This window comes from Haemaphysalis longicornis, unplaced genomic scaffold, assembly GCF_048455015.1.
Source record: "Haemaphysalis longicornis isolate Haplotype H1 unplaced genomic scaffold, Haemaphysalis longicornis Haplotype H1 scaffold_3, whole genome shotgun sequence".
In the NCBI taxonomy this organism is placed as follows: domain Eukaryota; kingdom Metazoa; phylum Arthropoda; class Arachnida; order Ixodida; family Ixodidae; genus Haemaphysalis; species Haemaphysalis longicornis.
In genome coordinates this window covers 126,521,037-126,655,080 of record NW_027526335.1, presented here as the reverse complement: position 1 = coordinate 126,655,080, position 134,044 = coordinate 126,521,037, and the positions used below count along the sequence as shown (strand labels likewise).

General features: G+C 47.7%; 4 protein-coding genes and 2 non-coding genes across 10 annotated transcripts; 4 read left to right on the top strand and 2 right to left on the bottom strand.

Annotated features, from left to right (window-relative positions):
* The first annotated feature begins 20,358 nt into the window (after positions 1 to 20,358).
* Trnap-cgg (transfer RNA proline (anticodon CGG)) lies at positions 20,359 to 20,429 on the top strand. The gene has a single exon. It is a non-coding gene; the product is annotated as a tRNA-Pro (tRNA).
* A 2,634-nt stretch (positions 20,430 to 23,063) lies between these two features.
* On the top strand, positions 23,064 to 23,135 carry Trnap-cgg (transfer RNA proline (anticodon CGG)). Its single transcript has one exon. It is a non-coding gene; the product is annotated as a tRNA-Pro (tRNA).
* Positions 23,136 to 40,646: 17,511 nt separating this feature from the next.
* Positions 40,647 to 43,588, top strand: LOC144175075 (ADP,ATP carrier protein). The gene is made up of 2 exons (XM_077704124.1): positions 40,647 to 41,043; positions 42,033 to 43,588. Exons 1-2 carry the CDS (start codon positions 40,657 to 40,659, stop codon positions 42,384 to 42,386), a joined length of 741 nt encoding a protein of 246 aa, XP_077560250.1. The 5' UTR covers positions 40,647 to 40,656; the 3' UTR covers positions 42,387 to 43,588.
* Positions 43,589 to 57,158: 13,570 nt separating this feature from the next.
* On the bottom strand, positions 57,159 to 66,517 carry LOC144175074 (vesicle transport protein GOT1B). The gene is made up of 5 exons (XM_077704123.1): positions 66,305 to 66,517; positions 65,987 to 66,078; positions 61,364 to 61,542; positions 60,184 to 60,265; positions 57,159 to 57,341 (listed from the first exon to the last, which is right to left on the bottom strand). Exons 1-5 carry the CDS (start codon positions 66,327 to 66,329, stop codon positions 57,297 to 57,299), a joined length of 423 nt encoding a protein of 140 aa, XP_077560249.1. The 5' UTR covers positions 66,330 to 66,517; the 3' UTR covers positions 57,159 to 57,296.
* A 202-nt stretch (positions 66,518 to 66,719) lies between these two features.
* Positions 66,720 to 95,280, top strand: LOC144175073 (uncharacterized). Of its 3 annotated transcripts, none has more exons than XM_077704122.1 (8): positions 66,722 to 66,898; positions 71,826 to 72,097; positions 73,948 to 74,068; positions 76,558 to 76,654; positions 79,797 to 79,922; positions 83,819 to 83,999; positions 87,217 to 87,391; positions 94,173 to 95,280. In XM_077704122.1, exons 2-8 carry the CDS (start codon positions 72,071 to 72,073, stop codon positions 94,298 to 94,300), a joined length of 855 nt encoding a protein of 284 aa, XP_077560248.1. In that variant the 5' UTR covers positions 66,722 to 66,898; positions 71,826 to 72,070; the 3' UTR covers positions 94,301 to 95,280. The 3 variants fall into 3 exon arrangements, with proteins under 3 accessions (XP_077560247.1, XP_077560248.1, XP_077560246.1); XM_077704120.1 differs by having other exon boundaries at positions 66,723 to 67,042; XM_077704121.1 differs by lacking the exon at positions 76,558 to 76,654 and having other exon boundaries at positions 66,720 to 67,042; positions 79,797 to 79,875.
* A 16,155-nt stretch (positions 95,281 to 111,435) lies between these two features.
* On the bottom strand, positions 111,436 to 131,166 carry LOC144173421 (uncharacterized). Of its 3 annotated transcripts, none has more exons than XM_077701855.1 (2): positions 131,120 to 131,166; positions 111,436 to 112,873 (listed from the first exon to the last, which is right to left on the bottom strand). In XM_077701855.1, exon 2 carries the CDS (start codon positions 112,808 to 112,810, stop codon positions 111,707 to 111,709), a length of 1,104 nt encoding a protein of 367 aa, XP_077557981.1. In that variant the 5' UTR covers positions 112,811 to 112,873; positions 131,120 to 131,166; the 3' UTR covers positions 111,436 to 111,706. The 3 variants fall into 3 exon arrangements, with proteins under 3 accessions (XP_077557981.1, XP_077557983.1, XP_077557982.1); XM_077701857.1 differs by having other exon boundaries at positions 111,436 to 112,868; positions 131,120 to 131,163; XM_077701856.1 differs by lacking the exon at positions 131,120 to 131,166 and adding an exon at positions 118,612 to 118,730 and having other exon boundaries at positions 111,436 to 112,868.
* Positions 131,167 to 134,044: the final 2,878 nt, after the last annotated feature.

The following is a 134,044-nucleotide window of genomic DNA, read 5'->3' as shown; positions in this document are numbered from 1 at the left end:
TGACTCACTTGTGTCGCGGAAGCTCGTGGTGGTGTTCCAATAAACCAAGCGGCCTTAGAAAAAAAAACGTTTCCCATGTCGGAATCGAACCTGGGTCCATCGCGTTATGAAGCCGCGCGCGACGTCTATCCGATTGCCATTCGGACACGGTATTCATAGGCAAAGCGTTGGAGGTGATCCTTGCGCTGCGTCGTTGCCACGGACGCCGCCGTTGCTAGGCCGCACTGCACGCCGGGAGATGAGCGGCTAATTTGAAATGGGCTCGCTGCAGACATGTTTGTGTTTACCGCCACGCCGTTGGCACGGACTCTGCCGTTGATAGATCGCGGGGCATGCCGATAGATGAACGGTTGATTTGAAAGTTGCCAATAACTCTAACGTGACAGCAGACGCACCAGCGGAAGTGAATCTGTATGTGATGAGGTGATCAGGTTATTCTTTATGTTATGAGGGGATACTTTTTATCTGGTGTGTGCGTGGTATGGTTTGCTTTTAAGATCGGGTCAAGCTCAGCCACTGGGTTGGGTGGTGTTTGGTTTGGTTTCGGTTAGGTTGGTTCAGAGGTTGGGTTGGTGTTAATTGGGCATGGGTATGGTTCGGTGTTTTGAGTTTTGGTTTGGTTTGTACTAACTGATGACAAACTGCGCAAGCAGCAGTGTTCTCTTTATGGGAGCAGTTGGTTAGTTTTTTTTTTGCAATGGACGTGGGTATGCTGGGCAGTACGGTCTCAAATAGCTTAGAAGAATCTCATAGAATAGAAATCGATTGCTATTTGTTGTGGTTTTTTTAAATAAGCAGTGGCCTTTTAATTGGCCACAATTGTCTGGAGGACTGATAATCGTGCTAATACTAAGGCGCCCCCACACCATGGTGTGTTTCTTGTTTCTCAGCTAAAAAATTCAGTGCCCTTCCAATCCGTGGAGAAGAATGAACAGCGAAGCTTGCCGCAGTCCAGGGAGTTCATGAAACAAAACAGATTTGTTTGTAATTTGCGACGGAGCATAGTTATTAGTTAATTAGCTGAATGAAACTTGAAAGGACTACAGTTTTACTGTAGGAACAAACATGGGGCTGTCTGTGTACACCAACCCAAGGCGCTCGACCACGGAGGGCAGCGCCAGGTCGCGTCGGGCCGTGAGACGGCCACGTGTAAATCTTCCCCCAGCACAACGAGCATGCCATTGGTGAGCGCGTGAAGCCTGGCTGCGTGTGCACGCCTGTTATCCCCCCCCCCCTCCACCCCCTTGCTCGCATAATGGGGCAACTTATGATGTTTGCTTATGCGAAAAAGACACAGGCCAAAACGTCGCTTAGGAAGCCCTTCAAGCTCGGCGGTAAAAGCACCGGCCACAACGTCATTCCAGGAGCCCTTGAAGAAGGAAACACAAAACACTAGCTCTTGGGTGCAACAAATTTCCATTGTAGGCCGATTTGTCCACGCGGACATGTTGAAACTGGGGCACATACAGCTTCGCTGTAAAAGACCAAAGAAATGCGCGCGGTGGAAAAAAATTACGCCCACCTCCCCTCGCGGGAACCCTGGTGTGATGCGACGCTGAAGGGGGTTCCGTTGCAATCGTCGGTACTGCGAGAGAGCAAGCGTAAGCGCAAGCGCGGGCGACCGTCGACTGAGAGACCGGCCGGAGCGCGGCACTCCGCTTATATGCGCAGCGCACCCGAAGGAGAGGAGACCGCGGAGAAAGAGAGAGTACTGCACATGCGCACAGCGCGCAGCACCGCCCACCGGCGGAGTGAGAGTGCGCGGCGCCACGCGCCCGCAGATGTTGGGCGAGAGTGTTCGCTATCGGAGAGAGGAGAGGGGGTGAGCGGAGGAGAGACGCAGCTGTGCGGACGCGGACGACAACGACGACAGACGCAGGACAGGGCCGCCGGCAAGAGATGCTCCTCTCAGCGTCGCATCTAATATGCCGGAGTTACTGCGCTGATGTCCGCGGCCACAGCTTGACTGAAGGCAACAGGCCCCGGTCTAAACCTAGCCCCGTCCTTCCCTGCTCCCGTGGCACAACCGGCGTCGTGTAGAAGTGGGTCAAGAACCCTGAGCCTTGACCTCTCTTTTGGGCCTGGATCCCGCGCCGGGTTTTTTTGTTATTTATTGCTACCCTGTGCGCATTCTCTTGCGCGCGATGCCGTCTCAAGCACCGTCGCGCTGCCTGACAGCAGAGCGCTCATTAATCGCCCGGCCGTAAATTTAGCCTCGCCGTTGGCGTTGAGCTGCACGCCGTCGCTGCTACCTGTGCCATCGCTGCTACGCCGTGCCGATATACGTTAGAGGTCACCCCTTGAAGGGCCTTCGCACATTTTGCGTATTAATGAGCACAGCCACACAAATTGTAGCTCATGGTATCACATTTTTTATAATGTCAGGAATGAAGGAGGACTACACTGCAGCTCAAAGGGACCAAGGATACAACACTCATTACGGTTTTGTTTGGAAGGACTAGCCTTTTATAACTGGCACAACTCCGTTCCGAACCAGAACGACGTTGTTTGCGCACACACACCCTACTGCAAAAAATTGCACGTTATTTAAAGGGGCTCTGCAACACTGCCGATCCTTCGCAACACTTTTTCTGCAACACTTTTTCTGCAACACTCTGCAACACTTTTTCCTTCGCATCTGGAACCACTGCAAAAGCTATAGTTATTGCCAGCAAGGAGTGGCACTGCGTGATTTGTTCGTCGCAGAATATACGCCTTCCGTTCCTACCTTGCTTGTGTGGCTTTCTTTTTAAAGTGGCTATCGAATGCGTTCGTTGCTGCAACTGAAGGTAGGCCAGCCAATAGCCGCTATACATGGCCTTAGTGACGTAATTCCAGCGGTCGAAGAACGCCAAGACCGGGAAAGAGAGAACAATCTTTTGAGCAACTTTTCAAGTTAACTGATGGGCACAGATCAGTAATTTCTTGACTGAGGTACTTCGCGGCCCCCTAATCTACGTACTGGATGTAGGGGTTGACTACGTTCTGCAAGCACTTAAGATTTCGAACAAAGTTGACAGAAGTGTTGCCGGGTCTTTTTAAACAATATGTGGAGCACGATGCCGTAGTCTTCTACGATATCGCGGACTTCTGGGATAGTTTGGAGGTCTACGGTATCGCTAAAGTCTAAAATTTTACGATATCGGTCATCTCTACAACATCATAGACCTATAGGATCTCATGCAGTGCAACATAAACGAAATTGTACGTTTGTGACGTGGTATAGTGCACGACATCACGTGATGTACGAAACTACAGCACGATACTATTTTTGTATCCAAGAACGTGTTCCCATGCAAGTGTCGAATGTATATATCTTCTTCTTGGGCTGAGGTACCTGAATCCCGTATGCACTCGTGTGTAACGTACTTGCTTGTACAAACACGTTAAATTTATTATATGGCGTTGCACAGTACATAGGCGTAGAGTTTTCAATTTCCCGGTGGGGGCAAATACACATGTGTATATATATATATATATATATATATATATATATATATATATATATATATATATATATATATATAGCGAATCAGAATAGGAAATCAGGGGCTCGTAGAAAATAACACAGAATATAAGGGTTGGCAGTCATGAAAACCTCGGAAAGCAAAGGGGAGGTTGTGGTAGGTCATGGAAACAGATAAAGAATTTGGAAAGAAAGAAAGAAAGCGGAGAAAAAATGCCCGCCAGGTGGGATCCGAACCCACGACCTCCAGAATACCGGTCTGGTGCGACCTCCAGACCGGTATTCTGGAGGTCGTGGGTTCGGATCCCACCTGGCGGGCATTTTTTCTCCGCTTTCTTTCTTTCTTTCCAAATTCTTTATCTGTTTCCATGACCTACCACAACCTCCCCTTTGCTTTCCGAGGTTATCATGACTGCCAACCCTTATATTCTGTGTATATATATATATATATATATATATATATATATATATATATATATATATATATATATATATATATATATATATATATATATATATATATATATATATATATATATATATATATATATATATATATATATATATATATATATGTATATATATATATATATATATATAACTGGCATGCTGGTGATGGGGCCGAAGGCGTGGTAAACACAAAGTAAGAAACCTCGGTAACAGCAACAGCGGAGGGTTTATTTCGACTTCGAGACAAGTCTTCTACGGGTATGATGGCTTCGGTCGCTTCGGAAGGGAGCATATATGTCGAGAGTGGAAAGCGGGTTTACGAATGGAAAACGATACCACACCCAAACATACGTGAATAACACAAACACGAAGCGGGAATCTTCCTTATTAGAAGAATGAACAAAAAATTAACAAAAAATGAAGAATGGAGAGAGACGCCAAAACAGTTGAAAAAAAAAAGGAAGGAAGGGAGGCGAAAGAACACTGAACAGGAATTCGAGTGGTGGCGGAAACGCGAAAAGATCAACAGCGCCCGAAAGTGGGGTTGTAGAACAAAGGAGAGAAGGCAATATATCTTCCAGCGCTAGCCGTCACCATGCAAACGCCCAGACACTCGGAGGGATCGCGTTTCCGTTTATTGAAAGCGAGTGTCCCGCCATATGTTCGGAAAGTGCGAACAAGGCATTTTACAGCCCGTTTATGGGCCCTTTCCCGGAGCTGAGACAATTAAAGGACGTTTTGTGGTCGTGCAGAAGGAAACGGTCTGCCACCATTCCACCGTTCCCTCGCCGGACGGACGCCTTCCGAGAACGGGGCGCTAGGCCGAGTTTGCCACTTTGCAGCTCAGCGACAACCCGTGCGTCGTCGGTGTCTCCCCTCCGCTGAGTGGGGGATGCGGGGGGGGGGGGGACAGCCAAACCAGAACGCAAGCTGCTCAACGGGATGGAGGTGAAAACGGAGAAAATAAACCCCGATGGTTCGGTCACGGCCGCTGGATGAAAGGCGCACTCATCCAGCGGCCGTGGTTCGGTAGCCCGGCTTAGAAGACGACTGTAGGTGCAAGGGAGGGAAAAATAGATTTGCAAGCCGTCAAAAATGTAACCAGTCCGCGGGGGCGAATAGTGATAACAGCGGCAAAGATATGTGCGCTCGAGAGAATTGTATTGCTTATTTTCCGTGTTATGCGCCATATCCAATTGAACGTTCAAATCTCCCAACCAATTTTTGAACACGTGTTTTGGGGAGAAGGTAAACAGAAGTTATTGCTGAAACAGCACCGGCACTAAGCAACATTACTTAATTGTAAGATTGTGATGGAGATTTAGAAAAGGTTTCCAAAGTTACAACACAATATTATAAAAGAGAGAATTAAAAAAAACGAGAAAAGGATAGGAGTGAACACGAAGAGCGGAAAAGGAGAGAAGGAAGAAAAATGAAAACAAAAACGGAAAGACATCAGAAATGTGGGAAAAATCCACTGAACAAACGCTCACGTGCATGTGATTTAGAGAATCCGGTTCCGGCTACATACACAGCGCCACTGATACGGTTAGGTAGATGACAATATTTTAATCGCTGCAAGAGTGCCTGGGTCCTCATTTATACCTTTTTTGATTGTATTGAATCGGTATATGAGGTATGATTCACGTTGTTTTCGTTCCCGGTTTGACCTGAACCCCGTCTCTAAGAGCGTGACGCTTAGTTTATCGAAAGAATGATCTGGAAGGCTGAGGTGTCTGGAGAGGGGCAGGGTCGGGCGCGTTTTGGCGTGCGCTTTGTGATTATTGAACCGGAGCCTGAAAGAGGTCCCTGTTTGCTCTATATATTGCATTCGACGCACATTGCATTCAATCAAATAAATCACATTGGAAGTGTCACACGTCATGTTCCCGCGAATTTTTAAAGAGTACTCTGAGTTGGAGCTTTGAGCAGTGCTTGTCTGTTGCATTGTCTTGCAGACAAGGCACCGCGGTTTCAGGCATGGCCGGCATTCATTATGCGCGGACAATGAATTTGTCCTTGCGTTCACGAGTGTGTCTTTGAGGTTCCGGGATCGTCGGTAGACGACGCCTGGAACGGACGGAAACGCCCGTTTGAGGCATTCACTTTGTTCGAGAATGTTGTAGTGCCGCTTCAAGATGTTTTTTTACGTTAGGGAAGTTGGTGCTGTACGTTAAGCATAGGTCTGTTCGTTGTAAGTCGCGTTGTGGGGGACGGTTCGCAATTAGGTCCACGCGGTTGAGTGCTTCGGCATTTTTTATGGCGTCATCAGTTACACGCGCTGGGTACCCTTGCCCCTCCAGCATGGTTTTTAAATTTTTGGCGTTGGTAGTGAAATCTTCCGATTTTGAGCAGATTCGTTTGAAACGGTGGGCCTGGCTACAAGGAATGCTATTTTTACAGTGACGTGGGTGGTCGCTTTGGTAATGCAGATATTGCTGGCGATCCGTTGGCTTCCGATACAGCTTTGTCGTGAGTTCACCGTCTTCAATTTTCACGGTCACATCCAGGAAGTTCATGCTCTCTTGAGAGTAGGTGTGAGTAAAATTGATGTTCAGGTGTGCAGAATTGTAAGAGTCGATGAAGTGGAGGAGCTCATCCTCGTTGTAGGTCCAAATAAAAAAGATATCGTCAATGTACCTTTTGTACAGGAGGGGTTTTAAGTGGGTTCAGACAGGAATGTGGCCTCTAACTTCCCCATAAACAGGTTGGCGTAGCTTGGTGCCATCTTGGTTCCAATGGCGGTTCCACTAACTTGCCGAAAGTACTCATTGTTGAATTCAAATGAATTTAGTTCTAAGACGAGGGCCGCTAACCTCGTAGTTGCGAGGTTAGCGGCCCTGGCGTAAGGTTACACCGCATACGCGCACACGCCGGCATGGTTATCGCCTCCTCCGCAGAAGCGGCCACGGCTGCAGCCGTGGCCGCCGAACCACGTGCACTTGTTTCGAAGAAGTCGCTTCCTTTACTAGTTGCCGACGACTGGGGCGTCCGCAGAACAGCCGGCCGGCCCCATTTTCCGCCTTTGCCGATGCCTACACTGCGTGGAGGCTGGAGCGTTGGGTTACTGCGGCTTCCCTGTGTCCCACTGGATTGAAGGCCGCACGCTTCCCCACCAGCCGCCTCCTTTCCAGCTTCCTCACCGTTTCTACGAACCGTGTGTGTGCGTGCGCGCCAAGGAGGTTAAATACAACCTCCTTGGTGCGGGCACGGCTCAGGACGCATTCCGAGAACAGTGCACCGGCAGCTTCCGACGCATCACGGGTGTGTGTTCGTTTGCCGTTTGGTTATTGGAGGGTCCTGTCAGCATGCGGCATTTCGGGACGTTCCGCGTGCGTCACGACGAACGGTTTTAGGCCATCGACACATTTGTAGTGGGGGTGCGACCTTTGACGTCACGTTTATGCGCGGAGCGCAGGCTTGGGAACAAGTCAAAGATCCTCAGAGGTGCAATAAAGCCTCTTCGCCCCTAACTGATTTCGGAAAAGGGGACCGCTACACCTGCATGCTGCGGAGCATCGAATAATAACGACGAGTGCCCTCTTATTTCTTCTTTACTGTCTTTGTTTACTGTTTTTTCGGTATCGAAATTCGCACCCCTCTGGGACCGCTTATGCACCCAGCCAGGGTTGTGCGGAAGACGTTCACGCTTTCATTGTTTTTCTGGGAAAACCAAGATGTCGCGAATTTAATTAAGCGCACAACGGGCGGAGAGCCGCACCTTTGCGGTCTTGACAGCAGAAAGGCCGATAATTTGTATGGGAGTATTGAAAGACGCGTTTTCCTGTGCGACTGCGTCGAAGGGGCCTGAGAGACGTCGGTGTTTCTCTTGTAACGCCGGCGAAATGTCAGTTGTCAGGGGTAGTTGCCGCTTTAGAGCGTGCAAAGAGCGGGTGCGTACTGGTCGGTATAGTTACACTAGCTGCGAGGTCATTACAGGTTTCACCAACTATCAATAGAATGGCCCCGGCCGGCCGGACGGAGAGACTTCCACACGAACTTCCCCGGTGGGGGCGACGCCCCCACCGGGGAAGCTCGGTGGGGGCCCGCGCCCCGTTGCCCCCACGTAGTTGACGCCTATGGCACAGTAAGTTGATGATGTACTCATTGCGCACGTTCACGAGCTTCGTACCAGGCACGTCCCTTGTTCCTCCTGCATGCCGGCTCAAAGTTCTCGTAGCCACCTAGAGTGAAGAAAAGAACGAAGCAGAAATTTGCTGTATCAGTTCACACAAAAAATGCAGAAGAAAGTGGCGAAAATATGGAGACAAAAAAACAAAAACAAAAAAACAACGCCGCAATCCACGAAGCTCATGTGTGATGTAGGAAATCTCGGAAAGCTGAGTGTTTGTCTCCACTTGTAACGCGAAACGTTCAGAGGCTACTTGTTCCGCATTTCGTAAAGCTTGACGCCGCAAAAATGGCATGGCCTAAACTTTCTGTGCTAATCGGCAAACAGGCCGCGGTAGCATACTCTCACCCAGGCTCCCGCTCTTTGCCTTGGAATGGGTCGTATGTGCACATACTCACCAGTGCTCGCCGTTCATAGAGAAAGCACTGGTGCAGCTTGGAAATGTAAAAGCCAAGATCAACAAGATCTTTCCCGAGAAGTGAACGTTGGCGTAAGCTTTCTGTGCGCTACAAAACCGTCTGGAAATTCGACATCATTTTTTACGCCTTTTTATCTAGAATACCAGTATGTCGAAAGATTGCATGGGATCACATGATTTTTTTTTATTACAAGCATTTAAAACTTCAGCCATCGAAAGTGGTAAAACATGAAATGAGACATTCAAAACCTGCGCGGGAAGATACTTCAGGTAACCGCGGCAACAGGCAACTTGCATCCAATATAAAGGGGCACACTGATTAAAAACTCAACTGTCAGCTAGAATCTTACGCTATTAGATTGAGCCACCAACATATTTCACAATGACATTTATATTTAAGACACTATGAATCAGATGTTCCACAGGCGGTCGAAATTAATCCTGCGTAGTTTTGGTGCATGAAACCCCAAAATCAAAAAAAAATTCTTCCGGTCTAACAAACTTTTCTAAAGTGAATCTATTCTTTTAACAGCGGAGCTGTTCAGCAAATCATAATTTTTCGTGTCCGCACTTAATAATGCCAAGAAATTGCCGAGTACGCGCACGCGAAGGGGGGGCCTACCGGCGACCACCCGGCAGTTAAAAAACAAGAAAATGTCCAGCGCTCGTGTGTGCGTGCCTCGCGACGACCGCTCAGCGTCCCCGGCGCACGTTTGTCAAGCCAAGCATACGCATTAGGTAGACTGGCCAAGTCTGGCAAAAAAAGAAAAAACTCCAGCGTTCGCCGTATTCGTGGCAACACTTGCTCGGAACGAGAAAGACACGTCATAGCCTGTACGCACCTCCAAGGTGATCTCGAATGATTATTGCTTCCAAACAAATGAAGGAATCTCACGCTTATAGCAACAATGATGTAGTGAAGGTCAGCTGTAGTGAAGACAGCTGACAGATTCGGCGTCAAGGTGGTGTTCTCGGCCAGGAACAAGCTGGGCAGTTTATGCGCCATGGTGAGCAACAGGCTCGATTCCCGGGGCGATTCCCCCCCACGAGGTTGTTTGATGAAACACGGGCTCCAATTTGTTCGTTACATGACTAATGTTGTGTTCTGCATTCCCATGTCCTGTGGCCGGGTGTACGTCGGCCAGACCGGCCGCTGTCTAAATGTACGCCTGAGGGAGCATCATTCCTCTTTGAAAGGAAAGCCCTACACACACCTGGCGCAGCACTGTTCTAAATGCGGTTATCAGCCACGTTGTCAGCCACACTTCACGGACACGGTAGTAGTTTTTAAGCACAGAGACCGTGCCACCAGGGAACTTGCAGAGGCCTTCCATATCCGGGTTAAGGGTCCCGATTGTATAAGTCACCCGTCGCTGAGTATTTTAGATAAAGAAGTGCAACTTCTCAAGGAGAGGGGGTAGAGGATGAGGGGAAGGAGAAGAGAAACGAGAAGGGAATGGGGCGGTTCTCTTGTACGGCCGTACGCATGTGCGAAGGGCACACGTGCTGGGTTGTTCGGTCTGGGGGTGGTATAAATGTGTATTCGTTTTCATTAAAACTTTCAGTTGATAGTAAACGCCTGTGTCGTTCCCTTTCTTGTCCCTGTGAAAAAAAAAATTTGCGCTTAAGTTTCACTCATGGAAAGTAGTGAAGGTCGTTGCAGCAGCGAAGAAGAAGCAAATCGGCTGCAATCGTGGAGTGAAACCCTCGTGACGGTCGTGAAGGTTGCGTACGGCTTCGCTACCGTCAAGTCTTACGGGTTACCCGCCACGGTGGCTCAGTGACTAAGGCGTTGCGCTGCTGAGCACAAGGTCGCGGGTTCGATTCCCGGCCGCGGCGGCCGCTTTTCTGATGGAGGCGAAAAGCAAAAACGCCCGTGTGTACGAGATTTCGGCGCACGTTAAAGATCCCCAGGTGGTCAAAATTAATGCGGAGTCCTTCCTCCACTACGGCGCGCTTTATAGCCTGCGTTGCGTCGGCGCGTCAAAACATACAATCAATCAACCAAGTCTTACACGTTAGTGTGACCTTCCTTCATTTTCTTTTTCGCTTGTCCATTTTACATAGTTCCTACGCACCGTTATAGCGCTCTCGTTTTCTGCTCTGGCTGCGTACAACGCTTCGCAGTTAACATAATACCATTCGTGCTCTCGAGCTGTTATCTCCGCGATTGCCAGTCAGGGCGTAGAGAAGCACACAACGTACGCGCAGCTATCGTTCGTGGCTGCGGCCTCAACGTCACCGCGGATGTATGCGCTTCATCGTTATCGCATTGTGCGGTCACGGGACACCCCTCGTACAGGCATATCTCAGTCCAGTCAGGCGCCTGAAATGATTGCGTAACGAGCGACAGCCTCCTTGTAATGGCCGATTACTCAGTAGGTTTTAATAAATTAGCCGAAATGAGCCTGCAACGGAAGAAGCCCTCGATACGACGGATTGCTATCTTATTCGCCGAATTGAATATATACCATCCAAGAAACCCCTCTCATGCAATTTAGTGTATATTGAGCTATAACCGTAGCGTGCATGGATGAGGTGGAGAAAGGTTTTTATTGAGCAAAGAGGGTGAGGTAATGGGATAGTGGCCAGCTTCTTATGTCGAGGAGGCCATGGGCCTGTGCCGAATCCAGCTTTCGTTGAACCAGGGCGTGTTGTCGCTGGTCAGTGCAGACTCCCACTGCCGAGGGGAAGCGGATGTGGTGGTATTCGGGTGGCGGGGCATCAGTTGACTGGGTTGTATGTATTGAGGGGTCGGCCACAGTGCGGATTTGTACGGAGGAAAATGTATGGGGAGATATGAGATAGGATTGCTTGGTTGTGTAAGGTTTCCGTGTGGCGTCTGCGATAGAAACACGCTTGATAGTAGGATAGTGTGACGGCAAGGAGGGCATATTCTTCTCGTGTGAGAGTAGTGCTATAAAGGTGAGCTGTGTGTGTAATGTTCTGGAACAAGGTTGGTAGTTTCGTAGTCTCGGGCCTCTCGTGGCTCATTGTCTCGAAAGAACGCCCGAGTGTGAAGTTCTCGGGCCGCAGCATGGGCCGCTTCATTCCCTACAAGGCCGGTGATCCAGATAATACTTATTTCGATGTCTTCGGGCATTCGCTGCAGAATTTGGAGAGCCTGTGGCGGAACCAGTCCAGATGGGTATAACCAGCATACATGTTGAGAGGGCGTTAGAATTGTTCGGTGGGGCTGATTTGGATGTGTCACGATGGTGTGAGCTATAGCAAGGGCGTCTGCCGAGGACTTGGGTCTGTTCTTCATCGCGGCAAAGAATCATTGTCGATGAGAGCTATACGCGCAGTTTTGGCTTCACAGAAATGCTCGAAGTCCTATCAGTCCATACTGACTATACGAAGAAGCATTGCGCAGCACAGGCGGCCCCGTGAAGAACGCACGACAGTTATCCTAATTGTAAAACTCTGCAGGTGGAGGAAAGATCGCAACTATTGAGAACCATGCACTGAAGTATTGCCTTCCTTTTTTTGTTTTATGGTAGCAGCACAGAAAACCGGGTAAGTAGCGCACTCGTAGAAGTTTTCCGTTCACCTTTTAAATCACATGCACTCGAATTCAGTTGGGACTTCTAACGCGTCGTCACGGAGGCACGTCACGTACAGTACACGCCCTCAAACTACTAAAAATTTTTGGGCGTGCCTGTATATTCTTACTTTGTTCGAGCCGAAAGCGTCCATGTCCAGAACCGAGAAAGCAGGCTCGTGTTCAGTAGAGTGCAATGCCTCAGCACCGAGCCAATGTATAGCTGGCTTTCAGACTAAACATGGTGTGCGGTGACCTTCACTGGCAAGTCAACAAATATGAAGTGCTCAGTCGCCTAATGTGCAAGGAATTTTGTACTTTACAGCCCTCTCGGAATCCATGAATGTATGAGCGCTATCGGATGCTGAAGGAATTTACCTTCGAACAGTGTAGCGGAAATACCAACAGAGAGAAGTTTGTGGCTTAGAACAATGTGTCATTACCCTCGACGCTCAAACGTACTGATCAACCAGTTCCCCAAAGTTTGTGGCAGAAATGCCGCATGAATAAACCTATGACAGGAAGACAGCATCAGACAAATACACGACGCACTCTGGGCCCTATTTTCAGCGCTCAGACAATCGCACTTCATCCCCACTAAAAATACCGGCGTTACTAACTTTGCTCATCACCTCACCGAGTTCGTGCTCATGCGGCTAAAGACCGGAACTTCAAGAGCGCCGTGGAAATGCGTACATATTGGGTTCAGCAAGACGGGCACCATGACGTGCACGGGGGAACCATTGCGTGTCTGCTCCGAGCGTTCCGGCGTGCGCACACGTCCTGGCGACTACGAGCGATAGAATACTGACTGAGCAGAGCTACGACAGCCGCGCGAGGGTGCGTGCCGTATACGTCCTGCGGCAAACGACACGACAATCGGCGACCCAGCTGGGGCCCGGCGAGCTCCGCCTCCCAGAGATGCTTGACTTGGCACACGACGCCGCCGGCGCTGATGTGACGTCCTTCCGTTGTGTACGCGCTGGAGATACCTGCACGCACACGCGCGTCCTTGACATGCACCGGGCATTCCACCGTGCTCGAGTTCAAATCGGTGGCGGCGCTTACAGCTGGAACGAAATTGCGGCCGTGCCGGCGCACTCCGATAACGTGGACGTAATGTTAAATAGCGTTCTCGGGACATGGCAGCAGCGAGAGACAGACGGGGAGGTTGAAAGCGAGACCCGGGGGGTTAACCTTTACCAACACCGATTAGACGTATCTAGTCGGTGTTGCCTTTACCCGTTCGGCGGCGTAATAATGGGGAGGAGGATGAAACGAGACAGCGGGAAGGGGTCCAGGGGAATCGCAGCGGAGGGAATGGCCTCTGGACGCACGCACTGCCAGACATTCGCCTAGAGCTAAGCCTATTATTAGGCGCGCAGTATATTGCGCGTAATTGATGCCCAGTTGTAAGGGCCTGAAATTTACTGCGGTAGCACCTTCCGGTACGGTTGAATCAGAGAAACGTCTACATGTCTGTGGCCGACCTGTGCACACGCAACCTTTGGAAGAATACCATGCAGCCATTTCACCGTTGAACGGAGGAAGCGGATAGGCATAGTTCGAGAACAATTCGATCCCATTTTCCCCCAGATCAAGTTGTAGAGTCGACTGACTCATACATGCTGTTGGGGGGCGGTACGGTGGGCTCAATTGGGTTAATAGCTCTCTTCCATCTAGCGGCCGTGGTTGGCAAAATGACAATACCTAACGTGGCGGTTAAGCCGGGTTTAAAATCCGGATCAGGACGATTTTATGTACAATGCAAAGCACTCTTTGGCATACCAGCACGTATAGACACGAGTCCTGGGCGATATTCGGGGCGAGGATTGGTCTGACAGACTTTACCAGCTCCTTCTGCATAAACTTTATCAAAACATTCTGCCTCGGAAACGATCTTTTGGAGATATTTTTACCCTTTATTGCGAAAAGACAGAAATAAGAGCGGCAATCGTAGGGAAAAAGTCCTCATCGTTTTGAAGCGCTAAAGCTCCCGAATGGTTCACGAACGCTTGTGGAAGACTAGCCAAGACCTCTCCCGCCATGCCACTTTCTCCTCTCCTCTCCTCACTCATTCATCACGGGTACTAAAGCCAGGTCGCTACTCGGTCGGGTTCATGCCCAGCGAAAAATATTGATTTACGGCATTAAAACACCTGTTATTGTCTTCATTCGGGTTGTTCGACCTCTACGTTACTGCGCAGTTGGAACAGTATATGCCTCCCGAGCTGGGGTCTTAGTTCCCCATTACGTGTCCACGTTTCTATGTCCCCATACAAGCAACTTCACTTTCTCCATGTCCCGGAGGTATGAATCGACGTCTGCGGATTATGCCCATGTGTTAAAGCTTGTATCGTTCCAGAAGTGGTCTCATACATCGTAATGTACGAACACTTACGCCATTCAGCGTCCATGTCGACCCCATCTTTAGCTTTCATACGTCCTACGTGAAAAGCTCCAGACTCTCGCCAGTCACCTATACTATACTTTAGAGAGGTTCAAACTCTATTGTCCGGGAAACGTATAACCCTTGAATGCCAGGCAGGATGGTTTGCGCGTCGTTGCCAAATGTGCGATGATGAAATCGTCCAACTACTAATACTAATATCAACTCATCCTTTCGTTTCGACACACACAATGGGGAGCATGGGTACTGAATTGCTAATTTCGCTGTATAGGGCCTGTCAAATACGCGAATTGTCTCACCCTTCAAGCCACACGATGTCACGTCATTCTAACTTATCTGTCACTGTCTCTTACGTGATCTCACTCCGGTCCTGTGTTTATGACGATGAAAGTGCATCAAGGCGTACGTCATCATCGTCATCATCATCGTCAGCCTGTCTACGCCCACTGCAGGGCAAAGGCCTCTCCTTTAGACCTCCAATTATCCCGGTCCTGTGCTTACTGCGATCACTTGATCCCCGCAAACCTCTTGATCTCTCCTGCCCATCTAACTTTCTGCCGCCCCCTGCCGCACTTGCCTTCTCTAGCGGATCCACTCTGTTACCCTTAATGACCAACGGTTATCTTGCCTTCGCATTACATGCCCTGGCCACGCTAATTTTTTTTCTTAATTTCTACTAGTATGTCCTTAACCCACGTTTGTTCCCTGACCCACTCCGATATCTTCTTGTCCCTTAATGTTACACCAATCATCTTGCGTTTCATTACTCGCTGAGTCCCATGAATACGTCAATACGTACGCACGCGCGGACAATTGGTTGCAGCAAGGCATACGCATATCATCGTATGACAACGAACGGTAGGCTGACAGGTTAAACTGTAATCGAACAATGACCCGGACGACCTACAGGATCAGCGAGTAAGAAGAAACCAAGAGAAAGCGCGGCCTCCTACTACCTTACATGACGTCAGAATCGGAACACTATTCGCCACCAACGAACGACACCACCTGTACACGACCTGCGCGTGCCACTCAGCGTCGTATAGCACGCCCTGTCATGGTCGTGGGCAAAGTGCGCAGGTGCCTTGCCTTTGGCCCCCGGCTCGCCCTCAAGCTGGCCTCCACTGCTCGCCCGCGGTGCGTGAAGCGCAACCGAGTGACGAAGACAAAAGCAGACGGAATGGCGCGGAGAGCGGGAGTTGCGTCACAGTGCGGGACGCTTTCCAAGTGGGCCTCCGGTCCGCACGCTCCGACGGCCTGCTTGCTGCAGGCCTCTCGGAGCCCGCGCGGGCGCGCTTTCTAATCTCGGAGCCTCTCCTCCTCTTCCTGTGTCAGTTTTGCATTGCATTTACTTTGTGTCCCGAGCATTAGAGGAGCATAGTGAACGGCCGTCGCTTGCCGGCATGCGTCACAAAGAAGCCAAGAGGGGCTTTCGCGTGCGTGCGTCCGCTGCCGGTCTGGTGCTCTTATTCATAGCGGATTCCAAGGATCGTCTACGCCCCGCAATTGTGACGTCGGCTGTACGCACGTTCTCCCGTTGTGTGTTGTCTGCGATCCAAATTGGACGCGCCACCTCTCCCCCACTTGAACTTGCACGCACAAATTTTAAGGTTTGCGGGTGCGGATTTTCGGCATACCACAACGTACCTTTTTCATCTAATTATCCAAAAGTCTCTCAGTCTTCGGTAAAATATTGTCTGTCAAACAGTCATCGTTGTTGTTGAAGTTGAGAGCTTGTTTCTTGTATACAGAGCAGGAAATGGTCGGGCGTAACTTTATGGTAGCCGGCGATGGAGTAAAATTGCAATCCAAACCAATCTAAATTGTATTTCAAATTAATCCGTAGTCCTCCACTATACTGTGCGTCTTGTGTTCTAGGCGCAGCTCAGACGCGTAAAACGCCAAAAATTCGAAAGTACCAATCTGAGCACATTTTTTGTTCATTTATGTTTATTCGATATGAAGAATCGCTTACACCACGACTCATTTTTAGTAATGAAGAGCGCAGGTTGATGTTTATTATGTTTATGAATGTTTGCCCGTATAGCGCTAACGTGAAGTTGCAAGTTTATTTGAATAAATTGAATGATTTGAACGTCACGTTGTCTGGGATGTTGACGAAAATCAAGAAGATGCTTCGAGGAGCGCCAGCCTCCGGACTCCCAGAACATGACCTTCACTGCTGTAGTGGTGGTTGCATGGAATACATTTTATTCAAGTAAATGTAGACAATGATGATAACAAAGTACTATATTGTCGCGAAGCCGAGGTCTCTTGATGTTGTTCGTTCGGTTTTTGCGTTCTGTGCCCGCAGCCAGGGCTCTTCCTCCAAAGTGTTGTGTGTAAAAGCGCTTCGGACGCGGCTGGGCCCTGGCCCTTTTTTCTGAGAAACGGCTCCGGCGCGTGTGTCTGCCCGTCGGCCGACCGGGAGACGACGGCTGTTGGGGGAAGCGAACCCTCGCCTCGGCTTGTATTACCGCGCGCACTGGCGTCTCCGACCCCCGTTGCGCGCCTACGCGGGCCGCTATGTTCTCCGACCCCCGGTCTCGTCCAAACGGCCGCCTGTCTTTTCTCCTTTTCGAGTTTGTATACCTTTACTTTATTCTCCCCAGTAATTCTTTTGCCAGAAACGGACGCCTTCGAGTTTGAACTTTGTGTCTTCTGTGTGTGATCTTTTCCTTTTCACTTTGGCGGGGACATGTCTGATTGGAGCTAAGAAGCGTCTTCCTGATTGGCTGCGGGTGTGCCTTAGCCTTTTTCCACCCGGTCCGCACACGCTAGGATGCGCTTTTTCCCCCAATGCGTCCCCCCAAAGCAAATATAACGCGGCCCCTGTGGCTATTGGGGGCGAGAGGGCGAGCAACACCAGGAGAGCCGCTTGCTGCCGATCGTCGGGGCCAGACGCCGGGAGCCCTTCGCCCGCCAACCATGTTTCGTTAAGTACTCTTAATCTTTTGACTGCCTTTTTCATCTATGTAATAAGTGTAATTGTTTCAAGTTCTTATGTGCTAAATGTCACCAATGTCATCAGTAAAGTAAACAAGTTAACCTTTAAAACCTCTTCAACGTTTCGTCTTCTTCACTGCAATCTTCATGCTACAGTAGCGGCAGTATGTAACCAAAACACTACGTTACAATATATAGGAACTCGCAACGCCATCTACTTAGAGTTCGAAATGTTTTCTATAGCGACATATTATCACTTAATCGTAAAGAAAGAAAGATTATCGCGCAGACAGAAAGAGGTTTAGCTCGACAGTGATCAGTCATCATAAGCTTAAAACTTCGGAATGAAAAATATCCACGGGACGATCGATCACTCTGACATTTTTCAGTTGGAAGAGCTACGTACGACTACTATCTGTCGGGACCTGCTATTCATAACTTTGTACTTTCCGTGTCACATTTTAGAATTCGTGCTTTATTTGTTTCTGAAAGCACAAGGTCACTTCTCGGTATTTTGCTGCACTGTCCATGCTGTGCCGATATAATTAAAAAATGTTTTATCTCTTAGCGCGTTTACCAATTACTTCCCGCTGGCATTAGCTGTGCTCCGTCGACTTCTAGTCTTCTCGACAGCCGTCCGTCTCCCACTACAGGTAGAAGCATTGTTAAGCATTGTTCTTTACGACTCTCATCATGTTTGTCGGAAGGGGGGTGGAGGGGGGGTGCGCAAGTCTTCGCGCAGTGGTTGAAGTAGGAGTACTTTGAAAGGTTAAGCGTCTTAGAAGACAAAAGAATAGCAATATGAATGAAGGGACAGCTAAAGACAGATGGGTGACTCGTCTTTCAAGGCGGGTTAAGGAACGACCTCTTCGCACGAGCACAACTGACGTATGTGCACTGAGAAACAAAGCGGGGAGGAGGTGGGGGCGCGTCCGAACAGTTTTTAGCGGTTGTTGACTTCGAAGCGAAAAATGTACAGAACCGCGGCACCCCGTTCTCGGCGTGTTACCCCTTGGCAAGCTATTCCATCTTTGCACACTCCCATTGTAACGAAACCGCTTTATTCGAATTACCGCTTTACTCGAAGTTTCTCAGAGTCCCCGTTGCCGTGCATACAGAGCAGGTGATCCCCGCTTATAAAGCAGTACCTGTTATAACGAAGTCAGTTTGTTGTGCCGAGTACTTCGGTATTAAGGGTTTACTGTACTTCGGTGAGGCACACTGGCGTTGTCAATTGCGTTGCCTTTTACGGGTGGCTGGTTAGTTGGCGTGCCGTGTGCTCTCTATTGTGGGGAAATTCTTTTGAAGAGCGTTGCGCACGAAGCCTCTCCAGCCTATATTGATCGTTTGGAACCCTGAAGAACCATTACATTTGGATCACCCGGCCCTCCGCCAAGGGGTGCACGCTTTGAAATGAACACGCTCAGACGGGCTTGCTCACACGGGCACGCTCTAGAAAACGAATAGTCGTTCGCGTTGGCGGCTGTCGAGCAGCAACGGAGGCAGCACTGGCTCGAGCAGTTTCGGAACTCCTAACGTCCCCTCGGCAGTGGGCAAACTGCCCGCAACGCGTGTTAGCGTTAGTGGGACGGAAAACACCGGATGCCCTCTTGATGTGAACGTTGGGTAGCGTGCGAAGAGGCTTCGGAAGAGCTGGTGGCGGCAGCGGGACTGGGAAAAAGAACGACAAGAGTTATGTGGGGAGTGCGTGACTAATTTGTACGTTTGCACATGAAAAGCTTAGCTTCTTTGGTTGCATATCCACACGAATTTCAGGGGCTGAATGAGCATGCGCTTTGAAATTCTTGCAGCCAATTAAAACAAAAATTGCGTACCCTGTTCACCCGGAATCAATCAAGCCTTCAACCCAGAGGATGCTTAGCTACGGACGCGCTAATTATTTTGATTGAGCCTAACCTTTAATTGTCTCGTACCCTCCTGCCCCCCCTCCAAGTTCGTATCTGAGCGCGAACCCGAAGATCGGCGTCCTTCGAACTTCAACCCAGGGCCAAGCGCACTGATTGAAGCCTATTTGCTTGCTTGAAGCTTGCGTTTCGTAAAGGAAGTAAAGACAGAGTGCGGGAAGTTGATGTGCTTGAAAGGAAGGATGGTTCAATGATGTCTCGTGTTTCTTGTAGTTGCTTGCATATCGTACTGTCTTTGTTGACGTTATTTTTTCGCTTTTTTAATTGCACTCAAATCGTAGACGAACAGGCAGACAGCCATACAGTCATACAGACACGATTGATTGATTGATTGATTGATTGATTGATTGATTGATTGATTGATTGATTGATTGATTGATTGATTGATTGATTGATTGATTGATTGATTGATTGATTGATTGATTGGATGGATGGATGGATGGATGGATGGATGGATGGATGGATGGATGGATGGATGGATGGATGGATGGATGGATGGATGGATGGACGAACGAACGATGGTATGGGGAGAGTGATATAAAGTGCTCCGACTCACTAATCCGAATAGGGATAGAGTAGGAAAGACAAGCGGTGGCCGCGGCCCCTCCAGAAATTGTTTATCATTAACTCTGTCAATTAATTATTAAATAAAGAGTATTGATAATTAATTTTATTTTCCTAACTAATCACTGCGCTTAAGCAGGCTCAGTGGTTGCTGCCATCACGATGCTGAGACTTTTTTAACGCCTCTGGAGAAAACAAAATGTGCAATGGAATCGGAATGTCACTTAGAGTACCCCCAAGGCTCTTATGTGTTTTTATTTTTATATTCGAATCGGTTCCTTCTTGAAACTTTTGGCTAATTCCTTGAATGTTTTTTGTTATTTTATTTTTGATATTCTACCTCTCTCTCCTTTTTTAACGGTTCGGCACCCGAAATGAAACCTTGCGTACGCCAATGGACGGATTGAGTTTGCGTGTACGTTATGTATACCCACCATCCCCTCGCTGTCTTATCTATAAACAAAACAGAGTGACTGAAACTGAGGGGACCTACACATCCGTCCGGCTCAGTGGTCTAGGGTATGATTCTCGCTTCGGGTGCGAGAGGTCCCGGGTTCAAATCCCGGCTGAGCCCTGCTGTTTTGCTACTTTTTTCTTTCTCCCAGCCTCTGTCAACAAAATGGCTTAAGAGAGCAATGCGCTGATGGCTGTCTTCCTTTTTGCGACAGTGCAAATATATTGAGTATTATGTAGCGCTCACTGAGTAGATTCCCATTAAACTCTCGTCAAAGAATCGCCCTTGCCTGGTTGACTTATTAAACAACGTGCGAGAGCGGAAAAAAGAATCAGGTACTTCTTGCTTATCAAAAAAAAAAAAAAAAAAAGATCAGGTGTTCAGCCTTCACAGGGCGTCAGGGAACTGCACTTATTATGAATTCCCTGAGTGTCATAGCCATCCAATGATTGCATTGTTTCTGTCTGCTCTCTGACGCATACAGTCGCTGCGCCTTCCCTTTCACAGTTTATGAGGCCGGGCGTCTACCATCATTCTCCACTCGTTTCAATCGGACATGGTCTTCGAGATTCACCGAAAAGGGGCCCAATTATCGTATTGGACAATCCCCTGTGAATGTATACGGAAAAGCTGACGCTGCCCCGCTGCTTCGCTCCACCAGTTATCAGAAGCAGTTATCAGACACGCCAGTTATCAGAAGCAAGTCGATAAAATTTGTTAACAGTAGAACAAATAATTTGAATAAAACAGGAAAGTCTACTGTTGACAACCGATGCCCCGGTACAAAGACAGATTCTCATCATTATCAATCATCATCATCACAATTACAATCAGGGGCCGGAAAAAGAAACTGAAGGAAGTGGAGGCGATGGTGTGGGTGGAAAGGATGGAAATTAAAAGTCATCGGTAATCTATAAAGCAGGTAAACGGTTAATCACTAGAAAAAGTATCTACGATGACACTGAAAGGAGTGCGTTGCTTTTTGGAGCCCGAGCTGGCTGCTTGAGGACAAGGGCCTATAAAATGCTCACCAGAGGAGGAGCCGTGCGTGGGCGGTAGAAAAGATACGAAAACAATCGAACCCATTGCACCACACCCCAGTGCAGTTGAGATGGCACAACAAATCTGTTCCACCTCGTTTTATTTACTTTTGTATCCACCGTAATCGCCGTCAACTCTTACACTCTCAACTGAATCTTAACGTATTATTCGCGTTCACGATTATCCCGCCACTGATCACCCAGTATGCCCTTGAAAGCAGCCTTGACAGATCGGTGGTCTGACCGCCTTTTCCGGAGTGACCATGCTCTCTTGACCATCAATGCCTGCAGTGTCAGTCGTGCATATCTGGTGACTCTGGCTATAGATTTTGCACTTTTTGAAAATGGCACTGGAAGACTGGAACAGTTCCCGTTGTGTGATTTGTAACCTTTCCTCCTCCTTTCTACTCCCCTCCTACCAAAGGTCTTACAGCCTTTTGTTTTAATACAGTGTTTCACTCATTCATAGTAGCAAAATGCCAAATGATTTCTCCAGCTCAAAATGGGGGGGGGGGGGGAAGGGGGGCAACACCGCCGTTTTGAAGCGTGCACTGGGGTTTACCGTTGAGCGAAGCTTTGACTGGTCTTCAGCAGATAATAACAAAAAGTGGTTAGAGTATTGGGGGATCACGAAAACCGGGGCCATCTCCACTAACGTAAAACCTAAGGAGGGGCGAATCATGCAGTCTATAAGGGTATTCAACGATTGTCTCTTTTGCCACACGGCGCGCGCTGATTCGGCGCTGAAGCGCCGGTGGGAGGAGCAATCGCGCGCTTGCTGAGGTGGTGGCGCCCTCTCTTGCGTTGAACCGGATTTAATCAATTAAATGAGAAAGAGGCTAGCCGTAAGTTATCTTCGTGCCACACGCCGCAGAATGCTAAGAAGTCTGCTAAGAAGTAGCGTGAGGCGTTGAAAACGAGTGTCCCGGTGTGTTCTTTTACTAAGCGTTTCTGCCCATGGAGATGAAACGTTCTAGCCCGAGGCGTTGAAAAACGAGTGTCCCAGTGCGTTCTTTTAGTACGCGTTACGTTCTATCGCGAGGCGTTGGAAAACGAGTGCTCCGGTGTTTTACTACCGTGACTACATGAGACTACAGGAGACGCTGACAACCCGACCCCTAAAGTGCTTTGCTCCTAAACGAAAGGAAGGGGCCAATCGAGGACCGTCACGGCCATAGTTAGCTTCAGGGCCTGATATAAAACGAAATATGGGCCGTACTTTAAAGGAAGCTAAGCGGTTGTAGATAGGCAACTCGAGCTGGAGAGGTGGCATATGTAACCACCCCAATTTAAAGGGCATGAGCTTCTAGCCATCATAATCATCATCATCGTCCCGCAACCCGTCGGACGCGGAACCTTCTGCACCAGTTCTTTAAACAACATAGTTGTCAGGTTTTACCAAGGAGTCTATTTCGCTGTCCCCTGTGAGAGTAGGAGTCACTGCAGTGCCACGCCTACTCTTAGCAGCGCCGAGTTTTCTTCATTAGACGCACTAAATTATCGTCCTATCGTATCGCTTCACTGCCCTGCACGGCACTGATCATCGCCGTCATGCGCCATGTCACACCCACCGGAATCTTCAGGAGTTTTTTTACGCGAGCCGAAACTTGCTGTTATACATAGGTTGGACTTAATTTGCGCGTACGCTCTTTATATCCACCTTCATATCGCTGTCTCTTTAGATATCTAGAGACAAACAAAGCGACTCGAACCCGGCTCAGTGGTCTAGGAGTATGATTCTCGCTTCGGGTGCGAGAGGTCCCGGGTTCAAATCCCGGCTGAGCCCTGCTGTTTTGCAACTTTTTTACTTCTCCCGTTCCCGGTCGTCAACAATAGCTCAAGAGAACAACTGACAAATGCATTTCTTTTCGTTATGGTGAGATTGTTTGGAATATCTTGCAACGCTCACTGAGTTTGCCGATCATATCCAGGCCTTATAGCCTCGAATGACAAATCGACCAGCTTGGAGTGAGATATGCAGCTTTGCAGGCCTTAATGGCTCTTTGAATCGCAATCCGATGGACGGCCGAAAAAAAAAAGGCTCAGGGATGGCCAGCGGAGCTGTTGGAGGTAGCACCATTCAGCAACTGTACACTATTCACAGATTAAGATTTCGCGCTAGAGGCTTAGCAAATAACCATTACAGCTACGTTTAAAACGTCTTCGAAAGCTGCACAGTGCGGCAGATGACGGCCGTCACGGTCATATATCGACGTCTAGTTATTTATCCTTTCACTCCACTTCCTTTTTCCTCGACCGTTGCTCCGTATTGCTGGCCGGCGGTGTCCACGTGATCGGCGGTTGCTGTGCACGTGTTCATGGCGTGGCGTTGAAGCGTTTGTGTTTTCTTTGCTCACGTGGCCTTCACCCGGCGGGCAAATGGGAGGCGTCCTTTTTGACGTTGAGCGCTGAGCGAGTGATTTTGTGGGGTTCATTCTCTTTTTGAGTTGTTTTCTTTACTTTTATTACCCTCTGATGGGCTGTGTCGCGTCCATCCTCTTCGCTTCCGCCTCCTTTCTGCACACGGACAACTCAGAAAATCCCAACCAACGAAAGGCTCACAGCTTCGCTGTAAAGGGTTGATCGTCTCCAGGCCTTGATGCCATGAACTAACCACTTTTGCAGTAGTAGGAGGCGAGACCTGAACACCATATTGTCTTAATTTTTTTTTCGTTCCCTTCAGGGCTACCTCTTCGTTCGATTCCCATTTTTGTATCTTCAATCATGCTTGTTTTAAGCATATCAGCAAGGGCTCGCTAAACGGCCAAACACGTATGCGGAGAGTTACGCTTTGTCTTTCTGAAATAGTAGTGTGCAGTGAGAGATAGCGGCGGAAAGGGTGGTATCCAATGTAGGGGTGCCGATGTATGAAGACGTACGAGGCGTGTGAGTATATAAGCGGAGGTTTTATAGCGGAGAATTTCGAAGATCCATTTACAGGCAGTGTAGAGCGACCCGCCACGACTTCAAGGATAGAAGAGAACGGAAGATGACCTCGGGCTTATCACCGCTGCGATAAAAGCCCATGCCATGTAGAGTAGTTTTGAGGGCGGAAAACGCCGAGATATAGCGTCTTATCAAGCCTTCATTGGAAACACAGTAAGCCAGCTATTCTCGGCCTTGTTACAACCTTCAGCGACATACCTTTACACTGCACGTCGAACGTCTTGCACAAGCACGCAATGTATAGCCGAGTGTGGTCCCTTCACCCCAACCCGAGCTCACAAGAGTTACACCTACCTCCCAAGGTGCACACCGGCCACACATCCAAGATTCGAATGGAAAGTTGTCCCCTACTCCAGTACCCCCTTTTCCCACTTCCCAGAGGGCCCCCCTAGCTGGTCAAATCTCTCTCTCTCTCTCTCTCTCTCTCTCTCTCCATTAATATATATATAAGAAACTTCTCGAGGAGCCAGAAGAAATTTACGTGGCGCAGGACATGAACCATGAGATGCGGATGATGTATTTTACACTATGCACATGGCGGCTATCGCCGAGCTCGCGCCGGCTGCGCGTCAGCCACTCCCTCGTCGGCGTCGATGGTAGGGACATCGGGAATCGTCCACTTGTTCGTAACATATATATATATATATATATATATATATATATATATATATATATATATATATATATATATATATATATATATATATATATATATATATATATATATATATATATATATATAGTGAAAGAAGTCGACTGACACGTTTCCCGTTTTTGTTGCCAACAGTTTCGGAGTTAGAAACTCCTTCTTCAGGGCAAAAGCAATCTATATATATATATATATATATATATATATATATATATATATATATATATCTTTTATTCTCCCTTTCTCTCTCTCTCTCTCTCTCTCTCTCTCTCTCTCTCTCTCTCTCTCTCTCTGGAACAGTCTTTTGCTTTTCCGATTAGACCTCGTTGTACGCGACGAATTCGCGAAGTTCGAAACTTGAGTGATAAATTCCTAAGCAATTACTGAGCGATGCTGCATAATATCGCAGCAATCGCGCGCGCAGGCCCGAATTCTATCAAGTTGAGGCGCCCTCTCAGCCACCAACTATTTAAGTTCCCGTAAAGTATCGCACGGTTAATACTACTAATAATAATTCATACTATTATCATCATCATCATCATCATCATTAGTGGTGTTGACCCAGTAGCCGTCGCGAGTAGTACTTTAGCGACATTTTCAGAGCTCGGCCGAGTTACGGGACGTCCAGTGCAGGGCATGTCGCAGAAGGTTGCAACAAGTGCGCGAACAGCTAACGTCTCGTGTTTCCGCTGAGGGCCTGATAAGGCGCCTTATCTAGGGGTTTTCCGACATTGTTTCGTGTTTTGTTTCCGACATTGTGTTTGCCGCCTGCCCGTGGCGTGGCCGGTCACCGCATCGGTGATAAGGCGGAGGACATTTTTTTTTCTTTCCTGGTCTTGAACTGGAATGTTACGCCCTGTCTCCCCTTCCATGGCGTTGCTTGGTTCCTTGTTTGCTCTCAGTGCGCAAATCGGTCGTGCACTACCGCAGAACGTAGAGAAAGCTAACCTAATCTGATTCGAGGAGGAAATTTAAAATTCAATTTTTTTGTGTTGCACGCTACGCGCGGGCTACGACGCGCGCGCCGTAGTGGAGGGTTACGGATTAACTTCTACCACCTGAGGAACGTTAACGTGCGCCGAAATCTCGACACACAGACGTTTTCGCTCTTCGCCTCCCTCCGAAAGCAGCCACCACGGCCGGGGTCAAGCCCGTGTCCTTGGGCTCAGCAGCACGATGCTTTAGCCACTCAGCCGCCGCGGCGGGTATGAATGTAAAATGTACCTAATAGAATTAGCAGAACTCTCTTTTTTAATGACTGTAATATATCTCCAGTCCCAGAAATGATAAGGACCACTTTCACAACTATGTATGTCGTTAACGTCAGTAACCGCGCAATTAGTCTCTTACAGCATCCTAACGAATAAAAAACTGGATTTGAGTTTCTTCATGTTTCACTAGTACTCCATGCTTGCGTTTTTTTTTTTGTATGGGTTATGAAAAAACATAGTTACGCTCAAACGGCTTTCAACATTGCTTCCAGTTTCCCGTTTATCTACCTTGGATTTATGTCTTTTTATACATACAGCATACTGTCGTTATGTGAAAGTCTTCAGTACAGGAAACTGACATCGTTATAAACGGTGCTGCGTCAAAAGCGGGGGACATTTGCTCTCCATACATTGTAGTGGAGACCTTGAAACTATTCGGGTACAGCAAGAATTCGAATAAAGGGATTTCGATATTTCGGTGTAAAGAGATTTCGGTGTAAAAGACAAGTACCATATAAAATGCGGTACTTTAACGCATTTCGCGGTTCCCTCTTCCTAATCATCCCAGCGTCTCAAAATCCTTGTTTTAAATCTAACCATTTTGTTGTAATAAGTTCCCTGTAATGCCAATTGAAACTAATCGTCAAACTGGCATTTACAGCTACAACCATAAATAGTTTGTTATGGGGTAGTCCATAGCCAGCTATCATGTAGGGTGCTCTATCTTTGCGTGTATCTGTCGTCGTGTGTGCGCGGCCACGTGGCCATCGCCGGTATCACAGCGCATGCGCACCTGAGCACGAACCGGAAAAATAAATGCTTTCGCATGCAGTTCCGAACTTCTGGGGATCCAACTCCAGCACTAAGGCATCTCGGAGAGTACTGGGCCACAGGTTTCTTTTCTATTGCTGTTACGTGGAAGCAAACGCAACACAAATACCAGACGAATATCAAAATGGTATCTCATCGTACAAAACAATCAACCAATTGTACGTGTAGGGCAAAAAAAAAAAAACGAAAGCTACAACAAAAGTCAAAATGTAATGTCAGCAGAGATCGGACCACTCCAACTGGTGAAGTACGTACATACATCGCTTGAGCGTTGATAAACACCGCTCACTTGGGAAATCTGTTCTTGAAATAGGATTGTCGTTGAGCACTTTGGCTCAGCGTGACGGTCTATCATATCCTAGCTCCCCAGAGACGAAGTAAGGTACAAAGAGTGGTACCACTTGTTACCGTGAGAAATGGAATGAAAGCAGGGTTGAGGTAAAAGTCGTATTTAGAGAACGCTGCAACACCTACCCCCACCCAAGAAAAAAAAAAAAAAACATCATCCCAGCAATCAACAAAGCTTCTCACATCTTTTGCATCAGGTTTTTTGAATGGCGTTCAATGTTCCAAAGTACAAAGCAGGCCTTTTTTTTGTGATGTTCTCACTTGTAGCCTTAGACTATGTAGTTTAAGGCATAAGTTGCAGAGGGCATCTAGGTTCATCTCTTAAGATGTGAAACGCAATAGCGTTACTACGTCGTCGGGGGAGAGTTTCGAACGAATCTGGTGCATTCACCATCCATGCTCACCGAGCGCTGAAGGAAAGCTGAGATAGCGAGATTTTCAAAGTAATTTCTCTTTTCTTCATGCGCGAAGACCGAGCGCTTTTAGCACGTTTAGCAATGCCGGAGATAGACCCGCCACGGTGGCTCAGTGGCTAAGGTTTTGTGGTGCTGAGCACAAGGTCGCGGGTTCAATTCCCGGCCGTGGCAGCCGCTTTTCTGGTGGAGGCGAAAAGCAAAATCGCCCGTGTGTACGAGATTTCGGCGCACGTTCATCCACTATGGCACGCCTCATCACTCGCGTTGCGTCGGCGCGTTAAACCCAATCGATGCCGGAGACCGGCCGACCGAGGACTGAGCGCTCCGCCAGCGGCCAGCAGCCACAAGAAAAAAACAAAAAAAAAAAAAACAGTGCTCGGAGTTTATTAGAACTACTTTGGGATGTCACGGAATACAGATAATTTAATTACGTATCCTTAAGCTTCACAGAGTGCCCAATGTTGTGGGCGTGAAAAGAATTCGCTTCCAGAGGAAATGATAGCTGGGGACGGAAACAAGGTTCTGTCAGCTCTTTTAATATCCCAAACCAAAGTAATGGTTTATGGGAGCCATAAGTTTCGAATGTATTTGCTGGCGCAGAAAACATGTTGAGATGTGTTTCTTGTTGCCTCTAGGCTTTAGCCAAATACTCTTTTCCTCCCGGGTCCCGGTTTACAGAGGGTATGGAGCACCGCGTTTCGCCCTTGTTTCTCGTGCCTAAAAACTCTCCGAGAAAAAATTCATCCTGGTCCCTCACCGCATTCAAATACTGATCCGAAAGTATGCGTTAAACTTCCGGCATCCTGTAACGAGTTGTTTTATTACAGGATGTTGCATGTGGTACATGTTGCGCTAAGTTTCATTCACAATCCTCTATTCAAAAAAAGAAAAAAAAGAAAACCTTATAGAGCTCCGATGCGCTGTGTCGCTGCCCCAAATATTCTTCGGAGAGAAGCATGCTTGCTACCGACCTCAGCCTATTTCACAATTGACCATATACAGTAAAGATCATCTTAGGTCACCGGTCCCTACCATCGACTTCGCAGAAGGCGACGAAAGCCCTTCTATACGTTTCCTGAACGATGCGAGTTTACATGAACGACTGTGACGCCTAAAACGGGACTAGAGTGCGCGCCTTCCCCCTACTTTATCCCCTGAACCCCACTCCCCCAACGCATGGTACACTCTTAAAAAAATGTCGTGGCACTTGCTAACAGAACATTAACGATTTACTAACTGTCACAGCCAACTAGGTATTTGGTGTTTTTAATAATTGGCAATGCATAACCCAGTAAAAAGCTACGCGTGACAATGTGGATTGGATGAGCACGCAGCACGATAGACAAATTTAACGCGCACATGTCATAGTAGACAACCAACGGGTAAAGAGAATTTATTATAACTCACATATCAGGGCGCAGCGACTAGTGATAACAGCGCTGCACTATAAGAACAGAAAATTATCCAATCAGTTTTCACGTAACATGGTCATTCTACACCCTGCACAAAATTTTTGGCGTGGTCAATAAGCCACTACGAATCAAGTCACACAAAGTTCACCAGTGTTCAAAGGAACAGCTCATAAACTATACTTAACTCAGTACGGCACTATAGAAACGCCCAGGATGTTGCTCCTGACCACTATGAAGCGCGTAGACCAACGCAAAAGGAAGGCTTCTGTCGGGCGCTTCGACGCACCAACTGGCGCGGGCCCTGGTACGAGCGGCGTAGAAATGAAACGCACGTGTCGCACGGCGCCTTGAAACGCCGCACATTCCGAGGAAGGCCGCGCCTGCTCGCACCGGATGTCTTAACCGCCACAGGACGAAGATGACTGGCTTTTACCCCTTCCTCGGCCCTCAGCGGCAAGAGGAATGGAAAATGAAGACGGAGAGACGCGGTCCGGGCGCAGGAGAGCTCGGCCCGTCGTCTTCGGGCTCCGCCCGAGTACTGTTTCCGAGCCGCCCGCCCAACTGTAAATAAATGTACAGTTTTTGCATCGGAAGCTGAGTTTGTCGGTTGGGGATACCCGGGGTCAGATCATCAGCGCTACTGCGGCTTGGAGGAGAAGCCCCGGGGAAAAGAACATCACGAAGATAACTGCTTCTTTCCCTAAAGCTGCCAACTCATGCTCCAAATGACTTATCAGAATCGACCGAACGCGCCACAGCAGCGGGAACATTGCCCGTTGCGGCCGGGCTCGAATACACGCAGCACCACGATTTCTCCTCATCAAAAGCACCAGCGCGCATCAGAAAGTTGACCAACACATCATTTGAACGAGTGATAATTCGAAGTGTGAGCCCGAACATCCTGCTTAATACAGTCCAAACGGAATAACAAAGGAATTTTTATTTTTCTCTTGTAACAAATAAACTGTTGTGGATATCCGAAGGCTGTTAAAGTTGCGAAGATGTAGTTATGTTCTACTCTGTCAAACGCCTGTGCTTGATCTAAAGAGATGAGCCAGCCTCTAGCCTGTCTTGTTTTGGTGTACTCTATTATGTCTCTGTTTAACATGTTTAAGGTTTGACAGTTCCTGTCTGTAACTGAGCAGGCTTGCCACGATGTTATCACTTCCGGCAAAGTAAGTTGTAGTCGTCTTGTTAGCACTGATGCGAGTAATTTGTAATCCGTCCTCAGTAACGTGATGGGGCGCCAGCTTGTAGGTTCGTTCCAAGCCCCGGAATTTTTTGGTATTAGGATAATCCTACCTCGTTTAAAACTGCGGGGTACTGTGTACGTTGTGAGAACATTATTTAGTACTGCGCATAGGAAGGGTCCAAGGAGGTCCCAAAATGTGCTGTAAAACTCGACTGGCAATCCATCCACTCCTGGCGCCTTGCCTCTGTGGAGCTGCTTCATTGACTCTGTTAATTCTTTTAATGTAACCGGAGCGACTAAGCGTACAAAGTCCTCATCCGGTAATTGTGGAAGACTTGCTAAGTAGGGGCTAGAGGTAATGCTATCGATGTCTCTGGTTGTCTCTCTAGAGGTCATTTCCTGAAAGTAGGAAATGAACCTGTCAATGTCCCCTGGTGTGAGATTTGCTTGGTTTGACCTGTTTGCTTCTGCTTTCAGCTGCCTGTTTCGTTCGTACCTCAAGACTTCAGGGTTGGCACTGGGAGATTGTCTAGCTCTATGAACATCGGCAGTGGTGGAGTAAAGCCTGCTTAATCTGGAGTGTCTCAGTTTTAAATCTTTAAGGTAGGTTTGCATTAGCAGTGTTGCAGGGTTGCCTCGTTCTATTATTCTTATTCGTTTTAAGATATTTGTTAGCTCATCTGACTGCCTGTGTCTGAGCTTTTTTCTCTCGTCAATGCAGAGGGTCTTCCATTCCACTTTCAACGAGTCCCAGTCGTTAACTTGCCTCCCTTCGATTGACGCTGCTATTCTGTTTCTTAGGCTGGCTTTGCATGTCCTGTCATATAGTATGCGAGTGTCCAGCTGCCAGGCTTGATTATTGCTTGGGTTTCCTTTGCTAGCTATTTTAATTCCCACAGGGCTGTGGTCCGAGATTTGCGGAAGCGATGCTGCAGCTTCCACTATTTCGCACTCTGTGACAATGTCTGCCAGAACCGAGCTAACGTAGACTCTGTCTAGTCTACTTTTCGTCCTTCCGTGTTGCCATGTGTACTGCACCGTTGTTCCGTGAAGAAGTACGTGTGCGTCAATTAAATTAAAATGAAGTATTAACTTGTTTAAATCCCGTCCTTGGTAATCTACCCTATGTGAGGGCCCTATCCTGTCATCCTGGTTTAATACACAATTAAAATTTCCAAGGCATATGACATGCCGGTTTTCGAGAAACGGAATGCACTTGGAGAGCGAGTATAACTTTGTTACCTCACAAATACATCTGCTCTTCTTGCTTTTATAGCAAGCAGCGGAAAGTCCTCTGATAGAGTCAGTTGGCTTGTCGCAAAAATCGAATATTTTAGCGATATTTTTACAATTATGAATTTTAATTTAAGCATATAGAAGTCAGCATGTGGATTTGCAAAAACTTTCTAATCGTGATTTAGAGTGGCAAGAGTGGTGTAGTTATCATGCTCAATAATCCATTAAAATTTTGTTTGTGGATTGAATAAACCTTTGAAACCTTTAAACTTTGTTACTATCAGCGAATGTTAGTATCAAACAAGTAGTAGTTACTAAGTGCACGGTCCATACTATAGTTCATATCACAAGCTAGCTGCAGCACTGTGGAGGCTACATTGTTATCAATAGTGCGCCCACTGAGGGCGCCTAATCCGCCGTGAAGGGGGTCCTGAAAGGACACTCCCTTCTCCCCTCTCGGCAAGTGGCACCGCACGGCCCCGGCGCCTTTTGTCGCTTCCTTCGCGGTGAGTTAGGCGCCCTGAAGGGGACAACAATGTAGCCTCCACAGTGCTGCAGCTAGCTTCTGAGATGAACTATAGTAACGGTTCCACCGTTCTGGGGGGTGGTAAAGTTCGTAAGAATTTAGTAAATACGGCCGTTACTACGCTCGTAACGGTACTACTAATAAAACGCTCGGCCAGTCTTCCTCCGAATGAAAACTCCGCAGAGCTGGCAGGAATTTTCCCCCTGTTCTTGACGCACGCATGATCTGGTCACCCGCTTATCGCTCCGAAAAGAGGCTCGTCCTCGCCTTAGACACCGCTGATGTCTTCTTATCTGACCGCAGTCGTTGACTCCGAATGGCCAGTGCAGCTCGAGCTGTTTTCTTTTGTTTTTTTTTTCTGTGGACCTGCTTGCACGCCTGGTAGCCAAGTTCTTTCAGATAAGCAGCCCTAGATAAACGAACGTCCTGGCCTTCATATATGGGCGACGCATTCATAGGATGAGGCGTGGCTGGCGGTCTCCTTACGTTGTGTGACGGCGCTTTAATCTCTCCCAGAATTGTATCGATTTGTTTTCTTTGTGTTGCGTGTGTGCCATTTTTCACGCATTCTACGGATCTCCTTGAGACGTTATCGTGCGCTGCGCGATGGAGATGATGACGTCTTCATTTTGACGTCATGGAAGCGTTTACTTTTGCATACGCTGCGTGTCAAATACGAGGACGTTACGCAACGATAAGATTGCTTCTTCGAACACTTATACGCTTTATCAAAGTTCTTCACTTATTGGCGTTAAACGGCGGAGATTTTGACGTCGGTGATTGTATAGGAGTGTGGCCCCGTAAAATGACTGGAACTTGCGTCTCAATACATACATTATTAGAACAAACTGCACCACATAAGGCCTCCAATGCGGTTCCGTAAGCGGGCATAGCTTCAAGACTTTCTGAGTTCAAAAGGGAGGTCGTAAAAGATTTTCTGAATTATCTTTCGTGCACCCCTTGAAATACATCGGTTTATACCATTAATGAGAAGAGTATAGCCCATCGGAGAACGGCTGTGAGACGCGTTCTAATTTATGTATCGTCAAACAAATCATAGCACGCTTTCATCACAACTTCGGCGAGATTATTTCTCACATATTGCCTCAGATATTAGGATTTGAAATTTTAAAACCTATGACGTGGCGCTACGGCTCCCCCCATAAATTCCGGTGCCTGCACACGTTACGGGGAAGCCGGTGTAAAACGAGCTGTGAAGAAAAATTTCTGGGACACTTAAGCTATCCGTGTCCACTGCGACAAGACTGATGCCGTGAAAAATTTCCGCCGGGTAACTAAGTAAGAAGTACGCTAACTCGCTATTTGAAGACGATCGATATTTTTGTACCACGGCAGTCTACATCAGTCTAAGGCGTTCAACGTCTGGTCTTCGCCGCCGGTCTCAAAAATTTTTCCTCCAATCGCTTTGTCCCTCTCATCCCCACGTCCTCACCAGGTACGCTTTATGAGATCTGCGTATAACAATCCCGGAGATTAGAAGTCTACACCATGTTATTTCTTTCCCAAATATTACAATTCTTTGAAATTTGTTTACACTCCCCGCGTACACATGTAGCCGACATACAATCTTGAGTCTCCGTCATCTCCGTGGTCATCTTCAGCAAGCGTGTTCTTGAACAGTCCTGGCTGTCCAGGGTTTTCCTCGGGGGACTGCAATGAACCAGTGATGCGTTTAGATTTCATAGCGAGTTGAGAGGGGTCTCTTTTGCTCTCTTCGTTCTTTCAATCTCATCAAGAAGCAATGCGGCGGCATCGGAATAGCCGGCTTCCCGTTTCTCGATGAGGCACGCCGTAGTGGAGGGCTCCGGATTAATTTTGACCACCTGGGGGTCTGATTTTTAACGCGCGCCAAAATCTCGTACACACGGGCGTCTTTTCTTATCGCCTGCATCGGAAAAGCGGCCGCCGCGGCCGGGAGTCGAACCCGCGACCTCGGGCTCAGCAGCACAACGCCATAGCCACAGAACCACCGCGGAGGGTGCTTCCCGTTTCTCAAATGTTCAGTTTCATTTTAGTGTTTAGCTGTGTTGTATTTGTATTTCCACTTCTGGGGATTTCTACTAGTCGGGATCCGTCACCAGGTAATCCTTTGCGGCAGAGGGGACTTCCTTGAGAATGCCCGGTTGATCTCAAACGAATGTCGATATAATGAAATGAAGAAAAAGCAAACAGAGTGCAATCGATCGCTAAGACGATCCCATCATTACTCTGATTTTAATGTATATGTGTCGTGCTTAGTTAGTTTGGCGCTGAATTGTAAGCAGTTCGGAATTCCCGTCTGAAGTGAATACGTCGATCGGCTTCTACGCGAGGAGTATATATCTTGTTACAGAAAACGGCTGTAATTTGTGCTTTATCTAAATAATCCCGAAACAAATTATACGACGCTGGACTGCTCGAGCGCCTACATGACCTTGGGGAGTTTTATCTCAGCAGGTGTCATGAGTAACTGCAAGTCTCTATTTTAATACAAGTAACGCGAAGCCTCCGTTCCCGAGCCATTCCAGCCGCAGCAGAAAGCCCCCGTTCACCGAATAGACCGACGTTTGTCTGCTAGGATACAGCGGAATTCCTGCGAAGTTTAATTATTTTAATTAACTGATGAGTAATGTTCAACGGCAAATTGGAAACAATCGTGTTTTTTTCTTCTTGCGTGCACTCGTTCGAACTGCATGTCGGTCGATACGATCGTTAAAAAAGCATTCTCAAATACCAGTTCGAAGCTAATTTGTCATTCATTCTGTGAAACCATTTTCACTGATATTTTAACAACTTCGTTGTCCAATCATGTGAGCAGGATTTAGCATCGGTATTTTTGTTTGTTCATTCATTCGAAGAAAATAAAACATTGTGCATCAATGCCGTGACAAATATCCCATCCACCATTTAAGTAAACTTGTTGCGCACCATTACCTCGTGCCAAACGCTTTCGCCGGCTCCAATTAAGCGTTTCGCTCACAGGTTTTAGTGAGACGTAAACACGCCAAGCTATATATAGGGAGCTATTAAACGATCGCATCGCTTTCAATGTACGCGACTGTACGTTGTCGCTGTAACGCCCCTTCTCCGGCGCATCCCAGCCGTCCTCAGAGAAGGCCCTCGGCTGCTTGCACCAGGCGAGGACGGTCGCCTGCATAGTTTTTCCGCTTCGCATCGCAGCACGTGCGAGCGCACGTGATCCGCGTTCGCTAGCGGCACACTTTCGCAACCACGGCGTTGCTGGCGACGCCACCGAGGCTACGGTAGGCCCCTCAATCTCCCCTCCCGACTCTTCACATCTCCCAGCCCTTGCTTGAGCTAACTTTTCCTTCTTACTCCCACTTTTCCGTCTACCAATGGGAATCAGAAAGGACCAGAGCGGTGCCGGACTTGATGCTGACGGAACGCGCCGGCTTTGCTGCATGGAGGCGCTGCCTGCGGTGTCTCTTCGTCGTGACGTGTCGCGATGACGTCGCGTGCGAGCGAGCTCCCCACATATGTTTTGTGACCTCTGGGAAAAACAACGTGTACGGCGCTGCTGCTTCCCCCGGCACTACTACTCACAACCGGTCGCCGCTAGCTGCCGGATCACCGCCGTGTGTGCCGGCTATGGGAAAGGGCTTCGTCTTGCACTATTGTGTGCTATTATATTAATGTGGTTAAACATACATACATACATACATACATACATACATACATACATACATACATACATACATACATACATACATACATACATACATACATACATACATGTGATAGTGCTCGTGCAAAGCGACGCCTAAAGTTTTTAATGACGTGCTAAATAACCAAAGCGACGGGTTAACGGTGACGTGCACGACCGCTACCTCCTGAAAGGACTTGCGCCACTTGGGTGAAATGCGGATATACAGAGAAAGTGCTGGTATTTAGTCCGCGGCTTGAATTGTTGAAGACGTATATGCGGCCCCGTGGCCTCGGACCGCCGGCATCATGGCTGCGGTTCACGCACGTTGCGGTTTCGCCTTCGCCGCAGCGCTGTTGCACCGACTGTGTGAAAGGCAGTACGGGCATTTCTGAGCATAAGTTGTATTCAAGCAATTTTCAAAATGTCCCCCCCCCCACCCCAGCACACACACACTTTTTTTCATCCTTTCGATTAATTTCTGCTCGTTTTCTCAATTGGTGGTTTAAACTGCTATTTCTATGAAGCCACCAGCCTTGTTCATCACGTTTAAACCAAACCAAATGATTTTTTTATAGGAAAGCAAGGGAAAATCTACTACGCCTATTTTTCTCGACATACACTGGTTCTACAGCTGCGTGTATACTCTGTAGAAAACATCAAGTCCCGCGTTCGAATTTGGGATCACATAACCTTTTTTTTAGCTGTCAAAATCTATTTTGATTTGAATTTAGGAGGATGTTCACAATTACCTTCCTCAGATCTATGAAAGAGAGACAAATAGACATCAAGTGTTACTTAACAGTATTAACAGTATAACAAAGGCATACAACAAGTCGGGTTAGAAAAAAATAACAATGGCATCGGAGGTGCTGTAAAATGAAGTGTCGAGCGGAAAAGTTTCTATAAAGATTTGCACTCATTCCCGGGAATAATCTCCCAGCTTTCGCTATCCAGCATGGGAGAACCAAAAAAACATTACGCGCGAACAGGGGGAAGACCATCAAAGGTTGCCAAACGGCAGTGCAGTAAAGTGCAACAATCGACTATGTGGAGAAGACGCAGGAGGCAGGTGGTTAAGGACGATCTGAAGCCTAAGTTTCTAAACAATTTAAGATGAGGCAAGCATCACAATAGCACGGGAAATGTATTATTTGGCATTGCTGTCGCACCGAAGTTTATTTTGAGCTGATATCTCAGCGGTATCTTCGACGCTGCGGCAACGCGTGATTCACTACATGATTCAAATACAATTTGTGGCCCTCTTACGTACGTTACGGTTTCCAGAACGTACGCTTTCTTGCTGGTAAGGAAATATGTCGCAACCACATTTCTACGATCGGTTGGTCACCTCACGCCGTCGTCGTATCCGTTTACAATGCGTTGACCGTTCCTGCGGAGCGCAGATATAAATGGGCGAACTGGTTTGCGCACATGAACGGCGGCAGTAGAGACATGCGAATGCGAGCGGCGCTGGGAAAACCACTGGCCGCAAGAGCCAGCTACTGAAATTTCCGAGAGGGAGCAGACGGCGAACACACGGGATTTCTCCGAAGCTTGCAGACGACCACCATAGACCACCATTCCAGACGACGCACCCTCACCACACCAGACGCAGACGATCCCTTTCATTTCAGCCATTGAATATGCTCTTCTCCACGTCAGAGTTTGCAGGCGTTATTGGCAAGCGGCGAAAGCAAATTTCGGTGACGCCATGGAGGAAAGAATACTCCTCCATGGGTGACGCATTATGTGACGACATCGGTGACGCAAGTGCTGTCGTCTGCGAATCGTAGCGGGCCGCGGCGGCGCTTTATGCGCGGAGGGTTTCCTTTGTTTTTACGGCTGGTCGCAGCAGATGGCAGCACCGGCGTTCGAGGGCGCGGTGTTCTTCAAGAGCGCAAGGTGACCCGCCGACCGAGGCACCATTTTGGGGCACCGGGTCGGCTTCCCCACTTTTATATCGGTCTATTTTAACTATAGGCGGTGCAGGCGGTGGGCGTCGTTCGTTCGCATAATGTTGGAAACCATTGGATGTGGTTTCCCGTAACTTCGTAAGGTGACGAGAACGGTGGATAAAAACCTAGCAGCTAGGAGTCTAGGACCAATCTCTGACGGCTGTCAGTGCGATTGTGTGACATCTGTATTGGCGAACAGAAGTTACTTCGTCCCCCTTTCTTTTACCTCATTCCTCCACCACCTTAGATTTAATGTCAAATTGCCTTTTCTGTAACATTTTCTCCCCTTCCCTCCCCCTGCCTGTTTTTTTTTTTTGGTTTGAAGAACAGGTGGGCGCCCTGCCAAGGAAACACAGGTTACACAAACACCGACAGGCCACAACGCTTAGACGAAAACCTTCAGACCAATAACTTTATGAAGTGTCGCAAGTTAAAGCATATATTACAGGAAGACGCGAGCTGCTGCTTTAGGACACTCAGCGGCAAGCTTGTGACGCCCAGCCAAGTACCACATTCCTGTTGCACTCATTCAGATGAAGAAATGTAAAAAAAAAAACTATTCAAAAGCAAATGAGAGGAAGTATAAGCGCCTTCTTTGTACAAGAATTATCGTATTCCCGTGCAATAAAAGCAAAATAAATTTAAAAAAATCGCGGCTCCCGAAATATTAACCGCAGGCAGATCTTGAAAAAAAAAAAAAAAAGCGCGATATATGCAAAAGTGTATGAACTTTCTTGTTAACATTTTAGGAGCTTTCTGCGGGGTGTGGATTGAGTTGTATTGTCCAAATCCGTCTGTTTTAATAATTTGTCCGCCAGTGCATGCGACCAGACCATCCTGCGCCGTCATTTCCTTGCACTGCACGGATTCGGAGAAAGCGTCACCCGTTTGGTCTTCCCAACCCCTCCTGATCCGCAAACCAACACTTATAACCATCGTCAGCGGTGTACTTTTACACACTGCATATCGCCGTGGAAACGTAATCCACGTACACAACAGTAAACGGTTATACACCAAATCAGTTGCAAGTTTTCTCCCGCGAGACTCAATGATTCCAGTACTAAGGCCCAGTGCCCATAATTTCAAGGACACGTCCCTCGCTGCCTAATCTGAGCACAACCGTTACTTACGCACTTGCTATTATTTGCTGTATTGATTGATTGATTGATTTAACGCGCCGACGCAACGCAGGCGATGAGGCGGACAGTAGTGGAGGGCTCCGGATTAATTTTGACCACCTGAGGATCTTTAAAGTGCGCCGAAATCTCTTACACACGGGCGTTTTTTTCTTTTCGCTCCCATCAGAAAAGCGGCCGCCGCGGCCGAGAAGCGAACCCGCATCCTTATTATTTAACAAATCTGAACAGAGGCGTATTCAGAGTGACCTCATGAGAGTGGACGCTGGGGATTTTCCCCAAACGCAGGATTGGAGGCACCTGAACTTGGCGTTGATACCAAGTCGACGCCAGGGGTGGTACGAGGCGGGTTGAACTTGCCCAATGTTACCCGATGATGACGTGCGCGACATGGGAGACAGCGACTCGCCTCGGGTGTCTCACATGCATACGGCTGACTGAAACCCCGAACATTATTTTTAATTTCCAGCGACTTTGACTTCAGGTTACCAACATGTAGACTGCCTGCAAGGTTTCGTTGCATACGAAGTTGTTATTAATAAAATACCTTGGGCCTCCACGTTTTCACATTGTGTTGCGCCTAAAATGTCTTCTCAGCAATGCATTCCTGTAAGGCACCGTAGCCAACTTTACAGGGGATCGGCGTGCTGCGCTCTCTCTATAGGTGATATTCATTGAAAAGTTTAGCTGTCATTTTCTTCGTTTGGCAACACTGAAATGGCCACGGACATGGCCGAAGCGCCACGGGCATGGCGCGGCTTGTGCCACTGCGGCCGCACGCCGAAGAAAAATATAACAGCGGCGTGCGTCGTCTGCTCCGTTTCAACCCGATTCTCAACGGTGGTGTCAACAGAGTTGTTATTAATCGCACTCAAATTGGAGTCGAGACATTACTTTGCGTTCGGCGGGCTAGATCTTGGAATGTCCAACCCATGCTCCAAGGTCCAACTCATATCACGCGCTTAGCACGGACAAGTGCCGCCATCGCGCGCAGCCCGACGTAACCAGTGACGGCGCACTCACATGGTTGCCTGCATGCGTGCCTCGCTATTGAATACAGGCTATAGGGATACATTGGTCTTTATGGAGGTATTTCGTATAAGGTTCTACGACCGTCACATTTTCTTATAGGGCCTACCAAATCGCCTCCAAAAGACGTCTTCCCAGCAGTGCCTTCATGTAAAGTGGTGAGGCCGACTCCATAAGGTTGCATTGGGTCTTTTGACGTATCTAATAAGAGGGGTCAAGACCTTCGTACATCGATATCAAGCTCCTGATACTGCACTGAAAGAAAAATGGCTTTCATGCACCGCATCTGTGTATAGCCATGAAGCCAAATTTAGAGGGGCTAGGTGTGTGTAGCGCTATATGAAGATGCATGGGGCCTTTAGAGGTATTTAAAAGAAAAGGCCATCGGGCCATGATACTTTCACATCGGGCGTCTCAAGTTTTCCTTGTAAAAAGTGTTGTCCTGGAAAAGCGCATGTGCATAGCAGTGAGGACGACATTAAAGAGGCTTGGTGTAAATCACTTCATAGGGATTCATGGGGTCTTGCGAAATCACATTAAAAAAGCCATAGGGCTGCCCATGTTCTGTATCGGACTCACCATATGGCTCCTGGAAAAGTGTCCTCCCAGCAATTCATCGGTGTGCAGTTGTGAAGCCGGCTTTAAAGGTGCCCTGTGTATCGCAGAGCAGCACATTGCGCATTATCCGCCAGTTCCCAGTGAGGAGTTCCTTGAAGGCTTAGTGTGACGTGTCGCGTTCTCGTCCTTGCAGGCATGATCGACTGCTTCGTGCGCATCCCCAAGGAGCAGGGCTTCCTCAGCTTCTGGCGCGGCAACCTGGCCAACGTGATCCGGTACTTCCCCACCCAGGCCCTCAACTTCGCCTTCAAGGACAAGTACAAGCAGATCTTCCTCGGCGGTGTGGACAAGAAGACCCAGTTCTGGCGCTACTTCGCCGGCAACCTGGCCTCCGGAGGCGCGGCCGGCGCCACCTCCCTCTGTTTTGTGTACCCTCTCGACTTCGCCCGAACCCGTCTGGCCGCAGACACCGGCAAGGGCGCCGGACAGCGGGAGTTCAGCGGTCTTGGCAACTGCCTCACCAAGATCTTCAAGTCTGACGGTCTGGTCGGGTTGTACAGAGGATTCGGCGTCTCCGTCCAGGTAAGCTGCCCCTCTCGCGACACTGCAGTTGTCACAGAAGGCTGCGCAAGAGTCAGTGCAATTGCCGATGCTTTTCACTAGTATTAGTGATATTGATGCGACAACCACCACCACCACTAGTACTTCCTGCAAGCATGACGGGTGATCGCTGTTGCCATTGCTACCATAACAATACTACTCGTACCGCTGCTACCTTAGCATTACTGTCGCTTTATACTGTTGTTACTATGGTCACTACAACCATCATTTATAGTTTGCTTCAGCGACTATTGCTCCTTACGCTACAATGGCTACTATCCCTACCGCAACACCAATACTATAGTGAACTAGAATACTTTATTCTAGTTCACTATACCAATACTACGATTAATACCGGGAACCTGCAACACTTCTTACAACTTTTGTTCCTAAATCCGAATTGCTTTCGAGACGTAGTAAACAAGCAGCTTCAGTACCTAGAATAGGAGGTCACAAAGGACCTCAGATAAAAATTACTGCTTTATGGCCATCAGATAACGTATAAAATTGCCCAAAAGGTTTTTTCCCTTTGCCTGTCTGAGCATTGTTTGCTCCCTCGAGTGACGTCACTAGGAATATATCGCGGCTATTCCTAGTATATATCGCGGAATATATCGCGGCCACCTTGCTTTCAGTTGCAACAACAAACACACTAAAGAAAACTGTAATACAAGCAAAGTAGAAACTTTAAGGCGTATCTGCTCGACCACAAAATCACGCAGCGCCGCTGTGTACTGGCGACATGTACCTTTCGCAATGCTTCCAGATACGAAGGAAACAGTGAAAGCATTTATCGGCAGTGTTGCGGGGTCTCCTTAAAACTCGTTGCAGCGAATCTAAGACTTCATTTTAGAGCACGTAAGCATTCAATGGCAAAATAAACGATTTAGCATCGTTTCTGTGAAGTTAAACTTTCTCCATGTATGCATAGAGAGAGAGAATAACATTGGGGCCGATCCGCACCATCGCAGGGCATCATCATCTACCGGGCTGCCTACTTCGGCTTCTTCGACACAGCCAAGGGAATGCTGCCAGACCCCAAGAACACGCCGCTGGTCATCTCCTGGATGATCGCCCAGACGGTCACCACGGTGGCCGGCATCATCTCGTACCCCTTCGACACGGTCCGGAGGAGAATGATGATGCAGAGCGGCCGGGCCGCCGAGGAGCGCCAGTACAAGAGCACGCCCCACTGCTGGGGCAAGATCTACAAGACGGAGGGCGCCGCCGCCTTCTTCAAGGGAGCATTCTCCAACGTTCTTCGTGGCACCGGAGGCGCGTTGGTGCTCGTCCTCTACGACGAGATCAAGGCCTTCATCTTCTAGGTCATGGACACTTACATAGGCAAAAAGCAGAGTGTAGTTAACCAAGGGTGCGCCATTCGGGGTGTGCCAAAGGGCATGTTCTCGGTGGCTCTTTGGGGCCGCCATCGCCGATGGTCCCGTGAGTTGCTTAGAAATGTCTATTTTTTATAGTGACTTAATAATGCGTGAGCCCTTTGCAGATAGAAAGATTTTACAGATCAGCAAAGCTGGAACTGTGCCAGGTGCAAACCTTCAAGCATGGCGCACCTAGATCAATTATATGAGCGAAATGAAGAGCTAAGAACTCTCAGTGGAAAGGCGTGCGTGCAGGCTTCTTTTTCTTTTTTTCTACCCGCAAATATAAACCAACTAAAGTAGTTTCATGCATCTTTCCTTACTGGAACTTAAGGCACTGAGGCGTTGAGACGTACGGCGCGGGACGTCAGCTAACGCTCTGTTCCTTCCGCCTCCCGTCTTGTTTTCGTTTAGGGAGATCGAGGGAACCACGTGTGCTCGACGCGGTTGATGTCCTCCGTCAAAGAGACGGCGGTTACCATTTGCCGCTTAATTGAAGCCGCTGTTTTTGCGATTACACACACTGGAAACGCCATCTCTGCAATATATTTGTGAAAGGCTTAAGTGTACGATGTTTCCCCAAGAAACACTGTCCCGGACAGCCAGGATCTTAAATACATATCTTGGTAATGGAAACGAGGAAACATTTTACAAGAACATTGTTTATTTAGCCCGGTTAGTTTTGCTAGTATTAGTGGTTAGTATAAGTGAAGGAAGATTGTACAGGCCGTGTTGAAATTGGGCTCCAAAAAGTTCATGTACCAGGACATGCCCTTGGCGACATCCCCACTGTGTCCGCAGCGAAAGCCCCGATGAATGCAAAAAACGAAAACGTTGGGCATGGGACGGCAGCATAGTTTTCTGGGTACTGAAATGCGGTCCATCACCGGGACATAGTCACCATTACTAAGCAGAGAGCCATGGCCCGTCGTAACAAGGCGTTGCAAGCGGGGGTAACATTTCTGGCTCCATTCCCTGCGCAGTGAGATGCTTTGTTGTACTATAGGGGTAAGCGTTTAGAGAAAGGAAAAAAAAAACAAACTGAAATGTCAAACAGGAACCAAGCCCTTGCAAGCTCGGCCCGCCAAACTGACAATCGACGCAACGGAGCAATAAAAGGAAACCACACTGTTGTGTTCGACTGTAAACGCTGTTCGAGTCTGCTCATTCTTCGCTTCCGAGACGTGGCGTGGCGTGTGCTGAAGCTTCTCTGGACATCATTGTACTTCAGGGATTGAATACTGAAGACTTTGTTAGTTATCTACAAGGTATTCTTGCAGAACTGTAGCACCGCGAAGGTAAGAGATTGCTTTGTGTGCGTTGGTTCTACGAGGTTTCAAGTCATAGCTAGGCAACATTTTCTGCCTAAAGCAGTAGACGCCTATGTGTCTGACCGATCCTGTTTTCGACGCGACGCGGCAAAGTATGTGGCAGGTTGGACGCGCGCCGTAGCGGATGGTCCGGCGGTCTTCCGACAGCCAAACCGGTTCCCTGAGCGGCAGATGCGTGCGCAGACACGTCCTTTTCCGCTCATCTGTCTCGCCCTTAACTTGGGGGTCACAAAAATTAAATGGCAGAATAGAGGGGAAAAAGTCTTTATATTGTTCTTACAAGTTTCCCAATGAAATTTCCCCGCAAAAATTCAAATTAAACGCGGTAAAAGCTTACTGACTATGCAGAACGTCGCGTGTACATAATATTTTCTTCCGTGTGCCTGAAAGATCGACACTTCGTACAAAATTGATGGGCATGCTTAACAAATCTCACTGTACATTATGGCGGAATAATGCACTTATTGCGCTTCACTGTGAAGCAGAAACACGGGTGCCGGACTCAGCCGGACTATTGAACAATAGTCCCAGTTAAACCGATTGCCACGCTGGAGTGCAGAAAGGCTGCCTTCATAAGACACGACTTCAAGTGGAACAGAGGTAAGATTAATCTGCGCACGCAGATCTAATGAATGCGATACATGGCCCGCCTGAAAAAAAAATCTGGTGTCGGCGTCGTTGGCGTCACTACGATGGTACAAAAAGTTTAGTTGACGGATATGTCAACACACCTACCACGAATTCTTATCCGAACGGCAGTATGTGCTGGCCTAACGCCCCCTTACGCTGCGACACGTCCTGTGGCGCCGAACGCGGGTATGTTCCGACCTAATGGACCTTTTTCCAGTAGCGATCTGAGCATGCGTGGGCTGCCGATACGCCATTCTTGGCAGGCGCTCCCGGCAAAATAAACAAAAGGGCGCCCCTCAGCTTTCTGCTTTGGGAGCGGCTATATGCTGTCGATAGCTGCACGTTTTTATTTTTCCCCTTCAGCAGCTCGTGGTTGGTTCGTACGTGCACACAAAAAAAGCCGTCTAAGGAAAGGGGCAACGGCGTTTGAGGCTGCCCACGCTGCGAGCACATGCCTGCCAGTGAGGGAGTAACAAAAATGAAAAAAAAAAGTAAAGAATAAGGGCGCTTCGACCACTGTAGGTTAGTCACTGGAACGTGCACCTGCTACCGTGACATTCACATGAAAGGTACGGGTGACGGGTGGGGGCAGGAGGTACTGCAGGACCAGGATATTTTGGCACGAGTTCTCCGAAAGCCAGACTTTCTGGGGGGCGTGCCATTACTGCCATTTTTAGTTCGCCGTGGCGGCCGCAAGGAGGACTGGTACTGGAAAAAAGGTCCATGTAGTCATATTAGATATGGGACGGCCAGGAGTTAGGCCTATGTGATGCCACGTTTTAAAATCTAACGTCGCTAACGGATGTCGCAGCTTGACGTGCAACGAGTTAGACGTTCTTTGACATGTTGTTAGGCTCCACGTTAAGGTTAGCTAACGTTGAGACTGGATATAGGCCTAACAACGTACCACTCCGGTGGATCGGCCAATGGCGATGACAGCGGTCGTCAGAAACTGACGGACATTTCACAAATTGTCATTTGGCGGCGACGTCTACATTTTCTACATACATATTCAAGCGGATTGGCGATTAGAATTACTGTCAGAAGCACGGCACCAATTTTCATTGGCTGCGCCGTCAACGTACGTACCCAGCCACAATGCGCACATACATGTTCCAGGTAATTGGCCAGTGAGGCCACACGTGTAAGTGTCTTTGATTTTTGTTGGACACAACAGCGAACAAATGAAACTCCTTCTCTGATTACATTGCCTTCCAGAAAGCGGTGAACAAACCGCGTTTTCTGACGGATATGCTCCCGTCTGATGCGGCTTCTGCAACAGTCCACGGTTGAAAAAGATACGCTGAGAATTTCTGTGGGTAAATCTGAAGCTTTCAACATATGGGGGTCTTTAAATGTAACTCGGGCCGAATTGGTTAAAGTTGTAAATTTTATAGCACCAAAGTAAGTAACCACCATTGTTTTTTTTGCACATTTTCGTGGCTGTATTTTTGTTATTTAAGGATATAGTAAAATTTAAAAGAATGAACTTTTAGCGAACGAAATTTCCGTGAGCGGGAGAGAATTTGCGGCGCACGAAGTAGATGTTGAAAAATGGAGAGCGCGAGAGAGAGAGAGAGAGAGAGAGAGAGAGAGAGAGAGAGAGAGAGAGAGAGAGAGAGAGAGAGAGAGAGAGAGAGAGAGAGAGAGAGAGAGAGACTTCCGGTCGCCTGCGGGGCTGCGCGCTCGGTAGGCGACACGGCGATGTACAAAGCGAGTGGTTCGAATATGCGCGTTTCGTTCAGACAACCTGAAGCATCTTCTAGGCTTACAAAATTTTAATGGAAACTGCTCGATCGGATGCGTTCTCTTAATCAGTTAATTATTAAGTTGAAAATCACTTATCATCAAATTAAGGTAATCAATAAGTTAATCAGCTTGCTCTAATTCTTCAGTTCACACAAAGTCTAAAAATAGGGTGAGATGTTTACTCTGACAAAAAATTTTGCAGAAACATTAAATGTTTCTCGTTTTCATCGTTACTTTATGTCACGTAAAACACCCTCTATATCTGCAGGTTTTAAAAACTACATTCTTCCTATTCATATTTCTTGTCGATGAAGATTTGCGAATGCCAACTTTCAGCCTTCTCTCGTGCCAGCATGTTATTCTCAGAATGAAGACTATATATGCCTCAAAAGCTTCCCGGGAGCAACTGGCAACATTTTTATGTGCAGCATTCTTTGCCGAGTACTCCCTCAGCCAGGACCGTGTAAGCCCTGAATTTCGACAATAAAGCATATTTTGTGGAAGTTCCGCCTTTAATAGTTATAATAGCGTAAATGGAGATAATTGGTCGAATACAATTTTGAAAAACCTGAAAATAGGAAAAATTAACAAATAGCGAAAATGGCGGACCGTGTAACAACCTGCATTTCCACAAAAATGCATATTTCGCGGTAGTTTCATATTTAATCGTTTTACTAGCGTAAGCGGGGATAATTGGTCGAACAGAATTGGGAAAAAAAATTAGAAAAAAATATGAGAAATAGTGAAAATGACGACCTGTGTGACGCCACAAAATTACAGTGAACTAGAATACTAGTTCACTATAACAAAATGGTGAACCCTGCATTGCGAATTTCGCGGATGTTTTACCTTTGGTCGTTATAATAGTGTAAATGAACGCAATAGGTTGAACAGAATTTCGAAAAAAAAAACAAAAAAAAATATCTTGAAAGCGAAAAGTGCGAACCATGTAACGCCCTGCATTTCCACAAAAATGCTGAATTAGCGGATGGTCCAGCTTTAATTGTATTTGTAGCATAAATGGAGATACATGGCCGAACAGAACTTTGAAAAACCAAATCAAAAAAGAGAAAAATGAAAAATAGTGGAAATGGCGAACTGTGTAACGCCCTTAATTTATACAAAAATGCAGATTTGGCGGAAGTAACACATGTAATTGTTATAATTAATACGTAAATGGAGATAACTGGTCGGAAAGAATTTAGAAAAAACAAAACGTTTGGCTGTAAAAAATTAAAGCCGTTCCACCTAATGTGAAAGCTGTCGGAAGTGCATAGCAGTGATTCGCCATAATGGGCTGTAGCGCCGTTATCCACTCACTGCTGCCACCCAATGAATTCAAATTTCCCGCCTTTGCAGTGCTCGCGCGCCCCCTGCCTGAAACTACGCCAGCGGGAGTTCTGTTTTTTTTTTTGTGCTTGCTTTTCCACCCGCACGCGCCGGCATTGCACTGCCACTTTTTTTCGCTTAGTATCCTAATTTGGGGAGTTGGTGGTAGTGAATGCTTTGTATCAGCAGCTTCTTGACGTAGTTTGAATGAGTAAAGGATATAAGGCGCGTTCGTAGCCTCCCATTTTGTGTCGGCTTTGTGGCGCAGTGGGTAGAGCACCATGTACATTGCGTTCCGCCCGCAGGGTCGAGGGATCGAAACCAGGCGCCGGATAGTATTTTTTTTATATATAGTGTAGGGGGAGGGGTGCGGACTACGACTACGGACGTCAACGCGGGTGACATTGTGAGTTACTGTAATGCTCTGCATTTAAAAGTTCACACTCTTAAGCGGCATAAGAATGCTACGCATCAGTAGACAACTGACTGTTTCTCTGAATTTCTGCAGATTTTTACAGAGAAGCTGTTAGCCTCTACTGGATAAGTAGTTTCGGTTTCCTAATCGCGAAGCCGTTTCTTGAGGCAGCTAGCCGCGTGTCTAGCACAAAAAGGCCGACGAACCTGCAATCACCGTTGTCCCATTGAAAAAAATATGGAACTCCGAACTGAAGGGTTCGTTTTTTGCTTTTCTGTTTGATGCTCCTGCGTGTGACCGGTTTGACTCCTTGGTGCTGCATACCAGAGACAGCGGCTCATGACGTGATAGTGACGGCATTGTGCACTGAAACCTATCTTGAAGCTACTGGTAATGTTTTTCCCGTACAGTGTGCATGAAATGCAAAAAAACTTTTAAGACCCCAACATGTGGATTTGATAATTCTCGCATTCGCGAGCGAAGTTCGTCAGTGAAAAAGAATGGTCGGTTAACATCATTGCAGCGTGACCAGCTGCTGCTGGTTACTTCGCGTGCCATTATTATAATTTATAGCCGAGAAACTATTCCGAACACATAAATATTCACTTCGAAGCCACAACTAACAATTCGCACCTGCATATTTGAACACCTATGTATTAACATGGCACCGCACGGGAAAACCTGGTACAGGAATGATTACCGAACTCGAGGGGATAAAAAAAATGGCAACTGAACATTCCTTCAGAAATCCGTGCAGTGTAATTAATACATGAAATGCTCGAGGCATCTGACCTCGCAAGCCAGCAAGCGATCAAGTAAGATGAGTCCGCAAGCATAGAAGCCGGAATCAGCACGTACGGTGCATTGAGCCCTCACTAATGTATGATCTATGCGCAGATACAGTTATAACAAAAAATACTTTCATATGAATACCTGAGAAAGTGGTGGGGAAACAGCCCCGCCGGTAGCGTAGTGGTCATCACACCAGACCGGTATTCTAGAGGTCGTGGGTTCGGATCCCAACCGGCGGGCATTTTTTCACCACTTTCTTTCTGTCTCAAAAAATTCTTTATCTGTTTCTATGACCTACCGCATTCTCCCCTTTGCTTTCCGAGGTTTTCTTGAATGCCAACCCTTATTTTCTGTCTTATTTCACGGAGCCCCTCATTTCCCATTTTCTGATTCGCTACATGCTTAGCGAGGGCCTCTGTTCTGGCAGTCTTGGTGCCAAATGGAGCTTAAGAGGGTTCCAGGGGTTTCCCCAGGCATCGAATCAAGGGGGGGTGTCTCAATGGCTCTGGGGGGGGGGGGTTCTGTTGCGACGCTGATTCCCCGAAAACCTGCCTTTGACTCTCAGTCATCGACTTGCCACGAACCGGCGTATTCACAGTGGCGAACTTTGCGCCTACTTGAACTATGCGCTTTTCAGCGACCTCGTGGCTTCTCAAAGCGCCAACCGGCCAGCGGCGGTGCTAACAAAAGCAATGCTGGGAGCCCTGCACAACAAGCCTCGGCGGCGTGCCCGCGCCTCATTGTCATGCCCTCTTGTTGCGTGTTGTCTTCAATAAGCCACTCGAAGAATATTTCCACCGAGGGATGCAAAGCGTCTTCGTGGTAGTGCAACATCGCCAGGACAAAGGAGTGCTCTGACCACGGCGAATTGCCACGGCGGGAGCAACCTGGCGCTCACCTGCCCAGGAGAGGAGGGGTCTCGTGCGTGTGCGCGTGTGTTTTGCGTGGTGGCGCTCCTATCAGTGCCATGACCTCCGTGATTGGTGCCTCCTGACGTCAGCCGGAGAAAAAGGGTGAAGGGGAAGGGACCCAACGTGCCTATTTAATCTCGCGCGCGCAGGAGCGCACTGCCCGCTCTCATACCAATATGTAAATACTTGTATATAAAGTTTTCTTCTTCGTCAACTTGCCCGTCATGACTGCCCCGGCACTTCACCCACCTCGGCCCACATCGACCACGCTACCATGGTTCGCAACAGTGGAGACAGCGGTGAAATTCCCAACAGTGGAGTCAGCCCCTGGCTTCCCAATAGTTCATAAACTAGAAAAGCTGTTTTTTTATCCCACTAGTTAAATAATTAAGATAATTAATTAAGTTAAATAATTAGGTTAAATTATTAGTTAAATAATTAAGTTATGTTAACTAGTTAAATAATTCAGTTAAATAACCAGTTAAGTAAACTTCCCTCGACCGTGGGACTGTTGTGCATACTCGCGTTTCCGCTGCCTCCATTGGACCATTTTTCCCTGGGCACCCGATCGACGTCACTCCCAAAATCACTTCAAGCGAGTGGGGAATTGCTGCGTCCCCCGCGTGGTATTCCACTGCGGCGTATTAAAAATGGCAGTAAGGCACACCTCCGAAAATATCTGGGTTTCGGAGAACTCGTGCACAAAATGTTCTCGTCCTGCAGCTGCTTCCGCACCCACCCGTCACCCGTACCATTCATATGAATTTCACGGTAGCAGGCGAAAGTTTCCGTGACTAACCTGCGGCCGTTGAAGCTCCCCTTTTCCTTTACTTTTTTTTTTATTTTCGCTACTCCCTGGCTGGTAGCAATGTCCTCGCAGCGTGGACAGCCTCAAACCACTTTGCCCCTTTCCTTTGCAAGCCTTTTTTGTGTGCACATACGAACTTACCACGAGCTGTCGAAAAAAAGGAAATAAATACGTGCAACGCTAACAGCAAGCTCGGGGGGGCGCACTTTTGTTTATTTTGCTCGAGGCTACTGCCAAGAATAGCAGACTGGCAGCCCGCGCATGCGCAGATCGATACTGAAAAAGGTCCATACAAGGACTGACAAGAGTGAAATTTGGGGATTCAAGGGGGGGTCTACAAACCCCCTAGGGGGGGTGTAGGGAAATCACTGGGTTCAACGCTGGTCGACCACTCTCGACATGTCGTAGACACTCGAGTCACGGCCCGGGGGTTAAAAAAAGAAGGTCCCCTTCACCCCGAGTATATATATATATATATATATATATATATATATATATATATATATATATATATATATATATATATATATATATATATATATATATATATATATATATATATATATATATATATATTCACACCAGCCGGTCCGTAGCAGCATTGCAGGAGACGGTCCCACAAATCTGTCTGCAACCCATTGACCATGGTTAATCCCGTGGCTCGCATACGCATGTGCCACGTGTGGGCATGGGTACTCGAGCAGTCGATGCCTTGAAAACCTTAGGATTGATCTAGCAACGGGCGCGTTTCTTACGGGCGAAGCACCTTAGGGGCTCGGGCTGTCACGGCAAATCAAGTTGTCAAACGACGGTAAAAAAACAAGTGTGCAATGGATAAAAAACCGGTTCAGAAGAAAGTAACATGATTTAAACTAGTTTAAAATACAGGAATAATCAGGACCTAATTGCATTAATAACAGAAATTTGTTGCAATCCCTCTCGAAATTAGTTTCGAACGCCAGGTTTTTTCCTGTAAAGCATACTTCTTAGCATGCAGCGGCGTGTCACACGAAGACCACTTACGGGCACCACCCCTGCTGAACCCGTCGGGAACTGTCGCACGTGGCACAAGACTCCGGTTGAGTGCCGCCCAACTGCTAAAAAATATAAGCGTTTTCTCCCCTCCTCTTCATTTAATTGCTCAAACGCGAGAGGGCACCACCGCCTCAGCAAGCGCGCGATTGCTCCTCCCACTGGCGCTTCTGCGGCGCCCAATCAGCGCGCGCCGTGTGGCAAGGAAGAGACAATCTTTGAATATACATTATACACTGCATGCTTCGCTACCATCCACAGGTTTCACGTTAGTGGAGATGGCCCGGGATTTTATGGTTCCTTACCGGCAAGGGAGTTGTGACCGAGTGTTTATCACTCTTGCGTCGGAACCCGTTTGGAACTTGCGTATTTTATTAATGCAAAAAATCAAATGAAGTTTACCTAACCTGAAGCAATGGAAGAACTAGCCTTGTAGAAGCATCGCAAATCAGCCCTAGAAAAGTTCGGGAGATACCACGTTGAAGTACAGCACCTTGTTGATGTTTACACAATGTCTATGGATAAAACTGGGTCGTGATTGGATTCCGCATCGTTTTTAGAGTGCCGGAGTATTTTCTTTAGTTTATCCTTGGTAACGCATCTCTCGATAACTTCCTTTACTTTAAGTTTTCTTTTTACATAAATGTCTGGTAAATACACATATCGATTGAAAGAAAATAAAAATATTTCGATATTAAGTAAGCATGTTTTTATCGTGGTATTTTAATTTTATAAAACTCGTTGAAAGATAAAATCACAACCCATGTCACGAACTGACTATTTGGGATATTACAGTCAGTCATCCGAAAAAGTCCTCGTCCAGTCCGATTGGCCTCACTTCAGTCATTCGGTCCAATTGGGCGTCCTGTTGGGATACAGCAGTGAAGCCAAAGAGGTCCAATTGGACCATTTCAATGTTCAATTGGTCCAACTGAAAGTCCTATTGGTATATGTCAATGTGTCCAATCGAACCTATGGATCGAAAGTCCAATCAGGCCCAATTGATTCCCAATGGGAACCGATTGAGCCCCATTGAATGTCCAATGGTATTTTGTGACTGGGTTAAGGAAGCAAGTGAGTGTCTGTATATATGAACACGGCCTCCAAACCTTGCATTTGATGCAACGCACATATAACACGAGCACTCACTGACGCTTTCCTGGGATTTTTATGACACCAGACCTAACGATATGCTTTGAGGTCCAGTGAAGTTATTTGGCACCCGCAGCTGACCTATGAAGAGTTTGACGTTACTTGGCCCGTCATTGGGCTTTATACGTCGTTAAGCCTAACACAGTTATACCTACACAGGTGTATCGGCCATTGCTTACCCCTGGATTTTCTGCAGTAGTAGGTGAACTCGTTTATTGTGTAGAGAGGCTGGAAGCCATTCCCCTGGATACTCCGCTACAATGAATGGTCATTAACCCCCTTCAAAAAAATTTAAAAAAAGTCACAAGCTCGCGGTAAAAATGTTTACCCGTTCAAGAATTGGCATTCACGAAATGACGTCGCGAGTCCCCGGTGAGAGACAAAAATTACCACCCCTTCCCAAAGAAAGTTGAGAGAAGCGCGAAATTTAAGCTTTCTAACATGAAAACTGCGTCAATACCTTTGCTGAAAGTGCGTCCAGTCGATCGTCAAACCCTCAAAGACCCAAATCGCAAACGACAAACGGACCCATGCGACAATAATTTGCGCACTAAGTAAGCGTACCTACAAAAGATCTAGTAAAAGTATACCGATAAAGGTACTTTTGTACTCCTCATTCATGATCGATGCGTGTACGTATGGTCCTATCTGGAACCGTTCCTTTTTTGTGATCTCCAAGTAACCGTTTTGACAAAATGGAAGCCGTTTCACGCAAGCCCCATGTGTCCGGAAATCTTATCAGATTTTCAATCGTCCAACCGGTGGGGAAATGCATTAGTTTGTCGACAGGACGCCATTGGTGTCACTAAGAAAGCTTTTACTTTAAAAATATAGTTAGCCAATCTCTCGAGGTAAAACTCCCACCTCCCCTCGCGGGAACCCCTGTGTAGATGCGACGCATAGGCGGAGCGGCGAAGGGAACGCGTTTTATAGCGCGCATAACGTTGAGGGGACTGCGTAAGCCGGTCCCAGTCGATGACGACGTTGGCGTACTTGTAAAACGGCGTGGACTCTAGGTGTTTGAGCCAAGCGTGGATGTTGCTTCGCCGGAGAACGGCACACCGGTTATATGCGCAGCGCGCCCGAAGGAGAGGAAACCGCGGAAGAGAGAGTACTGCACATGCGCCGGCCCCAGCGCGTCTGCCGCGGCTATGACGCAACACAATCCACTTTAATCCAATCCAATCCAACCGAATCCAAGCCAATCCAATCCAATGCCCCTCGCGAGAGAGTGTTCGTTATCGGAGAGGAGAGGGGGTGAGCGGCGGAGAGCGCAGCTCGCGCGGCGAGGAGAATGGCAGAGGGATGGACAACGCCGACAACGACGACGACGCCGGAGGGACAAGGAGAGTGAATCAGATGCTCTGCATCTAAAACTTGACTTTCATGTAGTTCCAATACTCGCATGAAGTTACATATCCCCATGGCAGCACATACATGCCTAGCTTAGCAATGAACGGTCACCAGCCAGCCAGGCCATTCCACGCAGCAGTGCATATCGTAGTCCTATGCTGTCCGAGACAGGTACATCGTTGGCAGCCGCCACGATGACGAAAATAATTGACAGTGCAATGGTACTTATTACGAGGAAGTATTGGGGTGAGACAGTGGTAGGATGGCGAGGGGGGCCTAGATGAACAAAATCCAGCTAGCACGATCAGTGCTAGAGTTCAGCGTTCAGGACCGTGACTGAATGGTGGTGATGACGAGATGATTGATTATGGGGTTTAACGCGCCAAAACTACACATGTTATGTATGAGGCACGCCGTAGTGGAGGGCTCTGGATTAATTTTGACCACCTGGGAATCATTATCGCACGCCGAAATCTCGAAGACGAACACACAGGCGTTTCTGCTTTTCACCTTGATCAGAAAAGTGGCCGCCGCAACCGAGAATCGAACCCGCGTCCTTGTGCTCAGCAGCACAGTGCTTTAGTCACTGAGCCACCAGCGATGATGAGAAGCTCGATGAAACCGGTGCATAGCCACGAACTGGTGCACACCTACAAGTGCACTGGTGCTCATCACACTGCATGTCACTGTATATCTCGAACAGAATTAAACAGAATGGAAAGGAGAGAAAGTGGAGGGAGCAAGCTCAGATGAACGTTGTGTTCTACAGTGTATAAAATATGAGAGGGAGAGTGGTAGCTTTTCTTTGGGCAGGAGGTCCCTAGGTCCAGTGGGGGAAGTGGGAGTACAAGGTACGGTGTGTGCACCTTCGGACATTTGTAGGTTAGTACCCTTGTAGTACCAACACGGACATTAATGGGCCCCTTGATTGATTGTAGGGTTCTAACGTGCCAAATCCTACACAGGTTATGAGGCGTGCCATAGTGGAGGGCTCCGGATTAAGTTTGACCACCTGGGGATCTTTATCGTGCACTAAAATCTCAAACACACAGGCGCTTTTGCTTTTCGCCTCCATCAGAAAAGCAGCCGCCACAGCTGGCAATTGAACCTGCATTCTTGTGCTCAGCAGCACAGTGCCTAGCAACTGATCCACCATGGCGGGTGGTGGGTCCCTTGAGAAGGCGGGATAAGCTGTGTGGGGTGAAAAGAGCAGACTCACGGCTCGAAACTGCTTACGCTAGACAGTTTCTATAGAGTTAGAGTGCAATGTGAGTCAACGTGTTAGAGTCCTATGAATGAGGGTCGATGTGCAAGGAAGATGCATTTGGAGGAGGGGTGAAGGTTCTGTAGCGCATGAATTTAGGACAGTTCCAGATTAGGTGCTGAAGATTGGTGGGTGTAGGTGAAGTGCACTACGGACATTGAGGTGAGGAACTTTAGTTATCAATGAAGTGATCTGGATGAAGTGTGAATCTAGTGATATGAAGGACTCGGAGGGCACTACACCACTGTGTCAGCATTTTGTCCTCCATCCACAATACTTTTGCCGTACAGCCATGCGTTATCAGTGCTCCAGGCACAGGCGGGGTTGTAGAGAGATAGAGAACAAATGTTCGTTTAAATCAAGAGGGGATTGTGCTGAAGCTTGAAAGAGACCTCTTTATTCCCTGTACCCGCCGCGGTGGCTCAGTGGCTAAGGCGTTGCGCTGCTGAGCACGAGGTCGCGGGTTCGATTCCCGGCCGCGGCGGCCGCTTTTCTGATGGAGGCGAAAAGCAAAAACGCCCGTGTGTACGAGATTTCGGCGCACGATAAGATCCCCAGGTGGTCAAAATTAATCCGGAGCCCTCCACTACGGCGCGCCTCATCGCCTGCGTTGCGTCGGCGCGTTAAACCCTACAATCAATCAATCAATCAATCTTTATTCCCTGTATTCAATACGCACAAGCCAAGTTCAATGGCAAGCAGGCACTCCGCTTTGGTACCAGACTACAACACTCCCATTTGCACCCAATCGAATGAGGCATATATTTTTTGTGATGAGGGAGCTTCACTGAAAAATGGATGACTTGCAGGTTCCCTGTGAGAAGCCAGCACAACGGATAAGTACTGACGGGCTTCCCAACAATTACGGCAGTGTCACTCAGAAACAGTGCAGCTTTATTGACAACAGGTGTGAGGTGTAGAAAAAAAAGCATGACTCCCAAGGAAAAGTGGTGATGATGATGCATTTTACATGATCTAGCACACGGAAAAGAAAACAGCACGGCAGGCGCAGGGGCTGATAACGGCGGTGCAGGATAAACGGCAACGTTCTTCACCGCTTCGGTGCAGGGTCTTTCCGCTTACGCAATTTGGATGCGATTTTCGCGCTCTTACTCGATCCCTGCTGTTGGTTACTCTTGGCGGACGATGAGCTTTGGGCCTGCACATTTTGCTGTTGCTGGTCTGCCACCTGCTGCACCCTGGCAGCCTCGGCAAGAAGTTGCTGCTGGTCCTGGTTGGGCGGCCCCACAGGGCTGCAAACTTCCACGTCACTTTGCTGTTGCAGACGGGCTTCGTTAAGTTCCTGTGTACTCCGGTTTGGGGCTGTGTCTTCCAAGCTATGAGCTTCTACGCCATTCTGCTGCTGCCCCTCTGCCTCTGGCTGCTGAATGAGGCAATCAACTTCACCTTGCAACTGATCTGGATCGGATGATGCGCTGTGGGAAACCCCAGTGTCGACATCGTCCCCTTCTTGCTGGTCCTTGTTCCGCCTCCTGACAGACTCCATGACTTGCGCTGCCTTTGCCGTGCCGACTCTGACAGCTGACTTTGCAGCCCGCGTGGCTTTGGAGGCACCGGCAGTTGCAGCAGATTTTACCACTTGTGCTGCCCTAGCAGCTCCAGCACTTGCTGCAGAGCGCGCGTCGGCTGCGCCGACGGCAGCCGTGGACCTCACCCTCTCGGCGGCTTGCATCGCAGCAACCGCACCGGAGCTTGCGGCAGACCGCACCGCAACTTCGGCCCGTTCCGCACCGGACCGCACGGCTGCTTCAACCGCAGTAACGCTAACCACCGACCGCACCGATGCAGCAACCTGGCGCGCTCCAATGCTCGCCGCAGAGGTGACCCTGGCTGCAGCAATGCCCGCGGCTTCCCTCGTCGCCGTTGCTGCCCTCGCCGCACCGTCCCGCACCCGCCGTGCCGCATTTGCTGCCGAGTGCGCCGCCTCTCGTGCACGGGCGACGGCTGGGCCAATCCGCTCGGCAGCGGCATCTCGAGCGTGCCGGGCGACCGCAACCGCCTTGGCCGCCGCTGAATGGAGGAAGTCGGAGGCGAACTCTAGCACGGCCAGCAGCCATGGTGCAACCAGGCTACACAATTGACCTGCCCTTGTCTCCTGAAAGGCGATCCATAAACTGAAAAAAAGGGGAGGAAAGGGACAGGGGAGGAAACGTTAGGGACACTGTCACACTGAACATAGTCCTTGTATATGGGCCAGTACTGTTTGCAAAGACTTTTGTACTTATGTGCAAAATAAATGCGCTGATTCAGTGATTGATAGAACCATTCCTGTAGTATTATGCCAGTTCAGGCAGCGCTGCAATGTAGTGACGACATTGATCACTCGTGATAATGGGGATCAAACTTTTCTGCATTATTGCACTCGTCAATTTGTACAGAAGGCAGCATCTTAAAATGGAAATGTGATGCACAGTCTGATTGCATGCTTTGAAGGCCATACTTCAAACGGTCGTAACTTCTGCTACGGACTAGACAGAATGATAATGTTAGTCTTATTACACTCCTTGATTTGTGCACAGTTCAATGGTACCTTGTTCAGCTGCATCACTCCAGTTTTTTTACAAAGGCTTGCAAAAAATCAAATATAAAAATCCAAAATCTGAATATAGTCATTTTACACAAAAACAAATTTTATATCCACACTTAGAATGAAAAACTACATATGGAACCCAATTTTCATCATCATAACTGCAAAAATAAGCTTTTTTTGGTTTAAGACCAGTGTGCCCCCTTAAAGGTTCCATCATGGTGCCACGGTTGAACCCGGATATATAAAAGGGGATAGTGAGATAGATGTATTGATAATTCCAAGTATAAAATATCCCATCGGGAGCTAATCTGATAGCTCCGCACATCACTGAGAGCTTTCAGAGATCGTGACAAGTGGTAGCCTATGGCGTTGCTTCTCAAAGCGCAGAAGAATACAAAGCACAGCATGATGACCACTGCACTTTATTTAGCATAAAAAAAAAGTCCGTTAGCTCTTCTTTCTTCTTTCGACAAGTTTGTCAAAGTGTATCTTTACGCTTATTACGCTGCCCAAATGCAGAAGTGCGGCGCCGTCAATTGCCCCACAACAGCGGCGAGTCATCATGGTCGCTGAAACAAGTTCAGCAGTCGTAGCCAGTTGGGAATGTCAACAGGATTGCTATCGGCGTCTGCCTCTTTGTCATTGGCTATGCCCGCCACGATCTCCGCCATCGTTGCGAGCCGCCACAGCCTGCATGTTGTTAACACTTACGAACCCACGTGCCGCTGCGCCATCGGTGATGGCGCGTGCGAATGCTAAACTTTGCTCGGGGCACTCAACGCTGTTGTCTTTTGTGTTCGAACACCTCTCATCTGGAGACATTACGAAGCCACTTGGCGGAACATGTTGTGGGAACACACACACACGACACGCTTTTTAGAACTGCCGAGATGTGCTGCCTTCGCCTTTACCTCAGCTTCGTTGCGATGTATTGCGCTCGAATGTGCTGCAAAGAATTTTGAATGCTTGTGCAGCCGATGACTTTTTTTCACTGGCCTCCACTTGACAAATTATGCCCGCATTTGTCGCTAAATCAAACCTTTTCCCTTTTTTCGTGACCATGGCTCTGAAATGTGCGAAACTGTGCTGTGAATGAAACTCACATCACGCACACACCTATCTCCCTGCTTCGGCAGAAAGTGCGTGCGAGAAGTCAGTGCCAACTCTCCACCTGGAGAAGCGCACTTGTAGGGGAACTCGCGGTGCAGTGCTAAAATGCGCCAATGATTGGGAGTTCAACCCGCGCATACAACAACGCTATACTCTCGCATGGTATTTCCAAGGGAATGTTTTACACCGTTTAATATATGCAATAATTCGATATATCCACATCTGACTACTAAGTCTTTTCAAAAAGAAAAAAAATTTCATTACACAGTATCTTGACTGCAGTGAACAGCAATGACAGACAGACAATTGCAGAAACCGTATTTACTCGCGTAATCCTCGCACTCGCGTAATCCTCGCACCCCTCATGTGAGCCACCAAAACTTGAATTTTTTGGTTCCTCGCATAATCCTCGCACCCCCAACTTTGCAGCGGCGAAAGTTGCCTGCTCGCGAAACCCGCATGGTGCACGCGCTCTCCAACGCGCGCCCTCCCCCGCCGGCTCTCCGTTCGGCGGAGAGCGCTGTGTATCCAAGGCCATCCAGGCGCCCTAACAACCTGCATGGCTACTCCCTAACAGGCACCCTAACACGCTACTCACACTGTCCTTGAGCCGGTTTCGCGCATGTTTCGCATGCACGTAACTATAACTTTCGCGCATGTTTCGCGTGCGCGCAACTTATAGACGGTGTTCGCGCAGCCCGCTGTCGTGTCGTCGTGTCGCCGTCGTGGTCCCGCCGTTGAGCGGCAGCAGTCAGTGAGTCACTCGCGTCAGTGGTGGATGGCTCGCTGCCGTTTTGAGAACTTTTTGATCTAATTGTTTTGTGCTTGGTGCCGCTTCGCCATGGGGAGGAACGCCAGCTACACTGCCGCTTTCAAATTGAAAGCGAAAGAGTACGCGATCGAACACGGCAACCGTGCCGCAGGCAGGCACATCGGCATCACCGACTTCAACGTGCGTTACTGGAGTAGGGCACGCACATACGACGACGAGAGAGGGCGCGCGCCAGAAAGCAAAGGCGGCAATTTCATGATCGCTGATCGACGGGAGACTGTTTACGTTGTAAATAATAAAATAAAAAGAAATAGCTGCTGTTGGCAACACTGAGCTTACCTATACAAAAAACGACCGCTACATTTAGCGGGATTGGCATAAGGCAAATTGGCAACACTGTGCACCGGATTTTTTTTCCCCGCGTAATTCTCGCACCCCTAACTTTGCATTGACTTTTCAGAAAAAAAAGTGCGAGGATTATGCGAGTAAATACGGTAAGTTGTAGGATACGCATGCCAGCTCAGAAAGGAAGGAAGACACTCACCGGTCCAATGATTGGCAGGTTGAGTAAGCTGCCAAGGATGGGTATCCTACGGAGGAAGTTGATGACTACGGGGAAGAACCCACTGCGCAGAGAGAGAGAGAGGGGAAGAGAAGACAGAGATCTGTTATATAAAGACTAGCTTCCCCACACGAGCAACAGACGTTCGCTTTCCCGTCAATGTCGAACTGTGTTTCAGGGCTCGAATATGTCACATCGAGAGGACGGAAGCGAGGTTCTCTTAGAAATGAACATTTATTGGGGCAAAATTGTGCTCCGCAAAAATCTCAAAGAATACACAAATGGCAAAAAAAGCAGTGAACAAAGTGACGTGCACAGATGAAAGTTAGCAAATCTTATGTTGGGGCGTTTCCTCTGCACACATTTATCTATCGTGTTACGTTACTAGAAACATTAATTTAGATCAAGAACATTTAAGAGAAAAACAAGAATAGTCTGTGAAAGTGACCACAATGCAACACCATTTTACTATCAGCACACGATCGCCTGTGAGGAATAAAAAGAAGGAAACGCATGCTTTGCTTTTAACAGATGAGATACCCAGTCATGGTCAGGCACTGGCAACAAATCATAGGTAAACAAAGAGTCGTGACTTGTAGAAATATCCAGAACAGGCGCAATCTGTGAAGTCAGTTGTCACAATAGGGCAACTTGCACCAAAAAAGGTGCAAGACTGAAATGTGCAGTCTTTACAGACTGCCCCGAATGCCGGTGGTACCTGAACTTGCCCTTCAAATCTGTAGTGCATTCACACAATTTTACACTGAGCACCCTTGCACAGCCGTGCTAGGTGTAATCTTGGTACTATGCAGCACAGTTGACCAGCTGAGTAGCCACGAACTAATACTTAGTGGCTTGCCACTACCCGAGCCAAAAGCCGATCTAGCACATGCTCTTCTTAGAGGCGAAAACAGGTTGTCATTAGATTTCGAAATAACCGGGTGTGGCCTGCTACCCAAGCCCTACGGGCTAAAGTTGGATCTCTCAGAGGCACCAGCTAGCATTAAAAGACATTCACAATGTGAAAATTGAAACTTTCTGGAATGCAGAGAACAAGAATAAGCTTGCGGAATCATGCTTCAGAAGCTTTCTAGCACCTTTTTCTGTCCCTGCCTACTGCAAAGGCCTCTCTGAGAACAAAAGCAATCCGATCCGTGCTTGCCTGAATAGGAGGACGAAGCCGTAGGTTTCGACAATGATGCCGATGAGGGGGAAGCCAAAGATGACGATGAAGATGCCCCCGAAGAAGGCCAGGGTGCCACGGATCTTGTGCCGCTGGAAGAAGAAGCGGAACGTCCGCTCCAGGCCGATCACAAACGCCAGGCCACATAGGAACAGGATCTGCCCGCCAGAGACGAAAAAAACAGGAGGAAAAGGGTTGGGTCAGTTCGTTGTGAAACTGCGTGAAAAATGCCGTCACAGTTTTCCAGTTTCCCATCACCTTGAAAACCCTTTCCTTGTTTTCCACATACCGTGAAACGCTTAAAGGGGTGCTGAAGACAAAACGCAAGTTGCTCTAGATGGATAGGGTGGCTCACTGAGAACATAAATACTATACCACTATTGCGTGTAACTTTTCTACACTAAAGTTATAAAATTGCAAAAACGTGAAGACAGGTACCGCCACCACTGGAAATTTCGCGCCCCTTGCGCCAAAAGCGGTTAAAAATGCATGACAAATATTTCAACAACACGCCTCCACAAGTTTATAATAACTTAACTGGAAGCTTTTTTGTAGTGTCGTGTTTGAATGTTGACAAATAAAAAGAAAGCTAGGAAAAGAAAGCTAGCAATATAATGGGAGCTATTGTTCCTAGGGTGATTAACGTGCCAAAGTTACACCTCACTATGGAGGCACGGCATAGTGGAGGGCTCCGGATTTTTTTTTACTTTCTAGGGGGGATCTTTGACATGCACCAAAATCTCAATATATGGGTGCTTTTGCTTTTCATTAGTCGCCTCCATCTGAAAAGCTGCCACTGCGGCCGGGACTAAACCAGCGTCCCTGGGCTCAGCCTTAGCCACTGCGTGGGTACACGTAACGAATACCATCACACTTGTTACACTACGCAAACCCTTCCCTTGTTTTCTCCTACATATCACGAAAATTAAAAAAAATAAAAGGAAGCTTTGAGAGGTATGACGTAACATCGAGGTGTGAGATTTTTTGCTTTTTCAAATAACTATTCAAAGCATGGTAGTAGTTGCATTTCTAATTTACCAGTGGTTGTTATTTAAAGAAAATGCTATTGGTCACTTTACATATGAAGAAAATGCGATGCCACGAGGCAAATTTGTTAGCTGACTGCAAGCTTTGCAGACTAGTTCCCTAAGGGACAGGCAACAAGAGGAACCATGCCGAGGCAGCTGCCCATTACCAACATTTCATTTCCTGTTCACGCATGTCCAAATACGTCCACGTGGAACACAAAAGAAATACAAACAAACAAGTTCGCGGCCTTTGATACGTGCAGAGTTATTTGGCTGCCAGACGTAGAACCTCTGCACATGCGTTGCACTTTCAGTGCATTTAAGATCACATCTAATGTTAGACAATATGCCTGCTCTATAGAATAAGGCTGTACATTTAGTCGCACCTTTCAACACCCCCACAGGGACCATCTCAACACAGCTCACACAAGATGTCTTCTTTTAATGCCGGGCATTTTTCAATTCGTAAGTGCTTCTATGTCGACTTAACGAGGAAACTCGTCTGCCTGCAAAAGTGGATGTGTCACACTTTGGGCCCTGGGGCATCCATATTTTCGCAAGACCTCCTCTACTGCCCCTGAAAAGCATCTTTCCAGCAGTGCACTAGTGTGAGGCAGTTAAGCAAACCTCAAAGGGGTTTGGTGTATATCTTTCCGTAGGGTTACATGTGGTCTTACGGAGGTATTTGATTAAAAGACCCCTCGGCCACCATACTTCGGTATTCGATTGCTTAATGAAGCCTTAAAGCATGCCTTGCCAGCAAAGCTAATGCGTATAGCAATGAAGCTGACTTTAAATAAACTCGCCGTGCAGCAGAACGGCTTGTGCATTTATTCGACAATTCCTGCTAGGTACTAGTTTCTGCAATTTTTTTTTTGGCTATGTCAACTATATCGTCTTAGTGGTGTCCGGACGTTAATAGTGTACTCGCCCGGGTTACCGAAAGCAATCATCCCATGAATCCACTGGCACACAGTCACTGCCGGAGCAGTCAGCCGCGTAAGAGATGCCACCGGATTGTTCAAAACTGCTCGGCATACAGTTGTGCATCCCCCCCCCCCCTCCTCCCCCATATTGCTGTGGCGAGGGCAGTCCTTGGACTGTCCGCGAACTACCCAGGACAGGTACACTGAAGTGACCAATGGTCCAGATCTGAGGACGTAACTCCGAGGAAGGAAGACTTTAGGCAGCACATGAGAGCTCTGTGCTGGTGGTGCCAGCTTCTGCTCCCTACGTTGACTGCACAGTTTATGGAACAGGCTAAATGAAATGACACGACGTCACTCAAGTACTGGTTAGGCAGTCACATGCCACATGCTAAGCAAATTGAGCTTCGACACCTAGCTGAAAGGGAGAGGCAGGCAGAGACCGACGGTGCCGATACACAGCAATTTCACCATTCTCGAGAATAAACAGTAATCTCGATCAAATAAAAATTACACGCATCTCCATTCAGCCGCAAATATGGTTAGAGTTAGGTGATGTATGAATGTTTCACGTCATATCTGCTTTATCCAGATGTTTTTGTCGTCGGTTGCAGGAAAAAACAAACTTCACAGCCTCTTGCCAAATTTCACACTGCACTTAGCAATGCACTTGCCTCGATAACCACAGGCCACAGAGCCAAGAAAGTGCCACAAAGAGTGAAATGCTACGCTTGAAACTTGGTTAACCAGAATGTAGTACTGGGCAAGTTGAGCATTCATCTGAACAATACAGCACAACAGAAACAAAGATTTAAGCCGAGGCACACAGGACGAGCGCTGACTTGTTCCTTTTTCGGCGGCACAGTGGTGTTCAAATGCGCAACTAAATGGCCCCAGTGAGCAGGCATTGGATCTAATGTCAGGGCATACTTTCAGAAATGTGGAATATCAATGTGTATGCCGAACTCTCGAATGGGCAGTCAGACAACGCTGCACATATCACAGGCTGTGCAACTTTTTGTTTGCATCTCTTTCTACATTCCCTCTCCGCATGTGTCAAGAATACACGGGGGTGAACAGAGTTGAGAGTAGAAGTTAAACAAAAACAGGCAAGAGCAAGCTCTCAGTTGATCTTGGCAATACCAGGTCCCAGTGGCTTCGTTTTGCTGCTCATGTACATTTCCAGTTTTTATACCTTATGTATGCACAAGTGAATAAGACATGTTTGGCCAATGGTGACAGGTTGAATAGCCGTTGGCATAACTTGTGCAGGTTAAAAATACACATTTTACATAGATGTGCAGTGTTTTATCACAGATGTATGAATGGCTCCAGCAATATGTTCAAAATGCTACATTTGTGTACAGTGTGTTCCACTGCTACAGGGAACATGGTGTGCATTTCTAAGCTTGCAAAATGCCCCCTAAAACATATGCCAGTGCATTGAGAGCCTCCGGTCATGCCAAAGATAAAATTTTGCAGGCACGCCCAACTGATTTCTGTACACCTATGCATCAACTTTAGCAGACGTTTTAAAACATGAACAAGAACAGTACATGCACACATGTGGTGCACTGTGACAATGCCCCAGCTACGCATGAATCTCCTTGGCATTGCATCTCTTTAAACACAGAGTGCAGAGCACTGCTTGTGTTTGACCTTTCCCACTGAGCACTGCCATGTTTGGGTCGATGCCATATTGGAGTTCCGTGAGACTGTATCGAATACAATTTTACATTCCACTAAAACCAGAGGGACAGGTGGTCGCTTTGATTCTACCAGGTACACCTGTTCCAAAATCATCCACCTGACAGCACTGACTTTGTGGGCAGCCTTTGTTACAATCCTTCAAAAGTGGCATCACACTTTCAGCTTTCAAGCGCCCTACATTAATTTCCGAAAAGCTTGGGTGGCAGGTGCGTCATCTCTTATGTGACAACAAGGAGAAAATCTCAGAGTCCTAAAAGGTTGTGTCCGTCCCATTTACCACATCGACTCTTCGTCTCTAATACAGTTCTCCTGCTTAATGTAAGTTGCGCAGCTTCTTTTGCAGCAACTCCTAACACACAAGAAGGAATTAATTTAAAACTCTGCTAGCATCCCTGCAATATGGGATCACACGAAGTCAGAGAGAAACAGAACTCTGTGATACGAGGCTGAAAGCAATGATTCAATTCCAGCAGTGAACTCAAATGGCACTAAGGCGAACGACGGCCGGGGAACACGGAAATTTTTTTTTCCTGTTTTGTTGGTAGCTGGAAGCATCAGTATACATCCGAATGGAAGACCAGCTCAAACGCCGCTGACACAAAAGTCGACACATTGCACACGACTAACTCGCTCCTTCGGCGCACGGCTGCAGACTAGTCAACGAGACAGTGATGGATCACTCAAAACACAATGGAACTCGAACAAGACAAACCAGCAATGCTCGCACTGCTAGAGCATAAAAACGCTCAAGTCCACTAAAAACGCCATCGGATGGACACAAGTCTAAACGCTAGTTTACTTTCGCTTTTCTCAGAGAGGCGTTGATCACTTGTCGCATTTGTTCGGGCATTCACGACGCATCTAATTAAACTACCAACAGTGTGCCTCTAACTGGGTGTAGGGCAACGCATGCTGGCTATTTCTGATTAATCACTTACGTTGCCTAACGCGAGGAGGCCCTTGTCAAAGAGCAACAGCACCCCCAGGAACAAAAAGGCGACGCCGAACCCGGCTAGGCCGACGCCTATTTCTGAAACGAAAAGGAGAATCACATTAATTACGACAGCGCATTTAATTCACAAAGTTTCCGTAGCGTTGGCGGCTGACGCTGAATTAATGTCGCGGCATGGGTAGAAAACAAGCAAAGCATCATTTCAATCGTGTTGAATACGTCAGATCACTGCTAGAACACCGGCTGTTCACAGCGCGCTGTTGCGAGCGGAGCTCTGGCGCGTGCCCTGCCGAGTACGGCTTACTCTGAAAGTCTGTGATCTCAAACATCGCCGACGTCGGTTATCAGCCGCGCACGGCCCGTGGTCTTGCAGTCGGGGATGCAGGCACGAATTTTCCCCTCGACTTCGGTTCCATCCACGTCACGAAAACCACGGCACGGAGAGCGCCATGTTCGAAGCGGCGCGAGCGCCGCCTCTGAAGCGTGCGTCGCGCGCGTCGAGAGCGTCGTCTTCGAGGGTATTTTTGGCTGGTGCGCTCGATTGCTCACAAAGCGACCATATATGCATATTAAATCACAAGATTGCTTATATGGCTTGTGTTGCACAAAAAAATGTTTTTACTAAATGCAATTTATAATGTTAATGTAAAATTTGTGTCAAAAAAGTTTTTTATAGTTAATAATTTTTCTGTTACGCAACCAATGGCGTAGTGGCAAACTTTTTGCACCTCAAACTCAAAGCCAAAAGAGCGCGTCGTTTGCATTTCGCGCGGTGGTTTCGTTTTTTGAGGAGTTCGTGAGCGCCAGAGAAAACGAGAGGCTGTTTTCTGTGAGCGCGCTTTGAATGCAGCCTCTCGTGTACTACCCCACCGCTCTCGCGCTGATCGGACCACATCCCGTGAGTTGTGCGCGCAGTTCTGTGCCAGTGTTTCCTTAATCGTCGGTCGGAGCCGCGCGGCCAACTCCGATCGGCCTTTGCGGGCGACCCAGCCACTGCTCAACATGCTGCGCCTGCTCTTCGGCCAGCGGTCGCGCCAGATAGGTACGGCGCATAGGTAGTATGCATGGTTGCTTTCGGTTATCCGTGTTTACTACAGCGAGCTTGCCATGTGTTGTCCAGCGTGCGGCCGTACTGCGAGTAGAAGCACACCCAGGTTATATCATTTGTAGTGCCAAGACCGACGATTTACATGTTCTTTTTGACTCATTCACTCATTTCATGTTGTGATGTTGCTGAGACAAAACTCCAGTTATTTTGTTTTGGACGGCTGCACGCATTTTGTACGTAACCGACCCGACCGTCGGAGAGGGAGGGGGTATAAATAGCAAATTCTTGCCCTATCTTGGCTATTACGCCGGACTTAAAAGACATACTGACCATTGAATGTGGTAAAAATGTATGTGCTATCTGTGCTGTACCGCACTCTGGATTCGTAAATATAGATTCATTTACCGTTAATTGCTCTTCTTCATTACGTGTCTGTGAATCAACAAATTCTATCTTGCGGTCCCAGTAAAAAACAAAAAAAAAAACATTGACCAGTCCGAAACACTATTGGCCAAATTAAAGTGCAGTTGGTCCACCGGTGTTCGGATGGGTCTAATTAGACTTTTAATTATGAATATTGACGCTAATTGTTCTTCGCCGGCACAGTTGGAGTAGTATTCATAATATAATTGAAGTGCCGGTATGCATCACATTGTCGACCTCAACTAGCTGCACTCATAACGAACACCAAAAAACAATGCCAGCATACCTGTGTGCGATATAAGTGCATGATAATCTGACCCTGAATGTGGATTGCCTCGCTCATGTTATCAGGCTAGCCTGAATGTTTTCGAGATAAGGTTCGGGCAACGAACTGGGAGGGAGTACTGTCACTCACCGGAGCCCTGCTCGACAAACTTAAATCTGGTTATGAAAGCTGTTTTCCTTTCTCGTACCATTGAAAACGGAATTATAACAACCATGGAAAAGTCAGTTGCTACACAAAATCAAAATACAACTGAAATTACTCACACAATTTATGAAATCTCGAGACCTTAATAAATTATGTGCGTCCAAGAAAGGTCATAATCAATTAAATAAAAAACCAAAAAGGGCAAAATCCGAGTACTTTAACTGCATTTTCTCCTCTACCTCCAAGAAGTACTGCGACTCATAGTCTTAATTAAACTGCATGCTCAACCGAGCGTTTCGCCAGGAACAATCGAACATGAGGGCTCAGTTCCGAGTGGCAAAGCCCCCTCATACGAATTCAACAGCTTTTTTTATAAGCATGACGCGATCCTTATGTTGCCCCTCTAATCCTCCGTGCTGTTATGCTTATCAGCCTTCAAGTGTTAATGAATCGTTGTTCATGTCTCCAACCTCTAAGTTCAAACAATATACAAGAATCTCAGACTCAGCAGGGCTAAAGTTATCACTGGTTTTCAAATTCAGCTATTTAACTATTGTAATCAACCTACTAGCCTCAGTGTTGGCATTCATTTATGACCTTTCGCTTAGTACTGGGGCTTTTCCAAGACAAACGATATCTTGCTGATATTGCAAAAATTTGTTGCATACGAAAAAGTAGAAGCATTCCTGATTTTTGTAATTATATACCAATCTCAATCCTTCCAGTATTATATATATATCAAAGGGCTTGGAAAGGATCATTTACATCAAAATGAACTATTTTTTATCTAAGCACTCCGTGCTGTCGGAGTGTCAGTTTGGTTTTAGGAAGCGCAGATCTACAGAGACGCTGCTGCTTAAACAAAAAGAAGCAATAATAAAGTATTGAGGCAAAGCATCTTGCTCTTGGGTATATATTGACCGCTTAACTGCCACACTAAGTGGAGGATACGTGAAGAAATCCATCGTGCGCTTTTCATCCAGGTCGTCAGCTCCCTAACAACTTTTTCTTTCGATGAAACAATGGTAAGTTTTCCGTGGGCATCACAGCTGTTGCCGCACGCCAAATCGTGAGCACAACACACGTGCTGCTAACTTGCAATCCTTCAGCTGAAGCCTGTAGAAGGAAGATTAAAAGGTTAACTATGTTGTTTGTGAGGGCCGGCCAGCTTCTAAAACCTTGCATCTGTAAGAGTATATGTTGCAGATGCCAGAACTTTTGTATCAGAAGTAACTATGTGTCTATATGATTTTCATTGCCACTGGCCAGAATAAAAAAAATATACCTAAGGACTGGAAGGCCAGCATGCAAAATGAAGTTTTTAACTGCCTGGGTTGAACAGCCGGCGTTTGTAATGCCTGCGCTGCACAGTAACCTTCATTTGACAGTTGAGCTCTTGCTTACAAGAGTGGCGAATAGATGATGTCAATGCGCCACTCGATAGGCAGTTGCTTTGAAGGCCTTTGAAACGTAGCACAGGCATAAGTCATGCTGGGAAAAGTGGGTAACGTTAAGCTGGGCAATGTCATAATCTTCGGGACAACCAGAAAAACATTGTCTAATGTTACCTTGCGATGTTAAGTCTGGAAGGCAAAGGCCACGTCCAAGGTTTTTATTCAGCCAATTTATAACCACTTTTTTTATGAAAAAAAAAAGTTCATTTGAAACAGTTGTTTAATCCTCACGCCATTCTCCGTGCTGTTATGGTGTCGTTAGGTGTGACAATGGGTGCAAGTCTGCAGGGCTTAGTTTCACGATTTGATAGCATGTGTAATTTATATCAATTGCACATTAAAAGGAAACAGCCATTGACATACGTTCAGAGGATAAGTAAAAATCATAATTTTGAAAAGTGAGATAGCATAAAACCATATTAGAAATGAGTGTGATATCTTTGTTACTGTTCGCAATGTAGCCATGGGAGGCATAGGGGTGTTTCATCTTCTTTCGAGCTTTACGAATAAAGCACACTTTCCGGACTTTTGTACAATATATATAAAAATGGTTCCTAGGTGGCTCAAGTTACGCTGTGTAGCCACGAATAAAAGAAAAATTAACTTTAGTGCCTCCTTAGAAAACGTGTTTGTCATTGATAAACGTAAGACTATGACATACTCTGGAAACTCGTAAATAAGTTAGAACAGCTCCTTTAATTCTTATTTTGTAGACACGACCTATTGCACTGGAAAATTGTAGGGGTAGCAACCCAAAGAAGTTAAAAGGTATATTTATTTCATGGTTGTACAGGCTTCCCTGGCTGTAATAATTGACTTCTGTAAGGAATTACACTTTTTAGTGATGCAATCTTCCAATAAATTTTGTAACTTTCATTGCAGACAGCAATCTGTGTGTGGTAAGCGCAGCGGCTCGAAGATGTGCTTTCACAGACAACTCTAATGCCAATAAATGTTTACACAGTAGCATTTTTTAAAACTAAATTTCCCTGAATAGTCTTCTAGATGCTGCATATGCTGCAAAGTTAGTGGTGCAAATGGTTATATGGGGTTGAATCAGCTAATAGTAAATTATTGGCTGAAGTAAATTCAACTTTTTGTAAGGCTGTTTGCATCCATATCCCTGTCGCACTGTCCACTAGCCACATCTGGTCTTAAGTACGACTTAAGCATGTTTCATGGTACCAAAAATGCCTTTTTTGGTGGCCACACATTTTTTAAACAAAAAGCAGGACAATTTATAACAGGAAAAGTGGAAGGTAAAGTGTTAACGATAATTTAAATATTCTCGCCCACAAATTTATATCTGTTATAGCAATACTGCTTCTCAACTGTGATCATGGTGGCGACCCCTTTTGGGATTGAAAAAGTGATAGGGGACCCGAGGACAAAATATATTGATACGTGCCATGTTGTAAAACAATTTACTTTGGGAGCCAAGGTTGCCCATAAATAAATTTTTATGCCCGTTCCTTGCATCAACCTTTTGTGCGAAATTGCAATGTTGCAAAAAGACTGTGGTTGATTCCTCTGTCATAGGAATCGGTAAAACACAAAAGGGAAATGTGCAGCGAAGTCTGCAGCAGAAGGAGCATGATCTGCAGGTCGGCAACTGTTTTGTTGGTGTGCTTCGCGAGCGACGTCCTGCTAGCGGGTTGCTTCAGCAAAGGCGCGACCACTTCGGCCCTGCTCTGTGGCTCAGCTTGTGGAACGTGAGAGGGAGAGTTCGTAGCTTGAACTATGATCGCGCGAACGCGTTCCGCTGGTGGTTCTCTTCACACCAAATGAGTCACGTTTGTGCCATTCACCCGTCGACGTGGCTACAACGCAGCTTACTCCAACTGTCAGCGCTCATTAGCGTCATGATGCACTACTCCGTTCCACCTTAGACGGCAGCACCATCCGCACCAATGAAACTTTTTGTGGTGTTTCTCCTGTGTGCGATGTCGTGACGTCATTTTCGTGATGGATATGACGTCAGTGAAATTTTTGGTGTACCCTGGCATAAAACACTTTTGTGTTAAAAAAGCAAAACCAAACCACAAGCTGCGTGAGGACAAACATACGGGCAATGCAGCAGAGCCATTTCTTTTTCTTTTTTTTGCTTTGGCGGAAAATTTTAGCAAAAAAGGAGAAAGGTGAAGAGTGGATTCATGGACCCCTTAAGGTCCGTGCACCCCCATTTGAGAACCATTGAGCTAGAGATTACAAAACATCTCTTTTCTCTGGTGTCCACCCCGTGTCCCCAAATGCCCACGTTCTGCCAAACCCTGAAAAAAGTGTTCCGCCGGTGCACAGCACAGGTTTCCCTTGCGTACTTATACGTAAAACTTCGCATACGGATGGGACAGGGAAAAGAAGCGACAGGACGAGCCCTGTCCCGTCCGTATGCGCAGTTTTACGTAAAGTGTGAAGAACCAACTAGCCCAACATGTTTTACTAAGCTTTATTTCCCCTCGCCTCTTTTCAGGGGGAGGACTGGTTGCAGGATTGCGGCCGTGCTTTCTACCGCCGAGCAAACAGCGCCACTTCCGCTGGGCCTCCACTTGCACGCTGACCGCAGCCGACCAGGACGGCCCCGGTTTCCTCTCGGAGCACGTGCTGCAGGTGAACACGTGTGGCGACCTGTACCGGGAGTGGCGCAAGACAAGGCAGCACTACCGCCATGCCCCCACGGAGGGCATCGACGTGGACGTGCCCTTTGTCTGCTCCAGGATGACGGAGGAGGGCGCCTATGTCGAGGTAGGAGGCTGATTTGTCTGGCGTATTGCAAGGCCTTAGGTGTCTCATCAAGGTTGGACACTGGCCTTAAAACAACTTCTTTTAATTTTCAAGTAAACTTTGTGAAACTTGTCAGTCTTGCTGCTTTTTCCCCACTGATTCTAAACATGCCATTATTTTTTCAGTTGGTCAATTAGTTCCCAAGATAATTAGAGATAATTGGCCGTTTTTGGTCAAACAATAGACAAAACAGTGTTGGTCATAAAACGTTAATCTTTATATTTTCCAATGCTATGAACCCTGGCGAATGCAATAATTGAAGCAGTTTTTTGATGCATTGCTTGGAACTAATTTTATGGCTCATTAAACCTTGGTGGTGCCTGCATCAAAACTGCATCAAAAATGGGCTGAATCCACACTGTTTGTACACTTAACGGTTGAGTAAAGCATTTGACTACCTACTCTGAAGGTAGCCCACCACAAATTTGATAGTGGTTACTTTTACTTCACACCATAGTGCTTGATTGTGATGACTTCTGTGGGGCTGTAAATCACACGTTAGTATGGCCAGGAGTAGTGCGTCGTTGCTGGTTGGTGTATGGCTTGTCCTGACTTGACACTGTTGTGCTTCGTTTCGCAATGGCACAGACAAGCTTTCTGAGCTATCTTGTTCGGACATCTAAACCGTGGTTTGGATACAACAGCAGGCGTGGGAAGCTTGTGATCACCCAACAGCTTTTCAAAAGCAAAATTTGTTTCCGTACAAAGAGGGCATGCTAGCTCACTGCGAGTATCTCCTCTTGATGAGGAGAGCGCTCACTTCCCACACTGCTCAGTTGACTGGATACAGCGTAATGATGAGATAATTAAGATTTGTTTAGAGGCCACAGGTTGACAAGGGAATGAAGCTGTCTGTACCAAGAGGAGGCACGTCAATCTGCTTGGCAGGGAAGTGAGTGTTGCTCTCTAGAAGGGATTGAAGAAATTTATTGTTCCACACATTGCGTGTTTTGCTCACCTTCTATTGTAGGTTGTAGCGTCAATTCTCCACCTGTTGTTGTAGGATGAATGCCCCATTATTGTTGGTAACAAAATCTATCCTGGATTTGGTTCCCTTGGGAATTAAATTCACGAGAAGGAAGGTTGGGAGAGAACTGGCAAAACTGAAATGAACTCAGCAAGTACTAGTGAGTAAGAAGAAGGATCCAAGAGCAATTGTGAGCGATTGTGAGTTGCGACCAGTTGGTTTACAGTTAAATTCCCAGCTGAGCCCAGGTGGTCTGAGATGAACCCAGCTTGGAGGTTAACCATAAACCGGCTGGTTTCAATTTGTCCCAGCTCACTCTCACCCTTTGATAGCTTTTGTATGTCGCAAAGGCATGTGGTCGACAATCAAAACAGATTTGAAGCATTCACTCGCAGAGCGGAAACATCACGCCTTCAGCTCCGAGGGCATGCATGCGTTGCGGATTAGAGAGCTAACATTGTGGGGATTGTGGCTCAAATGAAGAAATTGAGAGAGAGCTGGCATGTGGTCGACGATCAAAACAGATTTGAAGCATTCACTCGCAGAGCGGAAACATCACGCCTTCAGCTCCGAGGGCATGCATGCGTTGCGGATTAGAGAGCTAACATTGTGGGGATTGTGGCTCAAATGAAGAAATTGAGAGAGAGCTGGCATGTAACGCTATAATTTAATAAGCAGACAACAGATTGGCTACTGGAGTTGTGACTGCTTGTGTATCACTGAGGGCTGGAAAGAGAAACTGGGCTCACACAGGGTAAAGGCAGGTGGAAGTCACCTTGGGGGAGAGGTGCCTTCGATCAGCACTGGACATGAGAATGCTGATGATGATGATGTCGTCTCGCAGACGGGGCGACCGCTGGCGGTCCTGTTGCACGGTGCTCCCGGCAGTTACCGTGACTTCTCCGAGAACCTGATCCCCCGGTTGCAGGCTCGGGGCGTGGACATTCTCGCACCAAACTTCCCCGGTTGGTTTTTTTATTCACCCGCCGCGGTGTTGTAAAACTGGATTGCTTAGTAACACTGGAGAGGTTCTCTTGGTCGGTCAAGAGTGACATTCAGGGCCAAGTGCAGGTTCTGGTCTGAACCAGTTTTTATTTACACGGGGGTCTTGGTGAAGATTCAGCATTTGACTGACTTGAAACACTTCATAGGGTCAGCCAGGCAATCAGTCAGCCAGGCAATCAGGCACACAGTGGTTGTAGGAAATTGAACACATCCTCATCAGGAGGGCGGTGCGGCTGTCTGGGTCTACATGGAAAGTGGTCCATAGTTGCCAAAAACTTTATGAACTGGTGGGTCATGTGACCTACGTAAGCTGGATATCAAATATGAGCTCATCACAAGAGAAAGGTAATGAGGGCTCTACTGCCTTATGGTTCATGCAAAAAAGTGGACATTCTCGCGAGGATGTGTGATCAAAGCTTTGTAGGTTGCGTACCAAAGGGTTTTTCATGACTGCGCAGGTGCGCGCAAGTGTGATAATATGGCTCTTAATGCGTGTATAGCTATAGCATAAATATTGCCACATTTTGTGACTGTCTCCACAGCGATGTCAGTGCAATTCTGTGCTCTGCCTTGGGGGAAAGTTATCCTACTTTGTGTACTATTCACTTCATAATGCTTCTATGTTGCCTATCAAAAAGGTTGTCAGGCAAGAAGATAGAATCTCCCTGGAATGATTTACTGTATTTAACAAGCTTAATTATAAGGCATCAAGGTTACAGAGAAATGAGGACTATTTGAGCTGCTTGGGATGCATAAATGAGTTCCTGTCAGGGCTTACAGAACATGTTCCTGGAACTGCACTTACCCATGTTTGCTGCAGGGTTAAAAGTAGAGGTGTGCGAATATTTAAAACCTCGAATACTGGACGGATAGTGTTTAAAATTTGGGTGTATTTGCAGTGCAGTTCTGCCATTCAAAGAGAGTTTTTGAATACTCGATGTTTACAAATATTGAGCAGTAAAAACTGGCTCTGCCGCACAACGTGCGAATCTGATGAGTTGGCAGACAACTGGTGAACCATCTGTTTAACGGAATGGCTACGGTGGGACAGGGAACAAAATACATAGAGCGAGGGTTTGGCTAGCAATCATACATTTGGATAGCTGTCAAAGAGTGTACTTGCCCTCGCCATATGGGCAAGAACTTTTGGACAGATTGCACAGAGGCAATTTTATGGTTAGAGTGACCATTTTGTGCTCTTCATAGGTTGGTGGCATCCCGCCCCACCCAAAAAGAAAAGATTGCCATCCTCTATGCATGCATTTTGGCTCGCTGCATCCTGGTTCCTGTGATACTAGGTTGGCAGTTCCTCGCACTTGGTCTGGGTTCTTGGTTATGAAGGAACTTTGTTTCACAGTCAAGGTTGGGGGAGAGGTTAATTGATTGCTGATACATATTCCTTGATTAGATTGATTTCACCATTGCTCTGTTTTTGTTTTTCACAGGCCGCAGTTTCATTTTCCCCAACCTGTATTCCCTAGGTGTAATAGAAGAGAGAGAGACATAGCCACTTCTCCAGCTCACTTGCTAGAGCATAAGATGTTTTTTTTTGTTTAAAGGTTGAGGGTTTTCTTTTTCATATTCCTCTATTTCTTGTCCTCCTTCTATCAGGACAATGAAACTCTAATGGCACTCTTTTAGTACTGATAAGAAAAAGCACTCACCTATGCCTTAACCAAACTGTGCTCATAGTAGTAAACAGAACAGCTTCTGAGCAGTGGGACGTTGAGTAGAGCTAGGCAGAGAAATCGATCGAGGGGTGGCACAAATAGTCAGGTACTAGCCATCTCCAATGACTATTCACTATGACGTGTTTAGCGTCCTCCTGGTTGTGTGACAAATTTGTGTTCACCAACTGATGCTAATGCCAGCTGTAGTCACCATCATCATCACGTGCACTGTCACTGTATCGCAGAGGAAATGAGTTCCTGAAACGAATCGCGCAGATTTGCACGTCTGAATCGCCCATTTCAGTACGTGTAACATCGGCGTGTGGTTGCTTTCGCGGTCTGTCTAGCTGCATCGCATTTCAACCATAGAGTCGTTGTGTGACTATGTGAAAGGGATTAAGTGGCAAGAGCCTCATGCATTACTCGCATCAGGTAAGGAACTTGGGGTAGTGAATTCGCAGCGTACCTAATTTTTGTCCGAAAGCTGTTTGAAGTTGGATACGTCTCGAACGCACCAAGAAGTAGGGGAGTGACAAGTTAAATTGAGCGCATAGCACATAGTACATATAGTACGTATAGTACGTATAGTACATAGAGTACATAGTACACATAGTACATATAGTACGTATAGTACATAGAGTATATAGTACACATAGTACATATAGTACGTATAGTACATAGAGTACATAGTATACATAGTACATATAGTACATAGTACACATATTACATATAATACATAGTACGTATAGTACATAGTTAATAGTACATATTATTTGCAGACATGGCCTTCAGCCTGCGAAACAAGTTTTTCTGGCACACGGTGGAGGAACGCACGGCGCTGCTCGGGGATTTTCTCAAGAAACTCGGGGTCAACAGGTGCGTCCTGTCGAGTTCTCCCTCTGCCTCTCCACCGGCGTAGTGGTGCCCTCTAAGTCACTTGTGGGCTCTATGCATTCGCGATTTACGGCGTTTGCGTACATAAAGCTTACTAATGTCATTTTTTTGGTGTGCCTACAAACAGAGAAAAATGGCAACACTGCAAGCAGGCTGATATTTTATATTTTGAGGAAAGAGCGCAATGATGAACGCTGAAAAAAAAATGTTAAGGCTGATTCTTGTACTCACATTATTTCCTTATAAAAATGTTGCAATACTGGCAGTAGTACTAAAGTGTTTCGCCTCAAGGGCATGCTTTAACTTTCGAGAAAGGGCTACAAGCTTGTTTCAAAGCTTCAACACATTTACATCACGTCATTCTTTTTAGCCAGTTTGGGATCGTTGAAGATTTATACACAGCAAGAGTGCGTCAAGGTTTAGATATGAGCGGCAAAGCCCCATTCGAAGAACTGCTAAATAAAAGTGGACTCTGAAGAGATGGGAGGAGCAAACAAACCTCCTTGACCTTGTCATAAAAAGGCACCAATGTCCCCTTAAACACACTTTGATGATTATTTGTAATAAAGTGGGTTAGTCCGACTCCTCAGTGTTTCTAGGGTCTTCGGTGGCAAGAGACATATTTACCGGGTCCCTTGAGAGTGTCCCTTGTAATGAGGTTTTACCGTATCGAAAGGAGAAATAACGGCCAGGTCTGGATTGCTGTCTGGTCCGGCAAGGTATAACATCTCCTGACACCATAAGAGCCTGCACCAGACAGGTGCAGCTGTAACACTCCCTCACCAGAACAAGACTGGCCCCTCTGGTGTAGCATTCGGCGGAATCCTTTGGAAGAGGCCTTTGTCCTGCAGTGGACATAGATTGGCTGGTGATGATGATGATGAGGTGAGGCACATCTTTTAACCCAGCCACCGTATTTACATGAGTGTAGGAGGTCGCCCCATTTCTTAAAATTTGGAAATCTGAAGTTGAGTCAATCTGCAATCGAAACTGAAACGTGCACCGCCGACGATGGCAAGCCAAACAAGAAATCAGGAATGCAACGGCGTAGTTGCAACTGTGTGCTCACTTTTTGACTCTACCTGTCATTGCGTGTAGTAATTATTCAAAACATTCGTTCGTAATTGTTTTTTTTTTCTGCTCTTACTGTACTCGTATAGACGACGACGTGCTGTGGGGCTGAAGCAGCTGTTTTGGCAGCAGCAGCAGTAGTGAGGGCACTAGCAATGACGAGCTGTAGGTCAAGCGGCCAATATATTTTGGTTGTTGAATGCACTCGTATGTTCTGTATTTATTAAAATTCTTTTCATCGTGCGATGTGGGGGGATCGACCTACAATCGTGTAAATACGGTGCAGCGGCAATGTGCATTACAGTTTATGGAACAGAGCAGCAGTTACTGAAACTAGCTCTGTCGTCACGTCGCTTGGACAAAGCATGCTCTTTGCTTGTGGAGGTAGTTGAGAGGGCAGTGGTGAAACACGTACACTGCTAGGCATGCTCTGAATCATCAGGTGAGGAAAAAATTGATTTCAACTGCTGCTGCAATGTCTCATATACCTTTAGGCATAGTAGTGCCGATTTATAACGCAAAAAGCTTCGTTCAGAACTGGCGATTCTCTCCCTCCTCTACTCCTGTACTTGAAACACCCGCTAGCACTGTGAACCACTTAAAAATTTGTAGGGCCCAGCTAAAATGTTTTCTTTCTTGAGCTTACAGATGACAATTCCAATCGATGTAGTGGTTTTAATGCTGGCAGTATGGCTCCAGTTGCATGACAGATCTGTGTTGACAAACTGAATTCACTCCACCGCCTCTTCTCTGGTCCCTCCCAATACTCCCCGACTCCCGCCACTCTTGTTCCGATGCCTCACACAGCTAACGATGATGTCACCAAGGTTTTATGCGATAGTCATACAATGTCTTAAACTATGACAGTTTAGATATAGTGGTGATTAGGTGATAATGCATGGAAATCGTCCACTCGGTCGCATGTATTTCTAGGGGGACCCATTTTGCTAGGCAGATGTAGACATGCGCTACTATGTGTGCCTTTCAAACCCTCTCTGTGTCAGCTTGGTGATGCAAGGTCACGTGACGCACCAACACTTTATGCTGGATTGATTCCACCAGGTCGCGTGTAGCGTGCTTCTCTCGAAGCTGCCCCAATGTGCCTTGGGCATCCAGCGCTATTTCAGATGCCAGGGGAGGTAAAGACGGAAGACGTTGCTGAATTTGCTATAAAGTTTGTATTGCTGCTACGCACATCCCCACTCGGGATGATACAGTAATACCTCGTTAACTCGAACTCACATATCTCGAAAAATCTGCTAAGTCGAAATTTTCCGTGGCACCAAACCATTTCCTATACGTCCAATGTATTTGTTGCCCTTTATTTTTAAGTATCTTTGGGCCAAACTGCGGAAATCTCGAAATCTTGACTGAGAGGGGAACGAAAATTTCGCCGCTGCGGACCATTTCACAAGATTCGCGCGATGCTGCCGTGCCTGAGTCCCTCAATTTTTTGCTCGTTTAGCCGTGCCTACCACAGAGCCGATGTTTTCCCCGAACGTGAAGTCTGAGCCTAGAGGGATATCAACTTCGTCAAGCAACCCTGTGGCACGTCATGTGTCGGTAGAGACATGCGAGAGGTACAGTGTAATAGAAGATAGAGGTGTGTCGTGTGGGGAAAAACCCAATGGAGAGCGCACGTTCCTTTTGCGATGAAAAAAAATTGTATGGAGCGCAGGCTTTCCCAGGGAATCCCTGTTGCAGGCAGTGCCACCTAGAATTTTGTAAGCCAAACTCAACAGTTAGTTGAAGGGCTTTATAAACCTTTATGCCATAAAATAAAGAAATAGGACTAATTGACATAATAAATAAGAATTAGTCAACAAACAAAACTTCTGAACCTTTTGTTTGCAAAGAACCCTATATTTCATGGCTATTCGCGCAACTTTGCTTATCTCAAAAATCCGCTTATCTCGACATATTTTCTAGTTTTTACCGCTTCGAGTTAACGAGGTTTGAGTGTATATTCGTCAGTGATAATCTCGTACATCGTGGCTGCAGCTGCGCTGTAAAAAACCGACAAACTTCTTTTCCCGCAATCGTGCTCTTACAGGATCGACGCCCTGGTTGCCCACAGTGCGTCAATCTACCCGAGCCTGCGGCTACTGCTGGAAGGGAATGGGGGGCCCAAGGTCAAGTCCCTGGTGCTGCTGGCGCCAAACTCCCACATCACCCCCCAGTAAGCCCACGTGCTTCAAGAAGAATGGGTGTTGTTGCTGTGGTTTGTTTGTTTGTTCTCTTGCGCAAGAGAGCAGCAAAGGCCAAAGAGCTCCATTTTAGCTGTAATGGTTCAAACCAGTGCACAGTTAGGTACATGGCTAAAAAGAATCAAAGCCCCTTCGGTAACCCTTTGAGGGTCGACTTTTTTTTTAAAAAAACTTTCCCTGGTGGTCAAATTAGTTTATTGCGGATTTGGAATGTACAAAATGTCTAAAGTCAGGATTAAATGGTAAAAAATTATCAGGAACAGTATTTTGGGGTCAGCATCACTTAGAACTGAAAAATGTTCAATAGTATTTCAGAGTGTGGTATTCCTTGAACACAGGTCTACGCACAGTGCCTTATCGCAGTCTGCACGCATAAAGCGCATGTCCGAAAATGAGCTGTCTTCTTCCGAAGAACGACTGTCTTCCGATTTGGACTCGGTGACAGGAGCAAACTGAGAGTCAGAAGAGTCATCGCGGTCGGTGTCATCAGAGCGGGCAGTTTGTTGGGCCATATCGCCGCTTTGCCGTGCATCTGAAGAACTCGAAGGCAACCCAGTAAACGAGGAGAGCGAGAATAACTCATGCGCGCCGGTGATAAACAAGCTAATAGCAGCGCCAATATAGATAGAAATCAATTTCCGCCGCCCCCGCAACGGAGTCTCCGATTAGGCTACTTCAGTTCCAAGCAAGGAGGGCAAGAATACCTAGTGAGCGTGGGTAATAAACAAGATAAGAGCAGCGCCAATATAGATCGAAATCAACTTCCGCCGCCCCTGATAGCGAGCGCCGATCAAGTTTCGCTCGCCTCCGATGCGATCACGTGGTGAAACTGAAACCACGAAACTTGTTGACACATACAGACGCCGTAATGCGCCGAAGCCAGAGAGTTCTGTTTTTTACCGCAAGAAGGTAGCACAATCAAATTTAAAACACTTGTAAGTCCCAGGAGGTGGCAGCACCTCCCAGGGAGCATGCATCGTTAATATGGCGCGAAATTTCAAACGGATGCTCGAAATTGTACCCGTACGGCAAAGACCTTGTGGGACGGAAAACCGCCGCAGTGCACGTATGGCAAAAACCCCCAAAGGGTTAAAAGGAAGATGGTTAAAACGTGAAACTTTCTCCCGTGCAACCTGAGTCAGCGCCGAAGTCCACCATACACTCTCCCAAAGTCTAAAATCCGAACTTCCAAAGTCCAAAGCCAAAGTGAAACCATGCTTAGAAAATGTATTTCATCATCGTTATTGCTAACCATGTATAGTGCCAAACTATACTTTGTGTATTGTGAGAGGTTCGTTAGGTGTGCAGAGACATCCCGTTGTTATGTTATGTGGTGTGTGATTGATGATGTACCTATTGCATAAAGTTGGCTTTTCTGCAGCGTGTTTTACTCGGACGTCAACGCCATCAGTGAGGCATAGACAGCTTCGCTTTAGGAATAGAGGAGTGGATGTGGTGTGAGTAAAAAGTGATTCATGGGTGCGTAATGCCCCTAGTTTTAGAAAGTGAAGGGGATCATGGCAGTTGTGCTGCGAGTCAACCTGATGTTTTTGAGGGAGGAAACGCTAGCACCAAGTTTCATTTGTTTTTGATGAAGCCACGAAAGCAGAATAACTGCCAGTCCTAAAAAAGAAACAAGCTTTCCTTGTGGGGTTAACGGCATAAATTTGATCCTATGTGGAGAAAAGTCTATTTTAAGACATGAAATGAGATTTCCATTTCCATAGACAGCTTCGCTTTAGGAATAGAGGAGTGGATGTGGTGTGAGTAAAAAGTGATTCATGGGTGCGTAATGCCCCTAGTTTTAGAAAGTGAAGGGGATCATGGCAGTTGTGCTGCGAGTCAACCTGATGTTTTTGAGGGAGGAAACGCTAGCACCAAGTTTCATTTGTTTTTGATGAAGCCACGAAAGCAGAATAACTGCCAGTCCTAAAAAAGAAACAAGCTTTCCTTGTGGGGTTAACGGCATAAATTTGATCCTATGTGGAGAAAAGTCTATTTTAAGACATGAAATGAGATTTCCATTTCCATAGACAGCTTCGCTTTAGGAATAGAGGAGTGGATGTGGTGTGAGTAAAAAGTGATTCATGGGTGCGTAATGCCCCTAGTTTTAGAAAGTGAAGGGGATCATGGCAGTTGTGCTGCGAGTCAACCTGATGTTTTTGAGGGAGGAAACGCTAGCACCAAGTTTCATTTGTTTTTGATGAAGCCACGAAAGCAGAATAACTGCCAGTCCTAAAAAAGAAACAAGCTTTCCTTGTGGGGTTAACGGCATAAATTTGATCCTATGTGGAGAAAAGTCTATTTTAAGACATGAAATGAGATTTCCATTTTGCGGTGTAGTTTAAGTTTAGAAGGCCTTCGAAGCTGGCAGTGTGTGTTCCAGAATGAGTGGTGGCAAACTGGCAGCAGTACCAGGACAGTGTATCGAGATGAATGTCTCGCCCGAATCTGGGGAGGAGAATGAGACGGATTTGCAGTGCTGTTTGGCGTCTTATCTGAACTGCGATGTTCCATTCAAAGATAGGTACAAGCCAGGCACTTCCGGCACAATGCAGGGAGTTAAACATGTTGAAACACTGCACCCCGACCCTAAACCAACCTGAAAGATGCTAAGCCATCCTTATTTGCCAAAAGAAAGCATAGTACGTTGAGGAAATTATTTGCAGCAAGAAAAATCACCTGGTCTTGCAAAACTATTGGCACTGGTGGGACTCAAGCCCAGGTCGTCCGTGCCGAAATCTGGGACTCTACCCCTAATCTTATAAGGCCCAAATAGCGAGGGGTCTTTTAGCAGTTGCTCAAAACAATAGAGGGTGTGTTAGAAGCACTCCTCAGATGGTGCTGGATACGTACACGAAGAAGAACTTGTTGTTGAACGAGTTGGTGCATCTCGGTGAACCTTGAAGGAATTGTGCTCGTCTTGTCCTTCTTGAATGGGTTGTCATTTTCGCGCAAAGCCTGTGTGTAAGTACAGGACATGGTTGTCTTGTACCCACAAGAGAACAGGGTCTTAAAGGGACCCTGCAGCACTTACCATCGACTACTCGGAATGTCTTTTGGGGTAAAGTCTATTGTCCCAGCAATCCCCCTCCCCTCCCCCCCCAAATTATGAAAATTCGTTCACTATCATCGAAACTAGGCCCGGCGAGAAATCGCGCGTAATTGTTCCCTCTCAACTCGACCGCGGACAACGCGACGAAAGCTGCGCACTCTCTCCCAGAGAGGCTCGCGGCTTGCGGCATTTCCTTTGGCGGCCTTCAATATAGTATCACAGACCAGGGAGCTTTCTCCTTTTCTCCGCAAGGTGGAGGGCTCTGTTTCTGGTCCGGTGCCACACAAGAAAGCAGGCATGGCTGCCTGTTCGCAAGCGCGCGCTTACGGCATTTTTGAAGCGATAAACATTTGTTGTTGAGTGGTCTCGTTGAAAAGGGAGTTTTGAGTTTGTCACTAAAACTGTGCGCGCACTCAAAACACAAAAGAAACGCCAAAACTGTGCGTACAGGTCCAGGCATAGAAGGGGTTGGTACACAGCGCCGACAACAGTGGATCGTCACAGGAAATGCGAGAAATAAGCCACAAAGTTGACCAGTGACAGCCAATCAGACAGCCATGGCCGCAGGGACGTCGTTTAGGCCATGCCAGGGGTGCATAGTGAGGAAAATTGAAGAGAGCGCAGTTGGTTTTTCTGCGTCTTTCACGGCGATTTGCGCGCTCACCGCTCCACATGCATGTGTAACATTTAACTCGGGTATTCCTGGCAGTGTAATCTAAGCGTCGCGCAGGTTTACTTGCACTGCTCAAGGAATGTTGCAGGGTCCCTTTAAATTAACCCTTCTCTGCCTCTCCTTTCCTCGTCTGGGCACAGGGTCCTGAAGCCCCTGTGGGCGACGGACTGGATGATCGAGTCGTACCGCAACTCGTTCCTCCGGCCCCTGGTCTCGGGCCTGGTGCTGTTAGCGTGCTACTTTGGCTTCAGGCCCAACAAGCCCGTGGTGCAGGACGTCCTCCTTTCGCTCACCACCTACAAGCTGTCCGGCTTCGACAGAGTGAGCACGGGGAACGCCCCCGAAGGGAGAGCGGGCCAGTTACGCTTGAGACGGAGGGGAGCTGGTCTGAAATCATAAAAGTCTTTGTGCAGTTATGATGATGAAAATTGGGGGACATACGTAGTTTTTCATTATAATTGAAGATATAAAGTTTGTTATATAAGTTTGTTATAAAGTCAAATGAGCTAGAAGACGATCAGAAAACCCGCTTTCACATTTTCTGATCGTCTGCTACACCATTTGGCTCCTTCCTACCGTGAATCCCAAACGTGCGTTTCGCTTTGAACACCCCAGGTGGTGCCGTCGTTCCAAGATCAACTTGCGCTGGCTTGCACGACAAAATCAGCCGCCATTTTCCCATAGGCGAAAATCGTTTTTATTTATTTTCAATATAACCAGGAAAGTACCGTAGTTTTTCCAGGTGTCAAACAAAATAGACCACAAAATGCGACCTTCGTGTGAAGTTTGAGCGCAAACAGAGCGGCGGTTCGTTCAGAAAAAAATTTCTAAAGTGTTCCAGTTATCGTCGCACCACCCTGTACAAAGAATGTGGGCACAGTGCAGGGAGAAAAACCATGAAATTCAACCTTGAACATCCAAGTCAGGTGTACCTCGACAGTGGACTGCTACGGCGGCCCTGTTCATTTTTGGGCATGGCCCGGCAATGGACCACAAAGGGTTTTAATAAGGACCTGAAAAGAGAGATGCGTATGCTGGCGTGAGTCTCAGCTGACCTGTCGCTTTACGACTGTGCGCTGCTTCAGTTGTGATGTCATGGCGGTGTTTCGGTGTTTAAACAGTTTGAGTTTTATCGAGAGATGACGGTCGCTCGATTCTTTTTCTTCAAAATAACTTCCTGTTAACCGATGCACTGGGTTTTAGCTTCGAATTATCGAGCAATTTCTTCTATTGAATCGCATGGAAAATGGGGTGGCTGGAACCTACAGCATTTTTGCGATTCTACTCTCTCCTACTTTCAAGGGAAAAAAAAGGGCTATATTGCATGTGAATCTAAGTGCCCCTTTTTCTAAGCAACCATCGCAAGGTGGATTTCAGACGCATGTGAGCAGGCCAGTGTTAACGTTTGGCCAAGTCAATTATAACGTTTTCAATTGGAAACCACTTCAACGAAACGGAAGACGACCTACAGGGCAATACTGAGAGCGGCGGCCTAAGCGGCACAACAGTCTCGAATGGTAGTGAGGTTGACTGAGTATCATACGTAAGCAGTGGCTTCGCTGTCTGTACCCATTTTTTTGTTGAATGTTCACCTCATAAGACATTATACAGTCAAACCCGACTGCAACGAACCCAGATAGAGCGAATTATGCTATATATCAAACAAAAATGAATCAGTTGCGGAAATACACGCGAAAAACATTCCTTATAACGAACTTCACATCTGATATACTGAACTCGGCGTGCCTAGAATGCCCGCCAAAATGCATGGCCTCGGAGTGGCGATTGAGATGTGGATTGGCCGCGACCACTGAGCAAAGGCCGCGACTGAGACATTGCGCCTCGTATGGAGTGACATGACGCCTGACACTTTCCGTAACTGTTTCCGACGCGCGGAACTCACGACCGAACCCACCCAGTCAGTGAGTTCGGATCAAGACGGCAGCTCGCTAACCTTCCTGATGCGGTGCCGAAAGGAGTGTCCTTCGAAGATTTCCTGAGTGTCGACGACGACCTTTCCATCACTGTAAGCCCCTCGGACGCGGGCACCATCAGCAGCACCGTCGTAATGCTGATGAAAAGCGCCCAGGAGGCAGAGGATGTCGCGAGTGAAAGCCGTCCGACGCCTAATGAAGTGCTTTCGGCAGTCGGTGTCCTCCGGCAATATTTTTCCGATATTGGAGTACATAGACTCGAACTGGTGCAGTCAAAGTCTCGTGTAAAGAATGCTGTGCTAGGTGACGCTGCCAAAACGAAAGGGAAAACAAAAATCACCGCTTTTTCGAAAGTAGGCAGTTGAGGCGTCAAGGCGGAAAGTAGCTTTATTATTTGCAATAAATCGATTGTTTTGTGTATGGTAATGACATACTTTATTTTGTTCATTTCTGCATGCGGGGATGGAAAGGTGATTCCCACTTATTGCAAACTCGTAACAATAAATTCGTTATAGGTGGGTTCGGCTATATCGAACTATTGGATATATCGAACTAATCATGGCGCATACCCTCACTTTGGGCATGGCGAGTATTTTCGGAAAATAGGGGGTGCTTAGAATCGAGTAAATGTGGTAACTTCCAACCAAGCGAAAATTCCAATTAAGCGACTTCGAATGATCAAAATTCGGCTGTACAACACTAAAAGGTGCATCCTGACTGCCAGCGTGCCTCCAGATATCCACTCATTCTCACATCCTGTTACTCAAACAGTGCCCTCAGTTTGGCTTGTGCATACCTCGCCACGGCCTAGCAGAATTTTGTAAACAATCGCCGTGAAGTGCACGCTCCTTCACTTGCTTTGTGCATTCAGTGTCTTTCTCTTTTGAATGGTTTGAACAGTACAGGGCGACTTGTGCGTCGCTTCTAGGCCTCTTTTGTCATTTTGAACCACTCAGCCTCGTATTTATGTACCCAGAGAATTTTTAATGTGAACTGTAAAATGATTTACATCCTTTCTGTCTATAACAAACTCCCTTATACGCTATCAAAAAAAGAGAAAGACACCCTTTGAAAGGGTGTAATTGATTATAAAACACCCTGTAAAGGGTGTTTTGTTGTGTTTTTGCTAAGGTTGTGTAACAGTATTGAAAAACGAAACACCCTTAAAGGGTTTTTTCCTTCTTTTCTTTGCTAGGGTGTATGGGTGTTATTTTTAGACCGTGATTTACACCTTTAGTGGTGTAAATCATTTTACAGTATGAGAGCAGGTTCTGTACTGTCCCGGAACTGCTCAGAACCAGAGTACATTGTAAAATTATTTACACCCTTGAGGGGAGTTCTCACTGTCTATAACTAACATCGATCATTACACCCTAGAAAAAAACACTACAATACACCCTCCTAAAGGGTGTATAGGGTGTACTAACACCTTTACACCCTAGCAGAAAAAACAAAAAAACACCCTTTTAGATGAAGTTTTCCCATTAATAACACCCTTTAAAAGGGGGTGTAAGGGTGTTAGGTGTAGACAAAAAGGGTGGAAATCATTTTACAGGGGTAGGCAAATGAGAGAGGAGAGGCCAAGTGTCTGGCATGCTGTGCAGGGTGGTGAGAAGCTCCTGGAGGCGGTGGCCCAGAGGCAGCTGCCCACCCTGGTGGCCATTAGCAAGAACGACCGGCTGCTCTGTTACAGGGTGCTCATGGGTGTCTGCTCTGCGCTGGGGGCCTCTCCTGAGGACCTCTGGTACTACGACAAGGAGGGCAAGCTGACCACACCTGGTGGGTGGCAACACCTGGGAAGGGCTCGGGGGACACGAGCCTGGTGTTTTTAAAGACGATGGTTTTGCTTGGCCTACTTTAAACCAATAATTTTGGTCTGTCTGTCTGTCTGTCTAATACCCCTGTCACACGGGCACTTTCAGTCGCCATTGAGTCGATCCGGATCGAGCTGAATCCAGATCGGGCGCAGCTAGTACACGGCAGTTTCAATCGCGATCGAGCCCAATCCCGCTCGAACTCAATTCTGGTTTCCCAAGCGCGATTGAGATTTCCAAGTGCGATCGGACGAAAGCGGTGATACTCTTGTCCCCGCTGACTAATGGCGCAGAAGTTGACAACTTCAGCTAACACCAAAAATTGTATAAAATAGCTTGACCCAAATAAGCGTGTGGTAACAGTCATATAGTTACGTATACCTACGATCCAGCAAAGTTACCAGACGCCGGCCGCGAAGTAAATTTTTGGCACCGTCTGGCGTACGTGAGTGTGACCGGTGCAACTTCTCAATTGGAATTGAAACATGCCATGTAGCAACGGCGGTGCGTTGAGCACGCTCGAAAAGTCAATCGTGCTCTGTTCAATCCAGATTGCAAGTGCCCGTGTGACAGGGGTATTACTCTCCGTCTCTCGATCCAGCCACCCAGCTAAAAGATAAAAGAATTCCGAAATGAGGAGCTCATATACGCGAAATTTTTCCAAACCGATAAGTCTGGGAACACAATTTGTACTTGTCAACATTGTTCAGCAAAAAGAAAACATTAGGCACATTTGAGGCAAGACATTGATACATAAGTGGTATTTGCAGTGTTCTTTTAATTAAATATTCATGGCTACTTAATTTTTGCGATAGCAAATAAAAAATACACGAAAACAATGTGTTCACCCAAAAATACAAGAAGTGCTCGCGCCTGACCCTGGACTTCGTTGTGACAGAGGAGGTTTCTAGTAGGTGGCTTGCCAGCAGTGGAACGTGGGAAAATTGAATTGGCGTAAACAAACCTCTACCATGTTTATTGTTGGAGAGGCGAGACTGCAGGAGAAAAGCAGTGGCCAGGAAAGAGAATAGGGGCATTTACGTGGCGCGGTGGCAAGAGGCTATTGTCTTTTGGTGACATTTTCAGTGAAGTGAGCAAATGCACAATTTTTTCCGTTGGCACCTTTTTTACAATGGCAGCTGTGCATTGCGGGTTGTCTATACTTCATGTGGGCGTGGCTGAAAACCACCAAGCATGCTTCACTGCGCACTCGCAAGTAATGCGGTGAAGGGCAGCCACAGAGTCGATGCCACAGGGACTGAAATTCCGGTAGACGTGAAACAGAAAAGACAGGTGAGCAGTTGCGGTGGTGTGGTGCAAATTGACTGCGTCAGCACAACAAGGACAAAAGCTGGTCACACCTGGTGGGTGGTGACACCTAGGAGGGGCTTTAGAGACAAGAGTTTGACTTCTTTTCTTTGGCGCTTTTTTTTTTTACAGCAGTAGCTGTGCTGTGCGAGTTGTCTGTGTTTTGTGTGGATACGAAACTTCACTTCACCTCAGCTTCATTTCACAGTCCTTGCCATGCGAGCACTCCTGTTTTGTTGTAACTGAGGGGAAAGTGCATTGGCGCAGCACCGAGGAGACAAGAACTGAGTTTTGATAGACATTTACTAAGAACACAACGTTATCATTTTTTTTTAATTTAGGAAATATTAACTTTGGTTATGTTAACTTAGGTTTACACAGTTTTTATTTTGTGACTTATGGCATGAGTCACGGCTGAAGTACATAGTAGTCAAGCACGTAAGAACACTGCTTCAACTTTCTGTCAGCAGATGGCTGGCTATAATCCACTTGCCCTGTTTGCCTTCACGTCAAGGGCCAACTGTGGGCCGCTTTTTGATTCACAGGGCCTATGGAGAGTTTTTTAACTAGCATTTCAGGGGCCATGGAGGCAAAAAAAAATCGCCGCATATCTGCTCCTTTCGTTGCAAATGTCAACAAAAGGTGATGTGTTTTGCTCAACATTTCCCTAGTAAATGCCTTCCTTCTCTTTCCCGCTCACCTTTCATGCTGTTCCTCTCCTGTCACACTCCTGCCAAGATGAACACTCTAGAGGTTTGCTCGAGTAAATTTAAATTTACCTCGTTTCCACCGCACCAGTCCGGGGGCCCCGATGCCAGCGCTGCCGTACTGCGGAGACGCACGTGAATCGAGGCGCCCTACTTCAACGTTTATTGAACTACATTGCCCTTCTCCACGTGCCTTCCAGACGGAACGGGGAACATATCTAGTGAAACCTTGCATAGCTGTTTCTTGGGGAACAGCGCGAACTAACAGGGACACAAAAAGAAAGAAGTCGACAGGACTAGCGCTGACTTTCAACTCGATTTATTGGAAAAGACGTAACTACTTATACATACACAGAATCCTCCTATGTATAAGTATGTATAAGTAGTTACGTCTTTTCGGATAAATCGAGTTGAAAGTCAGCGCTAGTCCTGTCCACTTCTTTCTTTTTGTGTCCCTGTTAGTTCGCACTGTTCCCCAAGATGCAAGTACACCAACTCGCCACCCTGCTACAGTGCATAGCTTTTGCAGCTTGATTTCTTGATGAAAAATAACGCCAGAAGCTATAGTGGCGCAGGCAACAGCAGGCGACGGAGCAAATTTTTTTTCTCCAGTAGATGTTGAATTTGCTAGCGCAAAAATCAAGTATCCATAAATTTTTATTAAGCAACACTGCAAATATTACTTACGTATTGATTTTTTGCCTCATATTTGTGTAATTTCTTGTTTTTGTTTAACAATGTTGACAAGTACGAACGTTGCCACCGCACTTCGACACGTAGATTTGGCTGTGGGTATATAAGCCTATTGTGCAGCTTCAGTTTCACTTTGGCCGGCTGGCTGAATGGAGTCACAGACAGACAGACAGGCAGACCAAAATTTCTGTGTTTAAGTAGCCCAAGAAAGACTTTAAAGAACACAGCTTTGTTTAATTTCAAAGAGCTAGGCTCCAGTACCTCATTCAGCTCCATTCCAGCCATGAAAGATATTTTTTGATCGAAAAGACGCAACTCAAATTTTGCGCTGCGGTGGCACGTTATGGACAGGAGTGGTATCACATGAGTCAGCACGAAAAATATTTTTACGTATGTGTTAACTGCATGTTAACGTTCAAGTGATGTGATCAAAGGGAACTAGAGGCCCCACTACACTTGTCCTGTCGTGTGTCTTTGCGATGGTTTGGGTTGGCGCCTGCTAATCGCACAAACATGATTCTGTGACGTCATAGAAAAGTTGCTGGAAAGTGCCTAGGCAGCCTAGGGAGAAAGGGCCTAAGGCACCATAGGGAGAAGGGCCTAGGGAGAAGTGTCCTAGGATTCCTAGGAAGAAATGCCTAAGGAAAAGGCCTAGGGCACCCGCCAATCGCACAATCTAGATTCTGTGACGTCGTAGAAAAGTTGCTGGAAAGTGCCTAGGCAGCCTAGGGATAAAGTGCCTAAGGCACCATAGGGAGAAGTGCCTAGGGAGAAGTGTCCTAGGATTCCTAGGAAGAAATGCCTAAGGAAAAGGCCTAGGGCGCCCGCCAATCGCACAATCTAGATTCTGTGACGTCGTAGAAAAGTTGCTGGAAAGTGCCTAGGCAGCCTAGGGAGAAAGTGCCTAAGGCACCATAGGGAGAAGTGCCTAGGGAGAAGTGTCCTGGGATTCCTAGGAAGAAATGCCTAAGGAAAAGGCCTAGGGCACCCGCCAATCGCACAATCTAGAGAAAAGTTGCCGGAAAGGGCCTGGGGAGTTACCACTGCTTCACACGTTCTCTTTAATATCTTCACCATTTGTTCAAAGTCTGCGATAAAATTGGTACCATTGTTATTGGGACAAATGGCCTTTCCAATGAACCAGACTTGTATTTTGTCTTCAGGGCCCCTTTTACTGGGACACTGAAGTGAATTTGTCAAACTTCTGTTTTAATTTCCATTGCATGGACAGGCTCAAATAAACACGCTTTTTATCATTTACCTGATAAAGCGGTAGAAAGCAGGTAAAGCAGTCGATTAAGCAGTATTTAATTTATAAAGCCTGAAAGAAGAAAAAATACCATGCAACATTTGTAGCGGTCACAACAACGAACAGGAGTGATGTGCATTCGAGATGCAATGCGAATGGACAATGTTCAAGATTGCAACTCGAATCAGTTTTAGTTTCGGTGCTGTGAAACAACATGCTTGGCATCTGACGTTATTGTTGGCTGGGCATTCTCGATATCTCAGTAATCGGCATACCACGCTTCCGCCATGTTGTTGGCTGTAAAGTGCGTCAGATAAGCCTAACAGCATGGCTTAGAATCGTAATGATCATTAATGAGGCGTACGTCATAGAGTTTCATACTAATACACACTAGAGGGAAATCTGGCGCCACTGTCTAGGGGAGCCCGCGCTTCAGCGAGCATTCTGTCGTGTACCGGGCAGGCACGTTCCACTTGTCCTTGGCATGGCACTCGAACAGGCTGAAAAGTTGGCTCTGGCTGCAAAAAACCAACACTATTACTATAGAAGGTTCATTAAAATTGCTTTGTTATTATATAAAATTGAACCTCTAAAAAGATTAATTCGTCAGTGATTATGTAGAATTTTCATGCACGATGACAAGAAAACAAGAAAAAATGTTACCCTTTTGGTTCATTTTGGCCTCGAGACAGGAAAAAAAAAAATAAAACACTGTATCTAGAGTTGGGTACATCCAACGGAACCCAAAATTGAAGACTAGAGTTACGTCCAACGGAACTTTAAGACAGTTTCTAGAGTTACGTCCGACAGAACTTTAAGCCAGTTTCTAGAGCTACGTCTGACGGAACTCAGAATTTAAAACTAGGGTTACATCCGAGGGAACTTTAAGCCAGTTTCTAGAGCTACGTCCGACAGAATCCAGAATTGAAAACTAGAGTTACGTCCGAGGGAACCTTAGGCCAATGTTGTGAGTTACGTCCGGCGTAACTTAAAGCACACAAAAAATTTTACAGCTAACGGCACCAAATACCGTGATGCTCTATATGTGTAATCTACGCGCAACATTATTGAAATGGTCGCTTGTATGATACATGATGTAAATTCGAAAACACAAAGGTTGCTGCTTTATGGCCAAACTGGTTCAAAATGAGTAAATCACAGTAAATCCCTGGGACGTAACTCTAGTTTTCAATTCTGGATTCTGTCGGACGTAGCTCTAGAAACTGGCTTAAAGTTCCGTCGGATGTAACCCTAGTTTTACATTCTGAGTTCCGTAGTTCCGTAGAACGTAGCTCTAGTAACTGGCTTAAAGTTCCGTCGGACGTAACTCTAGACACTGCGAAAAAAAAAAGCCATATGGCTAGCTAAGCCAAATAGGCGAGGAACGTCACTAGCGGCAATGGCGCCACCCACGGCGGCCCGCGACTGTAGCGACAGATTTCCCTCTAGTATATACTAGTACAAAACTTTATGGCGTACGTAGCTGGTGAACATCCTCCTCATCATTGAAGATGCTTTGCCCCACCTTTGGAGCTTGCCTGGCTCGTTCGTGCCTGTATCGTAAAAGTCGTGTTTGCGCCCGGCTGATTGTAGGCTGATTCCGCACTGTGCTCTCAAGAAGCAGTCGTTTATGGCATCACCACGCCAACGAGAAGCCGCCAGCGCTTCAATGTCAGTCTGCACGCGTTCAGCAAACTCACTCGTGGAGAAATGAACGTTACAGCGCAAAAATAGTGAATTCAGTGTAGAAAACGGTACCCAAAAACAAATAAATCAACTTAAAAAACAGACCATACTCTATCGGGGATTCGAACTTGCAAATCGCAAAACAAGGCACCCAGGGCTTTAGACCACTTGGCTAAAATACACAGTGCCTGAGGAGGGGGAATATATTATTTTACCCTTAGTTTCAGCATTCCCAGCCACTTAGATGACTACTTCATGAATAATGCATGTGCAGTAAGCGTCCCCCAAATTCATAGAAATATCTCAGCTCTAGCGACTGCATTCCTTAGGGAGAAAAGCGATAGCAAATGTGTGGTCGTGCTGTTGACTGCTGTGCTAGTTCACCCAGCACAAAACGTGCCTCCCACACCTTGGGTTTACGCTTTACAATAAAAGTTTCGGTTGATTTTAATTCCTTAGTACTTGTATTAACTTCGCTGACTATTCTCCAGCCTTTAATTTGCCCTTAGATTTTTGTACTTGCGTACCAGTCAGTGAAGCATTGCATGTGCACTTGTGTGGAGCTACTTGGACTTCATAGACTTCACTAAGCTTGACACAATCTACAAACAAACAAACTAAAGGCACATTCTTCCAGGCACAAATCGTGTCATGGCTTAGTTTCAACTGAGCAAATGAATTGCGATGAACTGCCGGTGGCTGGCCCACTGACTCTGTCGGAGGGTCGGCGAGACGTGCAGTAGCACACTCAACCCAAGCCATCTCGATGGAGCATCATACGAAACGCCATAGGAAAGTGCAAAGAGGATGCAGAGAGGAGGACAGCACCTTCAAATTGATTTTTCTACTCAATAAAGTCGCGTAAACGGACCGAGAGTGGTTGAAACATGGTCGAGGGACTCCAGACTACAATTTGCTCGAGGAATTCTACAATGTTTACAAATAACTTCAGTGTCCCTTTAAGTAACTCTGGCATCATGGGGCTTGTGCAGTCCGGTGTGGTTCTTTTGGTTCACCATGTCATGCTTTTCTTGCCTTGTAGTATCTCCGTTTACCTTGGTTGTGGCTCAGCTTGACCTTCGACCTTTGTTGACCCCTCACAGGCACATCTGGGAGCTGGCTGAAAGTGCTGAGTTTTGAGCACGGCACCCACTACCCGTTCGTCAAGCATCCAGACATCTGTGCTGACGAGATCGTGCACTTGCTGCAGCGGATGGGCATTATGCGCTAATTGACGTCAACCACGTGCTAGCTATTAGTACGACGAGCAAGTAGTTTAGAAGCAGCTGTTTTGTACACACTGTGAAATGATTTACACCCTTTTTGTCTACAAGTGGCACCCCTAAACCGTATTAAAATACAAAGAAAAACACCCTTTGGAAGGGTGTAATAAATGACAACACACCCTTTAAAAGGGTGTTTTTGAAGGGGTGGTCTTGCTAGGGAGTAAGGTATTATTGACAAAACACCCTTTAAAGGGTGTTTTCTTTTGTTTGTTTTATATGGTGTAAGGGTGTTGGTTAGTGACAATGACAATTTCCTTTTTTGAGGGTGTAAATGATTTTGCAGTGTAGGAGGCAGGGTCCTCGGCACTTGCACGAAAGATCAACGTTAGACTGCCGGACTGCTTAACACCTAGCTGTTGCAACGAGGTGTCGAAGTGTGCCTAATGCTAGGGTCTTCTACTTGGTGCTGCTGGGAGGCTGGAACGAACTGCCCAGTCTTGTGGCTCGAGTAAAACAACGGCGTGGGGTGTTTGCTGAACCACGTGTTGTTCTCAGCTTTCTAAGGATGGAATGATGGCATTTTGAGAGCATACATTGTGACATCACTGCTCACATGTTTTTTTCGTGCCCCACTCAGTGATTTTATGTGTGAGATGCATCTAGCGACAAGGACAAGTCTTTTTTTTTTTTTTTTTCCTGAGTAAGCTAAGGCAAAGGTGCTTTGTGTTTCAGGGTCTCTTTTTCACCTTCCAAAAATTGGTGGGGTGTTTAACGTACCAAAGCGCGCCTGGGCTATTAGCGGGCTGTCGTTGAAGGGCTATATATAACTTGTGCCGAAATCGTGGCGCAGACATATTTTTGCCACCATCAGAAAAACTACCTACGTGGACGGGATGAAACCCGCATCGTTGGGCCCTGCCGGGTCTCTAAAATGAGTCCTGTTTGAGGTTTTGTAGTCAACAACAACACATGTGATATCTCCTGCTCTGCATTTGTGCTTCCTTCAGGACTGGTTTAATACAAACACAGTGTACAGTCACCTCCAGCGAGAGCATCAAACATGTTGCATTTGCTGGGATCCATTTTCTCATCTTGTCTGTACCTAGTCTGTCGATCCTGGTGTCCTGCCATACATAAAGCAGCGGTGGAGTAGCCACTTATGCTGTGAAATACTTTTTGTTGCATTCGGGACTGTAAAAAAGGTTGAATGGAGAAACACTAGGAATTCCATTGCAATTATTTTGTCATATACTACATGGAGCAAGGTTTTAGCAATTCATTATGCACGTTCAGCAGTGATCCGCACTGCGGTGCATCAGTAGGGGCGGGATGGTGCTGCATAGCTGGAGTGGAAAGCGCTTAAGCCTTCAACACTGGGAACGAGGACCAGAAATGTGACAGCAACGCAGGACGAAGCGCAACTCGCTACTTATTTAAACGCATTAAGCATATACAGGGTGTCCCAGCTATCCTGCACCAAGATAAAAAAAAAGAGCAACGGTGTTACTCGAACAAAACCTAGCATATATAATGCTTCCAGTGCAGTGGAGTATCAGCCTGTAATTTTGCATTAATGAGAATTATAATTAATTATGTAACTCTAGAAGTACTGCCCTAATCATTGAAGTGTCAATGAGGCACTTGTAGGTACCTACGAGACACAGACAAAACAAATTTATGTGGCCATAGCTGGGGCGATTAGGCTGGCAACGTCTTCTTCGTTGTCCGTTGGGCAGCAGGGCCCCTTTTGGGCAGGGGTCCGGTGCCTTCGGCCAAGCGGGCCAGGTCTTCTTGAACTTGGGGGTTTGGGTCACGCAGGGCGGCCTCCCAGCGCGCCTCGCTGCTGATGCTAAGGAGAATGGGATGGGATCGGTGCCTGGATAGTGGGATGCTATCACAGGCCCATATGATATGGGATAAGGATGCGTGAGGGAGCGAACAATATGAACATGCGTATACGTAGGTGTCGGGAAAGATCGCACACATGATGGCAGGGGTTGTGAAGAAGCGGGTATGGAGCTGCCGATAGATGACCGCCAAGGATCGGGATAGAGATGGGTAAGGGGGAGGAGGAAAAATGGCACGCTCCAAGCGGTAATGGGCGAGGATGTCCCCGTATGTGTGCAGCCTATCCCGTAGAGTGAATATCTCACTACCACTGGCGGCGCCAACGAGCCCTCGGAAGACGAAAGCTCGAGCAGCTTCGTGGGCCGCTGAGTTTCCAGGTGGCGCGGTATGGGCGGGAGCCCAGATGAGAGTGAAAGAGCGAGCTTGAATGTTCTGTGCCTTCAAAAGGACTGATAAAGTTGCTGGGGAAACTCTGGCGTAAAGGAAATTTAGGATGGCTGATTTAGAGTCACTGATAATATAGTTGTTTGAAGGTGGGGACTGTGCGTCATAGGCAACGCGATGGCGATCTCTTTTCCCGCCATGGGAGATGTCGTAGGTAAGGAGGCGGAAGCCAGCTGGACTTGTTTTGAGTCAGCCACCATGGCTAGAGCAGCCGCTCTGGTAGGATAGGTTGCTGCATCTGTGTATAGCGTTGGGGGAGCCTGGAGGGTACGCCTTTTCAAGGGCTTTCGCGCGAGCCAGTCTGCGATCCTCCTTGTGTACGGGATGCATATTTCGCGGAATAGGTTTGATTCGGGGCGTCTGGCGGATTGAAGGGGGGATGTCTACCGATTGCTGATAGTTGCAGGTGGGTGGTGAAAGGCCTAAGGAAGCAAGCAAGTGCAGACCGGTGTGACTCTTAGTGAGTTTTTCTAATTGGGCGGTGCGTTGCGCCTCAACTATCTCGTCAAGGGAGTTGTGGACACCCAGTGTAAGGAGGCGGCCGTTGGAGGTTTTTGGAAGGAGTCCGAGGGCTATCCTGAAACATTTATGTATCAAGCCGTCAATTTTGATTCGTTCACTTAGCTTCATGGTTAGGAAGGGGGTCGAGTATGCTATTCGAGACAGGACAAAAGCTTGTATGAGTCGAATGAGGTTGCCCTTCTTGACACCCTTATGCTTCGAGGCTATTCGAGATATTAGTCTCGTAGTTTGGTATACCCCACGTTCAAGTTCTCGGATAGTGTCCAGGTTGTGTCCCTTGCTATGGAGGTGCAAACCAAGGACCCTGATGGTGTTGACGGTAGGTATGATGTTGCCTGCTTGGGTGGTAATCGAGATGGGGGGGGGGGTCATGTGCGTTGGGCTGAAAGAGGAAAAACTCGGACTTTTGTGGAGAGCAGGAGAGGCCGTGGCAAGATGTGTGTGTTTCGATCATTTGGGTAGCTGTTTGATGGGTGTCCTGAATGTGTTCGTCCGAACACTTGGAGATCCAAAGAGTGATGTCATCTGCGTAAAGGGAATGGTGGAGGTCCGGGAAGGTCGATAGTAAAGGAGGAAGGTCTTTCATAGCGATATTGAAAAGAAAGGGTGATAGCACCTAGCCCTGGGGAGTGCCACTGCTTCCCAAACTGATTGAGGACGTTTTAATGGGACCCAGGTGCTACGAGAGAAATCTAACTGTGGTATTTTCAGGGACGAACTAATTGCGTACTCATTTATTCTGACTGATAAAGAAACCCCGCGAAATATGAAAAATACCACGTGACGGCGCTGATGTGTGCATCATAATCCAGCGCCCTCAAATAAGCTGATTGAAAGCAACTGCTTTGCCATCACATGTCCAAAAAGACAGCGCATCACCTTGATAAGGGTATGCATGGAAGGAGCAGCATCAGCAAGTTTCATAAAATGCGTGTGGGAGATAAGGCACAAACTGGTCGTGATTTCTTCTTTCTTCATTATGGCCAACTCAGATGCAACCTGTTCAAAGGCATCGCTTTGCAATACTTACGGGAACGCCACATATTTTTCATATTTCGCGAGTTTTCTTTATCAGTTATAATAAATATGTACGCAATTATGTAGTTCTTCACTAAAAACACCGCAGTTAGATGCCTCTCGTGGGTACCCACAAGTTCCTCATTGACACTTCCATGGTTATGGCAGTGCTTCTCCAGTTAGAGATAATTCATTATAATTAATTAAATCTTATTAACGAAAAAGTTACTGGCCGCTACTCCACTGTACTGGAAACATTATGCACTAGGTTTTGTTCGAGTAACGCCATTGTTCTTTTTAAAAATCTTGATGCATGATAGCTGGGACACCCTGTATAAAAAAACGGTGCTTGTTAGAAAAAATTTCTTGAAACACGTGGGATTACTATCGTGCTTTAGTGGCATGGATCGATCGAGTACATGCTCACTTCTTAGTGTGATAGGAATTATATTTCTCTCTTTGATAAGGTGACCGATGGAGTGCTGGCATAGTCTCCTTCTTTTCCAGACACCACGCTATATTTATCTCGCATGGTTGCTTGTCTTTTGCCCTCAGGGGAACTGATGTTTACATATATTCCGACGTGCATTCACATCTGCCACAATGCGTTGCTAAATTGCTAGGTGCTTTTATCAACATGCACATGTAAGTGCGTGTGTTCCCTGAGCCTTTAGGTGGGGCAGCAACCAGTGTGGCTGATGTTTGATATGCCACAAGGGAGGGGTATCTTATACACATCACCTTGTTCAACCTGACGGACTTGCAAGAGCATCTTAATTTATTGGGTGGTGAAAGGACAATACTCACGGCGTGTGTACCTACCACTGTTTTTAGGCTTTGGGAAATACTGTGGACTTATGGGAACTCTATCGGGGCGCAGCGAGCCAGGGCTTGGAATGGCTGCCTGTAAATACATCGCTCTGCGGCAACATCTTGTAAATACATCACTCCATCGTCGCCCATTGTTCGCCTCATCATTGTCCTGCTGCCACTTAACATTCCTTCCCCATCATCTTTCTGCTCCTTCCCCAGCATGTGTGCGGGCGTGCGTGTGTGTGTCTGTGTGCGCGTGTGTGTGTGTGCATGCGTGCGCGTGTGTGGTGTGTGTGTGTGTGCGTAAGATAGAGAGAGAGAGATGTCACCCAGAGGGATGGTGCAGCGGACTGTGCCGTATGGGAGATTAGCCACCAAGAGACGGTGCGGTGCGATAGTGGTGGAGGAGGTTGCCAATAAAGGTGTTGGTTTGACGGAGCGGCCCATGACACCTGACCAATTACTTTCTCTCAGGGGCCCCTTTCAGTTCAGTGGCCATCTTCCTCCTCAGTGACCATTTTTTGGTTCATCTTTCCATCTCCATTTCCCTCATCCCGCGATGTCGCCTCGCTCGTCACTCACATTGACTGGGACGCCTTCCGCATGGCTCTGGCCTCCCACTCCTTTGAGTCGTATGAGGACTGGACGTCGGGCATTGCCGCTGCGCTTTCGAGCAGCAGTCGCCGTGCTCGCATCCGTCATCCGATCCAAGACCCTGACCCTCACTTTCTTCGTTTATGGCGCCGCCGTAAACGACTGCAGCGCTCCTTCCGCTCCCAACCCTAAAATACTCAGCTCGCTTCCAGAATCGCTGCTTTACGAGACGAGATCGTTGCCCACAACGCTCTCGAACATTCTCGATGGAGTGCTCTCTGCGACAATCTTGACTCTGCTTTGCACTCACGTTCGACATGGTCTCTATAAATATCTCCTAGGCACTAAGCCCACGCTTGCTCCCACTTTAGCTAAAGTTCATGCTCAAGGAGCAGCCTCCGACCTCTTCAACCAACTAGCCTCTCTTTATCTCCCGCCCCCTCTTACTCCTAGTTATATAGACTACTCAGGTGAACCTAATTGTGATCTGGACCGCCCTTTCAATCTTCTGGAGCTCGAGGCGGCCCTGGTTGGAAATGCTAAGCGTTCTGCTCCTGGGGAAGACGCCATCACATACACGGCTCTCCGCAACCTCCCTGGCAATGCGAAAGAGTTCCTCCTCCAGATTTTTAATCAAGCCTCGGACAGTGGCTGCCTACCTAGCTCCTGGACGTCTTCCCTTATTACCATGATTCCCAACACCGGAAAACCTCCTTCCATCGCTAACCTTCGGCCTATATCCTTAACGTCATGCGTTGGTAAGACCCTTGAGCGTATGGCTCTGACTCGCCTCTCTGAATTTCTCGAAAAGAGGGACTTCTTCCCTCATTCTCTCATCGGATTCCGTCTCCATGTCGGTGCTCAGGATACGTTTTTGCTTCTCCAGCACACCTTTCTCTCTTCCATCCCCACCCAAATCCACGCTCTGGTGACCGTCGATGTCCATAAAGCCTTTGACGGTGTGTGCCATGACCATATCCTGGCACAGCTTGCCGCAATGTCCTGCGGCTCCCGCATGTACTCCTATCTCCGCTCCTTCCTCTCTCACCGAGTGGCTCGCTTTCAAGTCGACTCATCTGTTCGACCCCCACCACATCACCCGAGGCACTCCTCAGGTTGCTGTTCTTCCCCCACCCTTTTCAATATTGCTATGACTCCTCTGGCTTCTCAACTATCTGAAATCCCTGATCTTCATCACATTCTTTACGCCGACGACATCACCCTTTGGTGTTCACCTGGCTCTCCGGGTCACGTGCAGAGTACCCTGCAACGTGGCTTGGATCTCATCGACTCTCTTTTCACCGCTGTTGGTCTTTCCCTTGCAATTGCTCCGGAAAAGTCCGAGCTTCTCCTTATCAACCGTTCCTCTTACCAGCACGCCCACAATTCCCTCATCTCTCTCCATATTTCTGGTTCCGTCACCAAATGCAAGGTTCTTGGCTTTTCTTTGCATGCAGCCAAGAACATACAAGCCCTATACAGCGCCATCGCGTCCTGCCACTCGGTAACCCACCTTCTGCGTCGTGTGGTCACTCGACGTGCGGGTCTTCACGAAGCTAATGCCTGCAGGGTTACTCACGCGCTCGCCCTCAGCAAGTTCTTGTACTTTATCCCTTACATTTCCTTCACCAACACTCAACTCGATACCCTTGAGACCGCCCTGGTGGGACTCTACAAGGAAGCACTGAACCTCCTTTATCACCACTTCTACCGATAAGCTTTTTGCCACGGGCCTCTTTCATTCCCTTTGCTCTCTCCTCAATCTCCATCGGGATTCCCAGCTTTCTCGGCTCTCCCTTACCCGTCAAGGCCAATGGTTACGGGTTCAGGCGGGTATATCTCCGATTCCCGTCTCCCCCATTACCCTTTACCCCTCCCGACACAGTTTTGGCGCCCAACCTTCGTATCCTCCCTCTCCCGTCAAACACGCCCCCCCTGTCCTTCATGCAAGTCGTCGTCATGCGGCCGCGCACCATCATTCTCTTTTCGCAACCCAGGGAATTGCTTACACGGATGCCTCTTTTGTGGCGCCTCAAGGCTCGTGCGGCTACGTTCTGTACCACCCTCACCTTGCTGAAGAAGAAACCCACACTAGCGGCCCGTACCTTCACCCTCCAGTATAATGTCTCGAGGTTCTCGCCATTGCCCATGCCCTTCAGTCCTTTGCTTCTCTTCCCCCCGTCCCCGAATACTCAGTCTTTTCTGACTCTCACGCCGCTATTATGCACATACAAAATCGCTCAACAGGAGGTCAAACGAGGGGTCTCCGCTCTGCAGCCATCCATCGTTTCCCTCCGTTGGGTCCCTGGACATTTCGGGATTGACGGCAATGAGTTGGCGCAACTCACCCGCGAAACTCTTCACCGGGCACCGTTGATCCCGTGGCCCGGGCCCTCGGAGGACGGTGGGAGGCTCTCCCTGCGCCGTACCATCAAGGAGGTCTATCTTCAGCTCCGTCTAGACAAATGCCTCTACCCGCCCCCTCACCTATCACTCACCGTAACCGAGGCTAAACTCCTCCAGCACATCAAAATGAATGCCCTGATCACTCCCTCCCGCCTATTCCTCTATCGCTATAGATCTGCGCCTGTCCGTGTCTTTTTTCTTGTGTTGTGTATTTGCGCCACTCAGTGTTTCTGTAGCTATAGATCTGACCCCTCTTGTCCCAACTGCCCCACTGCCTACGCTGATTTACCTCATTGCCTATTCTACTGCCCGGCGGCTCAGCTACCTGACTCGTATCCCCATCTCTTTCCATCACCACCTGAACCGACTGGCTTGGCTCTGAAGTAGAAGAAGAAAAGCGCAGACTGGTCGCCCATGGCGGTCGACATGCTTGGCCTGTAGCTTCGGCCGACTAAAGGTCTTTTCTACTCTATATACCATAAAGTTGTGAAACAACGCCCACCCAAGCTACAGAGACATCAAGTGAAAAATACATAGGTCAGGTGCGAAAAACCAGAAAAAAGTGGCCGCACCATCAACCACAACTGCGGAGATATTAAGTAAAAAAGGTCGGCAGCTTGTGTCTCTAAATTTGTTCAAAATCGAGACATCGGCGGTGTTCGCTGCTGGGGGACGTTTTTGCAAAGGAAGCTTCTCTGGCTTTCGAAGGCGTCCAAGATAGCGCGATTTTAGGGGGTGGGTGATCCTTGGGGTCTTTTAGTTAATTGAACATTGCGGGCGATGTTTCAGGGGAGGGCGTTTTCTTGGAACTTTACGTTATGTGTTCAATGTGTGTAAAGAAAGCAGTTAGTTGCGCCTCATCGTGTGTTGTTGTCTTCCTGGTCCTTGTTCCTACTGTTCAAAGTCTAAACGCTTTCCGCTACAGCTATCCATACTGCATAGCTTTAGCACCAACATTCGTTATGGTACACTGAGACGTAGGCTGTTGGCAAGTGATATTTTCGAGCTCCATCTGTGTGAAATCTCTTCTTGTGCACCTAAAGAGTCCAACTGTGCACATATAGTTATCTTGAGAATTGGTGGTGCCCTGCATGAAGCTTTAAGCCCTTTAAGCCATTCCTGGTCTCTAGAGGGCAGATATTAAAAATTCACTGACAGTGCTTATCACTGCTTATCGGGTCATGCATTCGTACAAAGAATTCCTAATTCTGCTTTCTATGTCTGATATTACCGTAACCTGCTTATTACCGAACATTTCACCAGTACTATAGCGTATGGTGATGTTTTCTCACCATGTCAATTATCAGGAGGAATTTTGCTGCATTTAAAAAATACATGTCGTACAATGATCCAGTATGTAGTTCCGCTCGTGCTGACGTGTATGTGCATGTGGTATGTGCACACAAATGCTAGATTTTCAAGAGAAATGATGGGTACACAGATAATACTATAAGATGCCATGTCATTCTTGCTGTGTTACATGTGGCCGCACTATACTTTCGTACTCTTGTAATTTTGCATTTCCATGAAAGCAGTTTCAGTACCACAGTATGGAGATGAAAAATATGGGTGATTGATTGTTTATGTTCAGCACAGTCAGGCTACATTGATAACAGCACTGTTGTAAGCCCTTGATCAAACAAGTGTAAATAAAAAATGCACACATTCATGGTGTCTGTTGATGTTCTACTGAATTGTGTAACTGCAGGGTACAGAACAAGTTCTTGTCAAAGTTACGGAAGACGCAGAAGTTATGATTTTCTTTTAAACATGCTCGGAACAGGCTGCATACCTTGATTGGAACGCAATATTCGCACAATAGTGCTTTCGGACAGTGTGTTATCATTAGAGACCGTAGCTTTAGGCACGAAAAATCCAGGTTTTAGGCGCTATAATAGGCACTGAGATGTGCCATTTAAGCACATACAGGCACCAAATACTTCCGTTTAGGCATATATAGGCTCAATTTCTTTTTGCTTCAGAAGCATAATTTAGCACCAATCTGATTTGCAGTGAAACCGCGGACACAATGTGCTGCGGGAAAGTAATTTTATTTTCTCCCGTAAAATACAGCAGGAGAGCTTTTATTTTAAACTTTACGTGTAATTGACGGTTATTCAACACCAAAAGACAAGATTGAAAGCCATGAAAAGCCACACGAATCTCAATGATTTGCTGCTTGAAGTTGTACCCCCTTTCAGGCGATAATTGTGCGGGAAAAACAACGCTCAATGTCCATTGAAGATGGGGGAACGTTCTCGTACTTGGGGACGCTCCATGATCTAATTCCATATCGAATATCACAATACTTGCTACTCAGAACATCCTGTAGTTATTTTAGCACGTGGAATCCGGTGAAGTGAAGTGAAAGATACTTTATTGGTCGCCGGCAACAGACGTAATATCTGCCCTGCGCCCGGACGTAGCCACTCGTCGATCCTGGTGGCATACTAGTAAGCAATACTGTCGCTACTCACTGCAGGGGTGGACACCCTTGTCCCCGAAGGGAGGGCCTCGGTCCGCAGCTCTCACTCCGGCGCTGCCGTTCGAGAGCCGTTAGGACCTGCTGGACGGCTGAGAGTTGAAGGAATTCAGATATATTAAGCCAGGCAGATTTAATCAACCGGTCCTTCCAGGATGGTGGCGGATCTGTCCTGGACCTCCCAGATGAACTCGGCATTCTTAGACAGAGTGGCGCCAAATCTCTCAGCTGCTGAAATGCTTTCTGCTAAGAATGCGAAAGAAGCACACGAATGCGCCCTGTCACGTTGAAGTGTAGCGCGGGGCAAATACTTTGGGCTGCTACGCATTTGTCCATTGCAAAGCTGTTGATAAAACCGAAGTGTTTTGGTATAGTTTTCCGCCCTAGGCGAGTTGTTTAAGGTTGGTTGAGGTTGGCTTTGGTTGAAGAGGCGCAATCGGTAACTGTTGCCTGAAGACAACTGCGCTTCGAAGAAAGATTCCGCGTGGCTGTCGAACGCGAGCTCACTTGGGCGCACGGAGGCTGCGAGGTGCCCTAGCCGGACTTTTCTCCGTCCGTCTGATTTACGAGGTACACGTTCTGGCCAAGACTGGCTTAGGTCAGAAGGATTCGTTGACGGAGCAGAACGAGCTCCTCAGCTCTTCACAACACAGATGAATCCCATCGATAGTACAGGGAAGTGCAATACTTCTGTAGAAATTACTTAGCTATTCTGTTCTGTAGAAGCGGATGTCTTGTGAAGCTGCAGGAATAACACCATTCACTAACTATGCGCTATATACCGATTATCAACATTCGACAGCCCGCAAGATTCTTTGGAACTAATTCCCTTAATGCGAGGTTAGATGCCCTTAAAGATTACCCGGCCGCGGCCGTGTCACGACTAGACTTTATTCCGTTAGCAATAGATATGGCACGTGGGCAGAAGTTTTCCCTATTGGTATGTGGCCACAGCACGTCAGAAGCACATAGAACGAAAGAGTTAGCGCGGACCGGGATGACGTCGGTTAGCTTGGCTGCGGTGTCGCTGCGCACGGGTTTCTGGCGGCTCGGCCGAGGTTGCGAGTTCGAGATGGTGGCGGCTTAGGCACGGTTTGGGCTTCTCGGCGTGTTTGGCACGGCGCGCGGATTTTTCTCGCAAACGGCGTGAAACAAACGCCCCGTTGCGGGCTTCTGAAGCGAGAACAGTGCCTGCAGAACATCGACTAAAAAATCCAAAAGAGGCATATATAACACAAAAAAGGCATTTTAGGCGCCAAAAATCCCATATATAGTCGAAATAGGCACGAAAAAGCTCATATAGTCAAAATAGGCACTATAGGCACAATAAACTATTGCTTAAAATGCTCCCCTTCTCTTAGTTCGCGCTTGATACGGGCTGAAGGAAAAACTAGGCATTTTGCTTAAAGTTCCGGTCTCTAGTTATCATGCACTGCTGAATGTCGACTGAAAGCAGCTGCGTCTGGTCTCCTGCTTGTACTAGCAAGTGTGTGGGTAAATGGGTAGCATTATTTCGGCTGGCGTGCCCGCAAATTTTTTCGCGCGGGACCGCAGTGAGTGCACCGTTAGATTGTCATGCACCTCACCTGCATTTCTGTGCAAACTTTTGACCACCTTGTACCGGCTGAATCACTCCGTGTTCCCTCAGCACCTGTAAGAGCTTTTCCCTGCGCGGTCTATCTCTATGGCAAGGTTCTGCACACACTGGTATGCACCATCTGCTACCCAAAATAAACCTCTTGCCTCCACACGTCCGTGCCACACACTGTTCAGAAACAAACACCGGGTTTGTTCGTTCTGTTCTCTCAGCCGAAATGCTACCGTCGTTTCGGGGCCCCTTACTTCTGTTGTAACCCGCGCCCCTGGCGACCGCTGCTTAACGGTTGGCTTCAGAAATTCTGTTTCTTAAAACAATCTTTATTTATTGCTCCAAATAGTCTTATTTCTTTATTTCATGATACAAAATTTTATAAAACCCGTCAAATTTTAGTTTGATTCAAAAACTTATAGATGGCGCTGTTTGCAACAGGAGTTCTCTGGCAAACGTCTGCGCTACATAAAATTTTTTCATCGCAAAGGGGACCCGCGCTTCCGCTTGGTTTTTCCCCCGAACGACACACCTATACCTTCTAGTACACTGTAGCTCTGGTTCAGGCTGTGCTATTGTGACAGGTACTTTGTATACACAGCAGCCACGCTGTTTCGTCATCCCAGTGGGTTGATGAAAGAGCGTGGCTGCTGTGCCAAAATAGCTGCATGCAGCGTTAAAATAGTGGGATGATCCCACTATTTTAACGACTCAGTGCTATAGCGACGTCCATAACATCCACCTAAATCTTGTGTTACTACTCAGTGCTCGCAGTCAAGAATTACTGAAGTAATCATCAATCATCTCTCATAGACCGCTAGCGCGCCTTGCAGCTGACATGCTCTTATACACAGCTGGTTCGCTGCCGGCCTCCTTTGGGTCACGGGATATTTTTTGTACCAGCTCGCCCTTTGTTGACGCCGTTATCATTTAAGGTCACCTTACTACAATACATAGGAGGGTTTTGGCGTAATAAAGCGCATACACTATTACAATGCGTACCTTTAGTCAATGCTGCTAGTCTTCGTTGGGAGCCCTCCCATTTCATGTAGAATGTCATAGACCGGTAAAATTGTATAGTCCTACCACACAAACCTTGAAATCTGTGTAGGCGTGTGCAGTACATGAAGTAAACATGCAACCTGTTCCTGTATCCAGCTGTACAGGTATTTTGAAAGCCCAAGTGACTCGTCCCAAATATCATGGAACAATTGTGGGCTTCACAACAATGTGCGGGCATTTGCGGGTGTGCACCCTTTACAGGACCACCCCGGCAACGAAGCTGGCCGTAACGGACTTGAATGAACATTTAGCTCTGGGCTTCAGTAGCTTGCACGCAGTTACAAATCTGCAAATACAGCGTTCTATCCGATATTTTATACGAATTCTGAACTGAAGTATGCCGAAAAGCTTTCACTGTGAAATCACTACACTGTTCTGCGAAAATGAATCTGGGGCGTGATCACAATAAAAACTTTATTGTCGTCCCTCGTGACATGGTTGTGAACGCACGTGCGTGGTGGCCTGGCGGGACGTTAGGCTTAACGTTACGTTTTAAGATCCAATGTCATTCATCACCCCGCACCCAAAGCTTGGCGCACAATAGCTTCGATGGTGTCAATGGGCACGTCGTTAGGTGGAGGTTTAATGCCGAACGTAGGCCTAACACCTTTGTCAAATCCCCGCTGACGAACGTTGAGGACTGCCGTCAGTAGTTCATAGCCATGCGCTTTTGCCCATAACGAGCATAGGGGTCTTTTTTGGTTCTCGCGGAAAACCGCAAATTGTGGTAACTTGCGTCGATCGAATCTGCTCATGGCCTTGCAGTTCTGCGAGATGTCTTATTGCTGTCAGACAAATGGGGCGTGCAGGATTTAGTTTTTGTGGTCCTACACGTAATGATTTTACATTTTAATTGTGTGTGAAGCAAATGTGGGAAATACTAACGGCGGAATTTTTTTTCTTTTCCGTGTTAAGCTTTTTGCACAGCTTCGGCGTCATGCCAAAAAGCCAATCCAAGAGGTTATGCCGTGCGGTGAAGCTCGAAAGTTCACCAGTCATGCGGCAGAGCCATCTTTTATATGTATTGGGCAAACATCAGTAAACAGTGGGCCAATTAATTGGGGTTGTGTCAGCGTCATTGTTCATCAAACCATTCTCTGATTTTTCATATTTCTCTGTTTTGTTAGTCCAGTTTAATAAAGCCTAATTACGCAGATTTTTTCACCATGACAACTCGCCGCTGAGCCGATTCATGGCATTACGCCAACTTTTACCGCACATCCTGTTTGAGTGGCGCCCCCTGGCTCTGACGTCGGCTTAGGGACTCGCGCCGCTGAGGTCTGCTACGCTCCGTTTGTGAGTGGTAGCAGTGCCTGTCCTAGAAATCGCCCGCTTTGATGCTTTAGTGTATTAAAAAACGTACTTATAGTAATTTAGTTATTTTTGCCAGCTTCAGACACATCTGAATAATTTCAAGCTGTAGCCCCCACAAGTTTGCAACACACGAGGAGAGAGAGAACTTTCTTAAGAGCATCGGTCAGAAGATCGTGTACAGCTCTACGAAAGAATAAGTTTGCGCAGAAGACGAGGACGAAGAGACGAGAGGACAGGACGAGCGCACGTCCTGTCCTCTCGTCTCTTCGTCCTCGTCTTCGGCGCAAACTTATTCTTTCGTACATCATGAACCAACTAGCCAGCAATCAAGTCCTACTAAGTGTACAGCTCGCCCTTTCTAGCTTATTCGCGAGGTTGAGCGCCCAGAGCTCCTCGATAAGTTTTCAAAATGCGTTGGCTCCCCTACAGTATTTCTAAGATGCCCCTATAAAAACTCAAAAGTCTAATGCTACGTACCAAGTAGCAGGTCCCTGCACGTGCATCGCACAGCAGGAAATAAAGCAGCTGTCTTCTATTTCTTTCGTAATTGTTGACGTATCAGATTAATGTTATTTTTTTCTGTGCCCAGCGCATTAATTTTTCTGCACCGTTACAAACCTCTTATTTGTAGGTTTGGGGATGTTCGGGAGGCTCACACAGATCTTGTGGATATTTTCTTGGGGCTGTATGGCATGCATTCCTTTCTTCACAAATTGGCTTTCGTTATGGTTCCGTGCAAGAAGGTGCATATCCGCAGCGCGCGTTGTTTTTCACATGCAAATGAACGGGAAGTTTTGTGCTCCGCCACCGCGATCGAGCCCCAGGCAACGTTGTAAAGAGTACGCGAAGGCGGCTTTTGTGCTCCCAATTTCTCTCGTAACCATCGTTATCATAACGAGTTGACTCTCAACCCGAACAATTATAACATGATTACGGCGTTGAAGGCTTGATATACTCGCTAACGGACGCAATAAATAGCATACATGCATATATTACACCAATCGAAACCGATGAATATTTCCACCCATCTCTTTAACGTTTTCCAACCCTTTCAGGCGTAAATAACAAATCCTGTCTACTCGGTATGGCATTCTATGAATTCCAAGAAAATAACTCTTACTCTATTTTACTGGACTCAGGACGTGGCCCACTAATCAGCACGATTATAATGTTAAAAACAGTTTTCTCCTCCTGCTTTTACTCCTCTTCTTGGGTGCAGTTTTCCTATAATGCATATCTGAATATTGGGAAGATACGGCTGTTGGAAAGGTACCGAAATATCCCTCCATGTCTGAACAAACATAGTGTTACTGTGTTTTTACCGTACACGTGACTCGTTTTGCTCAATAAACCTCCATGCTGGTAAGAAGCCTGTAAAAAACCAGCACGAGCCTGTACACACGGTGCTCATTTGGAACTCAACCTACAGTTTTTGCAGCCCATGGAGTATGTCGGCATACTTTCATGCCATGACAACGTAAAGTGATGTGATACAATGCTTTCTAGCGTTCAGCAAGGTTGCAAAAACTGGTTTACCTTACATATGATTACCGAGAATCGTAATGCCTTCGGCCAAAGCCGACAACCCTGAAGGCCTGGAATTTGTTTAGGTCTTGTATTTTTGCTGTTGTCGGTGGCTAGCAGCTGGCCGTTTCTTTGTTTGAAAGATTGCTTAATATAGAAGGTGACGCCTAGCTCCGGCTGTTCGCGCTCCACACACGACCGGCTTCGCAAGGAATGGGACGACGCCGGTAATGTTTCTTCCGTAGCCGTATCCAAAACTAAACTTTAACTCAAGCCTTGAGCTAGCGTATGCGATTTTAAGTCTATTATGATGATAGAATGTTACGCACAGGCAAAGTTTGGTGTGGACAAGCATCAGATGTCAACCGAGCGTAAAGAAAGAGCAGGGAGAGTGAGCCCGAATGAAGCAGACGACAAATGCGAGAATCCCTAAGCCGACGTCACGGAGGCGCGCTACGCAGCGCCGCGCGTGGTCGCGCTCACCGCCAATACACCCGCGACGCGAATTTTGAAGGTTAGGGCCACCGTGGTTAGGGCATCAACGCTCACGCGTAAAATTGAAGGTCGTAGCGCGCGGGGAAAGCGCCGCTTGGTTATGCGCCGTAGCAGACGACGTGCTTCGAACACTTCCGCCATGCAGTACCGCACACCTACGATATTGGATGTTGCCCAGCAAATAGTTTTCTCTAACCTTTGTTGAGGGGTTCTACACTCCGGAATTCCAATTTCCCCATTGCATGCGCCGCGTAGCAATTTGTTGATTGAACTTGTTCCCTGACTGAAATGGTCGATTTCATTGGCTGAGGATTACGATAGTCCCTAATGCAAAATTTGAGTGCAGCGCTTCATGTCTGACTAATTAGATTCTAGCTGGAATCGACAGGTTCTAACTAGAAAAATTCTTAGTCTAGCTAGAGACGATTATATCCAGCTTGCGGGTTTTTCTTCTTCTAGCTGGACTGACAAATGCTAGCTGGAAATAAATCTCAATCCAGCTAGAAATGAACTAGAAACTAAATTTCTAGCTAGAAGTTCCGCCTATTTCTAGCTAGAAGTAATCTCTGGTTCAATAATCCAGCTAGAAAAAAATATTTTCACCTTCAACAGGGGCGGGCGCTTAGGAGCTACGCTCAAAAATTACGAGCAATTATTCCGATTGATACAGCAGTGGTGTCCGGGCTAGCAGTTAGATTCCGGTTGTGTGACAGATTCGGTTCGACAAAATGCGTTCGTGAACTGCACACACCCTCCCACCACACGCCAAGCCCCGTCACCATTCTGCCATCGCGGCAGCTTTTGACGAGGCTTCCGTCAACTTCAATGCGGACGGTAAGTTATGAAATGACAATACCACTGCTAGCGCAGTCAAGAAGTCCCTGCCACGCCGAGTGCAAATCCTTAATGTGATTCTTCGTAACGGGAAATGTTTTATAGTCATTTTAAAGCACGCGGAACGAACAGAAAAAATGCACACAAAAATTAAAACCACAATGGCATTTTAATAAGGAAAGACGAGCGATGTCAAGGATAATGTTGAAAACTTCTGGAGTACTCGAGAAGAAAGGCTAGAAAAAAAACTCAAGGACCACCGAGTCACGGGCGGATCGTTCACGAAGTTGTTACTTTGAACAACACGAACAAAGGCGAAAAAACAGAGTTCGTTAAGCTTGAATCTTCAAGCAGGCATCCGAAAACTCACGATAGAACACTGAGTGAAGTGCACACCACTTGTGCGGCCGCTTCACGTTCAACGTTCACTTTGAACAGGAGCACGGCCTCCGGTCGGGAACAGCGCACCTAAGGTCTCTCATCGTCTGGTGCCGGCTTCCGGTCGATACCCTGGTGCCACAGCAGGTGCTTCTGGTGGCAGTTTAGTCGGTATCGGCACCAGCCGAGCTGCCTCCACGATGGGCACTCGTTTTGCTCGGCGCGGAACTCTGGGCGCACCGTTTGGGCCCTCGCCGTCGAAGAGGCCAGGCCGCCCCCGACCGCACCCGCGCAAGCGTCGCCCGAAGCCTGCTCCCATCCTCCGACTCCCGGGTCAGCGTCGACGGGCTTCGGCTGACTGGGCGCCGACGGCGTGTCCGCGAATCGAAGCTCCATCCGTTGGCCGCAGAACACCTTGCCCTGCATGGAGTTCATGGCGGCAGTCGCTGCCTCCGGCTTGCGGAAAGTGACCAGGGCGCGGTTCCGCTCGTGGCGCACCTGGACTGCCTCGAGGAAGCCGTAGGCAGAGAAGTGGCGCCAGAGGGTGTCCCTGGTCACCTCCGTCGTGATGCCGCGCACCCGCAGCGAGCGCCACCCTCGCGGATTCGCGGGGTCCGTCTTCGGGCCCACCCTCGGAGGCCGCCTCAGTGCGTCGACGGCCCTTTCAACGTCACCCCCGTTCGCTTGAAGCGCGCGATCGGCCTCCTCGATGTCGAAGCCCATGGACAGTAGAAGGTGTACGCGTGCGGCGTGCACCTCCTTCTCGGCTTCCTCCGAGGTCGGGTCCCGCCGCAGCACCCACTCGAACGACTTTATGGCCTCCTGATAGTGCCCGAGGCCAAACAGGGCCCGACCGAGTTGAATGCGATGTCTCGACAAGTAGGGGCGAAGCCTTATGGCCATTTTACAGTCGGCCACGGCCTGTTCGTATTTGCGCAGAGCGCAGAAGGCGTACGCCCGGTCGCCAAAGTACCGGGCGTCATGTGGATCCAGCTCGATGGCCCGTGTGTACAGATCAACGGCGTTCTCGTGCCTGCCCGTGTCAAGGAGGTCGTGGGCGCGTTTTCCGAGGTCGCGAGCTTCCGCCCGCCGCGATGAACCTTCATGCCTGGTCGGCACCGTCCTCGGAACGGCTCCGCCTGTACGTGCACCAGCTGGCAGATATCCTTGGGCGCCGCCTGGAACGGGGTTCATCTTCCTTGATCGCAGGGGCACTTCTGTGTCCTCGTGAATGGCTTTCTGTCCTCACCGCCTGCGCTGCAAAGAAATGCTGTGTGAAGATCGAGAAGTGGCGCCTTTGGAATCTCCATGCTCAGTTTTAACTTCTGCTGCAGCCTACAAGCTTTCCCTCAAAGTGGGTGAATTAAGTAGGTGAACAGCGTTATAAGCATTTGGACGTCTCGGTTCAGAACGCGAGCATCGTCGCAAAATACCGCATGGGGGCTGTACGATTGGCGTATATACGGGGAGATTCGTAATTACGCCGGGGAGGGTTTTCTCCGTACGCCTCCCACACGGGAGCTATCCCTATAGCGAGGGGGCATGCAAATTCGCCGAAAAACAGCTGAAAAGCCACGCGATGTATCTTTTTCGTTGGAAAATGTGCATTATAAATGCCTTTTTTTCCCGCCGCTTCCCTTATAAAATAATGATGCGTTCTGAGGCTTCTTTTTTTTTGACACGTCCACTGCCACCCACTTGTTCCCGGATGAGCTTACAATATTGTGTCTGAATGTTTCAATGCTGGTTTGCGTTTTGGAAGGACTATAAAGACATGAAACAAGGATACCAATATTCTCAAGATGGCGTTCCTTTAGCCTGCACAGCGCACAATACGTACAAGGTGAACATACCCGCTCAGAGACAAAATTGATAAAACAATGACAAGTGGAACATCAGCGCATTTTCTGCTCGATTATTTGTGAACTCGTATAATGAGGGTTAATTCCCGGAGCTTATTAGTAGCTACAAAGCAAGTACTTCCATGTTTTCGATGGATTACGATATAGTCAATGCTGCAAAACAAATGAAAGGAGCCGGGAAGGGGGAAGTTTTTTTTTTCTTTCATGACCACACTGTTGAACAGGCAACGACACCCCTCGGCGCTCAACTGCGTTATTGGAAAAGGGCCGGCGAATTCTAGTGCGCAGTCTTCTGTTGGTTTTGTCGTGTTAGTTTCGGCGCTTTTAATGTTTAGATGTTGTGAGCGAATATGTCTTGACAGACGTCTAGCAGAGGAAGGTCTAGGCAAACGTGTGTCGTTGGCTACGGAAACTCGTCCGACGCTATTAAGGTTGGGTACACAAGCCTGATTTCTCTGGACAGTTCTGCCTTTTGTGACCCTGTACGGTTAGCTGCACCCCAACCTGAGTAATAATAAAAGTATAAGCATTAGTACGAATTTCTATCGGTTAGAAAATCACAACGGTTTCCGCAGAAGCCTTAATGGCGGGATACCTGAATACGGATTCATGGATATATACGGGATGCCCGCCGATGCCCCGTCAAGTGCTCACAACGTCAGCGCCACAAGAAAACGTTAAAGGGCGTAGCCCAGCAGCAAGGAGCCAAAGGCTATACCAAGAAAGCTCAAACAGGAACAAAACTGGCATTCGTTTTGTGACCAGCTAAAGGGCACAATCAGTATTCAAACGCACATAACACACGCGCCACATTATTGACAGCACCTTATCTCGATCCGTCACCAAAGTCCAGAAACAGTGAATTAGAACCCAAAAAACGCATTCAAATGATCAATGCCAACCTCATCAGCTATACATCGGCACACCATCCCCTCTTCCGAACACGGGGCAGAAGGTTCTTTCACCCGTTCGTAATTGCCGCAAGCACTACGAAGTCCCTCCCAAAATACTACCTCGGGAAAAGACATGACCACCGATAGACTATTCAGGCGCTTGGACCAAGGCACTGAAGATTTGGTTCTACAATATGGATTTTAGCAAGTCTTCTCACAAGGCACCTCATGGGAAACTTCTCCGCAAACAAGAATCTATATGACTTCCTTTGTCTGTTTTACGGTGGGTACAAGTTTATCTCATGAGTAGAAACCAGTACGTTGATGTTAGTAATTGTTCTTCGAATGTATGTAGTATTTCTTCTGGAGTTCCGCAAGGAAGCGTATTTAGACCGTTGTTATTTTTAATTTGGGTGAATGATTCGGCTTCTGTCATTCCGGCAGACGTTTCATTGCGGTCGTTCGCGGATGATTGTGTTGTTTTAAAACAGGTTGTATCACCAAACGAGCATTGTTCACTATAAAGTGCTATTTCTGCTATTTACGGGTGGTGTGAAAAATGGGATATGAAATGAAAAAAAAAAACTGTAATGATGCGCATAACCAGATAAAAGGTAACGAGCACACATTTCTATAAAATTCAAGATTGTATTATTTCTGAGGTAAAAAATTACAAATACCTTGGCGTCACATTGACGGTCGATTTAAAATGGTCACCCCATATCTCGAAAACCCGTGCGTCCGCAGTGCGCAAGCCATATTTTCTCAGAAGAAGACTCAGAAGCATTCCGGCCAGTACTAAAATTTTAGCCTGTAATAGTTTTTTTAAGGAGCAAATTATATCATGCAGCGGTAATATGGCACCCACATACGAAAAAAAAGGTAAAATTCAACTAGAAAGAGTCAACCGCAAAGCCACGAGATTTATATTGGGGAAGTACAAAACGGAGAACTTCCCCACTCAGTTAATGCAATATAATCATATTCAGACCATGGAAACTCGCAGAATGATTAGTCGTATTGCATTCTTACACAACTGTCTCTCAGAAGTTTTTTTAAAGAAGCTACCCGATTATGTAAAACCTCTCGCAAAGAGGAGAACTCGTCACAATCACCAACATCCATTGGCTCCAATCTTCGCAAAAATAAATAGCTGTACGAACAGTTTCTTCCCTCAAACAATTGAAGGTTGGAATTCGCTTCCTGCACAATTATTCCTTTGTTTCAATTTCGTCGCTGAGTTAGAAAAACATTTCTCTTATTAAATTTTGGGGACAAAACATTTAATCATTCTTGTCAATGTGTGACCTTCTTTATGCGAATTGTGCCGTGCATTCCCCGTTCTACCCACACCTGCTTGGGCCAGATTATTGGCCTGCAGTGTTGTATTGTCAAATAAATAAATCACCACTGGGACCAGCTCATTGTGCTGGGCCAGTGAAAACACTCAGACATCGCCCTAAACGCAAAATCCAAGAAGCCCACCTAGGCTCCATTGCTTCGCCCCACCTGCCTAATCTCGTGCATTCGGATGTTCTAGCTAGATTTCATAGTCATTTCCCATACCTCCCATACTCATTCCTTTCTCTTTTTATCCCCAGTACCCTCCCCGCAGTGGGAAGTAGCAGGCCCAAGATGACTTTCTCAGGCCGACCTCCTTTTCTTTTCAATAAGCATCTTTCTCTCTCTGAACGAGTAAAGTGCCAAAACGCTTCACCGCCTGCCTAGAAGGTCCGGAACTCTTCACCATAATTATGTTGGTCTTCGTCAATCTCTCAACTCAAGATGTACACCTGTCCTTTCAGCGACTCCAAACCCAAAAGGTCGCTCATCAGGCCGTCCCAAAAAAGCTCATTACCACTAACGGCGGAACGAAGACTTCCAACTTCGTTAGGGGCTTCCTCATTAATTAAAAGCAAACATCTGACTCCGTCCGCAAATATAACCCTCATGTAATAACACCGGCCAACGGGACACCTGAGGGCTCGGTAATTTCACCCTTACTATTCATCATAGCCTTCTTCCACATCGCCTCATTTACGCCATTTTTGAAGTGCAGGCATTGTAAGCGGATAGACCACTGAAGGCTGAACTGTGAATCCTCCTGATTAGGTCTCCTTGTGAATCCTCCTGATTAGGTCTCCTTGTATAAAATAGCCGCAGCCGCGGCACCGAGTCATCTCTGGTCTACCCCCATACCGCGAGTCAAGGCTAGGAATACGGAGTCTCATTCCATCACGATGAGATCGGCGAGGCCCTCCTGCCTCAACTCCATATTAGCATAACACACTCCAGCCACCCCATTCGCCGCATCAGTAACAAACATTTCGGCTGAAAGAACACGGCACTTGCGACGTTTTACAAGGCCCGTGCTTCTCTCCAAGCTCACGTATTGCACGCCGTTTCTGGTCAAGCTCGAACCTTATGAACGAGGAAAGTCGGATGCCCTTGTACGCGAGGCCTACAAAGCGGCACTGGGACTAGTTACGTATACCAGCAGCGAGGACCTCCTAAAAATTGGAATTTATAATACCGTAGAAGAAGTCATAGAAGGCCAGCGGATGGCACAAATGAATCACCTGACCCTATCACCACCGGCCAGACGGGTACCCAGCTCATCGGGACACCACGCCCAAATTTAGAACGCCCGTACCCGCTCCCGCCGCTCACACGGTACACGATGCGAGTCGCTGTCATACCTCGCCATATGCCCCCAGCTTTCATCAGGGGCCGCTGAGAAAATCGAATTGGCTATCTAACTGCAAGATACTCTGAAGACCCTCAAATCCGCTACACAAACACCGCACAGAGGCCTCCATTCCCCCCTTCCACATCACGAAGGACCACTATTGCTGTAATGATGCCCTGCACTATTGCTGCACTGGTTGGGCTGGGTTAGGTTCGGTTACGCTAGGTAATATCGGATTGGTTAAGTTACGGTACGTTAGGCCACGTCTGGTTGTTTCAGGGACTAATTTTTTTCACTGGTGAAATCGTTCGGGAGGATAACAAGACCGCTATTTTCAAGGCAAATGCCACGTGCTTTTATAAGGCCGGCAGAAATTAGGCTAGGTATTTCTCTCGGCTGCCGGCAGAATGGAGGTTTCCAATCTTTAAGGCTGTTTTACAACTAACCTTCGCTGATTTTTTAAAAAGCTACTGTAGTGGCGTTGCTTTTACTCCGGTTCCAGCAACATGCGCGGTCAACTGTCGGGTTGAAGTGCGCACAGTACTTGTGACGCTTCGCGCTTGCATAAAACGAATTAACGCTTGCCGCTGCCGCCAGATTTGCTCTTGGGTGTGGTCTCAAGCGCTTAGTGAGCAAGCGAAGCGCTTCATCGCTACCCACGCGTTTCCAGCGCGAGCACATGAGTCGGCATAGACGCGGACTAGTTACAGAACGTAAAAAAAAAGGCCTCATAATACAAAAACTGGCTGGCGATTACGATACTCCCTAATACAATATTTGGGCGCAGAAGCAGTGCGCTGAGGCAGCACTCACTCGTGGGTTCTCTCGGCGGCAGCGATGATGAGCCTCTCCGTCGGCGGCGCGAAGTGCGTCTCAGGATTGATTGATTGATTCTAGGGTTTAACGCGCCGACGCAACGCAGGCGATGAGGCGCGCCGTAGTGGAGGGCTCCGGATTAATTTTGACCACCTGGGGATCTTTAACGTGCGCCGAAATCTCGAACACACGGGCGTTTTTGCTTTTCACCTCCATCAGAAAAGCGGCCGCCGCGGCCGGGAATCGAACCCGCGACCTCGTGCTCAGCAGCGCAACGCCTTAGCCACTGAGCCACCGCGGCGGGTGCGTCTCAGGAAGAGACCGCGAACTGGGTCTTAAACGAACGCAAATTATAGTCACGCGCACGCCCCCCTCACGTTTTCGCCAGCGTCGCGCAGACGAGCGTCTCGTGCAGGCATACTGACCCCCCTCCCCTCCCCCCCTCCATCACCGCCCACTTTCGTAGAGCGCTCGCGCCGCCACGGCGAACAGCCATCCCTCGCAATTTTGCGACCACTCTCCCCCTTTGCTTTCTTTCACTATTCGGTCTTGCATCGTTCACTCGGTTACGACGCCGACGCGGCTCAGCTTAGAGACGGCCGCCAAAGGGCTGCGCCCTAAAACGCGGCGAAGTCGATCGCCCTCCAGTTCTAAGGACCCGAAAGACGCCGTGGCCAATTAAAAGCTTTGAAACTGCGAGGGGAATAAACTACGTAGTAGAACTTTCGAACGCACTTTTCTTGACGCAGGAGTCCTTCCAAATCCCCGCGGAAACTGAAGATGGCCCGGGGAGAGGTAAGCAGCGATGTACCTGCAAGAAATCATGAATTGTGGTAAGTCACGCTATGCACCAGGAACAACACATCCGCGTGTAGATTACCTTCGAAGCTGAGTAAGCTAAGTCTCAGCAAATGAATGCAGTTCTAAACGCTGCCACAATAAGCCGCCGCCATATAAGAAGTCTTGTTTAGAGCAGAGTTGCTTATTTAATAATTCGATATCCTTAAAATGCGTTTGAAAAACAAAACATTTATTAGTGGCACTGCCAGACGATAACTGCCCGACGCCCGCATACTTTCCATAGTCAGAACAGCGGCAGAAATAAACTGAACATATTGTCGTACCGTGATTCCGAACGAAACCTTGCAAGGAATTCAAATATTTCAGCGCACAATTCTAATAATTTTGAGCAGTCATAGGCAAAGTCGATTGTTTTGAGCTTCCGATTCTGTTTGCTTGACAAACTACAAGACAGCAAAACGCCAGGATATTGTTTGTTTATTTCCTATATTCACCACTGAAGATGCCGAAGTGCGTGCGACGAAATGGAGACAGCGTTTAGCCACCTTGATGCGTCGAAAATCTTTGGGTGGCCCCTTACCATGAGAAGACCAGTCGAAGTTGCCACCATGAGAAGACCAGTCGAAGTTGCCAAAATACGTCAAGAAAAACCCCGATAATTGAGAATAATTTACGCAGATCCACTCCGAGAATGTTTTCCATCTCCTCTGAATGTGTTATAATATCCAGAATGCAACACCGCAGAGCAGTGAGATCTTTCGCCGGTAAGCAGCGCTTAAGTTAACATTAGTACGTTAGTATCGTCTCTCAGTAATAGCATGTGCAACGTGGGTAACAAAAAAATAATCGAAGATATGTCGATGGTTTCTTAACCTGTCATTCTGAATCTCTCCTCCACTCGTTAAAAAGAGAGAAAGCTTTAATGAATACTGAAAAGGTTCGCCCAGAAACGGCGGGGCTTTCTACTCCACTCGAGCCTCTGGTCGAGGAGATCCTTGAAATCGATTTCCCCATGCATAAGCTCTGGGGAATCCCCCCATTAGCCCAGTGGAGGGAGCTAATAGATCGAGTGGAGGAGAGACTCAGAATACGGCCCTTAGTAACGTGTTAGCATCGCAGTCATCACAGCCGCGTCAGCCTCGCGAATTTTCGGTTGCTGGTTTGAGTGCACAGCGCACCAATTCCGCTCTCGTGAAAAGTCGCGAATAACAAACATTTAATTCAGTGGCTAAAAATTCTGGGACGCGCCACGCGCAGAGGGATATCGAACGCAGCTTTCATAGGTACGAAGCTTTGGCTGTGAGACGAACGCTGCAGGCCGTGTATGGCGACCATTAATTCCTCATCCGCACCCGTACCAGCGGCAGCAGAAACGTTTTGTGGAACCCCCGTACAAAACTCAACTCACCCAGACGTAGGGGGGACCGGTAAGAAAGCGTTGCGATGGCCAGTACGAGCTGAGGAAGCCTGCGCATAGGCTGCTTCGTCTGTTCGAGAAGATGGCCGATGTGACCGAAGCGCGTGGGCACGGCTGCGTTGTTGTTGTTGTTGTTCCTGGCGATATGGCTCGTACCCACGTGGGGGATTGGCCAGGAATCGGGCGTGAGAAGGGCTAATGCGCCCGCTTAAAACACCGGAAACTAATACACCTCTCTATTTATACGCAGAAAGAGAAAAAATGGAATTGGTTGAAAGTTATAGGTGGATTTCTGCGGCGACCGAGCTCTCGCGCAGAAGACGACGAAAGCGCGGCTCGTGCGCAAGTGACAAATGACCAGGACGACGGCGACGACCAGTTGAGTAGCTCATACCCACTCAAGGGGATTGACAATTGTCGCCCTGCTACACCGCTGATGCACACTTTCTCTTTTGTAGCGGAGTCACGTGCAGCACGTGCGATGAAGCAGACCTTCCGCATGGGCTCCGTGTTTTTTCGTTTCTAGTGGCGCACATTCCTCATATCCCTAGCTACAACTCATCGTGTCGTGTTCCGGAAGTCACCAGCTACCCGTGGAGCCCTTTCTCAACAAGCTCGGCCCTCTGGCCGCTTGTACGTCGGCCGTCGACTTCCTCCCTCGACCACGCCCGGTGCAGCGCAGCGGCACTTCCTACGCTGGCGGCTGGCGACTGTCGGCGCATGGAGGCTGCACGTGCCACAACAGAGCAGGCTTCGCCTTCCTCTGCCCGCCTCAGCGTGGCGGTTACGGCCATGAAGGGAGTCGCGGTGGAATGAGCGACCATCTCAGCAGAAGAATATGAAGACGACGCTGGCTGGCTTACAAGTCACCGCCGACGCAATAGCCGCGCCCTGTCGCGCCTTGGTTCGACGACGAAAGACTACGCCGGGCATTCTGCGGCAGGCAGCGGTAAGAACGTCTCAGGCAACCACAGCTGCCCAAGGAGGACATCAAAATCGTCATTCGCCCCCGCGATGGCCTGGATGTAACCAAAGTGAGTGACGCTCAACTTCGGGACAGTGTTTTTTGCGCGGCTGCAATCCCATCTTCCCAAGTCTCAGAGGATATTCTCCGGTCCGACTCCCAGCAAAACATTATTATAGTGAGTATCACCGCCCTGGCGAGGGCAGAAAAGTATAACAAGATCAGGGAACTCCGAATTGGCGAAGCCTGCTAATCGACTTCTGCCTACATTGCTCTTCCCGAAGATACCATCAAGGGAGTTATTCATGACATCCCCAGCTATGACACCGCTGAGGATATTACCCACAGCCTCGTGTACTCAAAGAATCCCACAGTACTCCAGGCACGTCGCATGGGCAAGACAAACTCTGTGATCATTGTCTTTGAAGGTCAACGGGTCCCTTACTTTGTTTACTAACGTGGTGCGGAATACCGCTGTTTCTTGCATACGAAAAAATACGAAGTGTGCGCAACCTGCGGCACGGTAGGGCACCGAATGGATGTGTGTCCGCGCCCTAACAGACAGTGCTGCAAAACATGCGCCCTCCCAAACCCACCCGAGGATCATTTCCTGTGAAATCAAATGTGCCATATGTTGAAAAGATCACCCGACAGGAGGCAAAAAATTCACCCCACCTCCCCGAAGGGAATCGTGAGGAAATGCGAATGCACCGGGATCAGCCCGGCGCCGCTGCCGCTTGGTCTCGGCCTCGCGCCTCTTCACCTGAGGATCGACCGAGCGAACGGGAGAGTGGGGCGAGTGTCGAGAGGAGAAGCACCGAAGCACCGCGCCTACCCTCGCCTACACTCTCCCACACACGCGGGAGCTCCGGCGAGCTCCCGCGATGCGAGCGCCCTCACACGCCCGAGCGCGCTCCTCCTCTCCACTCACTCGCCGCTGATCCGCCCGCACCACCTGCTCCGGTTGCTAGGGGAGAGGAGGAGCGCGCGCGCTCGCAGCTGTTGCTATGGGAGAGGGGGTGAGAGCGGAGAGATAACAACTGCGGGCGCGTGGACGCCGCACGGCGCCTGACATGGCTCGACTAAGAAATGCATTCGCATTTAAAAATGTCGTCACACATACAGGACCCCCTTTGTGCTCAGACGGCGCCAACGGTCGCGACAGCAACGAGATCAACCAGGACCTCAGCATCCATCGGACGTCTCCGATCGCCAGCAAGGAACTTTCAACAGTGCCCAGTTGTGTGACGTGGACAAGAAACATCACCGATGCCGCTCCAGCTCCTTCCACAGGCTCCGCCCGCTCCACCCGGGCCCGGAGAACGGAGCAGCGGCGAAGGACAGTAACGGCTCGCACTGCTCTCGTTCGATATCCCGCCGTAAGGGAGGACATCGCGAAGCCTCCCGCTCCGCTTCCCGCTCGAGTCACACGGTCGACGCCTCCGTGCAACCGGAAAAGATGAGCTGGGCAACTCTGGCCCCTCAGCCCGCTCAACACAGTGCAAACACACACAACACAAGCATGGCACTCCGCGCAAGTCCCTCCTTAGAGGAGGAGATTACACGCATTAAACAATCACTCGAGACTGTCATTGAAGAAAATAGGCAGCTTAAGGCGGAAGATGCTCAGCTCAGCGCCCGCTTTACTCCCTCCACAGGACAGTCGCAACAATCCGCCCCTTCAGCGGACGCACGTACTTCAGTTGAGTGTAGGCCTCTATCTGTAGCGGTAGTCTGTGAATCGGAGGAAGACAGTCCCCCTACCAAACGAAAAGCAGGGTTGCCCCTGAGCCCTCTTCCTCAACAAGAAAGTCTCACAGAGCTGGAATATAAAATCCAAAATCGATTTGCCAAGCTGGAAAGTATGATCTCCACACTGGCAAACACACTCACCAAACAACACGCCACTCTGAACTCCAAAGTTCTGGCTCTAGAGAACTCATACATGCTTCCTAGACAAGCCTCTGCGGCTGGTCCCCTTAAATTCAAGCCTTATGTCCGGCCCCCCGTCAGCGAAGGACTAAAGACCCCTGACCCTACTGGCAGTCATCATGGCGCGGACCAAACATCATAAAGAATACTGCATCTGGCAGTGGAATTGTCGAGGGTTTCGGCCCCAAACGAGGAAACCTTCGGCAATACCTAAACACACTAACCCCTGCAGAACCGGAACCAGAACTCCAAGAGTCTGGCGGCCTGGCTAAACTATCTGGCTATCGCTCCTTCAGCGCCGACCTCCCCGGTATCGAGCAAATTTTGGTTACTACCCTTGTCAAACGCAATATACCGGCCATTAAGCACTATACCGGTGTCGACACCGTCGAACATGTTGTTCTCGAACTCCTCTCTGACAGAAAGCGGGGGGTGGGGGTAGTATTTATTTTAAATGTCTACAGCAGCGCCAGTAAGCCTCACAATTCCGCACAGCTTTTCCGCAAAACAGTAGATATCGCAGAAAACAGACCTTGCCTTATAGTAGGTGATTTCAACTCCCCGCACTCTGCTTGGGGTTGTAAGAGAGATACAAAAAAAAAGGCAGACTTTTATGGCAGGAAGCCCAGCAACTAGGCCTCACTCTTCTTACCGATCCAGCCTATCCAACACGCATTGGCAATAGTGTCACCAACGATACAACCCCCGATCTTAATTTCGTAAAAAAACATGCGGGATACCACCTGGCAGAACACGTACGAGAACCTTTTCAGCGACCATTATATCTTGTCTATAACCATCCCTTCAGGTCCGCCCAGCCGTCTCGGAAAGAAGCTTCGAATCGTGAACTGGGACACTTTCCGCCAACTTCGGGAAGCGGCGGCTGAGTCGGATCCCACTGACATTCAGGACATCGAAACCTTAATAGCCGAGCTAAATGACCATGTAAACACTGCCAGGAAGATCATCCCCGAGGAGGCTCCGCTCCAGTAGGTAGATAATAAGCTCCTCCATATGTGGGAGGTTAAATCTAGTATTCAAGCCCGTCTGCAAAAACAAAAACTAAATCGCCCACTACGTCGACGGCTTGCTCACCTCAACCGGGAAATCGAAGAATATGCTACCCGCCTCACGCGACAAAACTGGCACAGTACCTGTGATCGTATGGATGGCCAAATGGGGGTATCCAGGACCTGGAACACCCTTAGAAGTCTTCTTGACGCCGAAAAAAGAAGGCTCATCCAACGTAACAATCTACGAGCACTGTTGCACTCTTTCGAGGGCACTGACAGCGATTTATTGCGTGATATCCAGGCACGCTATATTAGCCCCAGCACGCCAGACCCCCTCCCTGAGTATACGGGGAATCCCAATCCTGACCTAGATAGGGCCATCACGATAGCAGAGGTTCGCGCTGCCATTCAAGGTCTTCGCACTAAATCGGCGCCTGGGCCTGACGGCATTACTAACAAGATCCCCCGCAACCTTGATGATAGCTCGGTAGAGGCCCTAGCGAATTACACGAATAAATGTTGGGAGCAGGGCGCCATTCCCGCCGCATGGAAAACAGCCAAAATCACAATGATTCCTAAACAAGGAAAAAGTCTTCCGCTCGGCAGCCTCAGGCCAATCTCGCTAACATCATGTGTAGGAAAATTATTTGAACACGTTGTGCTCGCTCGCCTTAATCACTTTATGGAAAACAAGATCCTCTACCCACACACCGTGGTTGGCTTTCGTGCCGGACTTTCCACGCAAGACGTCATGTTGCACCTCAAACACGAGATAATCGATGGCTACGGCTGCTCTCCGCTGGATACCAGGGCCGTTCTTACTCTAGATCTAAGGCCTTCGACAACGTCCGCCACGACGCTATCCTGGCCAACCTTGCTGATCTCGACGTGGGCCAACGAGCCTATAATTACATCAAAGACTCTTTCCGAACGCACCGCCCGGCTTGTCGTTGGCGGAATGGAATCCGACATTATTAGGATGGGCAGTAGGGGGACTCCGCAGGGCTCCGTTTTGTCCCCTTTCTTGTTCAACATGGCCATGATTAAACCCCCGCAGCTACTCAATTCCTTGCCAGGCCTTCAACATAGTTTATATGCCGATGATATCATGTTATGGATGTCTGGAGGCAGGGATGGCGATATTCAAGAGACGCTCCATTTATTATCAGCCGAATTACTTATGTCGCGCCATTTCTGGCTCTCAAAAAAGCTGAACAAGATAAACTTAACTGCATTATTAGGAAAGCTTACGAACAGGTGGTTGGAATTCCCATCACCGCATCTACTGAACATTTCGAAGCAATGGGTATCCATAATAGCCTTGAAGAGCTTCTTGAGGCGCAAAGAATAGCACAACATCAACGGCTATCCAGTAGCGAAACGGGGCGCACTATCCTTCAACAGCTCCACATTACTTACGCCTCCCAGCATGGGGAAAAGATGATGCTTACTGACTCACAGAGGGAGCATATCCGTACATCTCCCCTTCCTCGAAATATGCACCCGGTATACAACGTTGATCGACGCCTAGCCAGGGCGGCTGCTCTCCACCGCCGCCTTCGAGAGGAGAAACAAGTGTTCTACGTCGACACCGTGGAATACCCAGACAGACCGGCCATGAGCATAGTGGCCGTGGATAAGCAGGGTAATTCAACTGCCTCTGGTTCAGTCTGTACAATTCACCCAGAGACTGGGGAGGAAGCAGCCATTGCACTAATACAGAAGTGATATTTGCAGTGTTCCTTTATAAAAATCATACATGCTTGATTTTTGCGAAATTAAATACTTCATCAACTGCAGAAAAAAAATTCACTTCGCCGTCGCCTGCTGTCGCCCGCGGCACTAAGCTTCTGACGCCATTTTAACAAATAAACCGGCAACTGTTACAAAAGGTTCCACAAGATAGGTTCCACGTTCTGCTTGGAACGCACGTGGAGTAGGGCAACGTGGTTCTATCAACGTTGAAGTGGGGCGCCTCAATTCACGCGCGTCTCCGCCGTACGGAAACATCGGCATCGGGACACCCGGCCTGGAGCAGTGGAACGCGGTAAATTTTAAATGATTTAGGCAAATATTTGGCGTCTTTACCTTGGGAGGAGCGCAACGCAAGAGGAACAACATGAGACGTGAGCGGGAAAGCGAACAGAGGCATTTACTTGGCAAAAGCCGATAAGACTCTCGCCTTTTGTCGACATTTGCAACGAAAGGCGCAGATACGCGGCCAAATTTTTGGCTCCACACTTGCTTTACTTGGAAATTCGCCGTCCGCCATAAGGAATTTCCCTTCTCTTCAGTCGTCGTAGTGGAGAGGCTACTTGTAGTCCGAACTTCCGAGGAGCCCGATGATCGACGGCAGGATCTGAGACGTGGCTCAGTGGCTAAGGCGTTGCGCTGCTGAGCACGAGGTCGCGGGTTCGATTCCCGGCCGCGGCGGCCGCTTTTCTGATGGAGGCGAAAAGCGAAAACACCCGTGTGTACGAGATTTCGGCGCACGTTAAAGATCCCCAGGTGGTCAAAATACGGCACGCCTCATCGCCTGCATTGCGTCGGCGCGTTAAACCCTACAATCAATCAATCAATCAATCAATCAATCAATCAATCAATCAATCAATCAATCAATCAATCAATCAATCAATCAATCAATCAATCAATCAATCAATCAATCAATCAATCAATCAATCAATCAATCAAGGATCTGAGACGGGAACGGAATAAAGAGAATTTACTCTGGGAAACGAGGGGAAGCCAGGAAGTAGAAAGGTAGGGAAAAGCGAAGTTTCCATATGTTCATGGCTTGCATCAGGTTCCCTGTTTAGACAAACGTTCGCTGTTCATATGGAGTTATCAGTTCACTCAATGTTTCATACAAGGTTAACCCGCTGAAAATGGAGCGTGCATGGGGCCTTCTATGGCAGTCGGCCAGATCTCTACACCAGTTCGAAGTGGCCATTCTCAAGGCACATTGATTAATCAATTCGAGTGTTCCAGGATCTTCTCATACACGATTGGTGTGTTCGAATTCGGATGTAGGTACCCGGCCTATTACTGAAAACTGCGCACGGCCTTGGTCGAAGGCGGGACAGAGACTGAAGGGATGGAGTAAATTCGGTGTGCCATCGTTACGACAGCGTCGGCAGCGGCAGAGTTCTGACCCGGCAGAGGCTGTCTATTTGTATAAAACGCGAGTGGTATAGGTTGCATTAGCGTACACCTATTTGGCGAATACTTCCCCCGAGCGTGAAAACGGCTTAATTTAAGAAGGTCGGAACTTCGTTCGGGAATTCGTGGATTGTGTGGTCAATTCTCAGGAAGTTATCTGATTAGAAGAAAACAATATACGCAGCTTCATGATATTCGGTCAGAGGCAGGAAAAATAAAATACGGAGTTCCCGATGGATCAATTCTCGGTCCGTTGCTTTTCCTCGCCTACATTAATATTATCGTAAATATTCCCTTAACCGCTGATATTGTTCTTTACGCGGACGATACAGATGTTTTCTTCTCAGGACCAGACCTTGGACTGCTAGAATCGGAAGCTAATGCTTGGCTTAAGGAATTTTTTCAAGTGCGGTGCGCGAAGGACATGAAATTTTCCTTCAGTGGATACCAGGTCATTCTGGTATAACGGGCAACAAGATCTCCGATGCGGTCGCCAGAGAAGCCCACGACTTCAACTTCACCGTTGGAATCCCGTTTTCAAACGAGCATAGCAAAGCAGCTGCAATCGACCTAGGATGGCAACTTCAGCTGCCGGTTTGGCAGGATCCTCTGAGCAGTTATGCGCCTCTTCATGCTATAGACCCTCAGTGCAATTTCCCGTATCCACGAGGTCTGCCAAAGCGCACTGAAGGCATGTTACACCGGCTGCGACTTGATGTTGCATACACCCGGAGCTTCTTGTTTAAGCTGGGCTGTGTAGAGTCGCCATTGTGTACAGTGTGCTCTACTACCGACAACATCAGGCACATTTTAAGCCACTGCTCGCGATATGCCAGTCAGCGGGCAACAGCGTCGAAAGCGCTTGTGCGACTACGACGCGGATGTCCTCTGGAACTCTCTCACTTCCTTGGACCCTGGCGAAATCGTGAGGAAGCAGTGCTGGGTACAAAAACACTGCTTACTTTTCTTGCGGAAACAGGGCTAGAAGAGGTTTTGTGAACTCTCTGAGCATGTACAATTTGTATGTGTGTGCATTTCTCCTCTTACTCCCCTTTCTTTTTTCGCTGTCACCTCACTGTATTCACCCCACCTGGAGTAGCAAGCCCTACCGTTAGTGGGGCTGACCGCTTCAGCTTTCATTAAAGGCGTCTCTCTCTCTCTCTCTCTCTCTCTCTCTCTCTCTCTCTCTCTCTCTCTCTCTGAATATATGGCTGAATATTATTAAAATTGCGCTCAACGTAAAAAAAAAACTTATGATTCTTGCTCTGTGGAATAAACACACCCCTTTGGCTCCTTGGGGTTTGTTTCAAATTTGACCTGAACTGGTCGGACCATGTCAATCATGTCTGTTTGAAGACATCTATAGGTTAACCAATTTGATGTACCGACTCAGACAAATCTTTACCAATGTGGTTGAAGAAACAGTTGCATTCTTCACCTATTCATTCATACCTTGTGTATTACCATTTGTTATGGTGATTAGGTAATAAAAAAACTCACTCAGATCGGCTCCAGTACCTTTAAAGGAAACCTTTACGACTCGTATGCCTGATATCTCACACAGGAAGATATATTTTTCAGATTCTAAAAATTTTACGTTTTGCTGAACTTTATATAGTTTCTTTTAGGGCGAAGCCCTTAGGGGGCTGGGGCTGTTGGTGTTTCCTGTCGTCGTCGTAATCGCCGTTTCATGTAGTCACGGTACTAAAACACCGGGAAAACAGTTTAAGCCTCGCGCGAGGACATCGGCTAGGACCAAAACTCCTTGTCTTGTTTTCCGCAGTGCCACGTTCTTCAACCCAAGCTGTGATGGTTTAAAGTTATTTTTCAGTTCAGCTTCTGCTACTTTTGCTGCGTCTTTTGCCCCTGTGGCTTTGAGTTTGATGTACAAAACACTTTGCTTCCTCCTTTCTCCTTCCTCCACAGGGTCAGGGTCGGAGTGACGTTTGGCTTCGCTACTCCTTGTTACGTCTCCGAAATTCCTCTGTGGGATGCATTTTAGTGCTGCTAGTTCACCTTCCAATTCTGCCACCCTGGCAATGAGGTCTATTGTTAGGCCCCTCATCTCCTGAATATCATCTGCCAATGTTCCCACTGCGCTTTCGTCTTCAGTTAACTCGAGTTACTTTTATTAGGCTACTGAGAATTCTTGCGTCAACTTCTTTTACCTTCATTTGCAGTTCAGCTTTGAAGGTTTCCTCCTCCACGTTTTCAATCTGCTTCCGTGACTCATCCTCACATTGGTCCTTTCCGAGTTTCGGGAACTCCTCCTTATTCTCTTTTGCGGGATCCGCCTTTTCCTTCCCTTCCCTTCTGCCTGGCATGCTTTCGTCTCTTTCCTTTTTCTTTTTCTTTTTGCGCTCCAAACTGAAGTCCCTCGTTCTCCTACCTACATCCTACAGTCAAACCCGGCTATAACGAACCCGGATAGAGCGAATTATGCTATATATCGAACAAAAATAATTCAGTTACGGAAATACATGGGAAACGTATTCCTTATAACGAAGTTCACATCCGATATATCGAACTCTGCGCGCCTGGAATGGCCGCCGAAATGCATGGTCTCGGAGCGGCGATTGAGATGTGGATTGGCCGCGACCACGGAGCAAGAGTTGCGACTTAGACATTGCGCCTCGCACGGAGCGACATGACGCCCGGACCAGCGAGTCAGCGAGTCCGGACCAAGACAGCAGCATCGGTGAACTGTGGGAAGAGCTCCCCCACGTTCCCGATGATGTCGCGAGTGAAAGCCGTCCGACGCTTATAATGAAGCGCTTTCGGCAGTCAATGTGCTCCGCCAATGCTTCTTAGATTTTGGAGGACGCGGACTCGAACTGGTGCAAATAATGTTTCGTGTAGAGAATGCTATGCTAGTTGAAGCCGCCAAAACGAAAGTGAAAACAAAAATCACCGCTTTTTTCTTTGCAAAGTAGGCAGTTCAGGCGGAAAGTAGCTTTAATACTTGCAATAAATGGATTATTTTGGGTATGGTAACGGCTACTTTACTGTGTTCGTTTTTGCATGCGGGGATGGTGGAGTTGAGGAGGGGGAGGGGGGCTCCCGCGGATTGCGAAATTGTAACGATAAGTTCGTTATTGGCGGGTTCGGCTATATCGAACTATTGGATATATCGAACTAATCGCGGTGCATATTGCAATTCACTATAAACGGGTTTGACTGTATTCTGCTTTGGGCTCGTTACCCACCACCTGCTGTGACTTACTGATACTGTCCCGAACGTCCTTCTTGTTTCCAGTTTTCTGTTGAATTCACGACGAAGTGGGTCTTCTTTTATGCTAGATCTGCTTCTATCAGGCTCAAAAAGTGGTTATAGATTTCTGTAGCCCACTTAGTTGCTGAGATTTTCGTATATTACTACTCGTCTGGATTTCCAAGTTTAAGGCTCCCATTGCAACAGCCCGATATGATTAATATTAGAGAATAAGTAATATGGAATCTCTCTGCTAATTTCCAGCTAAATTCCTATCACTTTCCTGCTTTTCTATGTGTTACAAACGTATTCTAACAATGCCGAAGGCAAAACTCAGCTCTCTTCTTTTTTACATTTGTGAGTGCAGTCCTAGTTGCACCAAAAAATTCTTCCACACACAGCAGCACCCGAAGACTCACCTTACAAAATTTTCGTTAATTTCACTATTACACACACATAATTTGTGCTCCCTTATGCTAGAAAATTTACTGAACCCAGTGTTATACTTCGTTTTTGAAGAAGCCACCAAACTATTTCTTAATTTAAAGTTAAATTTGACATTTTTTCCCAGTTAAGCCTAGCTTTCGCTTCGAAATTTTGTCTCCTGTTTTCGAAATGAAAACTCTATTTTACGAACTGAAGATTTCTCCCCCGTAGTCTAGAACTGTTTATGGACTATTTATGCTGTGATTTACCTCCTTTACATGCTTATTAAATTCGTAACGTAGTAAAAAATACGAGCTCACCGATGGCCTCCAGGTACGTGTCGTTTATGCTTAGTGGTGCCGCGGATAGGAGGCGTAGGCGTAGAAGCGGATAACTCGGTGTTTTAGTGCCGCAAGAGACACCCAGCCAGATCTCTAGTCCTTGTACGCAGCTTGTGTGAGTGCGTAATGATCTTGGTGACGTTAGGTTGCAGGAGTGCGAAGGCTGTCGCCACTTCTGCTTCCTCCGAAGATGGAGTGTTGATCGATGTGCAGGTGACCAGCTTGCCCAGCCCGGTGACCGCGACCGGTGCCCTTGTGGAGTGTTTGGGTAGACAGGCGTCTGTGTACAGGACAGTGTCGTTTTCCACCAGGGTCCTGCAGAGGACTCTTGCCCGGGCTTCGCGTCGTCCGGCGTGCCTTGTGGGGTTCATGTTGCGCGGTAATGGTTTGCTTTCCATCTTTTCAGTACAGCCTTCGGGTAATTGACCGCGACGGGTGTAGAGGTATTCTTGCCATCCCATCCCGCCTTTGCCTGGCTAAGACGGACCCTTTGATTGGACAGGTGGGCTTCTATAAGCTCGGCTACTGTGTTGTGGAGTGCCATTTGTAGTAATTTTGTCGTGTATGAATTTATGGGAATACCCAGGGCCTGCTTCATGGCTCCTGATTATTGTGTCAAGTTGTATGACGTCATTTTTCAGGAGTTGCATGTACGGTGCTGCGTACATAATTTAAAAATTAACAAAGGCCTGAATGAGGCGCAACGTGTCCGATTCGTTCAGACCCCTCCCCCTGTTGGCCACTCGTCTGATCATGTTCAAGATCTGGTCTGACGCGAGTTTGATTTTTGCGATCATAGCCGTTGAGTTGCCGTCTGCCTGAATCAGGAGGCCCAGGATCCTGAGTTGACGAACCGGGAGAATGCGGATCCCTTCCAGAGTGATTCCAATTTTTCTGCTCGTTTCCCTGGTGTACGTGGTCTAACAATGGTCATCTCCGACTTTTGAGGCGAGCAGCAAAGGCCACAGGCCTTTGCATAGCTGTTGACCGTGTCAGCTGCTTTTTGGAGTGAGTCCTCTATCCATCCATCCGACCCTGCCCTCCCAGTCCAGAGGGTGATGTCGTCGGCATACAATGCATTGCCTAGGCCATAAATTCACTCGAGAAGCTTGGGCAACGGCATGAGAGCCATGTTGAACAGGAGTGGGTAGAGAACCGAACCTTGCGGCGTTCCTCTATCCCCCATGAAGATCGGTTGGGATGTCTTCTCTCTTATTGTGATCTTGCTGTTCGGTTGCTAAGTCTCGGATATAGTTGTAGTACGCTCTCACTCCGCAACCCGTGTTGCGTGGGTTCGTTCATGCGTGACGTTATCAAAGGCACCTTCGAGGTCGAGCGCTAGTATCGCTTGCGGCGCCTGTTTCGTTGCCCCCGCCAGCCGCGTCGTCCCTGGGCGCTGCCGCCGGTGCTGGTCCTTTCATAGCTACACCTTCTACCGCGTGTTCCGTTACCCAGTCCCTCCCCAGTGCTGCCGCCTCCTATATATGGTAGACAAGACCATTCCATTAAGCCCACCATGCCTCAGACTTAAGACTGGTCGGCCGAAATGGACCTCACTCTGCCGTTAGGAGATGACGCTACCCCGCCATCTACGGAAAACGCCTGGACCAGTGTTGGTACGTCCCGTAAACCCGCATCCACCGCCCGATCCCGCACCGAACTGATCACTGCCCGCATCGAACTTCCTCCAGACATTCTTACTCCCATGCTACCTCTTTACGACTTGCTCACCGCCATTGCCTCCGCTGCATAACTTTGCTCCGAGACCAGTGAAGAAATCACCCTCCAGGCGAAGGCCACTCAGAGCCTTGTGTTTCTGAAAACTCGCTCCCCCCTTACCGCTCACCTCCTACTCTCTCTCTCTCTCTCTGACGTCCGGCTTCATGGTAAGACCATCAGCATCAAACCTTATGCTCGCAGCCCTCCCATCTCCTGCCTTGGTGTCATCCATAACGTTGGCAGCCATTTCCCTCCTCCTCAGATTATTCAGGAACTAGAGTCGTATACCACAGATATTCTTGCTGCACGCATGATGGGTAGCACACAATCAGTTCTCATTACTTTCTCTGGCACCGTGATCCACAGCTTCATAAATTTCAAACGTGATGCTTTTCCGTGTCGCCCCCACAAGCCTAAACCTCCCACATGCACCCACTGTCTAACACTGGAACACCGGGCTCACCAGTGCCCGCAGCATAGTGCTCCGGCCAAGTGCCGCCGTTGTGCTGCCCCTCTACCAGCTGACCCTAGCACCCACGTATGTTCTCCGCCCTGGTGCATTAATTGCAAGGTGAACACTCACCCGTCTCTTGACCCTACCTGCCCCTTCCTCCTCGAAAAGCAACGGGCATGTGATAAAGCTGCATTTGAACGCCGCATAGCTTTGCGACGGGTCACGCAGGACACCCCTTCCCTTCCATCCTCTAAACCTGCATATGTCTCACCAGTCACATCCCCACCGGGCTCGTACGCTGGTAAACTGAAAGGACCGTCGGTGGCGCCCCCCGCTTCCTCCAATGCTACACCCTCACCGTCCTTGATTGAGGAGAGCCGTCACTCTTTCGACCTCCGACTCGCCATGCTCGAACGCCAGCCGCATGAGCAGCAGCGCATTTCCCAGGAATTGCAACAGCAGATTCTCTCCCTCACCGAAATACTCCAAACCACCACCAACTGTCTTACCTCCCAATTTGCGCAGCTCATTGAGCACCTTGCCACATTCACTACAACTCCTTCTACAGCCCAGCTCATGCCTTTGGCAGACTTAGTCGAAAGTACGTCCACTGCCCAGCACACTCGATTGGTTCAGCTCGAAACTTCCATCCTTAAAGTTCTTACCGCGCTGAATGCCCAATCCGAGCAACTCAAGTCCTTTGGTTCCATTGCTATTTCTTTACAAGAATC

Bases quoted from the DNA above. Each gene is read 5' to 3' on its own strand.
- LOC144173421 (XM_077701855.1), bottom strand. From the start codon at position 112,810: ATGAACCCCGTTCCAGGCGGCGCCCAAGGATATCTGCCAGCTGGTGCA.
- LOC144175075 (XM_077704124.1), top strand. From the start codon at position 40,657: ATGATCGACTGCTTCGTGCGCATCCCCAAGGAGCAGGGCTTCCTCAGC. The intron at 41,044-42,032 runs GTAAGCTGCCCC...GCACCATCGCAG, and splicing joins GATTCGGCGTCTCCGTCCAG to GGCATCATCATCTACCGGGC.
- LOC144175074 (XM_077704123.1), bottom strand. From the start codon at position 66,329: ATGTTTGAGATCACAGACTTTCAGA. The intron at 66,079-66,304 runs GTAAGCCGTACT...TTTTCGTTTCAG, and splicing joins TGAGATCACAGACTTTCAGA to AAATAGGCGTCGGCCTAGCC. The intron at 57,342-60,183 runs GTGAGTGTCTTC...CCTTTTTTTCAG, and splicing joins ACCTGCCAATCATTGGACCG to TTTATGGATCGCCTTTCAGG.
- LOC144175073 (XM_077704120.1), top strand. From the start codon at position 67,003: ATGCTGCGCCTGCTCTTCGGCCAGCGGTCGCGCCAGATAG. The intron at 72,098-73,947 runs GTAGGAGGCTGA...GTCGTCTCGCAG, and splicing joins AGGAGGGCGCCTATGTCGAG to ACGGGGCGACCGCTGGCGGT. The intron at 74,069-76,557 runs GTTGGTTTTTTT...TATTATTTGCAG, and splicing joins TCTCGCACCAAACTTCCCCG to ACATGGCCTTCAGCCTGCGA.